At 42.0% G+C, this 144,179-nt stretch overlaps 1 protein-coding gene across 1 annotated transcript; it reads left to right on the forward strand.

Moving 5' to 3' along the window:
- Window positions 1–119,144: 119,144 nt before the first annotated feature.
- On the forward strand, window positions 119,145–120,083 carry LOC138371333 (uncharacterized). The gene has a single exon (XM_069336120.1). The coding sequence runs from the start codon at window positions 119,145–119,147 to the stop codon at window positions 120,081–120,083; it is 939 nt and encodes a 312-aa protein (XP_069192221.1).
- Window positions 120,084–144,179: the final 24,096 nt, after the last annotated feature.

Below are 144,179 nucleotides of genomic sequence, written 5' to 3' on the forward strand. Positions count from 1 at the left end.
TAGTGGTCACGAGCGTATACCTGAAGCTTCATCACCTCGACCCCCGAGATTTAAAGACGAACCTTGCCTACCACTTCATCGAGGTGTTGCGGAGCCTTAATAAATACGGTCACCTACATTGTGTTGCTGCCGAAGCCGTGCACCAGTTGGCGAGTCTCAGGGTTGGACCAGAAGCAGCCTTTTTCAGCCATATATTGCAACTGCTGGGACAACTCGCAGAAGCAATACGTGTGTACTATCTTTCAGGTAATTTAGATACTTTTCATACTATATTGTCGTTCATTGACATTTGTTTTATATTTGAGCAGATGATGGTTACACCACACACAATGATTGTTTCTGAAGTTTCTGGGATGGCTGAGGTCGCTGCAGCTTCCCTTGTAACTGTAACATCCTGTTTAGTTGCAATCAGCTCCTCGTTACAAGACGAAGTTGGTTGCAGACTCTTTGGAGTTTTTCCTCTTCTGGACCACCTTTACAAATTATTATCCAATACAGAGAAATCAACATCTATTTGTCGAGTGCTGCGCCTTAATCACGCTCAGCACCTGTCTTCGCTTAACAAGGAGGTAGAAAAGTCTGGATTCAGTTTCCATTACTTCCCAACATATGAGAAAATGTGGAATGATGAGTCGACTGAAGACTGTCCGGAGAAATTCCTCGACAGCCTGACGCAGGCTGTCATGGAGGCGCCGGTGCTCTTGCATTCGTCCAAGATGGTGGTGAACGCGTCGACGCTGGTCAACCTGCTGCTGACGTCCCCCACTGATCCCTTCACGCGTTGCCCTCTGGACCACGGTTCCTACAGTCGCCTGCCCGAACTACAGGCTGAGATTGTTACATGGAGAAACGCCTCCATTGAAGATAACAGTTTCTATAGTGACGTAGAAGGCGAGAACAGTAACAGGTTTGAGATGAAGACAGAGAACAGTGGCATCAACAGAGTTCATGACGATAGCATGGACTATATGGACAGCATTGGCGTCGACAAGAGCGATTGTGAACTACAGAAACTGCTTTTGCAATTTGGTTATTCTAAATTGGAATAATAATTATTCCACATAATTATTACTGTGTCTAATAATTGATGCTCTATATGTTTTAAGTAAATTTTTACTGTGTTACTGTTTTCATTATGCGTAATAAAGGCTAAATATATGTTCAGTTGTGTGATTAAAACCAAAAACAAAATGAGATTCGTTAATGTTATAGACATTAACTGGATTAAGGAATTAAGAAAATATATTAAAAATAATAAAAACGTTGTATTATCTTATTTTTGAAACCAATAACTTTGCAAGTATGTGAACAAAACTAGCTAAATACGGTTCATTGATGTGGATAGATTTTATCCATATGAAAAAAATGTCTTCTATTTGATGTTAAAGGCAAGAAATTTGCAACTTGTCTCGTGCAACTTCGCATGATGAATTGTGATTGCATGGCGAGTCATTCAATCATAAGTGACCCCAGTGCCCCTATTGAAATAGGATTTGATCCAGAAGTGACAACCGTGTGAAGTCTGAAAAGGGGGACCATAAAAATCATAATTCAAAGGCATAAGCTCATAAAAAGCATAATCATAACATAAGAATCAGGGAAACTACAAAAGGCCTATTGGCCCATACGTGGCTCCTGTTGTTGGTGTTTTAGATTCAGCTACTTGGAACAGTAGCACGGGTTATGGTGAGGCTCTCTGGAGCCATTATTTGTATCAATAGCTGATATTGAGGATGGGGGTCTGTGGTGTCGCCAATCAATCCAGCCCATGACCATTGGTCATGGTTTTACAAATTGCCGTTCATGGTTTTACAAACGGCCGTTCATGTTTAATAAATTTGCTATCATTTTATTCCAGCATAATTGAGGCAGTTTATAGTGGTAAGGTATGTGATATTGAGTACATTTGACTCAGCGCCTCATGGAAAGACTGATTAAAAAGTTAGAGGCTCATGGTATTGGGAGTACTATATTAAGTTAGATTAGGGCATGGCTATACCAAAGGAAACACAGAGTTAGTGTAAATGGGGTTAAGTCAGAGTGGGAAAATGTTGTAAGTGGGGTGCCTCAAGACTCTGTCCTGGCATTTGTTATTCATAATATAATATATATATAAATGATTTTGACTCAGGTTTGAGCAGCAAAATTTGCAAATTTGCCGATAATACAAAAATCGGGAGAGAAATAAATAAGGAAAAAGACATCTGCCAATCCTTTGACCATTTCAAAACCCTATCTAGATCAACTTGAAGTGATAGTGAGTCCTCCTCCGAATTAATTTCCCTACCGATTTTCGTATCATAGGCAAATTTGCAAATGTTGCTACTCAAACCTGAATCTAAATCATTGATATATATTATAAACCACAGAGGTCCCAGTACTGAGACCTGAGGCACTCCACTTACAACATTTTCCCACCCTGACTTAACCCCATTTATACTAAATCTGTGTCCTTTGGAATAGCCATACCCTAATCCAAGTTAATATAGCACCCCCAATACCATGAGCTTTTTTTTTTTAATTAGTCTTTCATGTGGCACTGTATCAAAAGCTTTGCTAAAGTCAAGGTACACAACATCACAATCCTTACCACTATCAACTGCCTCAACTATGCTGGAATAAAAAGTTAGCAAATTTGTTAAACATGAACGGCCATTTGTAAAACCATGTTGCGACTCATTTATTAATTTATGTTTTTCAAGATGGAGACGAATTGTATTTGCAATTATTGATTCAAGTAACTTTCCCACAATAGACGTTAGGCTAATTGGCCGATAGTTTGACGCAAGTGATCTATCTCCTTTCTTAAAAATTGGTACCACATTAGCTACCTTCCATGACTCTGGCACTCTGCCTGACTCTATCGATTTATTAAATATGGCAGACAGTGGCTCGGAAAGCTCTTCTTTGCATTCTTTAAGCACCCTGGCAAACACTTCATCCGGCCCAGGGGATTTGTTTGGTTTTAGTTTTTCTAATTGTTTAATTACATCCTCCCGGGTAACTGCTAAACTAGTCAACCTGTCCTCATCCCCACCCACATAGACTTGTTCAGCTGAAGGCATATTGTTAAGTTCTTCTTTAGTAAATACAGATATAAAATATTTGTTAAAAATGCTACTCATCTCCTTGTCATTATCCGTTATTTGACCTGTCTCAGATTTTAATGGACCTATCCTTTCCCTAGTCTTAGTTCGATATAACTGAAAAAACCCTTTAGGATTTGACTTTGCTTGCTCTGCTATGCGAACTTCATAGATTCTTTTTGCTTTCCTAATCTCTTTTTTAACATTTCTAACCAGTTGTATGAATTCCTGTTCTAAACTGACTTCCCCATTCTTAATCCTTTTGTACCAAGCTCTCTTTTTACCTATAAGGTTCTTTAAATTATTTGTTATCCACTTTGGGTCATTAGTATTTGATCTATTCAATTTGTATGGTATACTACGTTCCTGTGCTTTGTTTAGAATGTTCTTAAATAAGTTATATATTAAATCCACATCGAAATCCCCTTTTACGTCACCTATCACTGGGTTCATGTCTCGCTCCAAGACCGGCCCACACCCCATACCCAAGACTTTCCAATCTATTTGACCCAAAAAATTTCTTAGGCTATTAAAATCAGCTTTTCGAAAATCTGGCACTTTAACAGAATTTTCTCCTACAGGTCTATACCATTCTATGCTAAATCTGATTACTTTGTGATCACTGTTCCCTAGCTCACTCCCTATTTCGATGTCATTAATTTGTGTTTCCCTGTTAGTTAACACTAAATCTAAAATATTATTTTCCCGCATTGGTTCCTTAATGTGTTGCGTAAGAAAGCAATCGTCAATTAATTCTAGAAAATCTTCTGCTTCACTATTCCCTGTTTTGTTCACCCAGTTTATTCAACTAAAATTAAAGTCACCCATGACATAAATACTGTTAGATCTAGATGCTCTAGATATTTCATCCAATAGATGCTTTGCTTCCATTATGTCTAAATTTGGTGGCCTATATATAACGCCTATTATAATATTATTTGCTTTTTCGTTTAATTTTATCCAAATAGTTTCTGTGTGTGGCTCAGTTTTGATTCCATCTTTGAGACTACATTTCAAATTGTCCCTAACATATATGGCTACTGCCCCTCCTCGTTTAATATATCTATCTGTGTGAAATAGTTTAAATCCATCTATTTGATATTCAGCTAATAGTTCTCTATTTTCTACATTCATCCACGTTTCGGTAAGTGCAATAATATCTATTTTTTCTGTGCAGACAAGAGCATTTAAATCGTTAATTTTATTTCTAAGACTTCTACTGTTAGTGTAATATACCCTAAGTGAATTGTTATTTTGAGGCCCTTTTCTTTCCCTGATCATTTTGCCAATTCTTTTCTCCCACGAACACATACTTTTATTACCTCCTTCATCCAAATCAATTCCCATACCACTATCTACTAACAGTTTAAACCCAAACAAACACCTCTAACCACTGGTTCAAACGAGTTCGCAACAGCAACAACCCCAGCCCTCGATAGATGCACCCCATCACGAGCATACATTTCATTTCTTCCATAGAAGTGTTCCCAGTTGTCTATGAAAGATATTGCATTTGATTTGCAATATCTTTCCAGCCGGCAATTGACACCAAGTGCGCTCGACATCCATTCATTTCCCACTCCCTTTCTTGGAAGAATGCCACATATGATCGGGATTCTTCCCTTGCTCCTAACTAATTCAATGGCTGTCCTGAATCTCTGTATTAGTTCCTCACTCCTAACTCGCCCAACATCATTACCCCCTGCACTAATACAAATAATGGGTTTGTTCCCATTTCTCGTCATAATATCATTCATGTTTCCAACAATATCACCAATTCCAGCTCCCTGATAGCAAACCCTTAATCTGTTCCTCCTATCTCTGGCACAAAACGTTCTGTCTAAATACCTCACCTGGGAATCTCCCACAACCAAAATTCGCTTCGGTACCTCCTTAACTTTCTGAGCAGCCTGAGGGGCCTGCGCTCCGCCGCTCCTCGCTGGTTTCCGTTCCGAGTGAACTGCAGGCTCATAAGAACAAAGGTAACTGCAGAAGGCCTATTGGCCCATACGAGGCAGCTCCTATTCTATAACCACCCAATCCCACTCACATACTTGTCCAACCCGTGCTTGAAACAATCGAGGGACACCACCTCCACCACTTTACGCGACAATTGGTTCCACAAATCAACAACCCTGTTACTGAACCAGTATTTACCCAAGTCTTTCCTAAATCTAAACTTATCCAATTTATACCCATTGTTTCGAGTTCTATCTTATGTTGATATTTTTAATACCCCTATTAATATCCCCCCTGTTATGTCCATTCATCCACTTGTAAACCTCTATCATGTCACCCCTAACTCTTCGCCTTTCCAGTGAATGCAACTTAAGCTTTGTTAATCTTTCTTCATATGAAAGATTTCTAATTTGGGGAATTAACTTAGTCATCCTACGTTGGACACATTCAAGTGAATTTATCTCCATTCTATAATACGGCGACCAAAACTGAACTGCATAATCTAAATGGGGCCTAACCAGAGCAAGATATAGCTTAAGAACCACACCAGGTGTCTTGTTACTAACGCTTCGATTAATAAATCCCAGTGTCCTATTCGCCTTATTACGAACATTCATGCATTGATCCTTTTGTTTTAAATTCTTACTAATCATAACTCCCAGATCCCTTTCACAATCCGACTTCGCAATCTCAACACCATCTAGCTCGTATCTTGTAACTCTATCACCATTACCTAGCCTCAGAACTTTACATTTATCAGCATTAAACTGCATTTGCCAATCATTTGACCATTTCAAAACCCTATCTAGATCAACTTGAAGTGATAGTGAGTCCTCCTCCGAATTAATTTCCCTACCGATTTTCGTATCATCGGCAAATTTGCAAATGTTGCTACTCAAACCTGAATCTAAATCATTTATATATATTATAAACAACAGAGGTCCCAGGACAGAGCCCTGAGGTACTCCACTAACAACATTATCCCACACTGACTTAACCCCATTTATACTATCTCTCTGTTTCCTTTGGAATAGCCATTCGGGATTCCTCCCTTGCTCCTAACTAATTCAATTGCTGTCCTAAATCTCTGTATTAGTTCCTCACTCCTAACTCGCATAACATCATTACCCCCTGCACTAATACAAATAATGGGTTTGTTCCCATTTCCCGTCATAATATCATTCATGTTTTCAACAATATCGCCAATTCCAGCTCCCGGATAGCAAACCCTTAATCTGTTCCCCCTATTTCTGGCATAAAACGTTCAAAATTGGATAAGTTTAGATTTAGGACAGACTTGGGTAAATACTGGTTCAGTAACAGGGTTGTTGATTTGTGGACCCAATTGCCGCGTAACGTGGTGGATGTGGGGTACCTCGATTGTTTCAAGCGCGGGTTGGACAAGTATATGAGTGGGATTGGGTGGTTATAGATAGGAGCTGCCTCATATAGGCCAATAGGCCTTCTGCAGTTACGTTTGTTCTTATGTTCTATTCAATTTGTATGGCAAGGAGATTATACGTTCCTGTGCTTTGCTTAGAATATTCCTAAATAAGTTATATATTGAACCCACATCGAAATCCCCTTATACGTCACCTATCGCTGGGTTCACGTCTTGCTTCAAGCCTGGCACACCCTCCATGCCCAAGACTTTCCAATCTATTTGCCCCCAAAAAATTCTTAGGCTATATAAATCAGCTTTTCGAAAATCTGGGATGCAGGGGACGTTATTAAAATTAACTTAAGGCAGCGTCTGGGATGCTCTCGGACGCAGGTTCGAATCCTCATCACGGCTCTTGTTAATTTGTTCTTCTTTAGTAAATACAGAAACAAAATATTTATTAAAAATACTACTCATCTCTTCGTCATTATCCGTTATCTGACCTGTCTCGTTTTTTAATGGACCTATCCTTTCCCCTAATCTTTGTTCAATATAACTGAAAAAAATCCTTTAGGATTTGCATTTGCTTAACAAATGCATTTAGCTTAGCCTGCTAAACGAACTTCATAATTTTTTTGCTCTCCTTATCTCTTGTTGGACATGTATATGAGTGGGATTGAGTAGTTATAAATAGAAGCTGCCTCGTATGGGCCTATAGGCCCTCTGCAGTTATTTTTATTTTTTATGTTCTCATATATATATATATATATGCAATTGACGATCACAAAACACTGATCATTTTATGCGGAAAATCCACAGAGAAATATGAAATGAGGTGAACGTTTCGGCTTTGTTAAAGCCTTTGTCAACACCAGACTGACAACAGTCAGTCTGGTGTTGAGAAAGGCTTTAACAAAGCCGAAACGTTCACCTCATTTCATATTTCTCTGTGGATTTTCCGCATATATATATATATATAAGAACATAAGAACAAAGGCAACTGCAGAAGGCCTGTTGGCCCATACGAGGCAGCTCCTATTCTATAACCACCCAATCCCACTCATATACTTGTCCAACCCGTGCTTGAAACAATCGAGGGACCCCACCTCCACAATGTTACGCGGCAATTGGTTCCACAAATCAACAACCCTGTTACTGAACCAGTATTTACCCAAGTCTTTCCTAAATCTAAACTTATCCAATTTATACCCATTGTTTCGTGTTCTGTCCTGTGTTGATACTTAAGAAGAACATAAGAACATAAGAACAAAGGTAACTGCAGAAGGCCTATTGGCCCATACGAGGCAGCTCCTATTCTATAACCACCCAATCCCACTCATATACTTGTCCAACCCGTGCTTGAAACAATCGAGGGACCCCACCTCCACAATGTTACGCGGCAATTGGTTCCACAAATCAACAACCCTGTTACTGAACCAGTATTTACCCAAGTCTTTCCTAAATCTAAACTTATCCAATTTATATCCATTGTTTCGTGTTCTGTCCTGTGTTGATACTTTTAATACCCTATTAATATCCCCCCGGTTATGTCCATTCATCCACTTGTAAACCTCTATCATGTCACCCCTAACTCTTCGCCTTTCCAGTGAATGCAACTTAAGCTTTGTTAATCTTTCTTCATATGAAAGATTTCTAATTTGGGGAATTAACTTAGTCATCCTACGCTGGACACGTTCAAGTGAATTTATATCCATTCTATAATATGGCGACCAAAACTGAACTGCATAATCTAAATGGGGCCTAACTAGAGCAAGATATAGCTTGAGAACCACACCAGGTGTCTTGTTACTAACGCTGCGATTAATAAATCCAAGTGTCCGATTTGCCTTATTACGAACATTTATGCATTGATCCTTATGTTTTAAATTCTTACTAATCATAACTCCCAGATCCCTTTCGCAATCCGACTTCGCAATCACAACACCATCTAGCTCGTATCTTGTAACTCTATCATCATTACCTAACCTCAGAACTTTACATTTATCAGCATTAAACTGCATCTGCCAATCCTTTGACCATTTCAAAACCCTATCTAGATCAACTTGAAGTGATAGTGAGTCCTCCTCCGAATTAATTTCCCTACCGATTTTCGTATCATCGGCAAATTTGCAAATGTTGCTACTCAAACCTGAATCTAAATCATTTATATATATTATAAACAACAGAGGTCCCAGGACAGAGCCTTGAGGCACTCCACTTACAACATTTTCCCACTCTGACTTGATTCCATTTATACTAACTCTCTGTTTCCTTTGGTATAGCCATGCCCTAATCCAGCTTAATATAGCACCCCCAATACCATGAGACTCTATTTTTTTAATCAGTCTTTCATGTGGCACTGTATCAAAAGCTTTGCTAAAGTCAAGGTATACAACATCGCAATCCTTACCACTATCAACTGCCTCAACAATGCTAGAATAAAAAGATAACAAATTTGTTAAACATGAACGGCCATTTATAAAACCATGTTGCGACTCAATTATTAATTTATGTTTTTCAAGATGAAGACGAATTTTATTTGCTATTATAGATTCGAGTAACTTTCCCACAATAGACGTTAGGCTAATTGGTCGATAGTTAGACGCAAGTGATCTATCTCCTTTCTTAAAAACTGGTATCACATTAGCAACTTTCCAAAACTCTGGCACTCTGCCTGACTCTATTGATTTATTAAATATGGTTGACAGTGGGTCACAAAGCTCCTCTTTGCATTCTTTAAGCACCCTAGCAAACACTTCATCCGGCCCTGGGGATTTGTTTGGTTTGAGTTTTACTATTTGTTTAAGAACATCCTCCCTGGTAACTGCTAAACTCGTCAACCTGTCCTCGTCCCCACCCACATAGACTTGTTCGGCTGAAGGCATATTGTTAAGTTCCTCTTTAGTAAATACAGATACAAAATATTTATTAAAAATACTACTCATCTCTTCATCACTATCTGTTATTTGACCTGTCTCAGTTTTTAATGGACCTATCCTTTCCCTAGTCTTAGTACGATATAACTGAAAAAACCCTTTAGGATTTGTCTTTGCTTGCCCTGCTATGCGAACTTCATAGTTTCTTTTTGCTTTCCTTATCTCTTTTTTAACATTTCTAACCAGTTGTACGAATTCCTGTTCTAAAGTGCCATTTTTAATCCTTTTGTACCAAGCTCTCTTTTTACCTATAAGGTTCTTCAAATTCTTTGTTATCCACTTTGGGTCATTAGTATACGATCTATTCAATTTGTATGGTATACTACGTTCCTGTGCTTTGTTTAGAATATTCTTAAATAAGTTATATATTGAATCCACATCGAAATCCCCATTTAAGTCACCTATCGCTGGGTTCATGTCTCGCTCCAAGACCGGCCCACACCCCATACCCAAGCCTTTCCAATCAATTTGACCCAAAAAATTTCTTAGGCTATTAAAATCAACTTTTCGAAAATCTGGCACTTTAACAGAATTTTCTCCTACTGGTCTATTCCATTCTATGCTAAATCTGATTTCTTTGTGATCACTGCTCCCTAGCTCACTCCCTATTTCGATGTCATTAATTTGCGTTTCCCTGTTAGTTAACACTAAATCTAAAATATTATTTTCCCGTGTTGGTTCCTTAATGTGTTGCGTAAGAAAGCAATCGTCAATTAATTCTAGAAAATCTTCTGCTTCACTATTCCCTGTTTTGTTCAACCAGTTTATTCCGCTAAAATTAAAGTCACCCATGACATAAATACTGTTAGATCTAGATGCTCTAGATATTTCATCCCATAGATGCTTTGCTTCCATTCTGTCTAAATTTGGTGGCCTATATATTACTCCTATTATAATATTATTAGCTTTTTCGTTTAATTCAATCCAAATAGTTTCTGTGTGTGGCTCTGTTTTGATTCCCTCTTTGAGACTACATTTCAAATTGTCCCTAACATATATGGCTACTCCACCTCCTCGTCTAATATATCTATCTGTGTGAAATAGTTTAAATCCATATATTTGATATTCAGCTAATAGTTCTCTATTTTCTACATTCATCCACGTTTCGGTAAGTGCAATAATATCTATTTTTTCTGTGCAGACAAGAGCATTTAATTCGTTAATTTTATTTCTTAGACTTCTACTGTTAGTGTAATATACCCTAAGTGAATTGTTATTTTGCGGACCTTCTCTTTCCCTGATCGTTTTGCCAATTCCTTTCTCCCACAAACACATACTTTTATTACCTCCTTCCTCCAAATCAATTCCCATACCTCTATCTACTAACAGTTTAAACCCAAACAAACACCTCTAACCACTTCTTCTAGCGAGTTCGCAACAGCAACAACCCCAGCTCTCGATAGATGCACCCCATCACGAGCATACATTTCATTTCTTCCATAGAAGTGTTCCCAGTTGTCTATGAAAGATATTGCATTTGATTTGCAATATCTTTCCAGCCGGCAATTGACACCAAGTGCCCTCGATATCCATTCATTTCCCACTCCCTTTCTTGGAAGAATGCCACATATGATCGGGATTCCTCCCTTGCTCCTAACTAACTCTATGGCTGTTTTATACCTCTGAATCAGTTCCTCACTCCTGACTCGACCAACATCATTTCCTCCCACGCTAATGCAAATAATGGGATTGTTCCCATTACCAGCCATAATATCATTCATGTTGTTTATAATATCACCAATGCCAGCTCCGGGATAGCAAACCCTTAACCTGTTCCCCCTATCTCTAGCACAAAACGTTCTATCCAAATACCTTATCTGGGAATCTCCCACAACTAATGTTTGCTTAGGTACTTCCTTTACTTTCTGAGGGGCCTGCGCTTCCTTTCTCTTCGTTGCTTTCCCTTTTGCGCGATCCACAGTCTCTCCACAGCACTCGTCCTCCAAAACGTCAAATGAATTTGAAGTTGCTATGGCGTTTGAAGGCGGCTTTATCAAAGTCTTCTTAAGGCCCCTGTCTTTCGCAACTCTCCAAGACGAGGTCCCTTTACTGCTGGTCTCCTCCTTCGTTACTTCTCGTTGTTTTTTAAGCTGACGCACCTCCTCCCGCAGAGAGTCCAACTCTGTCCTCAGGGCTCCCACTAGAGTCACCAGGTCCTTCACTACAACTTCCATATTGCTATGATAATATAACAACACTCAGGAGCTCCGGTTAACACACCCTCTCACTGAGACTATCTGCGCCTGACTCCTGAGGCGCAGGAGTCCTATATATATATATATATATATATATATATATATATATATATATATATATATATATATATATATATATATATATATATATATATATATATATATATATATATATATATATATATATATATATATATATATATATATATATATATATATATATATATATATATATATATATATATATATATATATATATATATATATATATATATATATATATATGAGTGGGATTGGGTGGTTATAAATAGGAGCTGCCTCGTATGGGCCTATAGGCCCTCTGCAGTTATTTTTATTTTTTATGTTCTCATATATATATATATATATATATATATATATATATATATATATATATATATATATATATATATATATATATATATATATATATATATATATGAGTGGGATTACATAAGAACATAAGAACAAAGGTAACTGCAGAAGGCCTATTGGCCCATACGAGGCAGCTCCTATTCTATAACCACCCAATCCCACTCATATACTTGTCCAACCCGTGCTTGAAACAATCGAGGGACCCCACCTCCACAATGTTACGCGGCAATTGGTTCCACAAATCAACAACCCTGTTACTGAACCAGTATTTACCCAAGTCTTTCCTAAATCTAAACTTATCCAATTTATATCCATTGTTTCGTGTTCTGTCCTGTGTTGATACTTTTAATACCCTATTAATATCCCCCCGGTTATGTCCATTCATCCACTTGTAAACCTCTATCATGTCACCCCTAACTCTACGCCTTGGGATTGGGTGGTTATAAATAGGAGCTGCCTCGTATGGGCAAAAGGCCTTCTGTAGTTACATTTATTCTTATGTTTATGAAGCCTTCTACACCACACTCATTTAATCGCACCTCAGTTCCCACACTCCGAATTATATATAAGACGTCCTAAAATCATTGGGCATTATACGTCAGACCTGACCATAAAGGTATCTTTACTTTATTCTTGTGAAAAATTTACCTTGGCTTTACAATGAGCGCCAACGACGTTACCATCCCTAGACTTCAGTCATTCCTCATAGCCGTGTCGAAGATCGACCCCATCAAGATCTCCGTCGATCATCTTTTTGAAACGATGGAAAAAAACGTGCACGAACTTGATATTAATGCAGACCAAACAAATACTTTTGCCAACAAGGCTCGCCTTGGAATATTTTGGGCGCTGACACTGTCCTCATGTATGGGAAGGAAGTCGGTCAAGATGACGGGAAGATGGGAGAGCGTCCTCTGGACAATGATCGAGCTTGTCACTCACTGGCGGATGGAAAACAGCAAGGATCTAGGATTATTAGCTTCTAACCTCTTGAAACAATGGGTTCTCAGGATGTTCACTGATCAAAAGATGTGTCCCAACCCATATTTGCGTCTAGAAATGATTAGATTCATTTCCATGTGTCCAGACATGTACCTGCAGGAGGTCAACTCCGGGATGCAAGTTGTTGAAGGATTAGTGGTCACGAGCGTATACCTGAAGCTTCATCACCTCGACCCCCGAGATTTAAAGACGAACCTTGCCTACCACTTCATCGAGGTGTTGCGGAGCCTTAATAAATACGGTCACCTACATTGTGTTGCTGCCGAAGCCGTGCACCAGTTGGCGAGTCTCAGGGTTGGACCAGAAGCAGCCTTTTTCAGCCATATATTGCAACTGCTGGGACAACTCGCAGAAGCAATACGTGTGTACTATCTTTCAGGTAATTTAGATACTTTTCATACTATATTGTCGTTCATTGACATTTGTTTTATATTTGAACAGATGATGGTTACACCACACACAATGATTGTTTCTGAAGTTCCTGGGATGGCTGAGGTTGCTGCAGCTTCCCTTGTAACTGTAACATCCTGTTTAGTTGCAATCAGCTCCTCGTTACAAGACGAAGTTGGTTGCAGACTCTTTGGAGTTTTGCCTCTTCTGGACCACCTTTACAAATTATTATCAAATACAGAGAAATCAACATCTATTTGTCGAGTGCTGCGCCTTAATCACGCTCAGCACCTGTCTTCGCTTAACAAGGAGGTAGAAAAGTCTGGATTCAGTTTCCATTACTTCCCAACATATGAGAAAATGTGGAATGATGAGTCGACTGAAGACTGTCCGGAGAAATTCCTCGACAGCCTGACACAGGCTGTCATGGAGGCGCCGGTGCTCTTGCATTCGTCCAAGATGGTGGTGAACGCGTCGACGCTGGTCCACCTGCTGCTGACGTCCCCCACTGATCCCTTCACGCGTTGCCCTCTGGACCACGGTTCCTACAGTCGCCTGCCCGAACTACAGGCTGAGATTGTTACATGGAGAAACGCCTCCATTGAAGATAACAGTTTCTATAGTGACGTAGAAGGTGAGAACAGTAACAGGTTTGAGATGAAGACAGAGAACAGTAACAGGTTTGAGATGAAGACAGAGAACAGTGGCATCAACAGAGTTCATGACGATAGCATGGACTATATGGACAGCATTGGCGTCGACAAGAGCGATTGTGAACTACAGAAACTGCTTTTGCAATTTGGTTATTCTAAATTGGAATAATAATTATTCCACATAATTATTACTGTGTCTAATAATTGATGCTCTATATGTTTTAAGTAAATTTTTACTGTGTTACTGTTTTCATTATGCGTAATAAAGGCTAAATATATGTTCAGTTGTGTGATTAAAACCAAAAACAAAATGAGATTCGTTAATGTTATAGACATTAACTGGATTAAGGAATTAAGAAAATATATTAAAAATAATAAAAACGTTGTATTATCTTATTTTTGAAACCAATAACTTTGCAAGTATGTGAACAAAACTAGCTAAATACGGTTCATTGATGTGGATAGATTTTATCCATATGAAAAAAATGTCTTCTATTTGATGTTAAAGGCAAGAAATTTGCAACTTGTCTCGTGCAACTTCGCATGATGAATTGTGATTGCATGGCGAGTCATTCAATCATAAGTGCCCCTATTGAAATAGGATTTGATCCAGAAGTGACAACCGTGTGAAGTCTGAAAAGGGGGACCATAAAAATCATAATTCAAAGGCATAAGCTCATAAAAAGCATAATCATAACATAAGAATCGGGGAAACTACAAAAGGCCTATTGGCCCATACGTGGCTCCTGTTGTTGGTGTTTTAGATTCAGCTACTTGGAACAGTAGCACGGGTTATGGTGAGGCTCTCTGGAGCCATTATTTGTATCAATAGCTGATATTGAGGATGGGGGTCTGTGGTGTCGCCAATCAATCCAGCCCATGACCATTGGTCATGGTTTTACAAATTGCCGTTCATGGTTTTACAAACGGCCGTTCATGTTTAATAAATTTGCTATCATTTTATTCCAGCATAATTGAGGCAGTTTATAGTGGTAAGGTATGTGATATTGAGTACATTTGACTCAGCGCCTCATGGAAAGACTGATTAAAAAGTTAGAGGCTCATGGTATTGGGAGTACTATATTAAGTTAGATTAGGGCATGGCTATACCAAAGGAAACACAGTTAGTGTAAATGGGGTTAAGTCAGAGTGGGAAAATGTTGTAAGTGGGGTGCCTCAAGACTCTGTCCTGGCATTTGTTATTCATAATATAATATATATATAAATGATTTTGACTCAGGTTTGAGCAGCAAAATTTGCAAATTTGCCGATAATACAAAAATCGGGAGAGAAATAAATAAGGAAAAAGACATCTGCCAATCCTTTGACCATTTCAAAACCCTATCTAGATCAACTTGAAGTGATAGTGAGTCCTCCTCCGAATTAATTTCCCTACCGATTTTCGTATCATAGGCAAATTTGCAAATGTTGCTACTCAAACCTGAATCTAAATCATTGATATATATTATAAACCACAGAGGTCCCAGTACTGAGACCTGAGGCACTCCACTTACAACATTTTCCCACCCTGACTTAACCCCATTTATACTAAATCTGTGTCCTTTGGAATAGCCATACCCTAATCCAAGTTAATATAGCACCCCCAATACCATGAGCTTTTTTTTTTTTAATTAGTCTTTCATGTGGCACTGTATCAAAAGCTTTGCTAAAGTCAAGGTACACAACATCACAATCCTTACCACTATCAACTGCCTCAACTATGCAGGAATAAAAAGTTAGCAAATTTGTTAAACATGAACGGCCATTTGTAAAACCATGTTGCGACTCATTTATTAATTTATGTTTTTCAAGATGGAGACGAATTGTATTTGCAATTATTGATTCAAGAAACTTTCCCACAATAGACGTTAGGCTAATTGGCCGATAGTTTGACGCAAGTGATCTATCTCCTTTCTTAAAAATTGGTACCACATTAGCTACCTTCCATGACTCTGGCACTCTGCCTGACTCTATCGATTTATTAAATATGGCAGACAGTGGCTCGGAAAGCTCTTCTTTGCATTCTTTAAGCACCCTGGCAAACACTTCATCCGGCCCAGGGGATTTGTTTGGTTTTAGTTTTTCTAATTGTTTAATTACATCCTCCCGGGTAACTGCTAAACTAGTCAACCTGTCCTCATCCCCACCCACATAGACTTGTTCAGCTGAAGGCATATTGTTAAGTTCTTCTTTAGTAAATACAGATATAAAATATTTGTTAAAAATGCTACTCATCTCCTTGTCATTATCCGTTATTTGACCTGTCTCAGATTTTAATGGACCTATCCTTTCCCTAGTCTTAGTTCGATATAACTGAAAAAAACCCTTTAGGATTTGACTTTGCTTGCTCTGCTATGCGAACTTCATAGATTCTTTTTGCTTTCCTAATCTCTTTTTTAACATTTCTAACCAGTTGTATGAATTCCTGTTCTAAACTGACTTCCCCATTCTTAATCCTTTTGTACCAAGCTCTCTTTTTACCTATAAGGTTCTTTAAATTATTTGTTATCCACTTTGGGTCATTAGTATTTGATCTATTCAATTTGTATGGTATACTACGTTCCTGTGCTTTGTTTAGAATGTTCTTAAATAAGGTATATATTAAATCCACATCGAAATCCCCTTTTACGTCACCTATCACTGGGTTCATGTCTCGCTCCAAGACCGGCCCACACCCCATACCCAAGACTTTCCAATCTATTTGACCCAAAAAATTTCTTAGGCTATTAAAATCAGCTTTTCGAAAATCTGGCACTTTAACAGAATTTTCTCCTACAGGTCTATACCATTCTATGCTAAATCTGATTACTTTGTGATCACTGTTCCCTAGCTCACTCCCTATTTCGATGTCATTAATTTGTGTTTCCCTGTTAGTTAACACTAAATCTAAAATATTATTTTCCCGCGTTGGTTCCTTAATGTGTTGCGTAAGAAAGCAATCGTCAATTAATTCTAGAAAATCTTCTGCTTCACTATTCCCTGTTTTGTTCACCCAGTTTATTCAACTAAAATTAAAGTCACCCATGACATAAATACTGTTAGATCTAGATGCTCTAGATATTTCATCCAATAGATGCTTTGCTTCCATTATGTCTAAATTTGGTGGCCTATATATAACGCCTATTATAATATTATTTGCTTTTTCGTTTAATTTTATCCAAATAGTTTCTGTGTGTGGCTCAGTTTTGATTCCATCTTTGAGACTACATTTCAAATTGTCCCTAACATATATGGCTACTCCCCCTCCTCGTTTAATATATCTATCTGTGTGAAATAGTTTAAATCCATCTATTTGATATTCAGCTAATAGTTCTCTATTTTCTACATTCATCCACGTTTCGGTAAGTGCAATAATATCTATTTTTTCTGTGCAGACAAGAGCATTTAAATCGTTAATTTTATTTCTAAGACTTCTACTGTTAGTGTAATATACCCTAAGTGAATTGTTATTTTGAGGCCCTTTTCTTTCCCTGATCATTTTGCCAATTCTTTTCTCCCACGAACACATACTTTTATTACCTCCTTCATCCAAATCAATTCCCATACCACTATCTACTAACAGTTTAAACCCAAACAAACACCTCTAACCACTGGTTCAAACGAGTTCGCAACAGCAACAACCCCAGCCCTCGATAGATGCACCCCATCACGAGCATACATTTCATTTCTTCCATAGAAGTGTTCCCAGTTGTCTATGAAAGATATTGCATTTGATTTGCAATATCTTTCCAGCCGGCAATTGACACCAAGTGCCCTCGACATCCATTCATTTCCCACTCCCTTTCTTGGAAGAATGCCACATATGATCGGGATTCTTCCCTTGCTCCTAACTAATTCAATGGCTGTCCTGAATCTCTGTATTAGTTCCTCACTCCTAACTCGCCCAACATCATTACCCCCTGCACTAATACAAATAATGGGTTTGTTCCCATTTCTCGTCATAATATCATTCATGTTTCCAACAATATCACCAATTCCAGCTCCCTGATAGCAAACCCTTAATCTGTTCCTCCTATCTCTGGCACAAAACGTTCTGTCTAAATACCTCACCTGGGAATCTCCCACAACCAAAATTCGCTTCGGTACCTCCTTAACTTTCTGAGCAGCCTGAGGGGCCTGCGCTCCGCCGCTCCTCGCTGGTTTCCGTTCCGAGTGAACTGCAGGCTCATAAGAACAAAGGTAACTGCAGAAGGCCTATTGGCCCATACGAGGCAGCTCCTCGTATGGAATCAAGTCAGAGTGGGAAAATGTTGTAAGTGGAGTGCCTCAAGGCTCTGTCCTGGGACCTCTGTTGTTTATAATATATATAAATGATTTAGATTCAGGTTTGAGTAGCAACATTTGCAAATTTGCCGATGATACGAAAATCGGTAGGAAATTAATTCGGAGGAGGACACACTATCACTTCAAGTTGATCTAGATAGGGTTTTGAAATGGTCAAAGGATTGGCAGATGCAGTTTAATGCTGATAAATGTAAAGTTCTGAGGTTAGGTAATGATGATAGAGTTACAAGATACGAGCTAGATGGTGTTGTGATTGCGAAGTCGGATTGCGAAAGGGATCTGGGAGTTATGATTAGTAAGAATTTAAAACAAAAGGATCAATGCATAAATGTTCGTAATAAGGCAAATCGGACACTTGGATTTATTAATCGCAGCGTTAGTAACAAGACACCTGGTGTGGTTCTCAAGCTATATCTTGCTCTAGTTAGGCCCCATTTAGATTATGCAGTTCAGTTTTGGTCGCCATATTATAGAATGGATATAAATTCACTTGAACGTGTCCAGCGTAGGATGACTAAGTTAATTCCCCAAATTAGAAATCTTTCATATGAAGAAAGATTAACAAAGCTTAAGTTGCATTCACTGGTAAGGCGAAGAGTTAGGGGTGACATGATAGAGGTTTACAAGTGGATGAATGGACATAACCGGGGGGATATTAATAGGGTATTAAAAGTATCAACACAGGACAGAACACGAAACAATGGGTATAAATTGGATAAGTTTAGATTTAGGAAAGACTTGGGTAAATACTGGTTCAGTAACAGGGTTGTTGATTTGTGGAACCAATTGCCGCGTAACAGTTGTGGAGGTGGTGTCCCTCGATTGTTTCAAGCACGGGTTGGACAAGTATATGAGTGGGATTGGGTGGTTATAGAATAGGAGCTGCCTCGTATGGGCCAATAGGCCTTCTGCAGTACCTTTGTTCTTATGTTTCTTATGAGTGGGATTGGGTGGTTATAGATAGGAGCTGCCTCATATAGGCCAATAGGCCTTCTGCAGTTACCTTTGTTCTTATGTTCTATTCAATTTGTATGGCAAGGAGATTATACGTTCCTGTGCTTTGCTTAGAATATTCCTAAATAAGTTATATATTGAACCCACATCGAAATCCCCTTATACGTCACCTATCGCTGGGTTCACGTCTTGCTTCAAGCCTGGCACACCCTCCATGCCCAAGACTTTCCAATCTATTTGCCCCCCAAAAATTCTTAGGCTATATAAATCAGCTTTTCGAAAATCTGGGATGCAGGCGGACGTTATTAAAATTAACTTAAGGCAGCGTCTGGGATGCTCTCGGACGCAGGTTCGAATCCTCATCACGGCTCTTGTTAATTTGTTCTTCTTTAGTAAATACAGAAACTAAATATTTATTAAAAATACTACTCATCTCTTCGTCATTATCCGTTATCTGACCTGTCTCGTTTTTTAATGGACCTATCCTTTCCCCTAATCTTTGTTCAATATAACTGAAAAAAATCCTTTAGGATTTGCATTTGCTTAACAAATGCATTTAGCTTAGCCTGCTAAACGAACTTCATAATTTTTTTGCTCTCCTTATCTCTTGTTGGACATGTATATGAGTGGGATTGAGTAGTTATAAATAGAAGCTGCCTCGTATGGGCCTATAGGCCCTCTGCAGTTATTTTTATTTTTTATGTTCTCATATATATATATATATATATATATATATATATATATATATATATATATATATATATATATGCAATTGACGATCACAAAACACTGATCATTTTATGCGGAAAATCACAGAGAAATATGAAATGAGGTGAACGTTCGGCTTTGTTAAAGCCTTTGTCAACACCAGACTGACAACAGTCAGTCTGGTGTTGAGAAAGGCTTTAACAAAGCCGAAACGTTCACCTCATTTCATATTTCTCTGTGGATTTTCCGCATATATATATATATATATATATATATATATATATATATATATATATATATATATATATATATATATATATATATATAGATATATATATATGTATATGAGTATATATATATATATATATATATATATGAGTGGGATTGGGTGGTTATAAATAGGAGCTGCCTCGTATGGGCAAAAGGCCTTCTGTAGTTACATTTATTCTTATGTTTATGAAGCCTTCTACACCACACTCATTTAATCGCACCTCAGTTCCCACACTCCGAATTATATATAAGACGTCCTAAAATCATTGGGCATTATACGTCAGACCTGACCATAAAGGTATCTTTACTTTATTCTTGTGAAAAATTTACATTGGCTTTACAATGAGCGCCAACGACGTTACCATCCCTAGACTTCAGTCATTCCTCATAGCCGTGTCGAAGATCGACCCCATCAAGATCTCCGTCGATCATCTCTTTGAAACGATGGAAAAAAACGTGCACGAACTTGATATTAATGCAGACCAAACAAATACTTTTGCCAACAAGGCTCGCCTTGGAATATTTTGGGCGCTGACACTGTCCTCATGTATGGGAAGGAAGTCGGTCAAGATGACGGGAAGATGGGGAGAGCGTCCTCTGGACAATGATCGAGCTTGTCACTCACTGGCGGATGGAAAACAGCAAGGATCTAGGATTATTAGCTTCTAACCTCTTGAAACAATGGGTTCTCAGGATGTTCACTGATCAAAAAATGTGTCCCAACCCATATCTGCGTCTAGAAATGATTAGATTCATTTCCATGTGTCCAGACATGTCCCTGCAGGAGGTCAACTCCGGGATGCAAGTTGTTGAAGGATTAGTGGTCACGAGCGTATACCTGAAGCTTCATCACCTCGACCCCCGAGATTTAAAGACGAACCTTGCCTACCACTTCATCGAGGTGTTGCGGAGCCTTAATAAATACGGTCACCTACATTGTGTTGCTGCCGAAGCCGTGCACCAGTTGGCGAGTCTCAGGGTTGGACCAGAAGCAGCCTTTTTCAGCCATATATTGCAACTGCTGGGACAACTCGCAGAAACAATACGTGTGTACTATCTTTCAGGTAATTTAGATACTTTTCATACTATATTGTCGTTCATTGACATTTGTTTTATATTTGAGCAGATGATGGTTACACCACACACAATGATTGTTTCTGAAGTTCCTGGGATGGCTGAGGTCGCTGCAGCTTCCCTTGTAACTGTAACATCCTGTTTAGTTGCAATCAGCTCCTCGTTACAAGACGAAGTTGGTTGCAGACTTCTTTGGAGTTTTGCCTCTTCTGGACCACCTTTACAAATTATTATCAAATACAGAGAAATCAACATCTATTTGTCGAGTGCTGCGCCTTAATCACGCTCAGCACCTGTCTTCGCTTAACAAGGAGGTAGAAAAGTCTGGATTCAGTTTCCATTACTTCCCAACATATGAGAAAATGTGGAATGATGAGTCGACTGAAGACTGTCCGGAGAAATTCCTCGACAGCCTGACGCAGGCTGTCATGGAGGCGCCGGTGCTCTTGCATTCGTCCAAGATGGTGGTGAACGCGTCGACGCTGGTCCACCTGCTGCTGACGTCCCCCACTGATCCCTTCACGCGTTGCCCTCTGGACCACGGTTCCTACAGTCGCCTGCCCGAACTACAGGCTGAGATTGTTACATGGAGAAACGCCTCCATTGAAGATAACAGTTTCTATAGTGACGTAGAAGGCGAGAACAGTAACAGGTTTGAGATGAAGACAGAGAACAGTAACAGGTTTGAGATGAAGACAGAGAACAGTGACATCAACAGAGTCATGACGATAGCATGGACTATATGGACAGCATTGGCGTCGACAAGAGCGATTGTGAACTACAGAAAACTGCTGTTTGCAATTTGGTTATTCTAAATTGGAATAATAATTATTCCACATAATTATTACTGTGTCTAATAATTGATGCTCAATATATTTTAAGTAATTTTTACTGTGTTACTGTTTTCATTATGCGTAATAAAGGCTAAATATATGTTCAGTTGTGTGATTAAAACCAAAAACAAAATGAGATTCGTAAATGTTATAGACATTAACTGTATTAAGGAATTAAGAAAATATATTAAAAATAATAAAAACGTTGTATTATCTTATTTTTGAAACCAATAACTTTGCAAGTATGTGAACAAAACTAGCTAAATACGGTTCATTGATGTGGATAGATTTTATCCATATGAAAAAAAATGTCTTCTATTTGATGTTAAAGGCAAGAAATTTGCAACTTGTCTCATGCAACTTCGCATGATGAATTGTGATTGCATGGCGAGTCATTCAATCATAAGTGACCCCAGTGCCCCTATTGAAATAGGATTTGATCCAGAAGTGACAACCGTGTGAAGTCTGAAAAAGGGGTGACCATAAAAATCATAATTCAAAGGCATAAGCTCATAAAAAGCATAATCATAACATAAGAATCGGGAAACTACAAAAGGCCTATTGGCCCATACGTGGCTCCTGTTGTTGGTGTTTTAGATTCAGCTACTTGGAACAGTAGCACGGGTTATGGTGAGGCTCTCTGGAGCCATTATTTGTATCAATAGCTGATATTGAGGATGGGGTCTGTGGTGTCGCCAATCAATCCAGCCCATGACCATTGGTCATGGTTTTACAAATTGCCGTTCATGGTTTTACAAACGGCCGTTCATGTTTAATAAATTTGCTATCATTTTATTCCAGCATAATTGAGGCAGTTTATAGTGGTAAGGTATGTGATATTGAGTACATTTGACTCAGCGCCTCATGGAAAGACTGATTAAAAAGTTACAGGCTCATGGTATTGCGAGTACTATATTAAGTTAGATTAGGGCATGGCTATACCAAAGGAAACACAGAGTTGTGTAAATGGGGTTAAGTCAGAGTGGGAAAATGTTGTAAGTGGGGTGCCTCAAGACTCTGTCCTGGCATTTTTTATTCATAATATAATATATATAAAATGATTTTGACTCAGGTTTGAGCAGCAAAATTTGCAAATTTGCCGATAATACAAAAATCGGAGAGGAAATAAATAAGGAAAAAGACATCTGCCAATCCTTTGACCATTTCAAAACCCTATCTAGATCAACTTGAAGTGATAGTGAGTCCTCCTCCGAATTAATTTCCCTACCGATTTCGTATCATCGGCAAATTGCAAATGTTGCTACTCAACCTGAATCTAAATCATTGATATATATTATAAACCACAGAGGTCCCAGTACTGAGACCTGAGGCACTCCACTTACAACATTTTCCCACCCTGACTTAACCCCATTATACTAAATCTGTTTCCTTTGAATAGCCATACCCTAATCCAAGTTAATATAGCACCCCCAATACCATGAGCTTTTTTTTTTTAATTAGTCTTTCATGTGGCACTGTATCAAAAGCTTTGCTAAAGTCAAGGTACACAACATCACAATCCTTACCACTATCAACTGCCTCAACTATGCTGGAATAAAAAGTTAGCAAATTTGTTAACATGAACGGCCATTTGTAAAACCATGTTGCGACTCATTTATTAATTTATGTTTTTCAAGATGGAGACGAATTGTATTTGCAATTATTGATTCAAGTAACTTTCCCACAATAGACGTTAGGCTAATTGGCCGATAGTTTGACGCAAGTGATCTATCTCCTTTCTTAAAAATTGGTACCACATTAGCTACCTTTCCATGACTCTATCGATTTATTAATATGGCAGACAGTGGCTCGGAAAGCTCTTCTTTTGCATTCTTTAAGCACCCTGGCAAACACTTCATCCGGCCCTGGGGATTTGTTTGGTTTTAGTTTCTAATTTGTTTAATTACATCCTCCCGGGTAACTGCTAAACTAGTCACCTGTCCTCATCCCCACCCTCATAGACTTGTTCAGTTGAAGGCATATTGTTAAGTTCTTCTTAGTAAATACAGATATAAAATATTTGTTAAAATACTACTCATCTCTTGTCATTATCCGTTATTTGACCTGTCTCATATTTTAATGGACCTATTCCTTCCCTAGTCTTAGTTCGATATAACTGAAAAAAACCCTTTAGGATTTGACTTTGCTTGCTCTGCTATGCGAACTTCATAGATTCTTTTTGCTTTCCTAATCTCTTTTTAACATTTCTAACCAGTTGTATGAATTCCTGTTCTAAACTGACTTCCCCATTCTTAATCCTTTTGTACCAAGCTCTCTTTTACCTATAAGGTTCTTTACATTATTGTTATCCCCTTTGAGTCTACCTTGGAACAGTAGCACGGGTTATGGTGAGGCTCTCTGGAGCCATTATTTGTATCAATAGCTGATATTGAGGATGGGGGTCTGTGGTGTCGCCAATCAATCCAGCCCATGACCATTGGTCATGGTTTTACAAATTGCCGTTCATGGTTTTACAAACGGCCGTTCATGTTAATAAATTTGCTATCATTTTATTCCAGCATAATTGAGGCAGTTTATAGTGGTAAGGTATGTGATATTGAGTACATTTGACTCAGCGCCTCATGGAAAGACTGATTAAAAGTTACAGGCTCATGGTATTGCGAGTACTATATTAAGTTAGATTAGGGCATGGCTATACCAAAGGAAACACAGAGTTAGTGTAATGGGTTAAGTCAGAGTGGGAAAATGTTGTAAGCGGGGTGCCTCAAGACTCTGTCCTGGCATTTGTTATTCATAATATAATATATATATAAATGATTTTGACTCAGGTTTGAGCAGCAAAATTTGCAAATTTGCCGATAATACAAAAATCGGGAGGGAAATAAATAAGGAAAAAGACATCTGCCAATCCTTTGACCATTTCAAACCCTATCTAGATCAACTTGAAGTGATAGTGAGTCCTCCTCCGAATTAATTTCCCTACCGATTTTCGTATCATCGGCAAATTTGCAAATGTTGCTACTCAAACCTGAATCTAAATCATTGATATATATTATAAACCACAGAGGTCCCAGTACTGAGACCTGAGGCACTCCACTTACAACATTTTCCCACCCTGACTTAACCCCATTTATACTAAATCTGTTTCCTTTGGAATAGCCATACCCTAATCCAAGTTAATATAGCACCCCCAATACCATGAGCTTTTTTTTTTTAATTAGTCTTTCATGTGGCACTGTACCAAAAGCTTTGCTAAAGTCAAGGTACACAACATCACAATCCTTACCACTATCAACTGCCTCAACTATGCTGGAATAAAAAGTTAGCAAATTTGTTAAACATGAACGGCCATTTGTAAAACCATGTTGCGACTCATTTATTAATTTATGTTTTTTCAAGATGGAGACGAATTGTATTTGCAATTATTGATTCAAGTAACTTTCCCACAATAGACGTTAGGCTAATTGGCCGATAGTTTGACGCAAGTGATCTATCTCCTTTCTTAAAAATTGGTACCACATTAGCCACCTTCCATGACTCTATCGATTTATTAAATATGGCAGACAGTGGCTCGGAAAGCTCTTCTTTGCATTCTTTAAGCACCCTGGCAAACACTTCATCCGGCCCTGGGGATTTGTTTGGTTTTAGTTTTTCTAATTGTTTAATTACATCCTCCCGGGTAACTGCTAAACTAGTCAACCTGTCCTCATCCCCACCCACATAGACTTGTTCAGCTGAAGGCATATTGTTAAGTTCTTCTTTAGTAAATACAGATATAAAATATTTGTTAAAAATATTACTCATCTCCTTGTCATTATCCGTTATTTGACGAGTCTCAGATTTTAATGGACCTATCCTTTCCCTAGTCTTAGTTCGATATAACTGAAAAAACCCTTTAGGATTTGACTTTGCTTGCTCTGCTATGCGAACTTCATAGATTCTTTTTGCTTTCCTAATCTCTTTTTTAACATTTCTAACCAGTTGTATGAATTCCTGTTCTAAACTGACTTCCCCATTCTTAATCCTTTTGTACCAAGCTCTCTTTTTACCTATAAGGTTCTTTAAATTATTTGTTATCCACTTTGGGTCATTAGTATTTGATCTATTCAATTTGTATGGTATACTACGTTCCTGTGCTTTGTTTAGAATATTCTTAAATAAGTTATATATTAAATCCACATCGAAATCCCCTTTTACGTCACCTATCACTGGGTTCATGTCTCGCTCCAAGACCGGCCCACACCCCATACCCAAGACTTTCCAATCTATTTGACCCAAAAAATTTATTAGGCTATTAAAATCAGCTTTTCGAAAATCTGGCACTTTAACAGAATTTTCTCCTACAGGTCTATACCATTCTATGCTAAATCTGATTACTTTGTGATCACTGTTCCCTAGCTCACTCCCTATTTCGATGTCATTAATTTGTGTTTCCCTGTTAGTTAACACTAAATCTAAAATATTATTTTCCCGCGTTGGTTCCTTAATGTGTTGCGTAAGAAAGCAATCGTCAATTAATTCTTGAAAATCTTCTGCTTCACTATTCCCTGTTTTGTTCACCCAGTTTATTCCACTAAAATTAAAGTCACCCATGACATAAATACTGTTAGATCTAGATGCTCTAGATATTTCATCCCATAGATGCTTTGCTTCCATTCTGTCTAAATTTGGTGGCCTATATATAACGCCTATTATAATATTATTTGCTTTTTCGTTTAATTTTATCCAAATAGTTTCTGTGTGTGGCTCAGTTTTGATTCCATCTTTGAGACTACATTTCAAATTGTCCCTAACATATATGGCTACTCCCCCTCCTCGTTTAATATATCTATCTGTGTGAAATAGTTTAAATCCATCTATTTGATATTCAGCTAATAGTTCTCTATTTTCTACATTCATCCACGTTTCGGTAAGTGCAATAATATCTATATTTTCTGTGCAGACAAGAGCATTTAAATCGTTAATTTTATTTCTAAGACTTCTACTGTTAGTGTAATATACCCTAAGTGAATTGTTATTTTGAGGCCCTTTTCTTTCCCTGATCATTTTGCCAATTCTTTTCTCCCACGAACACATACTTTTATTACCTCCTTCATCCAAATCAATTCCCATACCACTATCTACTAACAGTTTAAACCCAAACAAACACCTCTAACCACTGGTTCAAACGAGTTCGCAACAGCAACAACCCCAGCCCTCGATAGATGCACCCCATCACGAGCATACATTTCATTTCTTCCATAGAAGTGTTCCCAGTTGTCTATGAAAGATATTGCATTTGATTTGCAATATCTTTCCAGCCGGCAATTGACACCAAGTGCCCTCGACATCCATTCATTTCCCACTCCCTTTCTTGGAAGAATGCCACATATGATCGGGATTCTTCCCTTGCTCCTAACTAATTCAATGGCTGTCCTGAATCTCTGTATTAGTTCCTCACTCCTAACTCGCCCAACATCATTACCCCCTGCACTAATACAAATAATGGGTTTGTTCCCATTTCTCGTCATAATATCATTCATGTTTCCAACAATATCACCAATTCCAGCTCCCTGATAGCAAACCCTTAATCTGTTCCTCCTATCTCTGGCACAAAACGTTCTGTCTAAATACCTCACCTGGGAATCTCCCACAACCAAAATTCGCTTCGGTACCTCCTTAACTTTCTGAGCAGCCTGAGGGGCCTGCGCTTCGCCGCTCCTCGCTGGTTTCCGTTCCAAGTGAACTGCAGGCTCATAAGAACAAAGGTAACTGCAGAAGGCCTATTGGCCAATACGAGGCAGCTCCTATTCTATAACCACCCAATCCCACTCACATACTTGTCCAACCCGTGCTTGAAACAATCGAGGGACACCACCTCCACCACTTTACGCGACAATTGGTTCCACAAATCAACAACCCTGTTACTGAACCAGTATTTACCCAAGTCTTTCCTAAATCTAAACTTATCCAATTTATACCCATTGTTTCGAGTTCTGTCTTATGTTGATATTTTTAATACCCCTATTAATATCCCCCCTGTTATGTCCATTCATCCACTTGTAAACCTCTATCTCTATGTCACCCCTAACTCTTCGCCTTTCCAGTGAATGCAACTTAAGCTTTGTTAATCTTTCTTCATATGAAAGATTTCTAATTTGGGGAATTAACTTAGTCATCCTACGTTGGACACATTCAAGTGAATTTATCTCCATTCTATAATACGGCGACCAAAACTGAACTGCATAATCTAAATGGGGCCTAACCAGAGCAAGATATAGCTTAAGAACCACACCAGGTGTCTTGTTACTAACGCTTCGATTAATAAATCCCAGTGTCCTATTCGCCTTATTACGAACATTCATGCATTGATCCTTTTGTTTTAAATTCTTACTAATCATAACTCCCAGATCCCTTTCGCAATCCGACTTCGCAATCTCAACACCATCTAGCTCGTATCTTGTAACTCTATCATCATTACCTAGCCTCAGAACTTTACATTTATCAGCATTAAACTGCATTTGCCAATCATTTGACCATTTCAAAACCCTATCTAGATCAACTTGAAGTGATAGTGAGTCCTCCTCCGAATTAATTTCCCTACCGATTTTCGTATCATCGGCAAATTTGCAAATGTTGCTACTCAAACCTGAATCTAAATCATTTATATATATTATAAACAACAGAGGTCCCAGGACAGAGCCCTGAGGTACTCCACTAACAACATTATCCCACACTGACTTAACCCCATATATACTATCTCTCTGTTTCCTTTGGAATAGCCATTCGGGATTCCTCCCTTGCTCCTAACTAATTCAATGGCTGTCCTAAATCTCTGTATTAGTTCCTCACTCCTAACTCGCATAACATCATTACCCCCTGCACTAATACAAATAATGGGTTTGTTCCCATATCCCGTCATAATATCATTCATGTTTTCAACAATATCACCAATTCCAGCTCCCGGATAGCAAACCCTTAATCTGTTCCCCCTATTTCTGGCATAAAACGTTCAAAATTGGATAAGTTTAGATTTAGGACAGACTTGGGTAAATACTGGTTCAGTAACAGGGTTGTTGATTTGTGGACCCAATTGCCGCGTAACGTGGTGGATGTGGGGTACCTCGATTGTTTCAAGCGCGGGTTGGACAAGTATATGAGTGGGATTGGGTGGTTATAGATAGGAGCTGCCTCATATAGGCCAATAGGCCTTCTGCAGTTACGTTTGTTCTTATGTTCTATTCAATTTGTATGGCAAGGAGATTATACGTTCCTGTGCTTTGCTTAGAATATTCCTAAATAAGTTATATATTGAACCCACATCGAAATCCCCTTATACGTCACCTATCGCTGGGTTCACGTCTTGCTTCAAGCCTGGCACACCCTCCATGCCCAAGACTTCCCAATCTATTTGCCCCCCCAAAATTCTTAGGCTATATAAATCAGCTTTTCGAAAATCTGGGATGCAGCGGACGTTATTAAAATTAACTTAAGGCAGCGTCTGGGATGCTCTCGGACGCAAGTTCGAATCCTCATCACGGCTCTTGTTAATTTGTTCTTCTTTAGTAAATACGGAAACTAAATATTTATTAAAAATACTACTCACCTCTTCGTCATTATCCGTTATCTGACCTGTCTCGTTTTTTAATGGACCTATCCTTTCCCCTAATCTTTGTTCAATATAACTGAAAAAAATCCTTTAGGATTTGCATTTGCTTAGCAAATGCATTTAGCTTAGTCTGCTAAACGAACTTCATAATTTTTTTGCTCTCCTTATCTCTTGTTGGACATGTATATGAGTGGGATTGAGTAGTTATAAATAGAAGCTGCCTCGTATGGGCCTATAGGCCCTCTGCAGTTATTTTTATTTTTTATGTTTATATGTTCTCATATATATATATATATATATATATATATATATATATATATATATATATATATATATATATATATATATATATATATATATATATATATATATATATATATATATATATATATATATATATATATATATATATATATATATATATATATATATATATATATATATATATATAAGCAACATATATATATATATATATATATATATATATATGTTTCCGAACCCAACACAGTGAACTGCGGGCAAGAAAACCATATCTCTTACCACATCCCACATGCGTGCATGATACTCTATATATATATATATATATATATATATATATATATATATATATATATATATATATATATATATATATATATATATATATATATATATATATGAGTGGGATTGGGTGGTTATAAATAGGAGCTGACTCGTATGGGCAAAAGGCCTTTTGTAGTTACATTTATTCTTATGTTCTAATGTTCTTATGTTTATGAAGCCTTCTACACCACACTCATTTAATCGCACCTCAGTTCCCACACTCCGAATTATATATAAGACGTCCTAAAATCATTGGGCATTATACGTCAGACCTGACCATAAAGGTATCTTTACTTTATTCTTGTGAAAAATTTACCTTGGCTTTACAATGAGCGCCAACGACGTTACCATCCCTAGACTTCAGTCATTCCTCATAGCCGTGTCGAAGATCGACCCCATCAAGATCTCCGTCGATCATCTTTTTGAAACGATGGAAAAAAGCGTGCACGAACTTGATATTAATGCAGACCAAACAAATACTTTTGCCAACAAGGCTCGCCTTGGAATATTTTGGGCGCTGACACTGTCCTCATGTATGGGAAGGAAGTCGGTCAAGATGACGGGAAGATGGGAGAGCGTCCTCTGGACAATGATGGAGCTTGTCACTCACTGGCGGATGGAAAACAGCAAGGATCTAGGATTATTAGCTTCTAACCTCTTGAAACAATGGGTTCTCAGCATGTTCACTGATCAAAAAATGTGTCCCAACCCATATCTGCGTCTAGAAATGATTAGATTCATTTCCATGTGTCCAGACATGTACCTGCAGGAGGTCAACTCCGGGATGCAAGTTGTTGAAGGATTAGTGGTCACGAGCGTATACCTGAAGCTTCATCACCTCGACCCCCGAGATTTAAAGACGAACCTTGCCTACCACTTCATCGAGGTGTTGCGGAGCCTTAATAAATACGGTCACCTACATTGTGTTGCTGCCGAAGCCGTGCACCAGTTGGCGAGTCTCAGGGTTGGACCAGAAGCAGCCTTTTTCAGCCATATATTGCAACTGCTGGGACAACTCGCAGAAACAATACGTGTGTACTATCTTTCAGGTAATTTAGATACTTTTCATACTATATTGTCGTTCATTGACATTTGTTTTATATTTGAGCAGATGATGGTTACACCACACACAATGATTGTTTCTGAAGTTCCTGGGATGGCTGAGGTCGCTGCATCTTCCCTTGTAACTGTAACATCCTGTTTAGTTGCAATCAGCTCCTCGTTACAAGACGAAGTTGGTTGCAGACTCTTTGGAGTTTTGCCTCTTCTGGACCACCTTTACAAATTATTATCAAATACAGAGAAATCAACATCTATTTGTCGAGTGCTGCGCCTTAATCACGCTCAGCACCTGTCTTCGCTTAACAAGGAGGTAGAAAAGTCTGGATTCAGTTTCCATTACTTCCCAACATATGAGAAAATGTGGAATGATGAGTTGACTGAAGACTGTCCGGAGAAATTCCTCGACAGCCTGACGCAGGCTGTCATGGAGGCGCCGGTGCTCTTGCATTCGTCCAAGATGGTGGTGAACGCGTCGACGCTGGTCCACCTGCTGCTGACGTCCCCCACTGATCCCTTCACGCGTTGCCCTCTGGACCACGGTTCCTACAGTCGCCTGCCCGAACTACAGGCTGAGATTGTTACATGGAGAAACGCCTCCATTGAAGATAACAGTTTCTATAGTGACGTAGAAGGCGAGAACAGTAACAGGTTTGAGATGAAGACAGAGAACAGTAACAGGTTTGAGATGAAGACAGAGAACGGTGGCATCAACAGAGTTCATGACGATAGCATGGACTATATGGACAGCATTGGCGTCGACAAGAGCGATTGTGAACTACAGAAACTGCTGTTGCAATTTGGTTATTCTAAATTGGAATAATAATTATTCCACATAATTATTACTGTGTCTAATAATTGATGCTCAATATATTTTAAGTAAATTTTTACTGTGTTACTGTTTTCATTATGCGTAATAAAGGCTAAATATATGTTCAGTTGTGTGATTAAAACCAAAAACAAAATGAGATTCGTAAATGTTATAGACATTAACTGTATTAAGGAATTAAGAAAATATATTAAAAATAATAAAAACGTTGTATTATCTTATTTTTGAAACCAATAACTTTGCAAGTATGTGAACAAAACTAGCTAAATACGGTTCATTGATGTGGATAGATTTTATCCATATGAAAAAAATGTCTTCTATTTGATGTTAAAGGCAAGAAATTTGCAACTTGTCTCATGCAACTTCGCATGATGAATTGTGATTGCATGGCGAGTCATTCAATCATAAGTGACCCCAGTGCCCCTATTGAAATAGGATTTGATCCAGAAGTGACAACCGTGTGAAGTCTGAAAAGAGGGACCATAAAAATCATAATTGAAAGGCATAAGCTCATAAAAAGCATAATCATAACATAAGAATCGGGGAAACTACAAAAGGCCTATTGGCCCATACGTGGCTCTTGTTGTTGGTGTTTTAGATTCAGCTACTTGGAACAGTAGCACGGGTTATGGTGAGGCTCTCTGGAGCCATTATTTGTATCAATAGCTGATATTGAGGATGGGGGTCTGTGGTGTCGCCAATCAATCCAGCCCATGACCATTGGTCATGGTTTTACAAATTGCCGTTCATGGTTTTACAAACGGCCGTTCATGTTTAATAAATTTGCTATCATTTTATTCCAGCATAATTGAGGCAGTTTATAGTGGTAAGGTATGTGATATTGAGTACATTTGACTCAGCGCCTCATGGAAAGACTGATTAAAAAGTTACAGGCTCATGGTATTGCGAGTACTATATTAAGTTAGATTAGGGCATGGCTATACCAAAGGAAACACAGAGTTAGTGTAAATGGGGTTAAGTCAGAGTGGGAAAATGTTGTAAGCGGGGTGCCTCAAGACTCTGTCCTGGCATTTGTTATTCATAATATAATATATATAAATGATTTTGACTCAGGTTTGAGTAGCAAAATTTGCAAATTTGCCGATAATACAAAAATCGGGAGGGAAATAAATAAGGAAAAAGACATCTGCCAATCCTTTGACCATTTCAAAACCCTATCTAGATCAACTTGAAGTGATAGTGAGTCCTCCTCCGAATTAATTTCCCTACCGATTTTCGTATCATCGGCAAATTTGCAAATGTTGCTACTCAAACCTGAATCTAAATCATTGATATATATTATAAACCACAGAGGTCCCAGTACTGAGACCTGAGGCACTCCACTTACAACATTTTGCCACCCTGACTTAACCCCATTTATACTAAATCTGTTTCCTTTGGAATAGCCATACCCTAATCCAAGTTAATATAGCACCCCCAATACCATGAGCTTTTTTTTTTTAATTAGTCTTTCATGTGGCACTGTATCAAAAGCTTTGCTAAAGTCAAGGTACACAACATCACAATCCTTACCACTATCAACTGCCTCAACTATGCTGGAATAAAAAGTTAGCAAATTTGTTAAACATGAACGGCCATTTGTAAAACCATGTTGCGACTCATTTATTAATTTATGTTTTTCAAGATGGAGACGAATTGTATTTGCAATTATTGATTCAAGTAACTTTCCCACAATAGACGTTAGGCTAATTGGCCGATAGTTTGACGCAAGTGATCTATCTCCTTTCTTAAAAATTGGTACCACATTAGCCACCTTCCATGACTCTATCGATTTATTAAATATGGCAGACAGTGGCTCGGAAAGCTCTTCTTTGCATTCTTTAAGCACCCTGGCAAACACTTCATCCGGCCCTGGGGATTTGTTTGGTTTTAGTTTTTCTAATTGTTTAATTACATCCTCCCGGGTAACTGCTAAACTAGTCAACCTGTCCTCATCCCCACCCACATAGACTTGTTCAGCTGAAGGCATATTGTTAAGTTCTTCTTTAGTAAATACAGATATAATATATTTGTTAAAAATATTACTCATCTCCTTGTCATTATCCGTTATTTGACGAGTCTCAGATTTTAATGGACCTATCCTTTCCCTAGTCTTAGTTCGATATAACTGAAAAAACCCTTTAGGATTTGACTTTGCTTGCTCTGCTATGCGAACTTCATAGATTCTTTTTGCTTTCCTAATCTCTTTTTTAACATTTCTAACCAGTTGTATGAATTCCTGTTCTAAACTGACTTCCCCATTCTTAATCCTTTTGTACCAAGCTCTCTTTTTACCTATAAGGTTCTTTAAATTATTTGTTATCCACTTTGGGTCATTAGTATTTGATCTATTCAATTTGTATGGTATACTACGTTCCTGTGCTTTGTTTAGAATATTCTTAAATAAGTTATATATTAAATCCACATCGAAATCCCCTTTTACGTCACCTATCACTGGGTTCATGTCTCGCTCCAAGACCGGCCCACACCCCATACCCAAGACTTTCCAATCTATTTGACCCAAAAAATTTCTTAGGCTATTAAAATCAGCTTTTCGAAAATCTGGCACTTTAACAGAATTTTCTCCTACAGGTCTATATCATTCTATGCTAAATCTGATTACTTTGTGATCACTGTTCCCTAGCTCACTCCCTATTTCGATGTCATTAATTTGTGTTTCCCTGTTAGTTAACACTAAATCTAAAATATTATTTTCCCGCGTTGGTTCCTTAATGTGTTGCGTAAGAAAGCAATCGTCAATTAATTCTTGAAAATCTTCTGCTTCACTATTCCCTGTTTTGTTCACCCAGTTTATTCCACTAAAATTAAAGTCACCCATGACATAAATACTGTTAGATCTAGATGCTCTAGATATTTCATCCCATAGATGCTTTGCTTCCATTCTGTCTAAATTTGGTGGCCTATATATAACGCCTATTATAATATTATTTGCTTTTTCGTTTAATTTTATCCAAATAGTTTCTGTGTGTGGCTCAGTTTTGATTCCATCTTTGAGACTACATTTCAAATTGTCCCTAACATATATGGCTACTCCCCCTCCTCGTTTAATATATCTATCTGTGTGAAATAGTTTAAATCCATCTATTTGATATTCAGCTAATAGTTCTCTATTTTCTACATTCATCCACGTTTCGGTAAGTGCAATAATATCTATATTTTCTGTGCAGACAAGAGCATTTAAATCGTTAATTTTATTTCTAAGACTTCTACTGTTAGTGTAATATACCCTAAATGAATTGTTATTTTGAGGCCCTTTTCTTTCCCTGATCATTTTGCCAATTCTTTTCTCCCACGAACACATACTTTTATTACCTCCTTCATCCAAATCAATTCCCATACCACTATCTACTAACAGTTTAAACCCAAACAAACACCTCTAACCACTGGTTCAAACGAGTTCGCAACAGCAACAACCCCAGCCCTCGATAGATGCACCCCATCACGAGCATACATTTCATTTCTTCCATAGAAGTGTTCCCAGTTGTCTATGAAAGATATTGCATTTGATTTGCAATATCTTTCCAGCCGGCAATTGACACCAAGTGCCCTCGACATCCATTCATTTCCCACTCCCTTTCTTGGAAGAATGCCACATATGATCGGGATTCTTCCCTTGCTCCTAACTAATTCAATGGCTGTCCTGAATCTCTGTATTAGTTCCTCACTCCTAACTCGCCCAACATCATTACCCCCTGCACTAATACAAATAATGGGTTTGTTCCCATTTCTCGTCATAATATCATTCATGTTTCCAACAATATCACCAATTCCAGCTCCCTGATAGCAAACCCTTAATCTGTTCCTCCTATCTCTGGCACAAAACGTTCTGTCTAAATACCTCACCTGGGAATCTCCCACAACCAAAATTCGCTTCGGTACCTCCTTAACTTTCTGAGCAGCCTGAGGGGCCTGCGCTTCGCCGCTCCTCGCTGGTTTCCGTTCCAAGTGAACTGCAGGCTCATAAGAACTAAGGTAACTGCAGAAGGCCTATTGGCCAATACGAGGCAGCTCCTATTCTATAACCACCCAATCCCACTCACATACTTGTCCAACCCGTGCTTGAAACAATCGAGGGACACCACCTCCACCACTTTACGCGACAATTAGTTCCACAAATCAACAACCCTGTTACTGAACCAGTATTTACCCAAGTCTTTCCTAAATCTAAACTTATCCAATTTATACCCATTGTTTCGAGTTCTGTCTTATGTTGATATTTTTAATACCCCTATTAATATCCCCCCTGTTATGTCCATTCATCCACTTGTAAACCTCTATCATGTCACCCCTAACTCTTCGCCTTTCCAGTGAATGCAACTTAAGCTTTGTTAATCTTTCTTCATATGAAAGATTTCTAATTTGGGGAATTAACTTAGTCATCCTACGTTGGACACATTCAAGTGAATTTATCTCCATTCTATAATACGGCGACCAAAACTGAACTGCATAATCTAAATGGGGCCTAACCAGAGCAAGATATAGCTTAAGAACCACACCAGGTGTCTTGTTACTAACGCTTCGATTAATAAATCCCAGTGTTCTATTCGCCTTATTACGAACATTCATGCATTGATCCTTTTGTTTTAAATTCTTACTAATCATAACTCCCAGATCCCTTTCGCAATCCGACTTCGCAATCTCAACACCATCTAGCTCGTATCTTGTAACTCTATCATCATTACCTAGCCTCAGAACTTTACATTTATCAGCATTAAACTGCATTTGCCAATCATTTCAAAACCCTATCTAGATCAACTTGAAGTGATAGTGAGTCCTCCTCCGAATTAATTTCCCTACCGATTTTCGTATCATCGGCAAATTTGCAAATGTTGCTACTCAAACCTGAATCTAAATCATTTATATATATTATAAACAACAGAGGTCCCAGGACAGAGCCCTGAGGTACTCCACTAACAACATTATCCCACACTGACTTAACCCCATATATACTATCTCTCTGTTTCCTTTGGAATAGCCATTCGGGATTCCTCCCTTGCTCCTAACTAATTCAATGGCTGTCCTAAATCTCTGTATTAGTTCCTCACTCCTAACTCGCATAACATCATTACCCCCTGCACTAATACAAATAATGGGTTTGTTCCCATTTCCCGTCATAATATCATTCATGTTTTCAACAATATCACCAATTCCAGCTCCCGGATAGCAAACCCTTAATCTGTTCCCCCTATTTCTGGCATAAAACGTTTAAAATTGGATAAGTTTAGATTTAGGACAGACTTGGGTAAATACTGGTTCAGTAACAGGGTTGTTGATTTGTGGACCCAATTGCCGCGTAACGTGGTGGATGTGGGGTACCTCGATTGTTTCAAGCGCGGGTTGGACAAGTATATGAGTGGGATTGGGGGGTTATAGATAGGAGCTGCCTCATATAGGCCAATAGGCCTTCTGCAGTTACGTTTGTTCTTATGTTCTATTCAATTTGTATGGCAAGGAGATTATACGTTCCTGTGCTTTGCTGAGAATATTCCTAAATAAGTTATATATTGAACCCACATCGAAATCCCCTTATACGTCACCTATCGCTGGGTTCACGTCTTGCTTCAAGCCTGGCACACCCTCCATGCCCAAGACTTTCCAATCTATTTGCCCCCCAAAAATTCTTAGGCTATATAAATCAGCTTTTCGAAAATCTGGGATGCAGCGGACGTTATTAAAATTAACTTAAGGCAGCGTCTGGGATGCTCTCGGACGCAAGTTCGAATCCTCATCACGGCTCTTGTTAATTTGTTCTTCTTTAGTAAATACAGAAACTAAATATTTATTAAAAATACTACTCATCTCTTCGTCATTATCCGTTATCTGACCTGTCTCGTTTTTTAATGGACCTATCCTTTCCCCTAATCTTTGTTCAATATAACTGAAAAAAATCCTTTAGGATTTGCATTTGCTTAGCAAATGCATTTAGCTTAGCCTGCTAAACGAACTTCATAATTTTTTTGCTCTCCTTATTTCTTGTTGGACATGTATATGAGTGGGATTGAGTAGTTATAAATAGAAGCTGCCTCGTATGGGCCTATAGGCCCTCTGCAGTTATTTTTATTTTTTATGTTTTTATGTTCTCATATATATATATATATATATATATATATATATATATATATATATATATATATATATATATATATATATATATATATATATATATATATATATATGCAAACAAGCCTGAATGGTCCCCAGGACTATATACAACTGAAAACTCACACCCCAGAAGTGACTCGAACCCATACTCCCACAACTGGTATGTACAGGGACGCCTTAATCCGCTTGACCATCACGACCGGACATAAGGAAGTGATAGCCGAGGCTATATGAACCACTTCCCCGCCGGCACTCGGATGGTAATCTTGGGCATAGCATTTTATCAAATCACCTCATTCTTTGGGGCACACGTGAGGAACACAAATGCAAACAAGCCTGAATGGTCCCCAGGACTATATACAACTGAAAACTCACACCCCAGAAGTGACTCGAACCCATACTCCCACAACTGGTATGTACAGGGACGCCTTAATCCGCTTGACCATCACGACCGGACATAAGGAAGTGGTAGCCGAGGCTATATGAACCACTTCCCCGCCGGCACTCGGATGGTAATCTTGGGCATAGCATTTTATCAAATCACCTCATTCTTTGGGGCACACGTGAGGAACACAAATGCAAACAAGCCTGAATGGTCCCCAGGACTATATACAACTGAAAACTCACACCCCAGAAGTGACTCGAACCCATACTCCCACAACTGGTATGTACAGGGACGCCTTAATCCGCTTGACCATCACGACCGGACATAAGGAAGTGATAGCCGAGGCTATATGAACCACTTCCCCGCCGGCACTCAGATGGTAATCTTGGGCATAGCATTTTATCAAATCACCTCATTCTTTGGGGCACACGTGAGGAACACAAATGCAAACAAGCCTGAATGGTCCCCAGGACTATATACAACTGAAAACTCACACCCCAGAAGTGACTCGAACCCATACTCCCACAACTGGTATGTACAGGGACGCCTTAATCCGCTTGACCATCACGACCGGACATAAGGAAGTGATAGCCGAGGCTATATGAACCACTTCCCCGCCGGCACTCGGATGGTAATCTTGGGCATAGCATTTTATCAAATCACCTCATTCTTTGGGGCACACGTGAGGAACACAAATGCAAACAAGCCTGAATGGTCCCCAGGACTATATACAACTGAAAACTCACACCCCAGAAGTGACTCGAACCCATACTCCCACAACTGGTATGTACAGGGACGCCTTAATCCGCTTGACCATCACGACCGGACATAAGGAAGTGATAGCCGAGGCTATATGAACCACTTCCCCGCCGGCACTCGGATGGTAATCTTGGGCATAGCATTTTATCAAATCACCTCATTCTTTGGGGCACACGTGAGGAACACAAATGCAAACAAGCCTGAATGGTCCCCAGGACTATATACAACTGAAAACTCACACCCCAGAAGTGACTCGAACCCATACTCCCACAACTGGTATGTACAGGGACGCCTTAATCCGCTTGACCATCACGACCGGACATAAGGAAGTGATAGCCGAGGCTATATGAACCACTTCCCCGCCGGCACTCGGATGGTAATCTTGGGCATAGCATTTTATCAAATCACCTCATTCTTTGGGGCACACGTGAGGAACACAAATGCAAACAAGCCTGAATGGTCCCCAGGACTATATACAACTGAAAACTCACACCCCAGAAGTGACTCGAACCCATACTCCCACAACTGGTATGTACAGGGACGCCTTAATCCGCTTGACCATCACGACCGGACATAAGGAAGTGATAGCCGAGGCTATATGAACCACTTCCCCGCCGGCACTCGGATGGTAATCTTGGGCATAGCATTTTATCAAATCACCTCATTCTTTGGGGCACACGTGAGGAACACAAATGCAAACAAGCCTGAATGGTCCCCAGGACTATATACAACTGAAAACTCACACCCCAGAAGTGACTCGAACCCATACTCCCACAACTGGTATGTACAGGGACGCCTTAATCCGCTTGACCATCACGACCGGACATAAGGAAGTGATAGCCGAGGCTATATGAACCACTTCCCCGCCGGCACTCGGATGGTAATCTTGGGCATAGCATTTTATCAAATCACCTCATTCTTTGGGGCACACGTGAGGAACACAAATGCAAACAAGCCTGAATGGTCCCCAGGACTATATACAACTGAAAACTCACACCCCAGAAGTGACTCGAACCCATACTCCCACAACTGGTATGTACAGGGACGCCTTAATCCGCTTGACCATCACGACCGGACATAAGGAAGTGATAGCCGAGGCTATATGAACCACTTCCCCGCCGGCACTCGGATGGTAATCTTGGGCATAGCATTTTATCAAATCACCTCATTCTTTGGGGCACACGTGAGGAACACAAATGCAAACAAGCCTGAATGGTCCCCAGGACTATATACAACTGAAAACTCACAGCCCAGAAGTGACTCGAACCCATACTCCCACAACTGGTATGTACAGGGACGCCTTAATCCGCTTGACCATCACGACCGGACATAAGGAAGTGATAGCCGAGGCTATATGAACCACTTCCCCGCCGGCACTCGGATGGTAATCTTGGGCATAGCATTTTATCAAATCACCTCATTCTTTGGGGCACACGTGAGGAACACAAATGCAAACAAGCCTGAATGGTCCCCAGGACTATATACAACTGAAAACTCACACCCCAGAAGTGACTCGAACCCATACTCCCACAACTGGTATGTACAGGGACGCCTTAATCCGCTTGACCATCACGACCGGACATAAGGAAGTGATAGCCGAGGCTATATGAACCACTTCCCCGCCGGCACTCGGATGGTAATCTTGGGCATAGCATTTTATCAAATCACCTCATTCTTTGGGGCACACGTGAGGAACACAAATGCAAACAAGCCTGAATGGTCCCCAGGACTATATACAACTGAAAACTCACACCCCAGAAGTGACTCGAACCCATACTCCCACAACTGGTATGTACAGGGACGCCTTAATCCGCTTGACCATCACGACCGGACATAAGGAAGTGATAGCCGAGGCTCTATGAACCACTTCCCCGCCGGCACTCGGATGGTAATCTTGGGCATAGCATTTTATCAAATCACCTCATTCTTTGGGGCACACGTGAGGAACACAAATGCAAACAAGCCTGAATGGTCCCCAGGACTATATACAACTGAAAACTCACACCCCAGAAGTGACTCGAACCCATACTCCCACAACTGGTATGTACAGGGACGCCTTAATCCGCTTGACCATCACGACCGGACATAAGGAAGTGATAGCCGAGGCTATATGAACCACTTCCCCGCCGGCACTCGGATGGTAATCTTGGGCATAGCATTTTATCAAATCACCTAATTCTTTGGGGCACACGTGAGGAACACAAATGCAAACAAGCCTGAATGGTCCCCAGGACTATATACAACTGAAAACTCACACCCCAGAAGTGACTCGAACCCATACTCCCACAACTGGTATGTACAGTGACGCCTTAATCCGCTTGACCATCACGACCGGACATAAGGAAGATTACCCAAGATTACCATCCGAGTGCCGGCGGGGAAGTGGTTCATATAGCCTCGGCTATCACTTCCTTATGTCCGGTCGTGATGGTCAAGCGGATTAAGGCGTCCCTGTACATACCAGTTGTGGGAGTATGGGTTCGAGTCACTTCTGGGGTGTGAGTTTTCAGTTGTATATAGTCCTGGGGACCATTCAGGCTTGTTTGCATTTGTGTTCCTCACGTGTGCCCCAAAGAATGAGGTGATTTGATAAAATGCTATGCCCAAGATTACCATCCGAGTGCCGGCGGGGAAGTGGTTCATATAGCCTCGGCTATCACTTCCTTATGTCCGGTCGTGATGGTCAAGCGGATTAAGGCGTCCCTGTACATACCAGTTGTGGGAGTATGGGTTCGAGTCACTTCTGGGGTGTGAGTTTTCAGTTGTATATAGTCCTGGGGACCATTCAGGCTTGTTTGCATTTGTGTTCCTCACGTGTGCCCCAAAGAATGAGGTGATTTGATAAAATGCTATGCCCAAGATTACCATCCGAGTGCCGGCGGGGAAGTGGTTCATATAGCCTCGGCTATCACTTCCTTATGTCCGGTCGTGATGGTCAAGCGGATTAAGGCGTCCCTGTACATACCAGTTGTGGGAGTATGGGTTCGAGTCACTTCTGGGGTGTGAGTTTTCAGTTGTATATAGTCCTGGGGACCATTCAGGCTTGTTTGCATTTGTGTTCCTCACGTGTGCCCCAAAGAATGAGGTGATTTGATAAAATGCTATGCCCAAGATTACCATCCGAGTGCCGGCGGGGAAGTGGTTCATATAGCCTCGGCTATCACTTCCTTATGTCCGGTCGTGATGGTCAAGCGGATTAAGGCGTCCCTGTACATACCAGTTGTGGGAGTATGGGTTCGAGTCACTTCTGGGGTGTGAGTTTTCAGTTGTATATAGTCCTGGGGACCATTCAGGCTTGTTTGCATTTGTGTTCCTCACGTGTGCCCCAAAGAATGAGGTGATTTGATAAAATGCTATGCCCAAGATTACCATCCGAGTGCCGGCGGGGAAGTGGTTCATATAGCCTCGGCTATCACTTCCTTATGTCCGGTCGTGATGGTCAAGCGGATTAAGGCGTCCCTGTACATACCAGTTGTGGGAGTATGGGTTCGAGTCACTTCTGGGGTGTGAGTTTTCAGTTGTATATAGTCCTGGGGACCATTCAGGCTTGTTTGCATTTGTGTTCCTCACGTGTGCCCCAAAGAATGAGGTGATTTGATAAAATGCTATGCCCAAGATTACCATCCGAGTGCCGGCGGGGAAGTGGTTCATATAGCCTCGGCTATCACTTCCTTATGTCCGGTCGTGATGGTCAAGCGGATTAAGGCGTCCCTGTACATACCAGTTGTGGGAGTATGGGTTCGAGTCACTTCTGGGGTGTGAGTTTTCAGTTGTATATAGTCCTGGGGACCATTCAGGCTTGTTTGCATTTGTGTTCCTCACGTGTGCCCCAAAGAATGAGGTGATTTGATAAAATGCTATGCCCAAGATTACCATCCGAGTGCCGGCGGGGAAGTGGTTCATATAGCCTCGGCTATCACTTCCTTATGTCCGGTCGTGATGGTCAAGCGGATTAAGGCGTCCCTGTACATACCAGTTGTGGGAGTATGGGTTCGAGTCACTTCTGGGGTGTGAGTTTTCAGTTGTATATAGTCCTGGGGACCATTCAGGCTTGTTTGCATTTGTGTTCCTCACGTGTGCCCCAAAGAATGAGGTGATTTGATAAAATGCTATGCCCAAGATTACCATCCGAGTGCCGGCGGGGAAGTGGTTCATATAGCCTCGGCTATCACTTCCTTATGTCCGGTCGTGATGGTCAAGCGGATTAAGGCGTCCCTGTACATACCAGTTGTGGGAGTATGGGTTCGAGTCACTTCTGGGGTGTGAGTTTTCAGTTGTATATAGTCCTGGGGACCATTCAGGCTTGTTTGCATTTGTGTTCCTCACGTGTGCCCCAAAGAATGAGGTGATTTGATAAAATGCTATGCCCAAGATTACCATCCGAGTGCCGGCGGGGAAGTGGTTCATATAGCCTCGGCTATCACTTCCTTATGTCCGGTCGTGATGGTCAAGCGGATTAAGGCGTCCCTGTACATACCAGTTGTGGGAGTATGGGTTCGAGTCACTTCTGGGGTGTGAGTTTTCAGTTGTATATAGTCCTGGGGACCATTCAGGCTTGTTTGCATTTGTGTTCCTCACGTGTGCCCCAAAGAATGAGGTGATTTGATAAAATGGTATGCCCAAGATTACCATCCGAGTGCCGGCGGGGAAGTGGTTCATATAGCCTCGGCTATCACTTCCTTATGTCCGGTCGTGATGGTCAAGCGGATTAAGGCGTCCCTGTACATACCAGTTGTGGGAGTATGGGTTCGAGTCACTTCTGGGGTGTGAGTTTTCAGTTGTATATAGTCCTAGGGACCATTCAGGCTTGTTTGCATTTGTGTTCCTCACGTGTGCCCCAAAGAATGAGGTGATTTGATAAAATGCTATGCCCAAGATTACCATCCGAGTGCCGGCGGGGAAGTGGTTCATATAGCCTCGGCTATCACTTCCTTATGTCCGGTCGTGATGGTCAAGCGGATTAAGGCGTCCCTGTACATACCAGTTGTGGGAGTATGGGTTCGAGTCACTTCTGGGGTGTGAGTTTTCAGTTATATATATATATATATATATATATATATATATATATATATATATATATATATATATATATATATATATATATATATATATGAGTGGGATTGGGTGGTTATAAATAGGAGCTGACTCGTATGGGCAAAAGGCCTTTTGTAGTTACATTTATTCTTATGTTCTAATGTTCTTATGTTTATGAAGCCTTCTACACCACACTCATTTAATCGCACCTCAGTTCCCACACTCCGAATTATATATAAGACGTCCTAAAATCATTGGGCATTATACGTCAGACCTGACCATAAAGGTATCTTTACTTTATTCTTGTGAAAAATTTACCTTGGCTTTACAATGAGCGCCAACGACGTTACCATCCCTAGACTTCAGTCATTCCTCATAGCCGTGTCGAAGATCGACCCCATCAAGATCTCCGTCGATCATCTTTTTGAAACGATGGAAAAAAACGTGCACGAACTTGATATTAATGCAGACCAAACAAATACTTTTGCCAACAAGGCTCGCCTTGGAATATTTTGGGCGCTGACACTGTCCTCATGTATGGGAAGGAAGTCGGTCAAGATGACGGGAAGATGGGAGAGCGTCCTCTGGACAATGATCGAGCTTGTCACTCACTGGCGGATGGAAAACAGCAAGGATCTAGGATTATTAGCTTCTAACCTCTTGAAACAATGGGTTCTCAGGATGTTCACTGATCAAAAAATGTGTCCCAACCCATATCTGCGTCTAGAAATGATTAGATTCATTTCCATGTGTCCAGACATGTACCTGCAGGAGGTCAACTCCGGGATGCAAGTTGTTGAAGGATTAGTGGTCACGAGCGTATACCTGAAGCTTCATCACCTCGACCCCCGAGATTTAAAGACGAACCTTGCCTACCACTTCATCGAGGTGTTGCGGAGCCTTAATAAATACGGTCACCTACATTGTGTTGCTGCCGAAGCCGTGCACCAGTTGGCGAGTCTCAGGGTTGGACCAGAAGCAGCCTTTTTCAGCCATATATTGCAACTGCTGGGACAACTCGCAGAAACAATACGTGTGTACTATCTTTCAGGTAATTTAGATACTTTTCATACTATATTGTCGTTCATTGACATTTGTTTTATATTTGAGCAGATGATGGTTACACCACACACAATGATTGTTTCTGAAGTTCCTGGGATGGCTGAGGTCGCTGCAGCTTCCCTTGTAACTGTAACATCCTGTTTAGTTGCAATCAGCTCCTCGTTACAAGACGAAGTTGGTTGCAGACTCTTTGGAGTTTTGCCTCTTCTGGACCACCTTTACAAATTATTATCAAATACAGAGAAATCTAACATCTATTTGTCGAGTGCTGCGCCTTAATCACGCTCAGCACCTGTCTTCGCTTAACAAGGAGGTAGAAAAGTCTGGATTCAGTTTCCATTACTTCCCAACATATGAGAAAATGTGGAATGATGAGTCGACTGAAGACTGTCCGGAGAAATTCCTCGACAGCCTGACGCAGGCTGTCATGGAGGCGCCGGTGCTCTTGCATTCGTCCAAGATGGTGGTGAACGCGTCGACGCTGGTCCACCTGCTGCTGACGTCTCCCACTGATCCCTTCACGCGTTGCCCTCTGGACCACGGTTCCTACAGTCGCCTGCCCGAACTACAGGCTGAGATTGTTACATGGAGAAACGCCTCCATTGAAGATAACAGTTTCTATAGTGACGTAGAAGGCGAGAACAGTAACAGGTTTGAGATGAAGACAGAACAGTAACAGGTTTGAGATGAAGACAGAGAACAGTGACATCAACAGAGTTCATGACGATAGCATGGACTATATGGACAGCATTGGCGTCGACAAGAGCGATTGTGAACTACAGAAACTGCTTTTGCAATTTGGTTATTCTAAATTGGAATAATAATTATTCCACATAATTATTACTGTGTCTAATAATTGATGCTCTATATGTTTTAAGTAAATTTTTACTGTGTTACTGTTTTCATTATGCGTAATAAAGGCTAAATATATGTTCAGTTGTGTGATTAAAACCAAAAACAAAATGAGATTCGTTAATGTTATTGACATTAACTGGATTAAGGAATTAAGAAAATATATTAAAAATAATAAAAACGTTGCATTATCTTATTTTTGAAACCAATAACTTTGTAAGTATGTGAACAAAACTAGCTAAATACGGTTCATTGATGTGGATAGATTTTATCCATATGAAAAAAATGTCTTCTATTTGATGTTAAAGGCAAGAAATTTGCAACTTGTCTCGTGCAACTTCGCATGATGAATTGTGATTGCATGGCGAGTCATTCAATCATAAGTGACCCCAGTGCCCCTATTGAAATAGGATTTGATCCAGAAGTGACAACCGTGTGAAGTCTGAAAAGGGGGACCATAAAAATCATAATTCAAAGGCATAAGCTCATAAAAAGCATAATCATAACATAAGAATCGGGGAAACTACAAAAGGCCTATTGGCCCATACGTGGCTCCTGTTGTTGGTGTTTTAGATTCAGCTACTTGGAACAGTAGCACGGGTTATGGTGAGGCTCTCTGGAGCCATTATTTGTATCAATAGCTGATATTGAGGATGGGGGTCTGTGGTGTCGCCAATCAATCCAGCCCATGACCATTGGTCATGGTTTTACAAATTGCCGTTCATGGTTTTACAAACGGCCGTTCATGTTTAATAAATTTGCTATCATTTTATTCCAGCATAATTGAGGCAGTTTATAGTGGTAAGGTATGTGATATTGAGTACATTTGACTCAGCGCCTCATGGAAAGACTGATTAAAAAGTTAGAGGCTCATGGTATTGGGAGTACTATATTAAGTTAGATTAGGGCATGGCTATACCAAAGGAAACACAGAGGTAGTGTAAATGGGGTTAAGTCAGAGTGGGAAAATGTTGTAAGTGGGGTGCCTCAAGACTCTGTCCTGGCATTTGTTATTCATAATATAATATATATATAAATGATTTTGACTCAGGTTTGAGCAGCAAAATTTGCAAATTTGCCGATAATACAAAAATCGGGAGGGAAATAAATAAGGAAAAAGACATCTGCCAATCCTTTGACCATTTCAAAACCCTATCTAGATCAACTTGAAGTGATAGTGAGTCCTCCTCCGAATTAATTTCCCTACCGATTTTCGTATCATCGGCAAATTTGCAAATGTTGCTACTCAAACCTGAATCTAAATCATTGATATATATTATAAACCACAGAGGTCCCAGTACTGAGACCTGAGGCACTCCACTTACAACATTTTCCCACCCTGACTTAACCCCATTTATACTAAATCTGTTTCCTTTGGAATAGCCATACCCTAATCCAAGTTAATATAGCACCCCAATACCATGAGCTTTTTTTTTTTAATTAGTCTTTCATGTGGCACTGTATCAAAAGCTTTGCTAAAGTCAAGGTACACAACATCACAATCCTTACCACTATCAACTGCCTCAACTATGCTGGAATAAAAAGTTAGCAAATTTGTTAAACATGAACGGCCATTTGTAAAACCATGTTGCGACTCATTTATTAATTTATGTTTTTCAAGATGGAGACGAATTGTATTTGCAATTATTGATTCAAGTAACTTTCCCACAATAGACGTTAGGCTAATTGGCCGATAGTTTGACGCAAGTGATCTATCTCCTTTCTTAAAAATTGGTACCACATTAGCCACCTTCCATGACTCTATCGATTTATTAAATATGGCAGACAGTAGCTCGGAAAGCTCTTCTTTGCATTCTTTAAGCACCCTGGCAAACACTTCATCCGGCCCTGGGGATTTGTTTGGTTTTAGTTTTTCTAATTGTTTAATTACATCCTCCCGGGTAACTGCTAAACTAGTCAACCTGTCCTCATCCCCACCCACATAGACTTGTTCAGCTGAAGGCATATTGTTAAGTTCTTCTTTAGTAAATACAGATATAAAATATTTGTTAAAAATATTACTCATCTCCTTGTCATTATCCGTTATTTGACGAGTCTCAGATTTTAATGGACCTATCCTTTCCCTAGTCTTAGTTCGATATAACTGAAAAAACCCTTTAAGATTTGACTTTGCTTGCTCTGCTATGCGAACTTCATAGATTCTTTTTGCTTTCCTAATCTCTTTTTTAACATTTCTAACCAGTTGTATGAATTCCTGTTCTAAACTGACTTCCCCATTCTTAATCCTTTTGTACCAAGCTCTCTTTTTACCTATAAGGTTCTTTAAATTATTTGTTATCCACTTTGGGTCATTAGTATTTGATCTATTCAATTTGTATGGTATACTACGTTCCTGTGCTTTGTTTAGAATATTCTTAAATAAGTTATATATTAAATCCACATCGAAATCCCCTTTTACGTCACCTATCACTGGGTTCATGTCTCGCTCCAAGACCGGCCCACACCCCATACCCAAGACTTTCCAATCTATTTGACCCAAAAAATTTCTTAGGCTATTAAAATCAGCTTTTCGAAAATCTGGCACTTTAACAGAATTTTCTCCTACAGGTCTATTCCATTCTATGCTAAATCTGATTTCTTTGTGGTCACTGTTACCTAGCTCACTCCCTATTTCGATGTCATTAATTTGTGTTTCCCTGTTAGTTAACACTAAATCTAAAATATTATTTTCGCGCGTTGGTTCCTTAATGTGTTGCTTAAGAAAGCAATCGTCAATTAATTCTAGAAAATCTTCTGCTTCACTGTTCCCTGTTTTGTTCACCCAGTTTATTCCACTAAAATTAAAGTCACCCATGACATAAATACTGTTAGATCTAGATGCTCTAGATATTTCATCCCATAGATGCTTTGCTTCCATTCTGTCTAAATTTGGTGGCCTATATATAACGCCTATTATAATATTATTTGCTTTTTCGTTTAATTTTATCCAAATAGTTTCTGTGTGTGGCTCAGTTTTGATTCCATCTTTGAGACTACATTTCAAATTGTCCCTAACATATATGGCTACTCCCCCTCCTCGTTTAATATATCTATCTGTGTGAAATAGTTTAAATCCATCTATTTGATATTCAGCTAATAGTTCTCTATTTTCTACATTCATCCACGTTTCGGTAAGTGCAATAATATCTATTTTTTCTGTGCAGACAAGAGCATTTAATTCGTTAATTTTATTTCTAAGACTTCTACTGTTAGTGTAATATACCCTAAGTGAATTGTTATTTTGAGGCCCTTTTCTTTCCCTGATCATTTTGCCAATTTTTTTTATCCCACGAACACATACTTTTATTACCTCCTTCATCCAAATCAATTCCCATACCACTATCTACTAACAGTTTAAACCCAAACAAACACCTCTAACCACTGGTTCAAACGAGTTCGCAACAGCAACAACCCCAGCTCTCGATAGATGCACCCCATCACGAGCATACATTTCATTTCTTCCATAGAAGTGTTCCCAGTTGTCTATGAAAGATATTGCATTTGATTTGCAATATCTTTCCAGCCGGCAATTGACACCAAGTGCCCTCGACATCCATTCATTTCCCACTCCCTTTCTTGGAAGAATGCCACATATGATCGGGATTCTTCCCTTGCTCCTAACTAATTCAATGGCTGTCCTGAATCTCTGTATTAGTTCCTCACTCCTAACTCGCCCAACATCATTACCCCCTGCACTAATACAAATAATGGGTTTGTTCCCATTTCTCGTCATAATATCATTCATGTTTCCAACAATATCACCAATTCCAGCTCCCTGATAGCAAACCCTTAATCTGTTCCTCCTATCTCTGGCACAAAACGTTCTGTCTAAATACCTCACCTGGGAATCTCCCACAACCAAAATTCGCTTCGGTACCTCCTTAACTTTCTGAGCAGCCTGAGGGGCCTGCGCTTCGCCGCTCCTCGCTGGTTTCCGTTCCGAGTGAACTGCAGGCTCATAAGAACAAAGGTAACTGCAGAAGGCCTATTGGCCCATACGAGGCAGCTCCTATTCTACAACCACCCAATCCCACTCACATACTTGTCCAACCCGTGCTTGAAACAATCGAGGGACACCACCTCCACCACTTTACGTGACAATTGGTTCCACAAATCAACAACCCTGTTACTGAACCAGTATTTACCCAAGTCTTTCCTAAATCTAAACTTATCCAATTTATACCCATTGTTTCGAGTTCTGTCTTATGTTGATATTTTTAATACCCCTATTAATATCCCCCCTGTTATGTCCATTCATCCACTTGTAAACCTCTATCATGTCACCCCTAACTCTTCGCCTTTCCAGTGAATGCAACTTAAGCTTTGTTAATCTTTCTTCATATGAAAGATTTCTAATTTGGGGAATTAACTTAGTCATCCTACGTTGGACACATTCAAGTGAATTTATCTCCATTCTATAATACGGCGACCAAAACTGAACTGCATAATCTAAATGGGGCCTAACCAGAGCAAGATATAGCTTAAGAACCACACCAGGTGTCTTGTTACTAACGCTTCGATTAATAAATCCCAGTGTCCTATTCGCCTTATTACGAACATTCATGCATTGATCCTTTTGTTTTAAATTCTTACTAATCATAACTCTCAGATCCCTTTCGCAATCCGACTTCGCAATCTCAACACCATCTAGCTCGTATCTTGTAACTCTATCATCATTACCTAGCCTCAGAACTTTACATTTATCAGCATTAAACTGCATTTGCCAATCATTTGACCATTTCAAAACCCTATCTAGATCAACTTGAAGTGATAGTGAGTCCTCCTCCGAATTAATTTCCCTACCGATTTTCGTATCATCGGCAAATTTGCAAATGTTGCTACTCAAACCTGAATCTAAATCATTTATACATATTATAAACAACAGAGGTCCCAGGACATAGCCCTGAGGTACTCCACTAACAACATTATCCCACACTGACTTAATCCCATTTATACTATCTCTCTGTTTCCTTTGGAATAGCCATTCGGGACTCCTCCCTTGCTCCTAACTAATTCAATGGCTGTCCTAAATCTCTGTATTAGTTCCTCACTCCTAACTCGCATAACACCATTACCCCCTGCACTAATACAAATAATGGGTTTGTTCCCATTTCCCGTCATAATATCATTCATGTTTTCAACAATATCACCAATTCCAGCTCCCGGATAGCAAACCCTTAATCTGTTCCCAATATTTCTGGCATAAAACGTTCAAAATTGGATAAGTTTAGATTTAGGACAGACTTGGGTAAATACTGGTTCAGTAACAGGGTTGTTGATTTGAGGACCCAATTGCCGCGTAACGTGGTGGATGTGGGGTACCTCGATTGTTTCAAGCGCGGGTTGGACAAGTATATGAGTGGGATTGGGTGGTTATAGATAGGAGCTGCCTCATATAGGCCAATAGGCCTTCTGCAGTTTCGTTTGTTCTTATGTTCTATTCAATTTGTATGGCAAGGAGATTATACGTTCCTGTGCTTTGCTTAGAATATTCCTAAATAAGTTATATATTGAACCCACATCGAAATCCCCTTATACGTCACCTATCGCTGGGTTCACGTCCTGCTTCAAGCCTGGCACACCCTCCATGCCCAAGACTTTCCAATCTATTTGCCCCCCCAAAAATTCTTAGGCTATATAAATCAGCTTTTCGAAAATCTGGGATGCAGCGGACGTTATTAAAATTAACTTAAGGCAGCGTCTGGGATGCTCTCGGACGCAAGTTCGAATCCTCATCACGGCTCTTGTTAATTTGTTCTTCTTTAGTAAATACAGAAACTAAATATTTATTAAAAATACTACTCATCTCTTCGTCATTATCCGTTATCTGACCTGTCTCGTTTTTTAATGGACCTATCCTTTCCCCTAATCTTTGTTCAATATAACTGAAAAAAATCCTTTAGGATTTGCATTTGCTTAACAAATGCATTTAGCTTAACCTGCTAAACGAACTTCATAATTTTTTTGCTCTCCTTATCTCTTGTTGGACATGTATATGAGTGGGATTGGGTGGTTATAAATAGGAGCTGACTAGTATGGGCAAAAGGCCTTCTGTAGTTACATTTATTCTTATGTTCTAATGTTCTTATGTTTATGAAGCCTTCTACACCACACTCATTTAATCGCACCTCAGTTCCCACACTCCGAATTATATATAAGACGTCCTAAAATCATTGGGCATTATACGTCAGACCTGACCATAAAGGTATCTTTACTTTATTCTTGTGAAAAATTTACCTTGGCTTTACAATGAGCGCCAACGACGTTACCATCCCTAGACTTCAGTCATTCCTCATAGCCGTGTCGAAGATCGACCCCATCAAGATCTCCGTCGATCATCTTTTTGAAACGATGGAAAAAAACGTGCACGAACTTGATATTAATGCAGACCAAACAAATACTTTTGCCAACAAGGCTCGCCTTGGAATATTTTGGGCGCTGACACTGTCCTCATGTATGGGAAGGAAGTCGGTCAAGATGACGGGAAGATGGGAGAGCGTCCTCTGGACAATGATCGAGCTTGTCACTCACTGGCGGATGGAAAACAGCAAGGATCTAGGATTATTAGCTTCTGACCTCTTGAAACAATGGGTTCTCAGGATGTTCACTGATCAAAAAATGTGTCCCAACCCATATCTGCGTCTAGAAATGATTAGATTCATTTCCATGTGTCCAGACATGTACCTGCAGGAGGTCAACTCCGGGATGCAAGTTGTTGAAGGATTAGTGGTCACGAGCGTATACCTGAAGCTTCATCACCTCGACCCCCGAGATTTAAAGACGAACCTTGCCTACCACTTCATCGAGGTGTTGCGGAGCCTTAATAAATACGGTCACCTATATTGTGTTGCTGCCGAAGCCGTGCACCAGTTGGCGAGTCTCAGGGTTGGACCAGAAGCAGCCTTTTTCAGCCATATATTGCAACTGCTGGGAAAACTCGCAGAAACAATACGTGTGTACTATCTTTCAGGTAATTTAGATACTTTTCATACTATATTGTCGTTCATTGACATTTGTTTTATATTTGAGCAGATGATGGTTACACCACACACAATGATTGTTTCTGAAGTTCCTGGGATGGCTGAGGTCGCTGCAGCTTCCCTTGTAACTGTAACATCCTGTTTAGTTGCAATCAGCTCCTCGTTACAAGACGAAGTTGGTTGCAGACTCTTTGGAGTTTTGCCTCTTCTGGACCACCTTTACAAATTATTATCAAATACAGAGAAATCAACATCTATTTGTCGAGTGCTGCGCCTTAATCACGCTCAGCACCTGTCTTCGCTTAACAAGGAGGTAGAAAAGTCTGGATTCAGTTTCCATTACTTCCCAACATATGAGAAAATGTGGAATGATGAGTTGACTGAAGACTGTCCGGAGAAATTCCTCGACAGCCTGACGCAGGCTGTCATGGAGGCGCCGGTGCTCTTGCATTCGTCCAAGATGGTGGTGAACGCGTCGACGCTGGTCCACCTGCTGCTGACGTCCCCCACTGATCCCTTCACGCGTTGCCCTCTGGACCACGGTTCCTACAGTCGCCTGCCCGAACTACAGGCTGAGATTGTTACATGGAGAAACGCCTCCATTGAAGATAACAGTTTCTATAGTGACGTAGAAGGCGAGAACAGTAACAGGTTTGAGATGAAGACAGAGAACAGTAACAGGTTTGAGATGAAGACAGAGAACGGTGGCATCAACAGAGTTCATGACGATAGCATGGACTATATGGACAGCATTGGCGTCGACAAGAGCGATTGTGAACTACAGAAACTGCTTTTGCAATTTGGTTCTTCTAAATTGGAATAATAATTATTCCACATAATTAATACTGTGTCTAATAATTGATGCTCTATATATTTTAAGTAAATTTTTACTGTTTTCATTATGCGTAATAAAGGCTAAATATATGTTCAGTTGTGTGATTAAAACCAAAAACAAAATGAGATTCGTTAATGTTATAGACATTAACTGGATTAAGGAATTAAGAAAATATATTAAAAATAATAAAAACGTTGTATTATCTTATTTTTGAAACCAATAACTTTGCAAGTATGTGGCCAAAACTAGCTAAATACGGTTCATTGATGTGGATAGATTTTATCCATATGAAAAAAAAATGTCTTCTATTTGATGTTAAAGGCAGGAAATTTGCAACTTGTCTCATGCAACTTCGCATGATGAATTGTGATTGCATGGCGAGTCATTCAATCATAAGTGACCCCAGTGCCCCTATTGAAATAGGATTTGATCCAGAAGTGACAACCGTGTGAAGTCTGAAAAGGGGGACCATAAAAATCATAATTCAAAGGCATAAGCTCATAAAAAGCATAATCATAACATAAGAATCGGGGAAACTACAAAAGGCCTATTGGCCCATACGTGGCTCTTGTTGTTGGTGTTTTAGATTCAGCTACTTGGAACAGTAGCACGGGTTATGGTGAGGCTCTCTGGAGCCATTATTTGTATCAATAGCTGATATTGAGGATGGGGGTCTGTGGTGTCGCCAATCAATCCAGCCCATGACCATTGGTCATGGTTTTACAAATTGCTGTTCATGGTTTTACAAACGGCCGTTCATGTTTAATAAATTTGCTATCATTTTATTCCAGAATAATTGAGGCAGTTTATAGTGGTAAGGTATGTGATATTGAGTACATTTGACTCAGCGCCTCATGGAAAGACTGATTAAAAAGTTAGAGGCTCATGGTATTGGGAGTACTATATTAAGTTAGATTAGGGCATGGCTATACCAAAGGAAACACAGAGTTAGTGTAAATGGGGTTAAGTCAGAGTGGGAAAATGTTGTAAGTGGGGTGCCTCAAGACTCTGTCCTGGCATTTGTTATTCATAATAAAATATATATAAATGATTTTGACTCAGGTTTGAGCAGCAAAATTTGCAAATTTGCCGATAATACAAAAATCGGGAGGGAAATAAATAAGGAAAAAGACATCTGCCAATCCTTTGACCATTTCAAAACCCTATCTAGATCAACTTGAAGTGATAGTGAGTCCTCCTCCGAATTAATTTCCCTACCGATTTTCGTATCATCGGCAAATTTGCAAATGTTGCTACTCAAACCTGAATCTAAATCATTGATATATATTATAAACCACAGAGGTCCCAGTACTGAGACCTGAGGCACTCCACTTACAACATTTTCCCACCCTGACTTAACCCCATTTATACTAAATCTGTTTCCTTTGGAATAGCCATACCCTAATCCAAGTTAATATAGCACCCCCAATACCATGAGCTTTTTTTTTTTTAATTAGTCTTTCATGTGGCACTGTATCAAAAGCTTTGCTAAAGTCAAGGTACACAACATCACAATCCTTACCACTATCATCTGCCTCAACTATGCTGGAATAAAAAGTTAGCAAATTTGTTAAACATGAACGGCCATTTGTAAAACCATGTTGCGACTCATTTATTAATTTATGTTTTTCAAGACGGAGACGAATTGTATTTGCAATTATTGATTCAAGTAACTTTCCCACAATAGACGTTAGGCTAATTGGCCGATAGTTTGACGCAAGTGATCTATCTCCTTTCTTAAAAATTGGTACCACATTAGCTACCTTCCATGACTCTGGCACTCTGCCTGACTCTATCGATTTATTAAATATGGTAGACAGTGGCTGGGAAAGCTCTTCTTTGCATTCTTTAAGCACCCTGGCAAACACTTCATCCGGCCCTGGGGATTTGTTTGGTTTTAGTTTTTCTAATTGTTTAATTACATCCTCCCGGGTAACTGCTAAACTAGTCAACCTGTCCTCATCCCCACCCACATAGACTTGTTCAGCTGAAGGCATATTGTTAAGTTCTTCTTTAGTAAATACAGATATAAATATTTGTTAAAAATACTACTCATCTCCTTGTCATTATCCGTTATTTGACCTGTCTCAGATTTTAATCGACCTATCCTTTCCCTAGTCTTAGTTCGATATAACTGAAAAAACCCTTTAGGATTTGACTTTGCTTGCTCTGCTATGCGAACTTCATAGTTTCTTTTTGCTTTCCTAATCTCTTTTTTAACATTTCTAACCAGTTGTATGAATTCCTGTTCTAAACTGACTTCCCCATTCTTAATCCTTTTGTACCAAGCTCTCTTTTTACCTATAAGGTTCTTTAAATTATTTGTTATCCACTTTGGGTCATTAGTATTTGATCTATTCAATTTGTATGGTATACTACGTTCCTGTGCTTTGTTTAGAATATTCTTAAATAAGTTATATATTAAATCCACATCGAAATCCCCTTTTACGTCACCTATCACTGGGTTCATGTCTCGCTCCAAGACCGGCCCACACCCCATACCCAAGACTTTCCAATCTATTTGACCCAAAAAATTTCTTAGGCTATTAAAATCAGCTTTTCGAAAATCTGGCACTTTAACAGAATTTTCTCCTACAGGTCTATTCCATTCTATGCTAAATCTGATTTCTTTGTGGTCACTGTTACCTAGCTCACTCCCTATTTCGATGTCATTAATTTGTGTTTCCCTGTTAGTTAACACTAAATCTAAAATATTATTTTCGCGCGTTGGTTCCTTAATGTGTTGCTTAAGAAAGCAATCGTCAATTAATTCTAGAAAATCTTCTGCTTCACTGTTCCCTGTTTTGTTCACCCAGTTTATTCCACTAAAATTAAAGTCACCCATGACATAAATACTGTTAGATCTAGATGCTCTAGATATTTCATCCCATAGATGCTTTGCTTCCATTCTGTCTAAATTTGGTGGCCTATATATAACGCCTATTATAATATTATTTGCTTTTTCGTTTAATTTTATCCAAATAGTTTCTGTGTGTGGCTCAGTTTTGATTCCATCTTTGAGACTACATTTCAAATTGTCCCTAACATATATGGCTACTCCCCCTCCTCGTTTAATATATCTATCTGTGTGAAATAGTTTAAATCCATCTATTTGATATTCAGCTAATAGTTCTCTATTTTCTACATTCATCCACGTTTCGGTAAGTGCAATAATATCTATTTTTTTTGTGCAGACAAGAGCATTTAATTCGTTAATTTTATTTCTAAGACTTCTACTGTTAGTGTAATATACCCCAAGTGAATTGTTATTTTGAGGCCCTTTTCTTTCCCCTGATCATTTTGCCAATTCTTTTCTCCCACGAACACATACTTTTATTACCTCCTTCATCCAAATCAATTCCCATACCACTATCAACTAACAGTTTAAACCCAAACAAACACCTCTAACCACTGGTTCAAACGAGTTCGCAACAGCAACAACCCCAGCCCTCGATAGATGCACCCCATCACGAGCATACATTTCATTTCTTCCATAGAAGTGTTCCCAGTTGTCTATGAAAGATATCGCATTTGATTTGCAATATCTTTCCAGCCGGCAATTGACACCAAGTGCCCTCGACATCCATTCATTTCCCACTCCCTTTCTTGGAAGAATGCCACATATGATCGGGACTCTTCCCTTGCTCCTAACTAATTCAATGGCTGTCCTGAATCTCTGTATTAGTTCCTCACTCCTAACTCGCCCAACATCATTACCCCCTGCACTAATACAAATAATGGGTTTGTTCCCATTTCTCGTCATAATATCATTCATGTTTCCAACAATATCACCAATTCCAGCTCCCTGATAGCAAACCCTTAATCTGTTCCTCCTATCTCTGGCACAAAACGTTCTGTCTAAATACCTCACCTGGGAATCTCCCACAACCAAAATTCGCTTCGGTACCTCCTTAACTTTCTGAGCAGCCTGAGGGGCCTGCGCTCCGCCGCTCCTCGCTGGTTTCCGTTCCGAGTGAACTACAGGCTCATAAGAACAAAGGTAACTGCAGAAGGCCTATTGGCCCATACGAGGCAGCTCCTATTCTATAACCACCCAATCCCACTCACATACTTGTTCAACCCGTGCTTGAAACAATCGAGGGACACCACCTCCACCACTTTACGCGACAATTGGTTCCACAAATCAACAACCCTGTTACTGAACCAGTATTTACCCAAGTCTTTCCTAAATCTAAACTTATCCAATTTATACCCATTGTTTCGAGTTCTGTCTTATGTTGATATTTTTAATAGCCCTAATAATATCCCCCCTGTTATGTCCATTCATCCACTTGTAAACCTCTATCATATCACCCCTAACTCTTCGCCTTTCCAGTGAATGCAACTTAAGCTTTGTTAATCTTTCTTCATATGAAAGATTTCTAATTTGGGGAATTAACTTGTCCGGTCGTGTTGGTCAAGTGGATTAAGGCGTCTTGTACATACCAGTTGCGTTGCTCCTGGGAGTATGGGTTCGAGTCACTTCTGGGGTGTGAGTTTTCAGTTGCATATTGTCCTGGGGACCATTCAGGCTTGTTCGCATTTGTGTTCCTCACGTGTGCCCCAAAGAATGAGGTGATTTTTTAAAATGCTATGCCCAAGATTACCATCCAAGTGCCGGCGGTGGGGTGGTTCAAATAGTTTCGGCTATCACCTCATTTTGTCCGGTCGTGATGGTCAAGTGGATTAAGGCGTCTTGTACAAACCATTTGCGTTGCTCCTGGGAGTATGGGTTCGAGTCACTATTGGGGTGTGAGTTTTCAGTTGCATATTGTCCTGGGGACCATTCAGGCTTGTTTGCATTTGTGTTCCTCACGTGTGCCCCAAAGAATGAGGTGATTTGATAAAATGCTATGCCCAAGATTACCATCCGAGTGCCGGCGGTGGGGTGGTTCAAATAGCCTCGGCTATCACCTCATTTTGTCCGGTCGTGATGGTCAAGTGGATTAAGGCGTCTTGTACATACCAGTTGCATTGCTCCTGGGAGTATGGGTTCGAGTCACTTCTGGGGTGTGAGTTTTCAGTTGCATATTGTCCTGGGGACCATTCAGGCTTGTTCGCATTTGTGTTCCTCACGTGTGCCCCAAAGAATGAGGTGATTTGGTAAAATGCTATGCCCAAGATTACTATCCGAGTGCCGGCGGTGGGGTGGTTCAAATAGCCTCGGCTATCACCTCATTTTGTCCGGTCTTGATGGTCAAGTGGATTAAGGCGTCTTGTACATACCAGTTGCGTTGCTCCTGGGAGTATGGGTTCGAGTCACTTCTGGGGTGTGAGTTTTCAGTTGCATATTGTCCTGGGGACCATTCAGGCTTGTTCGCATTTGTGTTCCTCACGTGTGCCCCAAAGAATGAGGTGATTTGGTAAAATGCTATGCCCAAGATTACTATCCGAGTGCCGGCGGTGGGGTGGTTCAAATAGCCTCGGCTATCACCTCATTTTGTCCGGTCATGATGGTCAAGTGGATTAAGGCGTCATGTACATACCAGTTGCGTTGCTCCTGGGAGTATGGGTTCGAGTCACTTCTGGGGTTATATATATATATATATATATATATATATATATATATATATATATATATATATATATATATATATATATATATATATATATATATATATATTGTGGTTTATGCAAGTATAGGCTTATAAGCTGGACACGAGTTCTCTCACATTGACAGTGGCTTGACGAAAATTGCAGACTGACCCCTCACTCATCTGGTGCCTTCGGGAGGTAGAGATGTTTGAGATATATATATCTCGAACTATCTACTTCTTTTGTAAGGTCTGATGGCGTAGTGGGTTAAAGCATACTAGTTATGCCAGCTACTGGAAGGTAGTTGTGCTTTCTGGGTTCGAGTCCCACTGGTGGGTGTTGTCCAAAGATTGTTTATCTTCACTTGTGGTTTATGCAAGTATAGGCTTATAAGCTGGACACGAGTTCTCTCACATTGACAGTGGCTTGACGAAAATTGCAGACTGACCCCTCACTCATCTGGTGCCTTCGGGAGGTAGAGATGTTTGAGATATATATATCTCGAACTATCTACTTCTTTTGTAAGGTCTGATGGCGTAGTGGGTTAAAGCATACTAGTTATGCCAGCTACTGGAAGGTAGTTGTGCTTTCTGGGTTCGAGTCCCACTGGTGGGTGTTGTCCAAAGATTGTTTATCTTCACTTGTGGTTTATGCAAGTATAGGCTTATAAGCTGGACACGAGTTCTCTCACATTGACAGTGGCTTGACGAAAATTGCAGACTGACCCCTCACTCATCTGGTGCCTTCGGGAGGTAGAGATGTTTGAGATATATATATCTCGAACTATCTACTTCTTTTGTAAGGTCTGATGGCGTAGTGGGTTAAAGCATACTAGTTATGCCAGCTACTGGAAGGTAGTTGTGCTTTCTGGGTTCGAGTCCCACTGGTGGGTGTTGTCCAAAGATTGTTTATCTTCACTTGTGGTTTATGCAAGTATAGGCTTATAAGCTGGACACGAGTTCTCTCACATTGACAGTGGCTTGACGAAAATTGCAGACTGACCCCTCACTCATCTGGTGCCTTCGGGAGGTAGAGATGTTTGAGATATATATATCTCGAACTATCTACTTCTTTTGTAAGGTCTGATGGCGTAGTGGGTTAAAGCATACTAGTTATGCCAGCTACTGGAAGGTAGTTGTGCTTTCTGGGTTCGAGTCCCACTGGTGGGTGTTGTCCAAAGATTGTTTATCTTCACTTGTGGTTTATGCATGTATAGGCTTATAAGCTGGACACGAGTTCTCTCACATTGACAGTGGCTTGACGAAAATTGCAGACTGACCCCTCACTCATCTGGTGCCTTCGGGAGGTAGAGATGTTTGAGATATATATATCTCGAACTATCTACTTCTTTTGTAAGGTCTGATGGCGTAGTGGGTTAAAGCATACTAGTTATGCCAGCTACTGGAAGGTAGTTGTGCTTTCTGGGTTCGAGTCCCACTGGTGGGTGTTGTCCAAAGATTGTTTATCTTCACTTGTGGTTTATGCAAGTATAGGCTTATATATATATATATATATATATATATATATATATATATATAATCTTGGAGTGGTAAATCAAGAAAAAGGGATGGGTGGTATGATCCTTCGTAGGATCCCGAGCTAGGAAAGACATAAGGAGTCCTATTTAAGATTCCGAGATAGAGAAGGTCTCAGAGAAAGGGCTCCCAGTTTAAGCCCTACAGAGCAGCGGTGAAACACTAACTCTCTTACAGGCTCCTGTAAGAGAGAGAGCCTGTGCCTCCTTACGTTGCAAATATATGAGCGACTCTTATCCCCCAAGTTCTTACGGGCTCACCATAGCCCGTGCTACATGGACACTTCGTCCCGAGTAGCAACAAGTGAGTATTATTAACACTACAAGTGTTAAAACAACTACAAACCCGAGTGTTCTCAACCTCGCAAGAACAAAAAAAACACCCCACCGGAGAACCCACAGTGTTCTCAACAACGCGAGTTACGTCTAGCTCCAGGGGCTAGCGCTGTTAAAGCAGCCAGGCAGGCCGCCACATTAAGCAAAGTACACTGTGTAATACTGGAAACACCGTCATTATCAACCACTTGGCGAGGACATAATGGAGGCCCTTGTGGCGTAGATGACACGGGAGATATGCATCATTTAATATAGTGGAGATGTGACCGACGATAGAGACTAAGATATAGGACAACGAATGGAGGTTTGGGGTGGAGAGGGAGTGTTAGAGGTTATTTACAGCGCCTGGCAATCACAGTTCGTAAAGTTGTAGATATCATCTGTTGTGATGTGATATCATCTGTATGAAGTGATGCAATAACACTCCCCTTGAGTTAGTTCCCAAAGTGTTATACGACAAAGAGCACTGGGAAGACGGGATGCCACGAACGTAGCACTCATCCTGTAACTACATTTAAGTAATTACACACACACACCATATCCCCACCCATAGAATCCTTCTCCCTATCAATTCCCATCCCCCCCCCCCTCCCTATCCTACTCCGCATAAAGACCCACACTGCTACCCACTAACCACTACCTACACACCTTCCCAAACACAATTATACATTAGAGTAAAGTCGTACAGATGAGCTTCAAGATTGTATACAATTTCAAGAGAAAATTTCATGAGATGTGCTTATTTAAACGGCCCCTCGTTTTCATTTGAGCCGTCCAGATTGCGGACGTGTTTCTTAACGACCGGTAATCGAGACACGAGATTATGTAAGTCTAGGATGTTGTTGTTGTTGTTATAGATTCAGCTACTTGGAACAAAATGTTCCAAGTAGCACGGGCTATGGCGAGCCCGTAATGGACTGTTAAAGCCTAGGTGTGGATAGTAGCCAATGGGAGAAATGTGGACTACTGTTGCTGTTGTTCTCTTTCTCTCTCTCTCTCTCTCTCTCTCTCTCCATCCACCATTTTACTTCTATGCAGGTGAGATAAAGACCTTGATTGATGCATTGTTAACGCCAACCTTTAACTCTAATCCCGGCCCTTAATATCGGGTGCTACAGAAAACGCCTTTAAATCTGGCCTGGAACATCAATTGGCTTGATTATGCACAATCATCAACGGATAAATTGTTGCCAGCCGTCAAATTGGTCTCTCCTCTTCCTCTTGACCTGTATGAAGCAATAGGGATTCAGTCACACACACACACACGTGAACCCAACTTTTCGTATGTGGTTGAAAATCAACAAAATACGATTGTCATCAACATGCAATCCCCGATTGCAATCAATCAGGGATACCATCAGTTGTACCAACATGCAGGGAACCAACATATGCTTCTTGAGATGATTTCTTGAGATGATTTCGGGGCTTTTTTAGTGTCCCCGCGGCCCGGTCCTCGACCAGGCCTCCACCCCCAGGAAGCAGCCCGTGACAGCTGACTAACTCCCTGGTACCTATTTACTGCTAGGTAACAGGGGCATTCAGGGTGAAAGAAACTTTGCCCATATGTTTCTGCCTCGTGCGGGAATCGAACCCGCGCCACAGAATTACGAGTCCTGCGCGCTATCCACCAGGCTACGAGGCCCCTTGTAAAGGTTGCAAAGGTTGCAGCATGGGGCTTCAGTGCTTGCTTCTCCAGGCATAATGCCTCAGGTTTGCAAGATTCTTGCACTCAGTATACCAGATAATGACAGCATTAATCGCCCTTGCAACAGGCATGGAAGTGGGGGGGGGAAAGGATAACCAATTCAGTAAACGACAATAAGAGGATATCCTGTTATACAAAAACACAGACTCTCTAAGGCACAAGGATTACTTATTATTGCAAAGATTACAGTGGATTATTTGTTGTTGGGATTACAAAAATAAAAAGTTAGGATTTGTTTAGATCTGATCCCAAAACCTTTGGGCAACACTAGAAGTTAATTAAGTCATGGGTTATTGGGTTAACTATCCTTGACATTCGATCCTATCAATCGATGCGTTAGTTGATAGGATTAGGTTAGTCTACTGTTACCTGTGGCTACCGTTACCTGTGGCAGGTGGGTATACCGTTACCTGTGGCAGGTGGGTATACCGTTACCTGTGGCAGGTGGGTATACCGTTACCTGTGGCAGGTGGGTATACCGTTACCTGTGGCAGGTGGGTATGCCGTTACCTGTGGCAGGTGGGTACGTCGTTACCTGTGGCAGGTGGCTATACCGTTACCTGTGGCAGGTGGGTATACCGTTACCTGTGGCAGGTGGCTATACCGTTACCTGTGGCAGGTGGCTATACCGTTACCTGTGGCAGGTGGGTATACCGTTACCTGTGGCAGGTGGGTATACCGTTACCTGTGGCAGGTGGCTATACCGTTACCTGTGGCAGGTGGCTATACCGTTACCTGTGGCAGGTGGCTATACCGTTACCTGTGGCAGGTGGGTATACCGTTACCTGTGGCAGGTGGCTATACCGTTACCTATGTAGGAGGTGGCTATACCGTTACCTGTGGCAGATGGCTACCGTTACCTGTGGCAGGTGGCTATACCGTTACCTGTGACAGGTGGCTATACCGTTACCTGTGACAGGTGGCTATACCGTTACCTGTGTGGCAGGTGGCTATACCGTTACATGTAGCAGGTGGCTATACCGTTACCTGTGACAGATGGCTACCGTTACCTGTGACAGATGGCTACCGTTACCTGTGACAGATGGCTACCGTTACCTGTGACAGATGGCTACCGTTACCTGTGGCAGGTGGCTACACAGGTAACGGATCTCTCCCCCTCCCCCCCCCCCCCCAAACACTATATCTAAACTCTCAGAGTAGGAACTAGATCATCAACAGATAAAGAGTTGAACTCTCTCGCTAGGGTATTGAATCCCCCATCATTAGACCCCTCAGACCTGCAGGTATGAGGTACCTGGAGCTTTGCCATTGCTCAATCTCCTCCAGAACCCGTGAGGATATACTCATAATTCACCCAGAAAGTTCCTTTGCAGGATACTATCAACACACACCTGACTTGACTATGCAACTCTGCATAGAATTTAATAGCATTATCTGGATAAATTATCCCTGTGTCACTTAGTTCTTGATACCCATTTGCAGGCGATGAGTCACAATAACGTGGCTAAAGTATGTTGACCAGACCACACACTAGAAGGTGAAGGGACGACGACGACGTTTCGGTCCGTCCTGGACCATTCTCAAGTCGATTGATACCCATTGTTTTAACCCTTCATATAGTCTATGGGAGCTGCTATTATGTTCACAGAGCGGGGTTTAAAGTCTGGGAAAAAAGAGAGCATAGTAAGAGAATGAGGAGAGAGTTTTGCTATAAGTCAATCTCTTGTCTGAGAGCTGGGAAGAGAGTATAAAGAGTGAAGGCACTTAATGTCACCATGCAAGGAGAGCAGTCCGTCCTCCTAAGGTTTACCAACGTCAAGAAACCCGTTGTATTAAAGCGCCCTAATCTACCAGAGAACCCAAAACAGAAAACGTGGAGAGTGTGTCAATTTCGTGAAGCAGCTACCATTTTCTTGTGCGATAATTTATTTAGCATTAGGTACAGTGTACGTCAAAATACAACGTTGTATTTGGGGTACAGATTGCAGGAATACAAGAGACAAGTGACGAGATAGTTTTACTAAAACAAAATGCCCAAAAGGTTTAGGCAATATCAACTTTCACACGCTAAATACAATAAATAAAACTTTCTAGAAAGAGTTAAATGCGAAAACCTCTATTTTTCATTACACACAGAAATCACAATTGCGTGATGCATCAAATAAACAAAATCAAAATGCCATGGTCATGGCATTTTGACCATGTCGTAGCTCAGTCGATTAAGGCAGCGTCTGAGAGGCTCTCGGACGCAGGTTCGAATCCTCGTCACGGCCCTTGTGGATTTGTTCACTCTATTTTTCCTTCTGGTCAAGATTCCTTATTAAATGACTAAATTTCTAACTTTAAGTGCTTACCAATAACACTTTTTTTTCTTAGGTCAGTTTGGGTAAAACTGTAAAAACGGTAAAAATGTTAAAAATCCCAATTTTTCCCTCATGGAAATATTTCATTATTTAAATGACAATTTCCAACTTCAATTATGTACAATCACGTTCAATTGTGTATACCAATATATTAAATAATTCATAATAGTTCACTGTGTCGGGGGGACAAGCAGCCAGTGTATATATATTCATGTTAGGCTTATATGCAGCTTTCCCCCCTCACCCCCCCCAAGATTGAATTACTGTTCGCCCCCTTCCCACACACACACAAGGTGACTAACTCCTGGGTGTGTACTAATTGCTAGGTGAACAGATGCATTAGGTGATAGGAAATTTCGTCCAACCATTTCTGTCCCGGCCAGGATTCGAATCCGGAATTCTCGATTATGAGTCGAGAACGTGCCCAACTGTTCTACCGGAACCCTATAAATAGTGATTTTATTGTCTAAACTGGAGGTCATATTGAGTAAAATTGACGAATTTTTCGTTTTTCCCTAAATGGTCATTGTTAATTAATAAATTACAATATATCCAACTAGAATTATATACATTTATATGACGACAAATAATATTGGAAAAAAGGGGGATTTGCACGTATATATGAAGTTCAATTTTGTCATTTCATAAGAAAAGTTGACCACAAGGAAAAATGCAGATTTTTAGCCTTGTGCACAAATGGACCTCCAGTTTGAAAAATAAGACGAATATTAAAAATATTATACATGAGTGCTATTGGTGAGTGCAACTGAAGGGAGAATGCACATTATCAAATTTGGCAACGTTAGTAATTTGATAAAGAAATTTAGTTGTAAGGGAAAACAGACCAGTTTCGACTTTTTAGTCAAATTGAGCTCTAGTTTAATTATAAAAAAGATACTTTAAATATTATGTTACTGTGCTATTGGTAAGCACAATTGATGGGGGACTGTACATAAATGACTTTGAAAATTGTGTCGTTTTATAAGGAAATTTGACCATGAAGATTAAATTTAGAATTTCAGGTATGTGTAATCACCTTCAGTTACGTTCACTAATTACCACACACACACACACACACACACACACACACACACACACACACACACACACACACACACACACACACATACACACACACACACACACAAACACACACACACACACACACACACACACACACACACACACACACACACACACACACACACACACACACACACACACACACACACACACACACACACACTAGGCTCAGGAATCTGTACATCAGTTGATTGACGGTTGAAAGGCAGACCAAAGAGCCAGAGTTCAACCCCCGCAAGCACAACTAGGTGAGTACACGCACACGCACACACACGCATGCGCGTGCGTTTCCCATCGTAGCTCCCCTCCCCCCCCCACGTTCTCCCCCCCCTCACCCCAAACACCCTTCCATAATCTGACCTGTCGATAACGCAAATAACGAACCTATTAAAACGCCCAACGCTAATCACTCTCTTACCGAACGTCATTAAAAAAGCCTTATAGCCTTTTCTATCTGGACAATCGAATCAGTCCAAAGTCGTATTGTGTACTACTAAGCCCCTGACGAAGGTTTAACCGATTGGGCTTTCCGAGAATAGCGGAGAAGCTGAACCGACACATGAAGGAAGCTTTGTCTCTCAAATCCGGGAAACATCTGTTTCCTCAACTTTCTACGAGGATAGAACGCCTCTTTTGATACTATATTGGCTTGGCGTTCGATGCACCTTGGCCTGAAGCCCATATAAACCTCATTAGGCACTTGTAAAGGGTGTTTATATGTTGTTGTTAAAATATTCGCTACTTGGAACAAAAAGTGCCTAGCAGCACAGGCTATGGTGAGCCCGTAGTTAAGTGTTTATATGGTGATTTGCTCCTAAAGAAACTGCGTATTGTATAAAGCATATATGGAAGCTGATCAGAATTACATTTCACCTTTGTAAATGCACATTAATGACACTATGTAAAAGACACATCGAACACTTAATTAATGTAGGGCATACGTAAATCTGTGTATCTATGTATTTACGTATGTAGGCTAGCTTAGCATTTTAAAAGCACCGAATCACCTTCTGTGGTTGATTGTTCAATAAACCCTGAACTCTATGTTTAACACATCTCTAACCCTGTCCATGGAGGACAGAAGAAAATGTATACACTCTGGTTAGCATTGTAAATGTCTGGCCACGTCTGTGGTAGAAAAAAACAATTACGAAGCTGTGGTTAAGGAACATTAAGGAACATTAAGGAACAAAATCGTTCCTGAAACGATTTTGTGATCCAGAGTTGAATTGAAATTGAAATAAGTTTATTGAGGTAAAATACACACAAAGGGATGAGGTAGCTCAAGCTATTCTCACCCCGCTCAGTGCATCGTGTTAATACATACATATACAAGATCCAGAGTAAACGAAGCAGTTAAGTGTATCCCCAAGTGAGCCACTAGCCAAGAGTGGCGTTGGTTCAACGTTAATTGGGCTCACCATAGCCCGTGCTACTTGGAACTTTTTGTTCCAGGTAGCGAATCTTAAACAACAAGAAGTTAATTTAACGACGATAAAGTTAATTTAGTGTTGAATATGCGTTGCTCTTGTATATTGTGCGCCCATCGATGTATACGTTAAACTTGTTAACTAACTCATCGATGCCGGTAACTTGTTTAGCAAAATTGATATTGGTGTTCAGTTCTAGAGCATATTATGTCCTTGTTAAAATTTGTTTACGGGGAGCCGGTCGGCCGAGCGGACAGCACGCTGGACTTGTGATCCTGTGGTCCTGGGTTCGATCCCAGGCGCCGGTGAGAAACAATGAGCAGAGTTTCTTTCACCCTCTGCCCCTGTTACCTACCAGTAAAATAGGTACCTGGGTGTTAGTCAGCTCTCACGGGCTGCTTCCTGGGGGTGGAGGCCAGTAGTGGAATTGATGCCATAGAGCGGCCGTTTTGTTTTTTCCGACAGCCGCTCTATGGCATCAGGGGTATTTCAACTTTTAGACCGGCCGTTTTGTTTTTTCCAACTGCCGCTCTACGTCGCAGGGTTATTTTCAACTTTTAGACCGGCCGTTTTGTTTTTTCCAACTGCCGCTCTACGTCGCAGGGTTATTTTCAACTTTTAGACCGGCCGTTTTGTTTTTTCCAACTGCCGCTCTACGTCGCAGGGTTATTTTCAACTTTCAGACCGGCCGTTTTGTTTTTTCCGACTGCCGCTCTACGTCGCAGGGCTATTTTCAACTTTTAGACCGTCCGTTTTGGTTTTTCAGGGGCTGGTCTACGCACCCTGAGTTTTCTCGATTCAACTTGCCTAAGGATTAAAAAGCCGGTCCCTGGCATACCCAAATTTCGTTAGCTCAGTGACCCTGCACAGACATTGCTAATCGTCAATGACGTCACCAGCTAGCCGCTCAGCGTTCCTTCTTCGGCATGTTCGAGGGGATTAAAAAGCTGGTCTATGAGTCGTGTGTTTTGCGATACAACAGTGACCCTGAACCTAATGTAAAATACCATCATCCCTAGTCTATTTTTAATTTCATATTTACTTCCAACCATCGCCCATTACATTTATCAAAGAGGATCATGTATGTGAGGGAAGAACATAACTTCAGCACTGCAAGAAGTTATGTGTGTATTTTCAAGTTCGTCCCCTGCTACCTGTATTTACCCAGGTCTTTTTTCCTAAATATAAAACTTATCCAATTCATTCCTATTCTGTTTCATGTTGATACGTTTAATAGGGTATTAATATTCCCCTTTACTATGACCATTCAGTCGCACCTCTATCATGTCACCCATATTTCTTCTTCGTCGTCGTTCTAGAGAATGTAATTTGAGCTTTGACAATCTTTCTTGAAGGATCGTTTATTATGCATAGGGCAAAAAATAATATGAAAAAACTGCTATCAGTCGTTTATATTAAAAAATAGAGGCCTGGGCATTGGTGATTTCAATGCGTTTTCAGTAGTAACCAATATTGTCCTTAACCTCACACACGTCTCACATTCGCTCAAAACATACCTCCCACACCTTGCTGTGGCATATAACAAATAAAAAAATCTCATTCAGTAAAAGCAAGCCTCTCATATTTTAAAATAAGGCCTTCTGCGGCGCGAGGCGCGCTAAATGCGGATCCCAGGAGGTTCACACATAAGTGTGAACTCTTAATCTAGCTTAATACCTCACCTATACTCTGTGCTTCAACAAAGTTGATATTCAGCTACAATAGCTCGTATTTTCGCTCGTTGCTTATATTTTCTGTTATTCATAAACCCGATCAAACCTTCCTAACCTAACCTAATCTAACATATTATTTATAACAAACAAATACATTCTACAGACCAGTTGTTGTTGATGTTTAGTGACATCGTGAAAAGCGACCTCAGGTATAGGGATAAGGTATTGCTGGCCATTAGCATATAGGTGTGAAGGTATTACAGTACCTTACTGGTCAACTATGTATGACGTCACCAGACAACCAATGCTACCTTTGGCGTCCTACTGGCATGTGTATTTGATGTTATTAATAAAAAATGACTAGACTAACCATCCCCACCTAACCTAATCAGAGGACTAAGAATATACATTTTAGTCATCCACAACTGTAATCATTATTCAGTGATAAGTTCAAAAGTATAACAGAAGCCCAAATATCATACTGCAATTTAAGCAGAATCGTACATCTGGCAGCATAGCAGGTGAGCTGAACATAAGAATAAAGGTAACTGCAGAGGTCCTATTGGCCCATACGAGGTAGCTCCTATATATTTCCACCCAATCTCATTCATGTCCACCCTATGCTTAAAACAACCAAGGGATCCCACTTAAAGTATTAGTTTACAATAATAGTTTTAATAAATAGCTCTTATTCTAGTTTTATACACAACAGCAATTATGAAACCCTATAGCTAGATATTCTACTATAATCCACAAGTAGTTACCACACATCTGGCAGTACAGCGGATTAGTGGCTGTGTTCATAGGCTAGTCAACTGTCCTCACATCCATCAAATAGATATCCAAATGTCGCACCTCAATTCATCCATCTAGCAACTCAGCTGGATGTTAGCCACTATATTCATAGGCTAATCATTTCTACACCTCAAAAAATCCTAGTCTTGCTACGCAAATCAGCTAACTTGTTTCTAAACCAACACTCGCAAATACAATCATGCATACCTACACATACTTCAAAACCTATGCATTCATAGAGAATAGCCTAGTTTTTTGCCACCATTTCCCCATTAATCAGATGTAATTTATGCCATACACACAGAAAATACAGCATTTACACACCAAATATGCCATTTATGCACAAAATATATTATTTACACTCAAAATATACCATCACATAAAAAATATGAGATTTTCATACAAAATATGTCAGTTGCAAACAAAAATATACCATTTACACAATATTGCATGTACACTCAAAGTATGACATTTACACAAAGTACGATATTTTGCACAAATATATCAAAATGCTTATGCATTTAGACAATCAAAAATGCTCTTTCACTAAAATTACAGAATTTCACAAACGTAATTTTCACAAAACACCCACACATTGTCTCATAAACCAAAATACACTTACACCATGAAGATCTATTTTATCAAATTACAGAGCTTACACAAAATACACAATTTTCACACACAAATACAGTTGCACCAGTTCCACTTCAACAAATTAAACACAACTTGCATAAATGCACTATTATCACAAAAATTATTACACAGTTTGTGTAATTATTTTACATCTTTGCACAATTAATACAAGAAAACTTGCTATATAATTACTCAGCCTGCACAGTGACAATCAATACGCAAAGGTATAAATAAACAATTCGTCCATATGCAATTACACAACATGCGCAATTAATACACAACTTATACAATATTACGCATCTTTCATAATTATTACACACAACTTGCACAAATACATATCTAGCACAAATACGTACAATACATAACTACCCCAAATATGAAAATACACAACTAGCATAAATACACGATTTACACAAATACAATTGCGACATTTACACAACTTGCTCAAAAATATAATCAATACACAACTTACCAAAATATGAACAATACATAACTAGCACATATTCATTAAATACACAACTATGCAATTTCCGCAAATACACATACAAAAACATATACAATTAATACATACAACTTGCACAAAACAATACACAATTTATAGAAATATAATCAATACATAATTTCAATAATCATACAACATATGCAAAATACATAATCTGCACAATTAATACACTAGTATAATAATTGTGCTATATATGTACAAACACAACCAACTGGGTCAAACAATACACAATTTGCATGATATTTTTCTGGGTATATTTAGGACATTAATTATAATATGCTGAGTTTAACCAACTCCCCAAAAGTCAGAATTTCACATATAAAAATGGTTCATATAACTGCCGATGAGCTCAATATATAACACATTCTTTTTCCATTATGATATCAACATTATTAGTGCTAAACTATTCATCTAACATATGTCCACTGTTTTTATGTCTTATTAATACCTTCCTTGTTACATTCTCTCCAATCAGACCACCATATTTATGTATTTATTCAAACCATCTAACAGACTTATTTGTTCTAGCCTTAGTTATGTTAGGGCAGGTGGGGTTAGGTTGAGTCAGTATTTTCTATGATAATTTTAGACAAATTTGCTATATCTTATCAAAATGCATCCTGTTAAAACTTAAATTCATCTAAATCTATCAAAAATATACTTATACTACGCAAATTTGACTAAATACTACCTAGCTAAACTTACTAAATATGAGCATCCCATATCCTCTCATACAAGCCTATGTCGCCTCTGTCCATACATTATATAAGTCTGCCATATAGCACGAACCCCAAATAGGGAAATTTACACTATTTCATAAACATACTAGTTCATTACCCTAAGATATTATACATGTCCTTCCCTACACGACCTCACCTAACCTGACCTAGCATATCCAACCCTGGATTTGGTTAAAGTTGGCGAAATTTATGCTATGCCACCTAAATTTCACCAAATTTAAGGCAATTTCCACCAAATATACCCAAATGTTTTGTATCATAGCATCGCCAAAGCCCATTTTCTCCTATTCCATACTACCCTACACAACCTCACCTAACCTGACCTAGCATATCCAAACCTGGATTTGGTTAAAGTCGGCGAAATTCATTCTATGCCACCTAAATTTTACCAAATATGCCCAAATGTTTCATATCACAGCACTTCCAAAGCCCATTTTTACCTACATTTTCTCCTATTCCATCCTACCCTATGCAACCTTACCTAACCTATCCTACCATATCCAAACCTAGATTTGGTTAAAGTCTGCGAAATTTAAGCTATCCCACCTAAATTCTATCTAATTTAAGGCAATTCCCACCAAATATATCCAAATGTTCTGTATCACAGCACTGTCAAAGCCCATTTTCACCTACATTTTCTCCTATTCCATCCTACCCTACGCAACCTTACCTAACCTATCCTAGCATATCCAAACCTAGATTTGGTTAAAGTCGGCGAAATTTAAGTTATCCCATATAAATTTGACCTAATTTAAGACAATTTCCACCAATTATACCCAAAAATGTTTTGGAACATAGCACGGCCAAAGCTCATTTTAGCTGAGTTTTCACCTATTCCAACCTGCCCTAGACAACCCTACCCATCCTCTCCTGGCATATCCAAAGTCAGATTTGATTATAGTTGGCAAAATTTATGCCTTTCCAACCTAAATTTTACCTAATTTAAGCCAATTTCCACCGAATATACCCAAATGTTTTTGTATCTAGCATGGTCAAAGTTTATTTTAGCTGAGTTTTCGCCTATTCCAACCTGCCCTAGACATCCCTACCCGGCCTCTCCTGGCATATCCAAAGTCAGATTTGATTATAGTTGGCAAAATTTATGCCTTTCCCACCTAAATTTTACCTAATTTATGCCAATTTCCACCGAATATACCCAAATGTTTTGTATCTTAGCATGGTCAAAGTTCATTTCACCCCAAGTTTTCACCTATTCCATCTTACCTTACACAGCCTCACCTAACCTGACCTAGCATATCCCAAGCTAGATTTGATTAGAGTTCGTGAAATTTATGCTTACTCACCTAAATTCAACCTAATTTATGACAATTTCTACCCAAAATGATTTGTTACATAGCTCAGCCAAAGACCATTTTACCGGAGTTTTCACATATTCCAACCTACCCTACATAGCCTTACCTATCCCTGACCTAGCAGATTTGATTAAAGTTGGGGAAATTTAAGCTATCGCCATCAAATTGGAGACAATTCCCACCAAATATGCCAAAATGTTGTGTATCATAGCACAGCCAAAACCCATTTTACCCACATTTTCATCCATTCCATCTAAACCTGGACCTAGCCTCTGATACTACATATACTCAGAGAAGTGATGTTTTTTGGATATGAACCTAAATGCCCGTGCCTAACCTGCAAGAGTCTTGGAGCTTTGTTGAATATTTTATCTATTTTTTTCTTCAAAAACTGAAGTTTTGGATATGAACCTATCCGCACTGTGCCTAACCTGCGAGGTTATTTGTTGGACATTGAAACCATATTCATAGAAAAGTGATGTTTTGGATATGGACCTAACAAGAGTCTTGGAGCTTTGTTGAATATTTTATCTATTTTTCTTCAAAAACTAAAGTTTTGGATATGAACCTATCCGCACTGTGCCTAACCTGCTAGGTTCTTTGTTGAACATTGAAACCATATTCATAGAAAAGTGATGTTTTGGATATGGACCTAACAGCCCCTCTCCTTTAAAACTTGGAACTGTGTTCAATATTGTAGATATAGTGTTGGGTAGGTGTTTTGTTTTTACACATCAACCCAACTGTCCTGGACCTAACCTCCCTTCATCTAACTTTAAATTTATCATAAATATGGAAGGAAGTGTTGTTTGTGCAACAACCCAACCGTCCTTGACCTAACCTCCATTTATCTAACTTCAAATTTATCATAAATATGGGAGGACCGTGTTATTTGTGCATCAACCCAGCCGTCCTGGACCTAACCTCCCTTTATCTAACTTCAAATTTATTGTATTTATGGGAAGAAGGTGTTTTTATGCATCAACCCTACCTCCCTGGACCTAACCTCTGATACACGAATCTTGGTTCAGCATTGCATCATACTCGTAGCCTATTTTCTTTTCACATAATTCATCCATCCTCAACCTAACCTCTATTACCTGGGGGGAGGGAGGTTAATGGAAAATATGATAATAATGGGAATTTTCTCTACATCAGTTCAACTTAACCATCCTTAACCTAACCTTAGTTAGAAAGGGATATAACTCACCAAAACTATTTAATTACCATTTACCTTATTTTCCTTATCCTAACCTATAACTAGAGGGTTTAGACCCCCCTTTACCTCTAAATTATAGTATAGGGTTAAATTAGGGAATGTTAGGTTTATATGTGAAAATATATTCCTACCTTAAATATATAGCATAATTTCGAGGTAAAGGGGGGTCTAAACCCTCTAGTTATAGATTTCGGGGACACTAAAAAAACCCCGAAATCATCTCAAGAAATCATCTCAAGAAGCATATGTTGGTTCCCTGCATGTTGGTACAACTGATGGTATCCCTGATTGATTGCAATCGGGGATTGCATGTTGATGACAATCGTATTTTGTTGATTTTCAACCACATACGAAAAGTTGGGTTCACGTGTGTGTGTGTGTGTGACTGAATCCCTATTGCTTCATACAGGTCAAGAGGAGGAGGAGAGACCAATTTGACGGCTGGCAACAATTTATCCGTTGATGATTGTGCATAATCAAGCCAATTGATGTTCCAGGCCAGATTTAAAGGCGTTTTCTGTAGCACCCGATATTAAGGGCCGGGATTAGAGTTAAAGGTTGGCGTTAACAATGCATCAATCAAGGTCTTTATCTCACCTGCATAGAAGTAAAATGGTGGATGGAGAGAGAGAGAGAGAGAGAGAGAGAGAGAGAGAGAGAGAGAGAGAGAGAGAGAGAGAGAGAGAGAGAGAGAGAGAGAGAGAGAGAGAGAGAGAGAGAGAGAGAGAGAGAGAGAGAGAGAGAGAGAGAGAGAGAGAGAAAGAGAACAACAGCAAAAGTAGTCCACATTTCTCCCATTGGCTACTATCCACACCTAGGCTTTAACAGTCCATTACGGGCTCGCCATAGCCCGTGCTACTTGGAACATTTTGTTCCAAGTAGCTGAATCTATAACAACAACAACAACATCCTAGACTTACATAATCTCGTGTCTCGATTACCGGTCGTTAAGAAACACGTCCGCAATCTGGACGGCTCAAATGAAAACGAGGGGCCGTTTAAATAAGCACATCTCATGAAATTTTCTCTTGAAATTGTATACAATCTTGAAGCTCATCTGTACGACTTTACTCTAATGTATAATGGTGTTTGGGAAGGTGTGTAGGTAGTGGTTAATGGGTAGCAGTGTGGGTCTTTATGCGGAGTAGGATAGGGAGGGGGGGGATGGGAATTGATAGGGAGAAGGATTCTATGGGTGGGGATATGGGGTGTGTGTGTAATTACTTAAATGTAGTTACAGGATGAGTGCTACGTTCGTGGTATCCCGTCTTCCCAGTGCTCTTTGTCGTATAACACTTTGGGAACTAACTCAAGGGGAGTGTTATTGCATCACTTCATACAGATGATATCACATCACAACAGATGATATCTACAACTTTACGAACTGTGATTGCCAGGCGCTGTAAATAACCTCTAACACTCCCTCTCCACCCCAAACCTCCATTCGTTGTCCTATATCTTAGTCTCTATCGTCGGTCACATCTCCACTATATTAAATGATGCATATCTCCCGTGTCATCTACGCCACAAGGGCCTCCATTATGTCCTCGCCAAGTGGTTGATAATGACGGTGTTTCCAGTATTACACAGTGTACTTTGCTTAATGTGGCGGCCTGCCTGGCTGCTTTACCAGCGCTAGCCCCTGGAGCTAGACGTAACTCGCGTTGTTGAGAACACTGTGGGTTCTCCGGTGGGGTGTTTTTTTTTGTTCTTGCGAGGTTGAAAACACTCGGGTTTGTAGTTGTTTTAACACTTGCAGTGTTAATAATACTCACATGTTGCTACTCAGGACGAAGTGTCCATGTAGCACGGGCTATGGTGAGCCCGTAAGAACTTGGGGGATAAGAGTCGCTCATATATTTGCAACGTAAGGAGGCGCAGGCTCTCTCTCTTACAGGAGCCTGTAAGAGAGTTAGTGTTTCACCGCTGCTCTGTAGGGCTTAAACTGGGACCCCTTTCTCTGAGACCTTCTCTATCTCGGAATCTTAAATAGGACTCCTTATGTCTTTCCTAGCTCGGGATCCTACGAAGGATCCTACCACCCATCCCTTTTTCTTGATTTACCACTCCAAGATTATATATATATATATATATATATATATATATATATATATATATATATATATATATATATATATATATATATATATATATATATATATATATATATATATATATATATATATATTAGTATATTTTGGTAGCAGTCTTTCCTGTAGACATATATTATTAAATATGACCGAAAAAGTAAGATTAATAATTCTAACACGAATTTTCTCAATCTTTCGTACATTACGCTTCACTGTTGGAGGTAAATAAAAAATCACTTCTCCAAAATTCATTTTTATTTCTAGTCTGACGCGACACGGGCGCGTTTCGTAAAACTTATTACATTTTCAAAGACTTCACAAATACACAACTGATTAGAACGTATCTCTGATTTTATATCTACATTTGAGTGAGGTGGGAAGGGTGATGTGGCATTAACACAAGACAGAACAGGAGGGGATATTAATAGGGTATTTAAAGTATCAACACAAGACAGAACAGAAACAATAGGTATTGAATAGAAGTGTTTGTAGAAAGCCTATTGGTCCATATTTCTTGATGCTTCTATATTGGAGCGGAGTCTTGAGGTGGGTAGAATATAGTTGTGCAATAATTGGCTGTTGATTGCTGGTGTTGACTTCTTGATGTGTAGTGCCTCGCCTCGCATCTATTAAGGGTCCTGAAAGATATTGTTAATAGAAACGTTATCCCTACAGACAAAAATCAGAGGATACAACTGACGATTTACTATAAAACCAGAAAAACGGCCAGCCTACTCATGAGAAACTCTCCAGACACAAAACAGAACGCTTTAAAAGAGACTAATGTCGTCTATGCCTTCAAATGCCCACTTGGGGACTGTAAGCTCCAAAAAACCCAGTATATAGGCAAGACAACAACATCTCTTTCTAGGCGTTTAATGATGCATAAGCAACAGGGCTCCATTAAGGAACATATAATCTCTTCCCATAACCAAACCATCGCCAGAGAAATCCTAGTAAACAACACAGAAATCATCGATAGATACAGCGATAGCAGGCGGCTTGACGTTTGCGAGGCACTACATATCAAGAAGTCAACACCAGCAATCAACAGCCAATTATTGCACAACTATATTCTACCCACCTCAAGACTCCGCTCCAATATAGAAGCATCAAGAAATATGGACCAATAGGCTTTCTACAAACACTTCTATTCAATACCTATTGTTTCTGTTCTGTCTTGTGTTGATACTTTAAATACCCTATTAATATCCCCTCCTGTTCTGTCTTGTGTTAATGCCACATCACCCTTCCCACCTCACTCAAATGTAGATATAAAATCAGAGATACGTTCTAATCAGTTGTGTATTTGTGAAGTCTTTGAAAATGTATTAAGTTTTACGAAACGCGCCCGTGTCGAGTCAGACTAGAAATAAAAATGAATTTTGGAGAAGTGATTTTTGATTTACCTCCAACAGTGAAGCGTAATGTACGAAAGATTGAGAAAATTCGTGTTAGAATTATTAATCTTACTTTTTCGGTCATATTTAATAATATATATATATATATATATATATATATATATATATATATATATATATATATATATATATATATATATATATATATATATATATATATATATATATATATATATATATATATATATATATATATATATATAACTGAAAACTCACACACCAGAAGTGACTCGAACCCATACTCCCAGGAGCAACGCAACTGGTATGTACAAGACGCCTTAATCCACTTGACCATCACGACCGGACAAAATGAGGTGATAGCCGAGGCTATTTGAACCACCCCACCGCCGGCACTCGGATAGTAATCTTGGGCATAGCATTTTACCAAATCACCTCATTCTTTGGGGCACACGTGAGGAACACAAATGCGAACAAGCCTGAATGGTCCCCAGGACAATATGCAACTGAAAACTCACACCCCAGAAGTGACTCGAACCCATACTCCCAGGAACAACGCAACTGGTATGTACAAGACGCCTTAATCCACTTGACCATCACGACCGGACAAAATGAGGTGATAGCCGAGGCTATTTGAACCACCCCACCGCCGGCACTCGGATAGTAATCTTGGGCATAGCGTTTTACCAAATCACCTCATTCTTTGGGGCACACGTGAGGAACACAAATGCGAACAAGCCTGAATGGTCCCCAGGACAATATGCAACTGAAAACTCACACCCCAGAAGTGACTCGAACCCATACTCCCAGGAGCAACACAACTGGTATGTACAAGACGCCTTAATCCACTTGACCATCACGACCGGACAAAATGAGGTGATAGCCGAGGCTATTTGAACCACCCCACCGCCGGCACTCGGATAGTAATCTTGGGCATAGCATTTTACCAAATCACCTCATTCTTTGGGGCACACGTGAGGAACACAAATGCGAACAAGCCTGAATGGTCCCCAGGACAATATGCAACTGAAAACTCACACCCCAGAAGTGACTCGAACCCATACTCCCAGGAGCAACGCAACTGGTATGTACAAGACGCCTTAATCCACTTGACCATCACGACCGGACAAAATGAGGTGATAGCCGAGGCTATTTGAACCACCCCACCGCCGGCACTCGGATAGTAATCTTGGGCATAGCATTTTACCAAATCACCTCATTCTTTGGGGCACACGTGAGGAACACAAATGCGAACAAGCCTGAATGGTCCCCAGGACAATATGCAGCTGAAAACTCACACCCCAGAAGTGACTCGAACCCATACTCCCAGGAGCAACGCAACTGGTATGTACAAGACATACCACATATGATCGGGAAGAATCCAGATCATATGTGGCATTCTTCCAAGAAAGGGAGTGGGAAATGAATGGATGTCGAGGGCACTTGGTGTCAATTGCCGGCTGGAAAGATATTGCAAATCAAATGCAATATCTTTCATAGACAACTGGGAACACTTCTATGGAAGAAATGAAATGTATGCTCGTGATGGGGTGCATCTATCGAGGGCTGGGGTTGTTGCTGTTGCGAACTCGTTTGAACCAGTGGTTAGAGGTGTTTGTTTGGGTTTAAACTGTTAGTAGATAGTGGTATGGGAATTGATTTGGATGAAGGAGGTAATAAAAGTATGTGTTCGTGGGAGAAAAGAATTGGCAAAATGATCAGGGGAAAGAAAAGGGCCTCAAAATAACAATTCACTTGGGGTATATTACACTAACAGTAGAAGTCTTAGAAATAAAATTAACGAATTAAATGCTCTTGTCTGCACAGAAAAAATAGATATTATTGCACTTACCGAAACGTGGATGAATGTAGAAAATAGAGAACTATTAGCTGAATATCAAATAGATGGATTTAAACTATTTCACACAGATAGATATATTAAACGAGGAGGGGGAGTAGCCATATATGTTAGGGACAATTTGAAATGTAGTCTCAAAGATGGAATCAAAACTGAGCCACACACAGAAACTATTTGGATAAAATTAAACGAAAAAGCAAATAATATTATAATAGGCGTTATATATAGGCCACCAAATTTAGACAGAATGGAAGCAAAGCATCTATGGGATGAAATATCTAGAGCATCTAGATCTAACAGTATTTATGTCATGGGTGACTATAATTTTAGTGGAATAAACTGGGTGAACAAAACAGGGAACAGTGAAGCAGAAGATTTTCTAGAATTAATTGACGATTGCTTTCTTAAGCAACACATTAAGGAACCAACGCGCGAAAATAATATTTTAGATTTAGTGTTAACTAACAGGGAAACACAAATTAATGACATCGAAATAGGGAGTGAGCTAGGTAACAGTGACCACAAAGAAATCAGATTTAGCATAGAATGGAATAGACCTGTAGGAGAAAATTCTGTTAAAGTGCCAGATTTTCGAAAAGCTGATTTTAATAGCCTAAGAAATTTTTTGGGTCAAATAGATTGGAAAGTCTTGGGTATGGGGTGTGGGCCGGTCTTGGAGCGAGACATGAACCCAGTGATAGGTGACGTAAAAGGGGATTTCGATGTGGATTTAATATATAACTTATTTAAGAATATTCTAAACAAAGCACAGGAACGTAGTATACCATACAAATTGAATAGATCAAATACTAATGACCCAAAGTGGATAACAAATAATTTAAAGAACCTTATAGGTAAAAAGAGAGCTTGGTACAAAAGGATTAAGAATGGGGAAGTCAGTTTAGAACAGGAATTCATACAACTGGTTAGAAATGTTAAAAAAGAGATTAGGAAAGCCAAAAGAAACTATGAAGTTCGCATAGCAGAGCAAGCAAAGTCAAATCCTAAAGGGTTTTTTCAGTTATATCGAACTAAGACTAGGGAAAGGATAGGTCGATTAAAATCTGAGACAGGTCAAATAACGGATAATGACAAGGAGATGAGTAGTATTTTTAACAAATATTTTATTTCTGTATTTACTAAAGAAGAACTTAACAATATGCCTTCAGCTGAACAAGTCTATGTGGGTGGGGATGAGGACAGGTTGACTAGTTTAGCAGTTACCCGGGAGGATGTAATTAAACAATTAGAAAAACTAAAACCAAACAAATCCCCAGGGCCGGATGAAGTGTTTGCCAGGGTGCTTAAAGAATGCAAAGAAGAGCTTTCCGAGCCACTGTCTACCATATTTAATAAATCGATAGAGTCAGGCAGAGTGCCAGAGTCATGGAAGGTAGCTAATGTGGTACCAATTTTTAAGAAAGGAGATAGATCACTTGCGTTAAACTATCGGCCAATTAGCCTAACGTCTATTGTGGGAAAGTTACTTGAATCAATAATTGCAAATACAATTCGTCTCCATCTTGAAAAACATAAATTAATAAATGAGTCGCAACATGGTTTTACAAATGGCCGTTCATGTTTAACAAATTTGCTAACTTTTTATTCCAGCAGAGTTGAGGCAGTTGATAGTGGTAAGGATTGTGATGTTGTGTACCTTGACTTTAGCAAAGCTTTTGATACAGTGCCACATGAAAGACTAATTAAAAAAAAAAAAGCTCATGGTATTGGGGGTGCTATATTAACTTGGATTAGGGTATGGCTATTCCAAAGGAAACAGATTTAGTATAAATGGGGTTAAGTCAGGGTGGGAAAATGTTGTAAGTGGAGTGCCTCAGGTCTCAGTACTGGGACCTCTGTGGTTTATAATATATATCAATGATTTAGATTCAGGTTTGAGTAGCAACATTTGCAAATTTGCCGATCATACGAAAATCGGTAGGGAAATTAATTCGGAGGAGGACTCACTATCACTTCAAGTTGATCTAGATAGGGTTTTGAAATGGTCAAAGGATTGGCAGATGTCTTTTTCCTTATTTATTTCCCTCCCGATTTTTGTATTATCGGCAAATTTGCAAATTTTGCTACTCAAACCTGAGTCAAAATCATTTATATATATTATATTATGAATAACAAATGCCAGGACAGAGTCTTGAGGCACCCCGCTTACAACATTTTCCCACTCTGACTTAACCCCATTTACACTAACTCTGTGTTTCCTTTGGTATAGCCATGCCCTAATCTAACTTAATATAGTACTCCCAATACCATGAGCCTGTAACTTTTTAATCAGTCTTTCCATGAGGCGCTGAGTCAAATGTACTCAATATCACATACCTTACCACTATAAACTGCCTCAATTATGCTGGAATAAAATGATAGCAAATTTATTAAACATGAACGGCCGTTTTTAAAACCATGAACGGCAATTTGTAAAACCATGACCAATGGTCATGGGCTGGATTGATTGGCGACACCACAGACCCCCATCCTCAATATCAGCTATTGATACAAATAATGGCTCCAGAGAGCCTCACCATAACCCGTGCTACTGTTCCAAGTAGCTGAATCTAAAACACCAACAACAGGAGCCACGTATGGGCCAATAGGCCTTTTGTAGTTTCCCCGATTCTTATGTTATGATTATGCTTTTTATGAGCTTATGCCTTTGAATTATGATTTTTATGGTCCCCCTTTTCAGACTTCACACGGTTGTCACTTCTGGATCAAATCCTATTTCAATAGGGGCACTGGGGTCACTTATGATTGAATGACTCGCCATGCAATCACAATTCATCATGCGAAGTTGCACGAGACAAGTTGCAAATTTCTTGCCTTTAACATCAAATAGAAGACATTTTTTTCATATGGATAAAATCTATCCACATCAATGAACCGTATTTAGCTAGTTTTGTTCACATACTTGCAAAGTTATTGGTTTCAAAAATAAGATAATGCAACGTTTTTATTATTTTTAATATATTTTCTTAATTCCTTAATCCAGTTAATGTCAATAACATTAACGAATCTCATTTTGTTTTTGGTTTTAATCACACAACTGAACATATATTTAGCCTTTATTACGCATAATGAAAACAGTAACACAGTAAAAATTTACTTAAAACATATAGAGCATCAATTATTAGACACAGTAATAATTATGTGGAATAATTATTATTCCAATTTAGAATAACCAAATTGCAAAAGCAGTTTCTGTAGTTCACAATCGCTCTTGTCGACGCCAATGCTTGTCCATATAGTCCATGCTATCGTCATGAACTCTGTTGATGTCACTGTTCTCTGTCTTCATCTCAAACCTGTTACTGTTCTCTGTCTTCATCTCAAACCTGTTACTGTTCTCGCCTTCTACGTCACTATAGAAACTGTTATCTTCAATGGAGGCGTTTCTCCATGTAACAATCTCAGCCTGTAGTTCGGGCAGGCGACTGTAGGAACCGTGGTCCAGAGGGCAACGCGTGAAGGGATCAGTGGGGGACGTCAGCAGCAGGTGGACCAGCGTCGACGCGTTCACCACCATCTTGGACGAATGCAAGAGCACCGGCGCCTCCATGACAGCCTGCGTCAGGCTGTCGAGGAATTTCTCCGGACAGTCTTCAGTCGACTCATCATTCCACATTTTCTCATATGTTGGGAAGTAATGGAAACTGAATCCAGACTTTTCTACCTCCTTGTTAAGCGAAGACAGGTGCTGAGCGTGATTAAGGCGCAGCACTCGACAAATAGATGTTGATTTCTCTGTATTTGATAATAATTTGTAAAGGTGGTCCAGAAGAGGCAAAACTCCAAAGAGTCTGCAACCAACTTCGTCTTGTAACGAGGAGCTGATTGCAACTAAACAGGATGTTACAGTTACAAGGGAAGCTGCAGCGACCTCAGCCATCCCAGGAACTTCAGAAACAATCATTGTGTGTGGTGTAACCATCATCTGCTCAAATATAAAACAAATGTCAATGAACGACAATATAGTATGAAAAGTATCTAAATTACCTGAAAGATAGTACACACGTATTGTTTCTGCGAGTTGTCCCAGCAGTTGCAATATATGGCTGAAAAAGGCTGCTTCTGGTCCAACCCTGAGACTCGCCAACTGGTGCACGGCTTCGGCAGCAACACAATGTAGGTGACCGTATTTATTAAGGCTCCGCAACACCTCGATGAAGTGGTAGGCAAGGTTCGTCTTTAAATCTCGGGGGTCGAGGTGATGAAGCTTCAGGTATACGCTCGTGACCACTAATCCTTCAACAACTTGCATCCCGGAGTTGACCTCCTGCAGGTACATGTCTGGACACATGGAAATGAATTTAATCATTTCTAGACGCAGATATGGGTTGGGACACATTTTTTGATCAGTGAACATCCTGAGAACCCATTGTTTCAAGAGGTTAGAAGCTAATAATCCTAGATCCTTGCTGTTTTCCATCCGCCAGTGAGTGACAAGCTCGATCATTGTCCAGAGGACGCTCTCCCATCTTCCCGTCATCTTGACCGACTTCCTTCCCATACATGAGGACAGTGTCAGCGCCCAAAATATTCCAAGGCGAGCCTTGTTGGCAAAAGTATTTGTTTGGTCTGCATTAATATCAAGTTCGTGCACGTTTTTTTCCATCGTTTCAAAAAGATGATCGACGGAGATCTTGATGGGGTCGATCTTCGACACGGCTATGAGGAATGACTGAAGTCTAGGGATGGTAACGTCGTTGGCGCTCATTGTAAAGCCAAGGTAAATTTTTCACAAGAATAAAGTAAAGATACCTTTATGGTCAGGTCTGACGTATAATGCCCAATGATTTTAGGACGTCTTATATATAATTCGGAGTGTGGGAACTGAGGTGCGATTAAATGAGTGTGGTGTAGAAGGCTTCATAAACATAAGAACATAAGAATAAATGTAACTACAAAAGGCCTTTTGCCCATACGAGTCAGCTCCTATTTATAACCACCCAATCCCACTCATATATATATATATATATATATATATATATATACATATATATATATATATATATATATATATATATATATATATATATATATATATATATATATATATATATATATATATATATATATATATGTATATATATATATATATATATATATATATATATATATATATATATATATATATATATATATATATATATATATATATATATATATATATGAGAACATAAAAGCATAAAAAATAAAAATAACTGCAGAGGCAGCTTCTATTTATAACTACTCAATCCCACTCATATACATGTCCAACAAGAGATAAGGAGAGCAAAAAAATTATGAAGTTCGTTTAGCAGGCTAAGCTAAATGCATTTGCTAAGCAAATGCAAATCCTAAAGGATTTTTTTCAGTTATATTGAACAAAGATTAGGGGAAAGGATAGGTCCATTAAAAAACGAGACAGGTCAGATAACGGATAATGACGAAGAGGTGAGTAGTATTTTTAATAAATATTTAGTTTCCGTATTTACTAAAGAAGAACAAATTAACAAGAGCCGTGATGAGGATTCGAACTTGCGTCCGAGAGCATCCCAGACGCTGCCTTAAGTTAATTTTAATAACGTCCGCTGCATCCCAGATTTTCGAAAAGCTGATTTATATAGCCTAAGAATTTTGGGGGGGCAAATAGATTGGGAAGTCTTGGGCATGGAGGGTGTGCCAGGCTTGAAGCAAGACGTGAACCCAGCGATAGGTGACGTATAAGGGGATTTCGATGTGGGTTCAATATATAACTTATTTAGGAATATTCTAAGCAAAGCACAGGAACGTATAATCTCCTTGCCATACAAATTGAATAGAACATAAGAACAAACGTAACTGCAGAAGGCCTATTGGCCTATATGAGGCAGCTCCTATCTATAACCACCCAATCCCACTCATATAAGAACATAAGAACATAAGAACAAAGGTAACTGCAGAAGGCCTATTGGCCCATACGAGGCAGCTCCTATTCTATAACCACCCAATCCCACTCATATACTTGTCCAACCCGTGCTTGAAACAATCGAGGTACCCCACATCCACCACGTTACGCGGCAATTGGGTCCACAAATCAACAACCCTGTTACTGAACCAGTATTTACCCAAGTCTGTCCTAAATCTAAACTTATCCAATTTTGAACGTTTTATGCCAGAAATAGGGGGAACAGATTAAGGGTTTGCTATCCGGGAGCTGGAATTGGTGATATTGTTGAAAACATGAATGATATTATGACGGGAAATGGGAACAAACCCATTATTTGTATTAGTGCAGGGGGTAATGATGTTATGCGAGTTAGGAGTGAGGAACTAATACAGAGATTTAGGACAGCCATTGAATTAGTTAGGAGCAAGGGAGGAATCCCGAATGGCTATTCCAAAGGAAACAGAGAGATAGTATATATGGGGTTAAGTCAGTGTGGGATAATGTTGTTAGTGGAGTACCTCAGGGCTCTGTCCTGGGACCTCTGTTGTTTATAATATATATAAATGATTTAGATTCAGGTTTGAGTAGCAACATTTGCAAATTTGCCGATGATACGAAAATCGGTAGGGAAATTAATTCGGAGGAGGACTCACTATCACTTCAAGTTGATCTAGATAGGGTTTTGAAATGGTCAAATGATTGGCAAATGCAGTTTAATGCTGATAAATGTAAAGTTCTGAGGCTAGGTAATGATGATAGAGTTACAAGATACGAGCTAGATGGTGTTGAGATTGCGAAGTCGGATTGCGAAAGGGATCTGGGAGTTATGATTAGTAAGAATTTAAAACAAAAGGATCAATGCATGAATGTTCGTAATAAGGCGAATAGGACACTGGGATTTATTAATCGAAGCGTTAGTAACAAGACACCTGGTGTGGTTCTTAAGCTATATCTTGCTCTGGTTAGGCCCCATTTAGATTATGCAGTTCAGTTTTGGTCGCCGTATTATAGAATGGAGATAAATTCACTTGAATGTGTCCAACGTAGGATGACTAAGTTAATTCCCCAAATTAGAGATCTTTCATATGAAGAAAGATTAACAAAGCTTAAGTTGCATTCACTGGAAAGGCGAAGAGTTAGGGGTGACATGATAGAGGTTTACAAGTGGATGAATGGACATAACAGGGGGGATATTAATAGGGGTATTAAAAATATCAACATAAGACAGAACTCGAAACAATGGGTATAAATTGGATAAGTTTAGATTTAGGAAAGACTTGGGTAAATACTGGTTCAGTAACAGGGTTGTTGATTTGTGGAACCAATTGTCGCGTAAAGTGGTGGAGGTGGTGTCCCTCGATTGTTTCAAGCACGGGTTGGACAAGTATGTGAGTGGGATTGGGTGGTTATAGAATAGGAGCTGCCTCGTATGGGCCAATAGACCTTCTGCAGTTACCTTTGTTCTTATGAGCCTGCAGTTCACTTGGAACGGAAACCAGCGAGGAGCGGCGAAGCGCAGGCCCCTCAGGCTGCTCAGAAAGTTAAGGAGGTACCGAAGCGAATTTTGGTTGTGGGAGATTCCCAGGTGAGGTATTTAGACAGAACGTTTTGTGCCAGAGATAGGAGGAACAGATTAAGGGTTTGCTATCAGGGAGCTGGAATTGGTGATATTGTTGGAAACATGAATGATATTATGACGAGAAATGGGAACAAACCCATTATTTGTATTAGTGCAGGGGGTAATGATGTTGGGCGAGTTAGGAGTGAGGAACTAATACAGAGATTCAGGACAGCCATTGAATTAGTTAGGAGCAAGGGAAGAATCCCGATCATATGTGGCATTCTTCCAAGAAAGGGAGTGGGAAATGAATGGATGTCGAGGGCACTTGGTGTCAATTGCCGGCTGGAAAGATATTGCAAATCAAATGCAATATCTTTCATAGACAACTGGGAACACTTCTATGGAAGAAATGAAATGTATGCTCGTGATGGGGTGCATCTATCGAGGGCTGGGGTTGTTGCTGTTGCGAACTCGTTTGAACCAGTGGTTAGAGGTGTTTGTTTGGGTTTAAACTGTTAGTAGATAGTGGTATGGGAATTGATTTGGATGAAGGAGGTAATAAAAGTATGTGTTCGTGGGAGAAAAGAATTGGCAAAATGATCAGGGAAAGAAAAGGGCCTCAAAATAACAATTCACTTAGGGTATATTACACTAACAGTAGAAGTCTTAGAAATAAAATTAACGATTTAAATGCTCTTGTCTGCACAGAAAATATAGATATTATTGCACTTACCGAAACGTGGATGAATGTAGAAAATAGAGAACTATTAGCTGAATATCAAATAGATGGATTTAAACTATTTCACACAGATAGATATATTAAACGAGGAGGGGGAGTAGCCATATATGTTAGGGACAATTTGAAATGTAGTCTCAAAGATGGAATCAAAACTGAGCCACACACAGAAACTATTTGGATAAAATTAAACGAAAAAGCAAATAATATTATAATAGGCGTTATATATAGGCCACCAAATTTAGACAGAATGGAAGCAAAGCATCTATGGGATGAAATATCTAGAGCATCTAGATCTAACAGTATTTATGTCATGGGTGACTTTAATTTTAGTGGAATAAACTGGGTGAACAAAACAGGGAATAGTGAAGCAGAAGATTTTCAAGAATTAATTGACGATTGCTTTCTTACGCAACACATTAAAGAACCAACGCGGGAAAATAATATTTTAGATTTAGTGTTAACTAACAGGGAAACACAAATTAATGACATCGAAATAGGGAGTGAGCTAGGGAACAGTGATCACAAAGTAATCAGATTTAGCATAGAATGGTATAGACCTGTAGGAGAAAATTCTGTTAAAGTGCCAGATTTTCGAAAAGCTGATTTTAATAGCCTAAGAAATTTTTTGGGTCAAATAGATTGGAAAGTCTTGGGTATGGGGTGTGGGCCGGTCTTGGAGCGAGACATGAACCCAGTGATAGGTGACGTAAAAGGGGATTTCGATGTGGATTTAATATATAACTTATTTAAGAATATTCTAAACAAAGCACAGGAACGTAGTATACCATACAAATTGAATAGATCAAATACTAATGACCCAAAGTGGATAACAAATAATTTAAAGAACCTTATAGGTAAAAAGAGAGCTTGGTACAAAAGGATTAAGAATGGGGAAGTCAGTTTAGAACAGGAATTCATACAACTGGTTAGAAATGTTAAAAAAGAGATTAGGAAAGCAAAAAGAATCTATGAAGTTCGCATAGCAGAGCAAGCAAAGTCAAATCTTAAAGGGTTTTTTCAGTTATATCGAACTAAGACTAGGGAAAGGATAGGTCCATTAAAATCTGAGACTCGTCAAATAACGGATAATGACAAGGAGATGAGTAATATTTTTAACAAATATTTATATCTGTATTTACTAAAGAAGAACTTAACAATATGCCTTCAGCTGAACAAGTCTATGTGGGTGGGGATGAGGACAGGTTGACTAGTTTAGCAGTTACCCGGGAGGATGTAATTAAACAATTAGAAAAACTAAAACCAAACAAATCCCCAGGGCCGGATGAAGTGTTTGCCAGGGTGCTTAAAGAATGCAAAGAAGAGCTTTCCGAGCCACTGTCTGCCATATTTAATAAATCGATAGTCATGGAAGGTGGCTAATGTGGTACCAATTTTTAAGAAAGGAGATAGATCACTTGCGTCAAACTATCGGCCAATTAGCCTAACGTCTATTGTGGGAAAGTTACTTGAATCAATAATTGCAAATACAATTCGTCTCCATCTTGAAAAACATAAATTAATAAATGAGTCGCAACATGGTTTTACAAATGGCCGTTCATGTTTAACAAATTTGCTAACTTTTTATTCCAGCATAGTTGAGGCAGTTGATAGTGGTAAGGATTGTGATGTTGTGTACCTTGACTTTAGCAAAGCTTTTGATACAGTGCCACATGAAAGACTAATTAAAAAATAAAGCTCATGGTATTAAGGGTGCTATATTAACTTGGATTAGGGTATGGCTATTCCAAAGGAAACAGATTTAGTATAAATGGGGTTAAGTCAGGGTGGGAAAATGTTGTAAGTGGAGTGCCTCAGGTCTCAGTACTGGGACCTCTGTGGTTTATAATATATATCAATGATTTAGATTCAGGTTTGAGTAGCAACATTTGCAAATTTGCCGATCATACGAAAATCGGTAGGGAAATTAATTCGGAGGAGGACTCACTATCACTTCAAGTTGATCTAGATAGGGTTTTGAAATGGTCAAAGGATTGGCAGATGTCTTTTTCCTTATTTATTTCCCTCCCGATTTTTGTATTATCGGCAAATTTGCAAATTTTGCTGCTCAAACCTGAGTCAAAATCATTTATATATATATTATATTATGAATAACAAATGCCAGGACAGAGTCTTGAGGCACCCCACTTACAACATTTTCCCACTCTGACTTAACCCCATTTACACTACCTCTGTGTTTCCTTTGGTATAGCCATGCCCTAATCTAACTTAATATAGTACTCCCAATACCATGAGCCTCTAACTTTTTAATCAGTCTTTCCATGAGGCGCTGAGTCAAATGTACTCAATATCACATACCTTACCACTATAAACTGCCTCAATTATGCTGGAATAAAATGATAGCAAATTTATTAAACATGAACGGCCGTTTGTAAAACCATGAACGGCAATTTGTAAAACCATGACCAATGGTCATGGGCTGGATTGATTGGCGACACCACAGACCCCCATCCTCAATATCAGCTATTGATACAAATAATGGCTCCAGAGAGCCTCACCATAACCCGTGCTACTGTTCCAAGTAGCTGAATCTAAAACACCAACAACAGGAGCCACGTATGGGCCAATAGGCCTTTTGTAGTTTCCCCGATTCTTATGTTATGATTATGCTTTTTATGAGCTTATGCCTTTGAATTATGATTTTTATGGTCCCCCTTTTCAGACTTCACACGGTTGTCACTTCTGGATCAAATCCTATTTCAATAGGGGCACTGGGGTCACTTATGATTGAATGACTCGCCATGCAATCACAATTCATCATGCGAAGTTGCACGAGACAAGTTGCAAATTTCTTGCCTTTAACATCAAATAGAAGACATTTTTTTCATATGGATAAAATCTATCCACATCAATGAACCGTATTTAGCTAGTTTTGTTCACATACTTGCAAAGTTATTGGTTTCAAAAATAAGATAATGCAACGTTTTTATTATTTTTAATATATTTTCTTAATTCCTTAATCCAGTTAATGTCAATAACATTAACGAATCTCATTTTGTTTTTGGTTTTAATCACACAACTGAACATATATTTAGCCTTTATTACGCATAATGAAAACAGTAACACAGTAAAAATTTACTTAAAACATATAGAGCATCAATTATTAGACACAGTAATAATTATGTGGAATAATTATTATTCCTATTTAGAATAACCAAATTGCAAAAGCAGTTTCTGTAGTTCACAATCGCTCTTGTCGACGCCAATGCTGTCCATATAGTCCATGCTATCGTCATGAACTCTGTTGATGTCACTGTTCTCTGTCTTCATCTCAAACCTGTTACTGTTCTCTGTCTTCATCCCAAACCTGTTACTGTTCTCGCCTTCTACGTCACTATAGAAACTGTTATCTTCAATGGAGGCGTTTCTCCATGTAACAATCTCAGCCTGTAGTTCGGGGGCAGGCGAATGTAGGAACCGTGGTCCAGAGGGCAACGCGTGAAGGGATCAGTGGGGGACGTCAGCAGCAGGTGGACCAGCGTCGACGCGTTCACCACCATCTTGGACGAATGCAAGAGCACCGGCGCCTCCATGACAGCCTGCGTCAGGCTGTCGAGGAATTTCTCCGGACAGTCTTCAGTCGACTCATCATTCCACATTTTCTCATATGTTGGGAAGTAATGGAAACTGAATCCAGACTTTTCTACCTCCTTGTTAAGCGAAGACAGGTGCTGAGCGTGATTAAGGCGCAGCACTCGACAAATAGATGTTGATTTCTCTGTATTTGATAATAATTTGTAAAGGTGGTCCAGAAGAGGCAAAACTCCAAAGAGTCTGCAACCAACTTCGTCTTGTAACGAGGAGCTGATTGCAACTAAACAGGATGTTACAGTTACAAGGGAAGCTGCAGCGACCTCAGCCATCCCAGGAACTTCAGAAACAATCATTGTGTGTGGTGTAACCATCATCTGCTCAAATATAAAACAAATGTCAATGAACGACAATATAGTGTGAAAAGTATCTAAATTACCTGAAAGATAGTACACATGTATTGTTTCTGCGAGTTGTCCCAGCAGTTGCAATATATGGCTGAAAAAGGCTGCTTCTGGTCCAACCCTGAGACTCGCCAACTGGTGCACGGCTTCGGCAGCAACACAATGTAGGTGACCGTATTTATTAAGGCTCTGCAACACCTCGATGAAGTGGTAGGCAAGGTTCGTCTTTAAATCTCGGGGGTCGAGGTGATGAAGCTTCAGGTATACGCTCGTGACCACTAATCCTTCAACAACTTGCATCCCGGAGTTGACCTCCTGCAGGTACATGTCTGGACACATGGAAATGAATCTAATCATTTCTAGACGCAGATATGGGTTGGGACACATTTTTTGATCAGTGAACATCCTGAGAACCCATTGTTTCAAGAGGTTAGAAGCTAATAATCCTAGATCCTTGCTGTTTTCCATCCGCCAGTGAGTGACAAGCTCGATCATTGTCCAGAGGACGCTCTCCCATCTTCCCGTCATCTTGACCGACTTCCTTCCCATACATGAGGACAGTGTCAGCGCCCAAAATATTCCAAGGCGAGCCTTGTTGGCAAAAGTATTTGTTTGGTCTGCATTAATATCAAGTTCGTGCACGTTTTTTTCCATCGTTTCAAAAAGATGATCGACAGAGATCTTGATGGGGTCGATCTTCGACACGGCTATGAGGAATGACTGAAGTCTAGGGATGGTAACGTCGTTGGCGCTCATTGTAAAGCCAAGGTAAATTTTTCACAAGAATAAAGTAAAGATACCTTTATGGTCAGGTCTGACGTATAATGCCCAATGATTTTAGGACGTCTTATATATAATTCGGAGTGTGGGAACTGAGGTGCGATTAAATGAGTGTGGTGTAGAAGGCTTCATAAACATAAGAACATTAGAACATAAGAATAAATGTAACTACAAAAGGCCTTTTGCCCATACGAGTCAGCTCCTATTTATAACCACCCAATCCCACTCATATATATATATATATATATATATATATATATATATATATATATATATATATATATATATATATATATATATATATATATATATATATATATATATAAAAAATAAAAATACATATAAACATATAAACATAAAAAATAAAAATAACTGCAGAGGACCTATAGGCCCATACGAGGCAGCTTCTATTTATAACTACTCAATCCCACTCATATACATGTCCAACAAGAGATAAGGAGAGCAAAAAAATTATGAAGTTCGTTTAGCAGGCTAAGCTAAATGCATTTGCTAAGCAAATGCAAATCCTAAAGGATTTTTTTCAGTTATATTGAACAAAGATTAGGGGAAAGGATAGGTCCATTAAAAAACGAGACAGGTCAGATAACGGATAATGACGAAGAGGTGAGTAGTATTTTTAATAAATATTTAGTTTCCGTATTTACTAAAGAAGAACAAATTAACAAGAGCCGTGATGAGGATTCGAACTTGCGTCCGAGAGCATCCCAGACGCTGCCTTAAGTTAATTTTAATAACGTCCGCTGCATCCCAGATTTTCGAAAAGCTGATTTATATAGCCTAAGAATTTTGGGGGGGGCAAATAGATTGGGAAGTCTTGGGCATGGAGGGTGTGCCAGGCTTGAAGCAAGACGTGAACCCAGCGATAGGTGACGTATAAGGGGATTTCGATGTGGGTTCAATATATAACTTATTTAGGAATATTCTAAGCAAAGCACAGGAACGTATAATCTCCTTGCCATACAAATTGAATAGAACATAAGAACAAACGTAACTGCAGAAGGCCTATTGGCCTATATGAGGCAGCTCCTATCTATAACCACCCAATCCCACTCATATACTTGTCCAACCCGCGCTTGAAACAATCGAGGTACCCCACATCCACCACGTTACGCGGCAATTGGGTCCACAAATCAACAACCCTGTTACTGAACCAGTATTTACCCAAGTCTGTCCTAAATCTAAACTTATCCAATTTTGAACGTTTTATGCCAGAAATAGGGGGAACAGATTAAGGGTTTGCTATCCGGGAGCTGGAATTGGTGATATTGTTGAAAACATGAATGATATTATGACGGGAAATGGGAACAAACCCATTATTTGTATTAGTGCAGGGGGTAATGATGTTATGCGAGTTAGGAGTGAGGAACTAATACAGAGATTTAGGACAGCCATTGAATTAGTTAGGAGCAAGGGAGGAATCCCGAATGGCTATTCCAAAGGAAACAGAGAGATAGTATATATGGGGTTAAGTCAGTGTGGGATAATGTTGTTAGTGGAGTACCTCAGGGCTCTGTCCTGGGACCTCTGTTGTTTATAATATATATAAATGATTTAGATTCAGGTTTGAGTAGCAACATTTGCAAATTTGCCGATGATACGAAAATCGGTAGGGAAATTAATTCGGAGGAGGACTCACTATCACTTCAAGTTGATCTAGATAGGGTTTTGAAATGGTCAAATGATTGGCAAATGCAGTTTAATGCTGATAAATGTAAAGTTCTGAGGCTAGGTAATGATGATAGAGTTACAAGATACGAGCTAGATGGTGTTGAGATTGCGAAGTCGGATTGCGAAAGGGATCTGGGAGTTATGATTAGTAAGAATTTAAAACAAAAGGATCAATGCATGAATGTTCGTAATAAGGCGAATAGGACACTGGGATTTATTAATCGAAGCGTTAGTAACAAGACACCTGGTGTGGTTCTTAAGCTATATCTTGCTCTGGTTAGGCCCCATTTAGATTATGCAGTTCAGTTTTGGTCGCCGTATTATAGAATGGAGATAAATTCACTTGAATGTGTCCAACGTAGGATGACTAAGTTAATTCCCCAAATTAGAAATCTTTCATATGAAGAAAGATTAACAAAGCTTAAGTTGCATTCACTGGAAAGGCGAAGAGTTAGGGGTGACATGATAGAGGTTTACAAGTGGATGAATGGACATAACAGGGGGGATATTAATAGGGGTATTAAAAATATCAACATAAGACAGAACTCGAAACAATGGGTATAAATTGGATAAGTTTAGATTTAGGAAAGACTTGGGTAAATACTGGTTCAGTAACAGGGTTGTTGATTTGTGGAACCAATTGTCGCGTAAAGTGGTGGAGGTGGTGTCCCTCGATTGTTTCAAGCACGGGTTGGACAAGTATGTGAGTGGGATTGGGTGGTTATAGAATAGGAGCTGCCTCGTATGGGCCAATAGGCCTTCTGCAGTTACCTTTGTTCTTATGAGCCTGCAGTTCACTTGGAACGGAAACCAGCGAGGAGCGGCGAAGCGCAGGCCCCTCAGGCTGCTCAGAAAGTTAAGGAGGTACCGAAGCGAATTTTGGTTGTGGGAGATTCCCAGGTGAGGTATTTAGACAGAACGTTTTGTGCCAGAGATAGGAGGAACAGATTAAGGGTTTGCTATCAGGGAGCTGGAATTGGTGATATTGTTGGAAACATGAATGATATTATGACGAGAAATGGGAACAAACCCATTATTTGTATTAGTGCAGGGGGTAATGATGTTGGGCGAGTTAGGAGTGAGGAACTAATACAGAGATTCAGGACAGCCATTGAATTAGTTAGGAGCAAGGGAAGAATCCCGATCATATGTGGCATTCTTCCAAGAAAGGGAGTGGGAAATGAATGGATGTCGAGGGCACTTGGTGTCAATTGCCGGCTGGAAAGATATTGCAAATCAAATGCAATATCTTTCATAGACAACTGGGAACACTTCTATGGAAGAAATGAAATGTATGCTCGTGATGGGGTGCATCTATCGAGGGCTGGGGTTGTTGCTGTTGCGAACTCGTTGGAAGAAGTGGTTAGAGGTGTTTGTTTGGGTTTAAACTGTTAATAGATAGAGGTATGGGAATTGACTTGGAGGAAGGAGGTAATAAAAGTATGTGTTTGTGGAAGAAAGGAATTGGCAAAATGATCAGGGAAAGAGAAGGGCCTCAAAATAACAATTCACTTAGGGTATATTACACTAACAGTAGAAGTCTAAGAAATAAAATTAATGAATTAAATGCTCTTGTCTGCACAGAAAAAATAGATATTATTGCACTTACCGAAACGAGGATGAATGTAGAAAATAGAGAACTATTAGCTGAATATCAAATAAATGGATTTAAACTATTTCACACAGATAGATATATTAGACGAGGAGGTAGAGTAGCCATATATGTTAGGGACAATTTGAAATGTAGTCTCAAAGAGGGAATCAAAACTGAGCCACACACAAACTTTTTGGATAGAATTATACGAAAAAGCAAATAATATATTATAATAGGAGTTATATATAGGCCACCAAATTTAGACAGAATGGAAGCAAAGCATCTATGGGATGAAATATCTAGCGAATAATAATATAAATAGCATCTAGATCTAACAGTATTTACATCATGAGTGACTTTAATTTTATTGGATTAAACTGGTTGAACAAAACAGGGAATAGTGAAGCAGAAGATTTTCTAGAATTAATTGACGATTGCTTTCTTACGCAACACATTAAGGAACCAACACGGGAAAATAATATTTTAGATTTAGTGTTAACTAACAGGGAAACACAAATTAATGACATCGAAATAGGGAGTGAGCTAGGGAACAGTGATCACAAAGAAATCAGATTTAGCATAGAATGGAATAGACCTGTAGGAGAAAATTCTGTTAAAGTGTCAGATTTTCGAAAAGCTGATTTTAATATATAAAAATATAAATATAAAAATAAAAATATAGATCTGCAGCCCACCTGCGACCGAAGGAGAGGATCTGCAGCTCACCAGCGACCGGGGGAGAGGATCTGCAGCCCACCAGCGACCAGGGGAGAGGATCTGCAGCCCACCAGCGACCGGGAGAGAGGATCTGCAGCCCACCAGCGACCTGGGGAGAGGATCCGCAGCCCACCAGCGACCGGGAGAGAGGATCTGCAGCCCACCAGCGACCGGTGGAGAGGATCTGCAGCCCACCAGCGACCTGGGGAGAGGATCTGCAGCCCACCAGCGCCTGGGAGAGAGGATCTGCAGCCCACCAGCGACCGGTGGAGAGGATCTTCAGCCCACCAGCGACCTGGGGAGAGGATCTGCAGCCCACCAGCGACCGAAGGAGAAGATCTGCAGTCCGCCAGCGACCAAGGGAGAGGATCTGCAGCTCACCAGCGACCGAGGGAGAGGATCTGCAGCCCAGCAGCGACTGGGGGAGAGGTTCTGCAGCCCAGCAGCGACCGAAGGAGAGGATCTGCAGCCCACCGGCGACTGAGGGAGAGGATCTGCAGCCAAGCAACGACCGGGGGAGAGGATCTGCAGCCCAGCAGAGACCGAGGGAGAGGATCTGCAGTCCAGCAGCGACCGCGGGAGAGGATCTGCGGCCCACCAGCGACCGAGGGAGAGGATCTGCAGCCCAGCAGCGACCGGTGGAGAGGATCTGCAGCCCAGCAGCGACCAGGGGAGAGGATCTTCAGCCCAGCAGCGACCGAAGGAGAGGATCTGCAGCCCACCAGCGACCGAGGGAGAGAATCTGCAGCTCACCAGCAACCAGGGGAGAGGATCTGCAGCCCACCAGCGACCGAGAGAGAGGATCTGCAGCCCAATAGCGACCGAAGGAGAGGATCTGCAGCCCACCAGCGACCGGTGGAGAGGATCTGCCGCCCACCAGCGACCTGGGGAGAGGATCTGCAGCCCACCAGCGACCGGGAGAGAGGATCTGCAGCCCACCAGCGACCGGTGGAGAGGATCTGCAGCCCACCAGCGACCGGGAGAGAGGATCTGCAGCCCACCAGCGACCGGGAGAGAGGATCTGCAGCCCACCAGCGACCGGTGGAGAGGATCTGCAGCCCAGCAGCGACCGGGAGAGAGGATCTGCAGCCCACCAGCGACCGGGAGAGAGGATCTGCAGCCCAGCAGCGACCGGGGGAGAGGATCTGCAGCTCACCAGCGACCGAGGGAGAGGATCTGCAGCCCAGCAGCGACCGGGGAAGAGGATCTGCAGCCCAGAAGCGACCGGGGGAGAGGATCTGCAGCCCAGCAGCGACCGGGGGAGAGGATCTGCAGCCCAGCAGCGTCCGAGGGAGAGGATCTGCAGCCCAGCAGCGACCGAAGGAGAGGATCTGCAGCCCACCAGCGACCAAAGGAGAGGATCTGCAGCCCAGCAGCGACCGAGGGAGAGGATCTGCAGCCCAGCAGCGACTGGGGGAGAGGATCTGCAGCCCAGCAGCGACTGAGGGAGAGGATCTGCAGCCCAGCAGCGACCGGTGGAAAGGATCTGCAGCCCAGCAGCGACCGAGAGAGAGGATCTGCAGCCCACCAGCGACCGAAGGAGAGGATCTGCAGCCCACCAACGACCGGGAGAGAGGATCTGCAGCCCAATAGCGACCGAAGGAGAGGATCTGCAGCCCAGCAGCGACCGGGGGAGAGGATCTGCAGCCCACCAGCGACCTGGGGAGAGGATCTGCAGCCCACCAGCGACCTGGGGAGAGGATCTGCAGCCCACCAGCGACCGAAGGAGAGGATCTGCAGTCCGCCAGCGACCGAGGGAGAGGATCTGCAGCTCACCAGCGACCGAGGGAGAGGATCTGCAGCCCAGCAGCGACTGGGGGAGAGGATCTGCAGCCCAGCAGCGACCGAGGGAGAGGATCTGCAGCCCAGCAGAAACCGAAGGAGAGGATCTGCAGTCCAGCAGCGACCGGGGGAGAGGATCTGCGGCCCACCAGCGACCGAGGGAGAGGATCTGCAGCCCAGCAGCGACCGAGGGAGAGGATCTGCAGCCCACCAGCGACCTGGGGAGAGGATCTGCAGCACAGCAGAGACCGAAAGAGAGGCTCTGCAGTCCAGCAGCGACCGCGGGAGAGGATCTGCAGCCCACCAGAGACCGAGGGAGAGGATCTGCAGCCCATCAGCGACCGGAGGAGAGGATCAGCAGCCTATCAGCGACCAAGGGGGAGAGGTTCTGCAGCCCACCAGCCCAGCAGCGACCAGGGAAGAGGATCTGCAGCCCACCAGTGACCGGAGGAGATGATCTTTAGTTCAGCAGCGACCAGTGGAGAGGATCTGCAGTCCTGCAGCGACCAGTTGTAATAACCCAAAACTATGTAATACCCCTCTGACCTCTATGATTGTCTCTCGTGATCGTAATCGTTCGCTATCCCTGTTGTAATTCTCTTTCTCTCTTCACTCAATACCCCAGCTTATCACTGTTACAGTCCAGTATGACCCCTCACTGGACTGCCATGTATATCAGAGGAATAATAAATGATGAAGATACACAAGGACAAGGGTTATTAATTTATAAAAAATAATAATAAAAATCATTAAACACTGCCACCACCTTCCCGACCAACCATACCTGAATGTGTCTATCACCGATCCCCCAGGAAGGCAAGGAATCAGTAATTATGGGACTCCCGGGCAATATGAATTTTCGGTAATAAATTTTGGGAAATTAGTTTGTTTAATTTACGTTACTTATTTAAATCGAAGGGCAACTTTAGTATCTATTAATTGTAGGAGAACATGGGGGTTTCCAATTCAACACATAAAAATGACAAAGTAGAGAAATATATCAAAGGGGAGTTAAGTGAATACCACTGGACAAGTTATACAATTTATTTTATAAAACATGTAAATTAAGACAATATGAACATATACCCTATTCTATTCCCCTAGAGGCACAATGGATATCTACTGAGGACATGAGAGTCAAGTGCACAGTACCTTAAAATCACACTGAGGCCACGATGTTGATGGCTGCCCTCAGCCCCTAGGATGCGGGCTTGCGGCCCCTTTATTCCACACACTCCCAAGACACACTAATCAAATTTTGTTTTACCAGCTTATTGCTGGGAAGGATTACTCCTCCCACCATCTAATACAGCCCCAGGGCTCCACCCATTATTTTGGCAAAGGCCAACAATTTAACACTTAGGCCTGAGGTCTGGCTCTCTAGGGCCAATAAGGACTTGACCCTTATCTCCCGCCAATCACCTTCCCTGAACTGCCGTGGAAGGCTACATGAATTCCTGAAGATTGAGTCAGCTCTCTCCAGCTATTAGAAGGGAAACAAGGCGCCTCTATGGAGCCCAGTGCATCTGCGAGCAATGTTTACCAACTGATAAATTATGTTCAAGCTTGTCTCCTCCAAGATAAAGGGTAGGGACATTTGACTCGCCTGGTATGGGGAAGGGACCGGTGAGAGGGGAAGAGAGGGAATGAGAGGTGGATGGAGAGGGAAATCTGAGTGCGGGAAGTTGAGTGGGGGAAGCCAAAGGTATCCAAGACCACCCTCAGGTCAACCTCTTGGCCCTGACAAATGGGCGACAGGGGGGGGGGGAAGAGGAGGAGACAAATGACGGCCAAGGGGAGGGGAGAAAGGGAGAAGGAAGGAGGAGAGAAGGGAGAACCAATGATCTGAGCCCCAGATCATTACAACTCCCCCTCCTCGGAAATTAAGAAATTTGTGTGTAAAGAAATTTTCAAACACTTTTCTTATCTGGAAATCCTGCCCTACCATAACCATTAACTCCAAAAACAACATTTTTAACCCAACACTTTATTAACCCAATGCCTCAAAACAAAAGAAATTATCTAATCCTAACTAATTCCATACAATACTCCAACAACAATAATGGCACACCCAAAAGGTGTGCCCCAGCATGTATTTATACCTATCAACACACAGTAATAATACATAAAACATAAGGACAGAGACCGTCCCTATAATCCTGACTGTCCAACTTGGATGCAGCCCTGTACCCTTCCAACTACCTGGAAGACAAAACATCCTATAACTGTCCTGATATAGTAACAAATAACTGTAAAGATCCTTACCTAACAACTTACACTAGCTACAATAATTCGATAGCCTTCAGCTATCCCAGTATTCCCACTGGAATAAAGATCAACCACATCACAGCACATCACAGAAGTAAGTAAGTAAGTAATTATCAAAAGAAGGCACCAAACCGGGAAGGCTATGTAGCACCATCAAATACGCAAAATAATCAGAGGGCGCTAAATATCACCAAGGATGCCAATACGAGAACAAAAACGCATAAGGCGAACGATATCAAAAGTATCCGAGTCACCAAGAATTCTATCGAGGGACAGGTGACCGCGAGGGGCGGTCGGAAAGCAAGACACGCTCGTCCTGGAAGTCAGGACATTCAAGAAGGACATGCACGACCGTAAGAGGGACAATGCAACTAGGACAATAAGGAGCAGGGCGGCGCTCCATCAAGTGACCATGGGTTAAGCGAGTATGGCCAATACGCAACCTCGCCAGAGCTGTTTCCCACCGCCGGTTACGGTGGAAGGAGGACGGCCACGAGGAAACACAACATTTAAGAGTACGTAGCTTGTTACCAGTAACAGACAACCAAGAAGCCTGCCAACGGGTAAGGACTGAGGAATGGATAACCGGGTAAAAGTCGGAATACGGAATGCCTTTACGAGAGATGGGACAAGAGCGGACAGCTTCCTTAGCGGCAGCATCCGCACGCTCATTTAAAGACACACCAATATGGCTGGGAACCCAACAAAACTCAACCGACTTAAATTTACTGTGAACGAGAAACAGCCAATGCTGGATCTCGACAACTACTGGATGAACCGGATTAAAGGACCCGAGAGCCATGAGGGCACTACGAGAGTCTACAACAACCACAAAGGAAGACTGACAACGAGAAAGCAGGAGACGAAGAGCATAGAGAATAGCATAAAGTTCCGCTGTAAAGATGCTAGTCTCCGGAGGCAAGCGACACATATAAGTGCGATCAGGAAAAACAACAGAGTAGCCAACACCGTCCGCTGACTTAGACCCATCGGCGAAGACAGAAACGGAGCGGGAGTGAGAAGAAAAGTGCTCGAGGAAAAGGCGTTTTAGAACCGTAGGAGGGGTAAAAGCTTTAGTGATACGGGTCAAGTACAAAACCGCGGAAGAGGGACCCTCCACGGGGGCAAAGAAGGAACAACACGAGGAGAAACATCAGAAATACGAACAGAGAGAGAGAATCCTGTAGGCGAGATAACCGGACAGAAAGAGGGAGGTGGTGAAGAGGAACAGGAACCGCAGGAGGGGTAAAAGTTAAAGCACGACAGAGGCGAGAGGAAGGATGTTGCAAGGACCGCGCAAGATAGCGAAGACAGTAGCGATCACGGCGGTCCTGGAGAGACAGGAAGCCAGTGTCAACATATAAGCTAAGGATGGGAGTCGAACGAAAGGCACCAGAACTGAGGCGCAACCCAGTATGGTGCAAAGCATCAAGACGGCGAAGAGTAGAAGGAGAAGCAGACGAGTAAGCAGGGCAACCATAATCGAGCTTAGACAGGACGAGAGAGGAATGTAAAGCAAGGAGAGTGCGCCTATCTGCCCCCCAAGAAGTATGGGACAAGACCCGAAGGAGGGTAAGGGCCTTAGAGCACTCAACACGGAGGTAAGAGATATGGGGAGACCAAGACAAACGAGTGTCAAGGAATAACCCCAAAAGCTTCGCGGAATCTTTGTATTCAAGGGGATGACCATAAAGTGACAAAGAGGGACGAAGAACAACCCGTTTCCGCGTAAAAGTCATGGCACAAGTCTTAGAAGTAGAGAACTTGAAGCCATGACCTGTGGCCCAAGACGACACGGCATCAATTGCAAGTTGAAGCCGGCGTTGAAGGAGAGGCGAATCATCACCCTGACAACAAAGGGTAAGATCATCGACATAGAGAGCGGAGAAGACACCAGAAGGAAGAGAGGAAAGAAGACCATTGAGGGCAACAAGAAAAAGAGTAGTGCTCAGAACACTACCCTGGGGCACACCTTCGTATTGCTGAAAAGAGGGAGAGAGAGCGGTACCAAGGCGCACCCGAAAGGAACGACGAGAGAGGAAGCTGCGGAGAAAGAGAGGGAGATGACCACGAAGGCCAAAAGAATGAAGTTGAGATAGGATATGATAACGCCAAGTGGTGTCGTAAGCCTTTTCTAGGTCAAAAAGGACGGCAACAACGGAGGTCTTCGCAGCAAAAGCAGTACGAATATAGACCTCCAAGTTCACCAGGACATCTGTCGTGCTGCGGCACTTGCGGAAACCAAATTGAGAAGGGGGGAGGAGGTGATGGTGTTCAAGGAACCACATCAGACGAACGTGAACCATACGTTCAAAGAGTTTGCAGACACAACTTGTGAGAGCAATAGGGCGAAAGTCCTTAGGGGAAGTACCCAGAGACCCCGGTTTGCGAACAGGGAGGACAACGGCATCGAGCCAGTCCTCAGGGACTGACGACGACTCCCAGATCCGATTATACAGACTCAGTAAATACTGAGACGTGCTCGGAGGGAGATGGCGAAGCATCTCATAATGAATACCATCGGAGCCCGCCGCCGTAGAACCGCAGAGGGCCAGGGCAGAACGAAGTTCAGAGAGAGAGAAGGGATCATTATAGGGAAGCTGAAGATGAGTGCAGAAATCTAAAGGACGAGACTCAAGGACAGGTTTACGAAGAAGGAAAGATTGGGGAAGATGAAGACCAGAGCTAACAGAAGAAAAGTGGGAACCCAGTTCGGAAGCGACCTGCAACGGGTCCGCCACAAGAGTATCATGGAGGTGAAGGACCGGTGAAACATCGGGAACGAACTTACCCGCTATCTTGCGGATACGCTTCCAGATCTGGGCCAGAGGGGTCTCGGACGTAATTGTTGAGACATAAGATGCCCAACATTCACGTTTAGCCGTACGGATGGCCCTACGGGCCACCGCACTCGCTTTCCGAAAGAAAAGAAAAGAATCGGTCGTCTGCCTACGGCGGTGCCTCTTCCAGGCTGCACGCTTACAGCGGACAGCCCGAGCACAGTCCGCATTCCACCAGGGAACGCACTTCCGTGGACCCCGAGAGGAAGAGCGAGGAATAGAGCGGAGGGCAGCGTTGAAGACAGTGTCATGAAAAAGGAGGAGAGCGCGAGAGAGAGGCAGAAGGGAGAGGTCAGGGAGAGCAGCACTGAGGGTAAATAGGGTCCAGTCTGCCTTAGCAAACTGCCACCTAGGGAAAGAGAGGGAAGGGCGAAAAGAGAAAAAGGAAACAAGGATGGGGAAATGATCACTTCCATGGAGGTCATCAAGAACCTGCCACGTGAAATCTAAGTAAAGAGAAGAAGAGCAGAGAGAAAGATCAAGACAAGAAAGGGTGCGAGTTCGAGAGTCCAAATGAGTGGGCTCACCAGAATTCAGAAGAGACAGAGAAGAAGAGAGGAGAAACGGCTCAAGGAGGCGACCCCGGGTATTCGTCAGAACGTCACCCCAAAGAGAATGACGACAATTGAAGTCACCCAGCAGGAGCACAGGCTCCGGCAAGGAGTCCAGGAGGTGTTTCAAATCAGGAAGAGAGAGCGGGACACTCGGGGGGAGATAAATGGAACAAACTGTGTACCATTTCCCCACAAAGATACGAGCAGCAGAACAATGGAGAGGCGAAGGAAAAAGTAAAGGAACAAAGGGAACATCAGCCCGAATCAAGAGAGCAGAAGAATTAGAAGCCCCAGCAATGGCTGGGGGGGGGGGGGGAGAGAAAGGAATAGCCACGAAAACGACCAGGACGAGCACCAAGCATTGGCTCCTGGAGACAGACACAAAGGGGCGAAAACCGCGAAATCAGAAGTTGGAGTTCGAGGAAATTGGCGTAATAACCTCGAACGTTCCATTGAAGAATGGACAACGACGAGAAGAGAAAGGACATAAACAGAGAACAAGGAAGAAACAAAGGCGAAAGAGCAACAGAGCACGTTAAAGAATATCAGGGTCGAGATCAGGGTCAGCAAAGTCAGGGTTAGGGGGCATGGGTAAACTGAGCAAAGACGGAGGGAAGGAAACGGGAGAACAGATCAGAGGTGGGCGGGCAGGGTCTGGAGGAGGAGGAAGAGGAGGAGACAATGGAGAGGAGCCGTCAAGGACAGCAGTAGGAGGAGGGGGAGTAGAAAGAGGGGAGCGCACCCCAGCAAGAGCAGCAACCGAAAGGGAAGCAGGGGCCAAAGAAACCTCCATAGCAGGAACAGGGGGCGCAAGCACTGAAACGGGAGGGGAAGGAGCAACAGAGCCAGAAGGAGGAGCTGAGGAAGAAAGCGAAGCCTTCTTACCCGCCGGGGAAGAGGAAGGAGAGGAGCCAGGCTTACGCTTCTGACTTAAAGAGACCGGTGTCCCAGCAACTACGTACCGGGCAACGGATTCCAGTGTCTCAACAGGAGAAGCCGAACGAGAGCACACACGACGGCCGTTAGGAGAGCGATGGACATCCGCCCGCACCGACAGGTGGTGGGGAGAGCCGATAGATGGAGGAAGAGGATGGGAAGGAGGATCGGAGGGGGACGAGGAAGAAGACACAGAAGACACGACAGACCGGGTAGAAGGAAGGGGAACCCCAGACAGAGGACCAGGAGGAGGATCCTTCGGGAGAGAACCCAAAGGAACAGAGGAGGGGGCAGTGGGCGCATCAGGGTCCAAGGCCCGGAAACGGTTGTGAGTCTGAGGAAGGCGGGAAGGACGAGGAGAGGAAGAGCGCAACACGCGAGCATAAGAGATATTAGCATAAGGTGGGAGCCGGCGAACCTGGCGCCTCGCCTCAGGAAAAGATAAACGCTCCCGGTGCTTCAGGTTGAGGACGGCTGCCTCAAGCTTGTAATGGACACACGCACGGGAGAAGGTAGGATGGGCCTCACCGCAGTTGAGGCAACGAGCCTGGGGAGAAGTGCACTCCGACTTAGAGTGACCTTCGCCACCACACAAAGGACAGAGAGAGACAGTTCCGGAGCAGCGGAGGGCACCATGCCCAAACCTCCAGCACTTGTTGCAGAGCCGAGGAGAAGGAATGTACTCCTGGACAGAGCACCTGGCACCAGCAAGAATGACAGAGGGTGGAAGGGTCCTACCATCAAAGGTAATCTTCACAACCCGGAGGGGTTGACGGCGACTACCACGAGGGGGACGAGTAAACGTGTCCACCTGGAGAATAGAATGGCCCTGGGCAGCGAGGATATGTCGGATATCGTCGTGGCAGTCGCGCAGGTCCCGAACACCGGTTGCAACATGGGGCGGGAGCAAAATAGTGCCAACACTGGCATTCAACTGAGCGTTCTTCGAGACCCGAACGGGGGTCTCGCCAAGGCAGGATAAGGCAGCCAACCGGGAAGCAGCATCCTGAGAAGGAGCAGCAACGACACGTGTACCGAGACGAGTGGGGTTGAAAGTAATGGAGGCATCCACGGAATCAATGAGATGTCGATGAAGGGAGAAATCGTCAGGAGGCGCAGAATCAAGAGGGAGGAGATCAAAATATTTGGCCCACGAAGCGGGACCAAACAAGGCTTGATAGGTAGCAGAACTGGAAGGAATCGAGCGAGGGCGGCCGTGACGAGGACGGCGGTGAGAACCCCCAGAGAGAGAGGGGTCAAAAGGCGCAGTAGTTACAACTAGAGAAGGAGCCGCGCCAGGGGACAAGGTAGTCACCACTGGGGGCTTGGGGCTCGACCCAACCACAGAGGAGGGAGGGGAGCCAGGGGAAGGAGTCAGAGAGGCCAAAGGAGGAGCAAGGTCGGGGCCCAATGCAGCGGAGGCTACAGAGCCCGGTCTTCCAATACGGACCGACTCGGGGGCTTGGTCGCCCACCCCACGAGCCTGAGAAGGTAAGCCAGAAGCAGCCGAAACAGGGGTTATCATCTTGACGAAAAGATGAATTCTCTAACGAATGTGCCCCCACACCCACCATGGAGCCACAATTAGAGGCAGGACACCCAACAAGAAGCTATCGCCGATCTTGTCGGGGCCTCCTAGGGGTGCGTCGTGAGTATACGCCCCACAAACGCCACCTTAAGAAACCGACAGTCCGTCGAGATCGGGTTCAGTGACGAAGTGGGGATTGACAATAAAAGGTTCCCCTCGCTCTCGACGTCAGGTACTGCAGTTCTACGGGTGCATGAGTATGCCTCCTCAAGCACCCGGGCGTCAAAATAGAAGAAGTCCATGGAAGAACCAGAACGAGCAAAAGGCCGACAGGAAACGGCAAGCAGATAGGAGAAGAGGGGGGAGAAAAACGAAACAGAAGGAAAAGGAAAAGGTGCCCAGCAGAATTGGAGGGGACGGCAGCAGGAGCACAAGGCTAGAAAAGGACAGAGGACTGTCCTAAGGAGCATCACACTCCGGCAGCCGCCCACGAAGCCCCCACACGGCGACAACGAGCAGAGCGGGGAGGGGGACATCACATAGAAACATTAGAAAATATTAAAACAATGACATTAAAAATTAAAAGAAATCAAATAGAGAACACTATACCCTTCAGGGTCCTCGTGTTCTACTCTACACCTGTGGCGACTGCCCACCACAACGTATCCAGATTCTTAAAGCCTGAAGAAAATACACAAAAATATTTTTATTATTAAAAAAAATTCAATGTCCACAGACATGTCTCTTAACCAACAACAACACACTGGATATGAGTTCCTCAAACTCCTAATATCCAAGAGTTCATACTAAAGTCCACAACAACCGCGGGTGAACACATTTTTCAGACTGTGTACCACATCCTTATTGTTCAGTAAACCACAAAAAATGTATATATAAATATCAGTATCTAGGATCTAGAAAAATCTAGATAAAGTTCCCAACTGATCAACGTTCCTAGAGACCCTACTAGATGGTTCTCAAACCAGTTCGCTCATACAACTTATCTAGAGACAGGGTAATTTTCTAGTAAAAAATTTCTTGATGTTCACTTTCTAGATTTATTTCTCCATTTCACTAGTTCTAGTTTTCAACATTTAATACTGTTCCAGAGAACTTTCCGAAGGTGTATAGGTGCTTACTATCAGACGGAAAATTAAAAAAAATTAGTTGAACTAACTGTTCTGAGTTAACACAGTTTACTATATCAATAGCATTCATGTTTATATGAAACTTTTCTATAAATAAGTTCTCTCGTTCGTTCCTGGTGCCATTTCGTTGCTGTAGATTCCGATGACTACCTCATGTTGCTTGAAGATCCTGTGTGGGAACCGACCTGTGAGATTTATATTTATATGAATTTATATAGAATTTATATTTACGTTAATTTATATACTTCGATAGCACTTTGTATGATGATAAGTGGACTGTATTTCTGCGATAATCTCATAATCTCACAAATCGATCCTCTACACATTAGGGGGGGTTTATATAATTGAATTTATATACATGCAGCCAATCAAACTACAGTATTAACTACACATTATTAAACATTGAAGAGGTTCCTTATCTTATTTGTACAGCAGGCCTTAGTCCACCAGGTATAACCAGGATGTAGACACCACATTTTCCCTCTTTGAGGTAGCTTCCATCACCCTGGTAACTGATGCACAAAGCATGCTTCCTCGTCTGGACCTGTCAAAAGGGCGCTAGCTGTGAAGCCAGAATCCTAGTATATGACATCTATATCAGAGAAAACACTGTACAAGGAACCATATAGACCTGGGCTTAATTACCTTTAGTATGAGGCGATCTCGTGCTCTAACCGGGACACCCTATATCCACTGACATTAATGGCCATAAATGAAAGATAAATGGGTTTCGGAAAGACACTTCCCTTGAAATTGATGACAGCGTGTTGATGATGGCAGATCACTACTCTGATCTTCCATAACACTTCGTCCAAGAGAATTAACAGGAGCCGAATTGCTCCCGTGAGCCTCTGGTCTTGTACAAATAATGGCTGACCACTCCCTCACCCTGACGCCTGGCTTACATTGTCCAGATGACAGAAAGTGATAGAAGGGTCACATTTACTCTACTTTAATATTGATAATTAAGTTAACTTATATGAGATGTTTTTATGATGGTAAAGTCCAAAGACTAATGTATTTAAGAATAATTCCCACCATAATAGGTGGTGAATTTATAACAGTATGTGGAATGATATCCCGTTTTCTATAGACGGAAATTCCACTACAAGTTACATTTTCTATGAGTAACTTGTTTATACAACACAGCAATTATTATCTGTCTGTATGATATTATTATTAAATGGTGTCGGATTTTCCGACATCCTGGTCGTCTGGAAGTTCCATTTCCGGCCTCGGCCAACTACTGACAGTACAGGGGGGTCTCGTACTACCCGCACCTGACTTGAGTGACAGCTGACAGCTGGCTGCTGTCAGCTCAGGTGAACCCCGCTAAAAGGAACCCGGGTTCAACTCTTCTTATCGCTCCCATACAGTCGTGATGGATTGTTGTTAACCATGGCTGCCACAGTAGAGCACAGCTTTGACGTGTCACGGTGTCTCGCGTTGGTAGTGAGATTCGAGTGGCGTTGAAGAGGGTGGCATGGTGACAGGACAGGTGGGTTCTGCCTCAGCTCCTGGGCGACGTCATCTACCAGCGTTTACTTGTTATCCCGGTACTACTAGGCCGGTACACCTTTCCGTGCAAACCCTCGTGCAGCTGAGCTTGGGCCGAGGTACAGGATTGTACCTCATCTGGCGATTCAGCAAGCAGTCTGTAGGGGTAGTGCTGTTCGTACCCGGGACCACAGCGTTGCTTCTTGGTTTCCACAGACGACGCAACCGCAGGTTTTGAGAGAGCTGACAAGTCGTTGCAATTAGCGTTCTTCGTCGTAGGCCACTTGTCTTCCACTTCCGGTTTTCCCGCAGTCTTGACTACGCGGCTAGTGGCTTGGTTGGTGATCTTGAGACAACTTGCCCACGGCTGTGATGGCGACTGACTCTGCTCCGTGAAGACAGCATGGCTGGACTGGGACAACCTCGTTAGTGACGGGAGGTGTCGGCCGGGTGACTGTACGCCAGTCACCCCTTCCGGATAACCAATTGACGAGTTATCAGGTACAAGGGGGAGGACTTTATGTAACGTGCCTCAGACCCCGATCTTGTCAGCCAGGTGGGTCATCCCCAGACCTGCTGATCTCGATCCTTGGTTCACGTGTGACTGGGAGGGTGGAACTGGAGTACCCTCAGACCTGAGAAAGACAGACAACAACAAATAGCGGAAGCATGGATATTACTCTAAGGTATAGGGAGTTGGAAACCCCAGAGCAAGGCAAGTATGCTACCTGAGTCATGCACATCAGTAAATACACACCATTGCCTCTACAGGATAATTATATGATTGTTACTAAACCTGACTAGGGGATATCATTAACAATTTACTGTACCGCTCGCGACCTTGTTACCATAGGGTGACAAGATTGAACTTGACTACTGATGAGGTCTGACAGGAGGTCATCCTCATCATCTGACTCAGCACTTGGATCATTAGACAGGTCAGGAATAAGAATTGCTGAAGGCAGCTCTAGTTCCTCCCTCGCGTGATAAGGTTTTAACTTATTAATGTGAATCGTTCTCTCAACTTGGTCTTCAAAAATGCCTTTAATAACAAAATTAACCGGACCTTTACTTTCAATTACTCAGTAAGGGCCCCGCCATCTAGGTGCAAGTTTCCTACTCTGATTGGCAGGAGCCGTCTCATTAACTCTCAACACAAGACTTCCGACTTTCAACTCAAGAGGTCGTTCTAGCTGCAATTCTCCATGCGTTTCTCATCTTATTTAAAACTTCTGATGGGTAAGCTTCCCCATATACAATATTATGTCTGTTAAGCAGACCTGATGGGAAATTACATGAATGACCTGTGAACAGCAAAAGGGGTTGGGTGTTAATGGACCGATATTCAGAGCCAACTGGACATAGGGGAGTTGTTCGTCCCACGAATTGGCATCATGCTCTGCAAGAATTGCAAGCATATCTTTAACTGACCGGTTCGTCCGTTCTGTCATGCCGTTAGCCTGAGGGTGATAAGCCGTAGTGAATGCTGAAGTGGTTTCTATAATTTTACATACTTCTCTAAAAATATTCCCATTAAATTCCTGACCTCGGTCAGAAACTAACACTTTAGGGGGACCGAATACAGTGACAAACCTATCTAAGAACGCCTTTGCAACAGTTCGTGAATCCTTCTGAGGCAATGCAATCAGTGTGGTGTACCTGGACAGGTGGTCTACCAACACCAATACGTAACGGTTTCCTGAATGACTGATGCAGATCAATCAGATCAGCCCCCACCCGATCTAAAGGTTCCAAAATTTCTGGGAGTTCTTGCAATGGAGCTTGTACCTTAAGGGTACCTTTCCTCCTCTGGCCGTGACCATAGGACTTAACGAAATTAATGACCTCTGTTAACATACCGGGGAAGAAAAAAAGAGTGACTTGGCTTTCATGTGAGTTCTAAAAATTCCCGGATGACCTGCAATTTTAGACGCATGTGCAAGTTTCAACGCCGACTTCTTCAACACCTCTGGGATAACCAGCTGAAAAACTGCACGATCCTTCTGTCCCTTTACATAAAATAAGACCCCATCCTTCATTTCAAAATCATGAATTGCTAAATTACGTTTCTTCGACGGATATTTTCCTCCCTCCAAAAGTTCAATAATTTCTTTCCACCTTGGTTCGTTCATCTGGAATTCTCGCATTTTCTCACTGGAAATATTTTCAATATTAAGATTTACATTAATAGTAGCAATGTTTCTACTCAAAGTGTCTGGTACAACATGTGACGGACCAGGCTTGTAAAGTATTTGGAATGAGTGAGCAGCTAGTTCATGAGACCAACGTGACATGCGAGGGCACTTAGTTCTTTTCTTAAAAATATGAGTCAGAGCCCTGTGATCTGTATAAATGACAAAGTGACGTTGGAAAAGATACGGTTCAAAGTACCTGACACTTTCTACCACAGCCAAAGCCTCCCTATCCGTTGCAGAATAGCGGACCTCCGGACCCTTAACCTTCCTGCTGAAATATGCTATTGGGTGAGGAAGATTGTCATTATCACGTTGCATTAAGCACCCACCAATAGCTATGCCACTGGCGTCAGTGTGTACTTCCCACTCCTTATCAAAATCCGGTACTGCCAAGACTGGGGTGGTAATGAGTTGACTTTTTAATTTTGCATAAGCGTTATCATGCTCAGGTTTCCAAACGAATTAACATTTTTCTTAGTAAGCTCAGTTAACGGTGCTGTTGTACTTGCAAAACCCTCAATGTGGCGACGGAAATATCCGGCTGCCCCCAGAAACCTTCGAACATCCTTTGCTGTCTTATGTGTAGGCGTGTCAGCAATGGACCGACAGGAGTCGGGGCCAGGTCGGATACCATCTGTGCTCACCTGGAATCCCAGAAACTTGAATTTCTGAGATGCCAGAGTGCATTTTCCCACGTTGAGTTTGAAACCCACTTTATCTAACAGTGCCAACGTCTCAGTCAAATCTCGTAAGTGCTCATCAAACGTCCTGGAGTAGATAACCACATCATCCAGGTACGCTAATGAGTGCCTTCCCAATACTGGGTTTAGGATGTAATTTATTGCCCTCTGAAATGATGAAGGCGCTGTCTTTAACCCGAAAGGCATCCGCTTGAATTGATATGTATGAACCCCATCAGAGAAGGCAGTCTTCTCTCTATCCCTCTCAGCGACTGGGATGGCCCAATACGCAGATTTCGCATCCAGAGTGGAAAAGTATTTGGCTGCCCCAAACTGATCTATTATTTCTTGTATCCGTTACAAAGGATACACATCACCTTTAATAATTTCGTTGATCTTTCGGTAGTCAACACAAAACCTATAACTACCATCCGGTTTACGTACCAACACTACAGGCGACAACCATGGTGATGTACTAGGCTCTATCACATCCTGTCTCAACATCTTCTGACACTCATCCCTAATTACTTCCTTCGCCCGTTCCGGAAGCCTCCATTGACGGGTGTAAATAGGAGGATGATCACCTGTAGGAATAACATGCTCGATCCTATCCAGAAGCCCGATTTGATCGTCTTCTGTTGCAAACAGTCTAGGGAATTTACGTAAAATCCCTCTCAAAAGTTTCCTATCTAACTGTTGCACATGTTGCAAATCCAGAGCCGAGATTAACTTATCAACTTCCTGCGTATTACTATTTTTCCCTGTCTCGGTCTTGTGTTTCCCCTGTGTACTACTATCTGTAACATTAAGTGCACTACATTGTGCTATGGTGGCTGGCATCTCCTCCCGGCTTTGATACTGAAAAATTCCTGTATTTTTTACAATCGTAGCCTGAGACAACCTATCACCTGCCCTGAAACGATAGGTTTTGTGCGAGAGATTGACAACTGGGATAAGAGCACCTTTATCAAGCACTGTGATCAAATGATGAGGGATCAACAACCTGTCACATCTCCCAGCCACCTGAAGGGTGGTACCTGGTGCAATGTGACGTCCCACTGATACTTTAATGAATTTAACTGTATGGGGTGAGCAACATTGTTTCACCAAAGCATGTAACCCACATGATTTCTTATCTGTGTCTGGAAGAGACTTAAACAACAACTTAGGGTAGTGAATGTTGTACTTCTGTTTCTTACTAATGGAAGCAATTACTGGTGGATGATCTACCATTTTAATTGGATAAACTACCTGGCCCAACTTCAATCTGCACTTCCTTGCTCCCTCTTGAGCAGGCAAAGAAAAGTTAACTCGTCCCAGAAAATCCATTCCCAACAAAATCTGACCAGGGAATGCAAGATTCTCGACAATCGTGCAATTGTGTAGGTAAGCTTCCCCCCTTACCCACTTCAAAATTAAGAGTGGCCTGGCCCAAGATATTAATATGTTGCCCATTAACTGCGGTTAAATGCTTCCCACAACGCTTAAGGCGTGTCTCTTTAAGTGTGCTGAAGGCTGACTTTTTAATGAGAGTTGCTTGACTTCCGGTGTCCACAAAAACTGTCAATCTCACACCTTCAACCTTCATCTCAAACGTAGGTCTGCCACAACGTACTGACCTGTTCTGGGTCACCCTTGACCCGTGTGCTCGTGCACACATACCTGTAATGGCCTCGGCCATGACACTTCTAACAAATTTTATCTCCAATTTTTCGCATCCCAGAAGCCCGCTGGCTCCATTCCCCAGCAACTTCTGTAGAGGCGACACTAGGAATGGGGGTAGGGGGGAAAGAGGGGTGGAGGGGAGGTGAGGAGCCAGGTGTAGGATTAATGGAGGGGGCAGGGAGGGTAACAGGAGGGGTGGGTTTGGGGGGAAACAGGAGAGGGTGATGGAAGGCCGGGGGAGGGTTTTTGGAAGGGGGTAGTGAACAGGAGGGTTGTAAGGGTGAGGATTGTAGGGGAGGGGGGTTGGAAGGTTGCGGGTAATAGGGAGGGGGGGGGTGGAAGGTTGCGGGTAATAGGGAGGGGGGTGGAAGGTTGCGGGTAATAGGGAGGGGGGGTGGAAGGTTGCGGGTAATAGGGAGGGGGGTTGTAAGCAGGGAGGGGTGCTTGGGTAGGGAGGGGATTTGGTTGTGCGCCATGTCCCTTCATGAAGGACAACCATTTCTACCAACAACTGAACTTCAGAAACCGTCGTCGGATCAGGGTAAAATTTTAACATACCATTTGGCTCCATAAATAACCTCTGGTGGAACCACCAAACGTTTCCTAATCCCAGTCCATGGGAAAATTCTCCGTGAGACCCAACCGAAAGTCCCATCTATTGCCATCCTTTCTAATTGATTTCTCAAGCCCCAGTGAGGACCATAGCCTGTCGACAGGCGATTACAGCTGTCATCGTCAGACTCTCGGTGACTACGCTCCCTCAATGAATGGAATTTTTGTGTCTTATTAACCTCGTCTCCCATTCGTAAAATTAATACGCAAACAAATAAAATACACGACGGCATCGACTACCATTTACCACTCGTGAAACAAACACTGCATACGATGTTGAATAAAAATACATGCGCAATTATAACTACATAAAAAGGTTACGTTAATTATTAAATGATCGAACTTCTAGAATAAACTTGAAAAACTGTAATTAATTTCCACTATATTTATTTTACACTCGAAGATGACTGGTCAACCCGTCCTCTTAAAAATAACGTCACTTTTGGCCCGTATGCACACTATGGCCAAATTTGGACGTAATTTGAAATGAAATTGACTCACAAAAGTGACGTTCTGTTCCGTTTTCTATTTGAGTCGTCCGGCTTACGCGCAGAGGTTATGAGAGGACACTTTAAATTAACGTTTTTCATAATGTTTTGAAACTTTATGAGAATTTCCTGCCCACCTAACCTATCAGAGGACCCTTAACTGACTGTTGTTGAAAAAAAATCCCAAATTTATTTTCATTTTTTTTTCATTTTCAAATTACGTCCAAAATCGGCCATACTGGCAAACGACCAAAAGCGACGATCTTTTTAAGAGGACAGGTTGGACTGGTAACGCAATTATAAAAATTATAGTATGAATTTCTTGTCTCTCAATGCAAATCTAATATAAATCTTAGAAAAATTGATAATTACCGAATTCTTGAACAAAATATACTGAAATTATACAAATAATATTCACACGAAAGGAACTACACTGAATTTACTGTAAATAATTTAGTTTCAACTCTGTTTTATTTATCGAAAATAATCTGTCTCGTTAACCAGCGCTCAATTAGTACAACACTTTACGTTACCTGAATTTCTTAACTATTTCTTGTAAATCTCAGGCATGCTAGGAATGAATGACGTTATCGATAATTTAACACTGGCGCGATGTTTATATCTTCAACAATTATTTTTAATTCGTAACGCCCAACGCTAACAACGGCGCTCAGAAATAATTATAAGTATTTATTAATTAACCAAAAGTTAATGATAAATTACTTATTTGCGTTACTGAATGAACTCGATGTTTACATAGCATACACTGGGTCACCGCCGGTCGCATAGTAGAATACCGAGAAATTAACACTGGTAGCCGGGACACTCACAGCTACCGAGTCGTGCTGAATCTTAATTAAAAATTAGTAATTATTTTCCCAAAATTACAAATTAAATACTGGCGCATAGTTGACTTGTCACTTTAACCGAATATAACACTCGCTAACCACTTGGACACGTTGGTAAGTATACAAAAATTAAAAGCGCGTTCACTGACACGAAGTCGAATCCTCAGAAAGTAGTCTCCGCACTCACTCTTAATTAACCAAGTATTTCTTTTCTCAAAATCATAAATTAAATACCGTCGTGTAGTTTGCTTATCACTTGCACTGAATATACTACTCGCGAGACACTTAGACACTTGGTTGAGCACAAACAATTACTGAGCGCTGCCACACTGATCGCTGAGTAAAACCGCTAGAAAATTCAGAGTCCCAACGCTAATTCGCTTAAATGACCATAAATCGACTTTTGGTCTCTCAAAGTTCTAAGTCTGATCACTTTAATCGCACGCTTGAATTAACACTGACGACCCGTTGAACGGAGGGCTAGACACAACTAGAATTTATTCCACAATTGAGATTTTCCAAGCGACTGAAAAATGACATCACAAAAATTTTCCACGATTTACTTTTAATGCACTGCACTTCACTACAATTGAAAACAGTAAAACCACTCACCTTAGTAATGCACAACATGAAAACAAAAATTCCAGACTTAAAAATGTAAAAAAAAAAAACTAGAAAATAATAACACTTATTTACGAGAATTACTTAACCAAGGGGGAACACCTAACTAACGAGGGGATACTTAACTTGAAAGGGAACTTAATTAAGTACTTAAGGAAAACTCGAATTAACCTATAACCGTCCCGTCCCGGCCCGCCCTGTCACTTTTACAAGCCTTGGTAACCACATCCACCCAGATCCCGACAGTACCATATAATCCCATCCTTCGCGGTCAACGGTTAGACTAGATAGCGGAACAACCGACGGACCTAACTGTCCGACACCACCGTAATTCCGTTGCTAGAGAATCTACTAGGCCATCCCTCAGTGAACTCTTGGTACCTTCATGGCTGTACCGTAAAAATCTAGCGATTGGGTCGCCGAACACGCCCTCGGGGATAATAATTAGCGTCCTAATACTTCCCCGCCCCGACAATTCGAAACCTAGAATTGTTGCTGCGAAAACCACCACGCAGCACCCTTGTCCATAGTTGCAGAGGGTCGAGTAAATAACACCCTTTCCAACTACCCAAGGGGGCCTCCACTCTAAACTGCCTGCTTAGCGCATACACTGAACTACCTATACTTAAACTACCAGCCCCTCACGACGCTAGAATCGCCTACTCTATGCAAATCACACTACATAGGATTACCGTCGACTCTATCTCATGGGCCCCGGCTGCACTCTCACCACACAGCATAACCGAACGGACAGACGCGTGAGGCTTCAATAATCGTCAAGAAATTATTGAAACACCGCTGCTACCATTGTAATGACCCAAAACCATGTAATATCCCTCTGACCTCTATGATCGTCTCTCGTGACCGTAATCGTTCGCTATCCCTGTTGTAATTCTCTTTCTCTCTTCACTCAATACCCCAGCTTATCACTGTTACCGTATAGTATGACCCCTCACTGGACTGCCACGTCAATCAGAGGAATATTAAATGAGGAAGATACATCAAGGACAAGGGTTATTATTTTTATAAAAAAATAATAAAAATCATTAAACACTGCCACCACCTTCCCGACCAACCATACCTGAATGTGTCTATCACCGATCCCCCAGGAAGGCAAGGAATCAGTAATTATGGGACTCCCGGGTAATATGAATTTTCGGTAATAAATTTTGGGAAATTAGTTTGTTTAATTTACGTTACTTATTTAAATCCAAGGGCAACTTTAGTATCTATTAATTGTAGGAGAACATGGGGGTTTCCAATTCAACACATAAAAATGACAAAGTAGAGAAATATATCAAAGGGGAGTTAAGTGAATACCACTGGACAAGTTATACAATTTATTTTATAAAACATGTAATTAAGACAATTTGAACATATACAATATTCTATTCCCCTAGAGGCACAATGGATATCTACTGAGGACATGAGAGTCAAGTGCACAATACTTTAAAATCGCACTGAGGCCACGATGTTGATGCTTGCCCTCAGCCCCTAGGATGCGGGCTTGCGGCCCCTTTATTCCACACACTCCCAAGACACACTAATCAAATTTTGTTTTACCAGCTTATTGCTGCGAAGGATTACTCCTCCCACCATCTAATACAGCCCCAGGGCTTCACCCATTATTTTGGCAAAGGCCAACCATTTAACACTTAGGCCTGAGGTCTGGCTCTCTAGGGCCAATAAGGACTTGGCCCTTATCTCTCGCCAATCACTTTCCCTGAACTGCCGTGGAAGGCTACATGAATTCCTGAAGATTTAGTCAGCTCTCTCCAGCTATTAGAAGGAGAAACAAGGCGCCTCTATGGAGCCCAGTGCACCTGCAGGCAATGTTTACCAACTGATAAATTATGTTCAAGCCTGTCTCCTCCAAGATAAAGGGTAAGGACATTTGACTCGCCTGGTATGGGGAAGGGACCGGTGAGAGGGGAAGAGAGGGAATGAGAGGTGGATGGAGAGGGAAATCTGAGTGGGGGAAGCCAAAGGTATCCAAGACCACCCTCAGGTCAACCTCTTGGCCCTGACAAATGGGCGACAGGGGAGGGGGGGAAGAGGAGGAGACGAATGACGGCCAAGGGGAGGGGAGAAAGGGAGAAGGAAGGAGGGGAGAAGGGAGAAGGAAGGAGGGGAGAAGGGAGAACCAATGATCTGAGCCCCAGATCTTTATACATTGGAGAGGATCTGCAGCACACCAGCGACCGGGGGAGATGATCTTCAGGTCAGCAGCGACAAGTGGAGAGGATCTGCAGCCCAGCAGCAACCGAGGGAGAGGATCTGCAGCCCAGCAGCGACCAAGCGGGAGGATCTGCAGCCCAGCAACGACCGAGGGAGAATATCTGCAGTCCAGCAGCGACCGAGCGAGAGGATCTGCAGCCCAGCAGCGACCGAGCGGGAGGATCTGCAGCCCAGCAACGACCGAGGGAGAATATCTGCAGTCCAGCAGCGACCGAGCGAGAGGATCTGCAGCCCAGCAGCGATCAGGGGAGAGGATCTACAGTCCAGCAGCGACTGAGCGAGTGGATCTGCAGTCCAGCATCTTCCAGGAGAGGATCTGCAGCCCACCAGTGACCGGGGGAGAGGATCTGCAGCCCAACACCGACAGAGGGAGAGGATCAGCAGCCCATCAGCGACCGAGGGAGAGGATCTGCAGCCCAGCAGCGACCGAGCGAGAGGATCTGCAGTCCAGCAGCGACCGAGCGAGAGGATCTGCAGCCCAGCAGCGACTGGGGGAGATGATCTGCAGCCCAGCAGCGCCCGCGGGAGAGGATCTGCAGCCCAGCAGCGACCGAGCGAGAGGATCTGCAGTCCAGCAGCGACCGAGCGAGAGGATCTGCAGTCCAGCAGCGACTGGGGGAGATGATCTGCAGCCCAGCAGCGCCCGCGGGAGAGGATCTGCAGCCTACCAGCGACCATGGGAGAGGCTCTGCAGCTCAGCAGCGACCGTGGGAGAGGATCTGCTGCCCAGCAACGACCGGGGGAGAGGATCTGCAGCACAACAGGGACAGAGGGAGAGCATCTGCAGACCAGCAGCGACCTCGGTAGAGGATCTGCAGCCCAGTAGCGACCAGTGGAGAGGATCTGCAGCACACCAGCGACCGGGGGAGAAAGTCTGCAGCCCACCAGCGACCGATGGAGAGGATCTGTAGCCCACCAGCGACCGGGGGTGAGGATCTGCAGCTCAGCAGCGACCGAGGGAGTTTGTTTTTCTCCACCCTGACAGTGTACTCACCTAATTGTGCTTGCTGGGGTTGAGCTTTAGCTCTTTGGTCCCGCCTCTTAACTGTCAATCAACTAGTGTACAGATTCCTGAGCCTACTGGGCTCTATCATATCTACATATGAAACTGCGTATGGAGTCAACCTCCACCACATCACTTCCTAGTGCATTCCATTTATTAACTACTCTGACACTGAAAAAATCTTTCTAACGTCTCTGTGGCTCATCTGGGTACTAAGTTTCCACCTGTGTCCCACCCGTGCTGAAGAGTTTGTCTTTGTCCACCCTGTCAATTCCCCTGAGAATTTTGTAGGTGGTTATCATGTCTCCCCTTACTCTTCTGTTTTCCAAGGATGTGAGGTTCAGCTCCTTTAGCCTTTCCTCGTAGCTCAATCCTCTCAGTTCCGGGACTAGCCTGGTGGCATACCGCTAAATCTTCTCTAACTTTGTCTTGTGTTTAACTAGGTATGAACTCCAGGCTGGAGCTGCATACTCCAGGATTGGTCTTACATAAGTGGTATACAGGGTTCTGAAAGATTCCTTACACAAGTTTCTGAAGGCAGTTCTTATGTTGGCGTGTATACATGTGTACTCACCTAGTTGTGCTCACTGTCGGGGTTTCGTCCAGTAAGTAAATAAGTTAAGGTAAGTGTACTTAATATCCTGTCAATATCGACAATGTCGGGGTTTCTCTACCTCTCACCAGCCACTACCAAGTAGTAGTAGTGGTAACTGTTACTTACTGTAGCCCTGCGGGTCTTCACTCCATCTGCGAGGTGCCACTGTTCACCTGGAGAGTATCCAAGTCAATCTCCAGCTGGCCTTCTAGCCAAAGATGAGTGGGAACACAATCTACTCTCTCGATCATGTGCCCGCCCCGACAGAGGGCTCTACTGCTAACTGAAAGGTCGCCAACTGGTGTTCTCCGTGTCCAGTAACACGTCAGTGGTATCGTGGGATTGTGGTAATAGTGTCAAGAGCACACTAAAATAAATCTGGTATCAGGCAGGTATGTATCTTTATCACTCTCACTCTTTCTATGGACTCTGTAGCAACTAGCAATGGAGGGATAATGCAAACGCGAAGGTAGTTTTGTATTTTACTTAAAACATTAAAGTATTATGTCTCTATATCCACAACAAGGCAAAGAAATACATGACAGCAGAATACTCTCTCTTCATAAACTGGAGCGCAACAAATGGCAACACTCCCCCTCCTGTCATTCACAGCCGCCATGCCCCCTCGCTGTATGATTTCTCTCTGTACTTGTTTCCTGTCGTTCAGTGCCTGTTTCTTTAAATTCACAGTAAACACAATTCTGGCAATCAACACAATAACTTGCTATAATGGCGATAAACGCAATAATCGCTGTACTGGCCTTAAATGCTCAATAAATCATTTCAATGGCGATTTGCACAGTAACTTACAGAAATGGCATTGAACACCGTATCTCACAGTAATGGTAATGAATGCAATAAGTTACTGCACTGTCCTTAAACACTGAAAGTCACTTCAATGGCAATAATACAGAAAATCAATGTACACATGAATATGTTATTCAATACTCCAGCATATATATAGATCACTTCATCAATATTAGCATTAATGAATCAATACGGGGCACACAGCCTTATACTAACAAATGGTACATGTATATATATATATTCTTAGACACAAACTTATACTATTAAAGTCACATGAGTATAAATGTCCTTGACACAGCAAACTCTTCAATAAATCACAGGTGCCTGCACACACCACATATATATATATATGTATATATATATCGTGAGAGCTCTCTATAGCCTCACTCTACACAACTGTGCCTCACAATGACATAGACATTGGTGAGTCTTGCTCACGACATAGAAAATACTCTGGCTAAAATAGCTGACTAAAGGGGAATGGGGGGGGGGGAAACTAAATTACCTACTTCCACCTCACTGATGTGGACTCGCCCTCTGTTGAGAGTTGAAATGAAGCTCCTGGTCCCGGCTCTCTACTCGTTGTAGGGAACGCCCCCCCCCCCCAAACACACTGATGCTCTCTCCAGGAACCTCTTCAACACCTCAGAAAACACATCTTCACCGTGCTCGATCCTCTGCAGGCCCGTGCTCTTCCACAACTTCTTGAAGTGTTGGAGTCAGTCTCCTGGCCATCAACTTCTCCTCACGACTACAGCTGCAGACCTCTCTCTCGGATGCAGTCGTTCTCATTCCCAGCTAGTTCCGTTCTTCTACTGACTCTCGGTGGATTGGCCCAGCCACTACGTCGTCACTAAACGGGTGAACTTGCACAGACGTCCCATACGTCACTGCAAGTGACTTCACTTCTTGCAAAGCGCCTCTTACTGGAGCACTTGCTGCTCAATTCTCGTCGATTCCTTCTTCGGTCCAACACATGGATTAAAGGAAGACCTTACAGGGTGCTTGCAGACTACTGGATGATGCGTAAAATCCACCGGAACGGGGTAAACTGTCAAACTGACAGGACCTCCTCTCACACGTCCGACCACCTCGACGTGTCATGACAAACTGCTGGCACCACCGCGGCGCGATGACCGGACCCCCCTGCCTTTGTGACGTTATACTTGCCAGGGGCGTTTCTCATTGGCTCCCTGTGCCACGTTACTGTTCCTGACCAATCTGGTGTCACTTACGTTATACTGTTTTGGCGGCAAAACGGAGGGGCCGGCGCCATATTGGCGTTGTAAAGGGCCTAAACCACAGGCCAAAATACTCTTCTTTTGTGAATTTCTCGCCAACGCGAGAACACTACACGCTCCTACATATGTCGAATTGTTCCCCAGAACGTAGAGAACGCTCGGGTAAAGTGGATATGACTCTTACAGCTGGCGTGGGAGAAATATAAGGGGGGAAACACCGTCACATCACATAGTTGTGTTTGCGGGGTTTGAGCTCTGGCTCTTTGGTCCCGCCACTCAACTGTCAATCAACTGTGGGTACTCAGTTTCCACCTGTGTCCCCTTGTTCACGTACCGCCAATGTTGAATAGTTTATCCTTCTCTACCCTGTCAATTCCCTTGAGGATTTTGTAGGTAGTGATCATGTCTCCCCTCACTCTTCTGTCTTCCAGTGTCGTAAGGTCCATTTCCCGCAGCCTTTCCTCGTAACTCATGCCTCATAGTTCCGGGACTAGTCTACTGGCATACCTCTGAACTTTTTCCAGCTTTGTCTTGTGCTTGACATGGTTCGGGCTCCATGCTGGGGCCGCATACGCCAGGATTGGTCTTACATATGTGGTGTACAAGATTCTAAACAATTCCTTACACAGGTTCCTGAAGGCTGTTCTGATGTTAGCCCGCCTCGCATATTCCGTATATGTAATTCTCTTTATGTGGGCTTCAGGAGACAGGTTTGGTGTGATATTAATTCCTACATCTTTCTCTCTTTCCGTTTCATTAAGTACTTCATCTCCTGTTCTGTATCTTGTGTCTGGCCTCCTGTTTCCACCGCGTTTGTGTGCGTGCGTCTGCTTCTGTATGTGCGTGAGTGTGTATGTGTGCACGTGCGTGTACGTGTGTGTGCTTGTACGTGTGTGTGCTTGTACGTGTGTGTGCGTGCGTGTGCTTGTACTTGTGTGTACTCACCTAACTGTGCGTGCGGGGGTTGAGCTCTGGCTCTTTAGTTCCGTCTCCCAACCGTCAATCAAGAGGTGTACAGATTCCTGAGCCTCTTGGGCTCTATCATAGCCACACTTGAAACTGTGTATGGAGTCAGCCTCCACCACATCACTTCCTAATGCATTCCATTTGTCAACCACGCTGACACTAAGAAAGTTCTTTCTAATATCTCTGTGGCTCATTTGGGCACTCAATTTCCACCTGTGTCCCCTAGTGCGTGTGACCCTTGTGTTAAATAGCCTGTCTTTATCTACCCTATCGATTCCCTCGAGAATCTTGAATGTGGTGATCATGTCCCCCCTAACTCTTCTGTCTTCCAACGAAGTGAGGTTTAATTCCCGTAGTCTCTCCTCGTAGCTCATACCTCTCAGTTCGGGTACTAGTCTGGTGGCAAACCTTTGAACCTTTTCCAGTTTAGTCTTATGCTTGACTAGATACGGACTCCATGCTGGAGTCACATACTCCAGGTTTGGTCTGACATATGTGGTATAATGTTCTGAAAGATTCCTTACACAAGTTTCTAAAGGCCGTTCTTATGTTAGCCAACATGGCATATGCCGCTGATGTTATCCTCTTGATATGAGCTTCAGGTTACAGGTCTGGCGTGATATCAACCCCCAGGTCTTTCTCTCTGACTCTTGAAGTATTTCATCTCCCAAATGACACCTTGAATCTGGTCTCCTGCTCCCTACCCCTATCTTCATTACATTACATTTGCTAGGGTTAAACTCTAACAACCATTTGTTCGACCATTCCTGCAGCTTGTCCAGGTCTTCTTGAAGCCTCAAGCTCTCCTCCTCCGTCCTAATCCCTCTCATAATTTTGGCGTCGTCAGCAAACATTGAGAGGAATGATTCTATTCCCTCTGGGAGATCATTTACGTATATCAGAAACAGGTTAGGACCGAGTACAGAGCCCTGTGAGACTCCACGCCAATCTGAGGTCTCACCCCACACTGTAACTCTCTGCTTCCTATTGCTTAGGAACTCCCTTATCCACTGGAGCGCCCTACCAGTTACTCCTGCCTGTTTCTCCAGCTTATGCATCAGCCTTTTATGGGGTACTGTGTCAAAGGCTTTCCGACAGTTCCAAAAAAATGCAGTCCGCCTGTCGCTCTCTTTCGTGCTTAATCTTTGTCACCTGTTACGAATCTATGATTGATTCTACCATTATTCATGATAACTATGTATAGCATTTAATCCTTTCCCTGTTTAGTACTATTATTAGTATGGTATCCAGTTGTGATCCAGTTAATATTGTATGACTTATATTGTTGCATGCTGTAGTGTACCTGAGTTACATTATTTTTGATAGGCTTGTGCAAGTTATTTCTTGTTTGAGCTACTCCATTTATTCATTTATGTGTTTAAGAGATTGTCTGTGCTCATTAAGTGATTTTATAATATTATTGCATGCTGAAAGATAATTCTGGCTTCTTATAATTTTTACCATGTATCAGTTTGATATGTCTTGTTATCCTTAAGTACAGTATATTGTTTTGCATGTTAAGCAGTGTTTTTTAATCATTTCCTAGACAAACTTTAAGGCAAGGCTGAAATTATTATTTTTTGATTACTGCAAGCAAAAGAACCATACCTAGACTTCAAGGGGTTATAACAAAATGAGGGCCACTGTCCGGGAGCATTGATTATTAATTCCCTGTAACGTAATGTACTAATTAAGAGCGCAGATTACTAATATCAATTGCCTTCCTAGGTACTCTGTGGTTATCTAGTGACACCTAATCAAGCTTGTGTGTACATATTCTCTGTTCAGTCTGAGCTGCTGTGAAAACTTCTCAACGCTTCACGATTGAGGTAAGTGTTCAGCTTGTGCCAGGGGCCAAGCAAAATTTTCAGTGTTGTTCTAAGTGCTAATTTGTGATAATTGAGCCAACCATGGAGGATCAGATTGCTGGGTTGGTGGAGCAGCCAAATTTTGGTAAAATTAAACACTTGAAGAAGTCTGGTTTGTTGCTTCTGGCTGATAAATTGAACCTAACAGTTTCCAGTAAAATGTTAAAGGCTCAGTTATTAAGAGTCATTGTCACACAATTGGTGGAGGAGGAGCAACTTGACGAGGAGTGTTTAGGAGAGTTAGAAGAAGAGTCAAGTAACCAGGTGCAATCTTAAAGTTGGAGATGGAGACTAAATTAGAAATGGCTAGACTGGAAGCAGACAAACAGAGGTTGGAGTTGCAGAACCAGCAAAAACAACTTGAGTTGGAGACTAAGCAACAAATGTTGGAGGCTCAGTTGCAACTAGCAGAGTATCAAACTAAACAAGCCGAGCAGCAAACTAAACAATTAGAAATTCAGCAGAGTATGGCTGATAATAATAACAGGTTGGAGGAACAGAGAATTGCAGCAGGGTAAGGTAATACTAGGAATAATCCAGAGAGTACTAATAGTTCTTCGTAGTAAACATATAGATTTACCTAAATCCAATGAGGAAGACCCAGAAATATTCTTTTTACATTTTAAGAAGTTAGCAGTCAGTATGAATTGGCCTGTGGATCAATGGGTTGTCATTATGCAGGGACAATTTAAGGGGAAAGCTCAGGAAGTTTTTGCATTTATTCCTGCTGAGAATTCATTCGATTTTAAATTTGTCCAACTGAGCATCTTGAATGCATACCTGCAGATCCCAGAGGCACATAAACAAAAATTCAGAGGGTTAAAAAGAGCACATGACCAGACTATTTCTGACTTTGTACGGGTTAAACTCAATAATTTTGACAGATGGGTTAAAGCACTTAACATTACAGAGTTTTAGACTTTGAGAAACCTCATAGTAACTGAGGAAATTTTAGGTTGTTTACCCGACAAATTAGCTTTGTTTATGGCGGAAAACAAACACACCACTGATCTTATGAAACTAGCCAAGCTAGCTGACGAGCATGAATTACTTATTAATTCATGCTCGTGGGAGAGCATGAATTAGTAAGATTATAATGATTAACATTATAACATTATAATGATTAGCACCAGCTAATCATTATAATGTTAAGACTTATTATCATGCTCCTAAATCTCATGTTTTCCAGCCCGACCAGCTACCTCACCTTCTCCCTGAACCCTTCTCCTGTAAAGCCTAAAATTGAGAAACAACAGACAAGGTTGTCACCCCTCAAGTAATGTAGTGACTAAACCTGCAGTTGGTTCGGTTGTTTCGACCACTGGCAGATATTGCAAGCATTGCAGGAGAAGAGGTCATGTGGTAAATTCCTGTTATGCCTTGCACCCTGGGCTGAGACCAACAGGTCTGATTATGAGGAGGGATTTGCAAGCCTTTAATGCCAATGTTGCTCCAGTCATGCCCAAGTGGATGACTAATTTTGAACAATACCTACTTTTGGATACCTTATTATGTACTAGTGGAACCTGGAAGCCAGTGCAGTTATTAAGGGACACTGATGCTTCCCAGTCTCTAATTTCTCACCGGGTTCTTACTGATGTTAGCACAGAAGACACTGGTGAGGTTGTGTTATTACAAGGATTTGGAGGTCATGTCCAGCATGTACCATTAGTTAAAGTTAACCTGAAATCATCTATTACACCGGGTTGGTGCACTGTAGCAGTTAGTGAGCAGTTGCCCATCCCTGGGGTTGATGTTATGGTAGGTAATGATTTTGATAAGTGTCAAATTAGTGGGACAGAGTGCCCTATCTTGTTTACTAACCCTAGTTGAGTACTGGTTCAACCGGATGCGCATGATGGTGTCATCTATCCAGCCTGTGTTGTGACTAGATCCATGGGTAAGCAGAGTTAGGTAAATCCTTTGACTCCCAAGGTGGATGTTGTCGAGGCCAGGACCCCTTCTGACAGAGAGGTGGAGGTGGACCTTGAAGAAACATTCTTAGCTCACGCGGATGTCGAGAGTGAGGCCGGTGCCAAAGCCCTAATTTTTTCTGACCCAGATGGTCTGGAAGAGGTGGCCCAGGTACCAGTTCCTTGCCCACTCGCTCCAGCTGTTGAGTTCCAGACCTTGAGTGAGTTGCTGAGTACTGATCCCAGTCTAGCTGAATGTTTTACAGAAGCAGCCGACTCCATTGATACCTTGGATGAGAGCACGGGTTGTTATTTTAATGATCAATGTCTGATGAGACGATGGAGACCACCAGGAACTCCCTCAGCAGATGATTGTGAATCTAGGACCCAGCTTGTTGTACCCAAGGAGTATAGGGAGCAGGTATTGCAAGCTGGTGAAATCCCTTGGTGACCTGATGGGAGGTCACCAAGGGATTTCCAGTATGTATCATATGATATGTAAATTTTTTTATTGGCCAAAACTCAAAAAGGATGTGGTCAGATATTGTCACAATTGTGTTGTGTCAAACTGTTGGTAAACCTAACCAGACTGTGCCACGAGCACCATTATACCCTATTGTAGTGCCAGAGGAGCCTTTTACTCATGTGGTACTAGATTGTGTCGGACCTTTACCCCATACCAAATCCGGAAATATGTATATGTTTACTATTCTATGTATGACCACCAGGTTCCCTGAAGCATATGTCTTACGTAACATTAGGGCTTCTACACTTATAAAGCAGTTGGAACGATTTTTTCACTATTTGGTATGCCTCGTATAATTCAAACTGATAATGGGAGCAATTTTTGTTCCACAACATTTAAAATCTTTTGTAATTCATTTGGTATACAGCATAATCTTTCCAGTCCTTACCATCCTCAGAGTCAAGGGGGAATCGAGCGGTTCCACCAAACCCTCAAAAAGATGTTGAAAGCAACTGGGGAAGATTCGCCCAGATATTGGGATGACAATTTACCATTTATTCTATTTGCTGCCAGGGATGGATTGCACCGTGCCCTAGGCTGCTCTCCATTTGATCTTGTCTTTGGACATCAGGTGAGAGGACCATTAAAAATGTTGCAAGAGAAAATGTTGGGAGATGTAACAGCTAGGCAGAGTGAGCGTTACTTGAAGGATGTGAAGAGCAAGCTGTCTAGAACAAAGGAGTTGGCCTTACGACATCTGGGCGAGCAACAACAGAATGATGGAGAAGCATGACAAGAGGTTCAAGCCCAAAATCAGAGTTTTTGAACCAGGAGATTTGGTAATGGTCTTGAAGCCTCGTATGGGTACTTCTATGTCACATAAATTTGCAGGACCTTATCCAGTGATTAAACGTCTTGGTGAAGTCTCCTACAAAGTTTGCAATCCCAACAGAAACGTCAATTCATGAGTGTACATGTGAACCGGTTGAAGGCTTATTATGGGCCCACTATTGTGGCTTGTTGTGTTACTGAGGAGGTAAACCCTGAGGAGTCAAGTGTTGTAGAGGAAGATGGTAATCCTCTTTTATCTAATTCCAGTCCCGGGGAAGAATTGTTGTGTCATTTGAAGGATGAGGAGAGAGCAGAGTTCCAGGACCTTTTGAAGATGTCCTCCAATTTGTTTGGGGAGGTCCCCACTCAGACGTCTCTCATTACTCATGACATTAAACTGACAGATGTAACTCCAATTCGGCTACACCCTTTTCGACTGACACCCGAGAAACGACGTATCATCCAGGAGGAGGTTGATTATCTTCTTCGACATGGGTTCATTAGATCCAGTCAGAGCTCCTGGAGTTCACCGTGTTTAGTGGTACCAAAATCAGAGGGTAAATGGCGATTAGTAATGGATTATAGAAAACTCAACAAGGTAACTGTAGTCGATGTACATCCATTACCTTTACTTGAGGACTGCATCGACCAAATAGGTCGTGCTAACTTTGTATCAAAATTGGACTTGGAAATTGGAAAATTGGACAATTTGAAATTGATACATACAGTATGTATTCCAATCTTCACCACATAACTCCAACAGCATCTTCACCACATAACCCCAGCAGCATCTTCACCACATAACCCCAGCAGCATCTTCACCACATAACCCCAACAGCATCTTCACCACATAACCCCAACAGCATCTTCACTACATAACCCCAGCAGCATCTTCACCACATAACCCCAGCAGCATCTTCACTACATAACCCCAGCAGCATCTTCACCACATAACCCCAACAGCATCTTCACCACATAACCCCAGCAGCATCTTCACTACATAACCCAAGCAGCATCTTCACTACATAACCCCAGCAGCATCTTCACCACATAACCCCAGCAGCATCTTCACCACATAACCCCAACAGCATCTTCACTACATAACCCCAGCAGCATCTTCACTACATAACCCAAGCAGCATCTTCACCACATAACTCCAGCAGCGTCTTCACTACTCTACTTCACTACTGGTGGCGCTCTCTGCCACCACACGCTCTCTGCCACCACGCGCACTCTGCCACCACACGCTCTCTGCCACCATGCGCACTCTACCACCACACGCACTCTGCCACCACGTGCACTCTGCCACCATGCGCACTCTGCCACCACGTGCACTCTGCCACCACGCGCTCTCTGCCACCACGCGCACTCTACCACCACACGCACTCTGCCACCACGTGCACTCTGCCACCATGCGCACTCTGCCACCACGTGCACTCTGCCACCACGCGCTCTCTGCCACCACGCGCACTCTGCTCTCCCATGACGGCTGTGAGCCCTCATGGCGGTTGTGGGTTCCCACGATGGTTGTGCGTCCCCTCGACGACTGTAAGGCCCCCATGGCGATTGTGGGTCTCTACGACGGTTGTGGGGCCCTTACGAGGATTGTGAGCCCCCACGACAGTTGTGGGTCCCCACGTTAGCTGTAGGTCCACACGACGGTTGTAGGGCCCCATGACGGTTGTTGGCCCCCCACGACGGTTGTGGGTCCCCACGACGGTTGTGGGGCCCCACGACGGTTGTGGGCTCCCCACGATGGTTGTGGGACCCCACGACGGTTGTGGGCTCCCCACGACGGTTGTGGGGCCCCATGACGGTTGTTGGCCCCCCACGACGGTTGTGGGTCCACACGACGGTTGTGGGACCCCACGACGGTTGTGGGCTCCCCACGACGGTTGTGGGGCCCCATGACGGTTGTTGGCCCCCCACAACGGTTGTGGGTCCCCACAACGGTTGTGGGCTCCCCACGATGGTTGTGGGCTCCACACGACGGTTGTGGGGCCCCATGACGGTTGTGGGCTCCCCACGACGGTTGTGGGGCCCCATGACGGTTGTTGGCCCCCCACAACGGTTGTGGGTCCCCACAACGGTTGTGGGCTCCCCACGATGGTTGTGGGCTCCCCACGATGGTTGTGGGCTCCCCACGACGGTTGTGGGCTCCCCACGATGGTTGTGGGCTCCCCACGATGGTTGTGGGTCCACACGACGGTTGTGGGCTCCCCACGATGGTTGTGGGCTCCCCACGATGGTTGTGGGCTCCCCACGATGGTTGTGGGTCCACACGACGGTTGTGGGTCCCCACGATGGTTGTGGGTCCACACGACGGTTGTGGGCTCCCCACAACGGTTGTGGGTCCCCACAACGGTTGTGGGCTCCCCACGATGGTTGTGGGCTCCCCACGACGGTTGTGGGTCCCCACAACGGTTGTGGGCTCCCCACGACGGTTGTGGGTCCACACGACGGTTGTGGGGTCCACACGACGGTTGTGGGTCCACACGACGGTTGTGGGGTCCACACGACGGTTGTGGGCCCCCCACGACGGTTGTGGGTCGTGTGGACCCACAAGGCATATTTTAAAGACCCTCAACTCTTTAAAATATGGTAATCGTGCACGCAACATTAAGAACAGGGTAATGGTTAATCAAGATAAGGCTAGGAAGGCAATTGCTATATTGAGGCAGGAAATTCAGCAGCTTCGCATTGAATTGATGGAATACAAAGAGGGTAAACGGGTTGTAGGTGAAGATGGCTCCGAGGCTGTCAATGTTATGTATCACGAGAACCAGATGCTTTCTTCAGAAATCAACAATATGCGAAACCGAATTAAAGCATTACAAGAAACTGTTGAAATGCTAACAGCTAAAACACTATGCTATTGGCAGAGAAGGCTACTAGTGGCTGGATTACCTGTGAAGACTCAGACATGGCAACAGTTGTGCAGGGATATCTCAGAGATTGAAGACCTAAGAGCCAAATTGTGTGAAAGTGAAAATCTCTGTCAGCAGCTACGTAAACAAGTTAATAATTGAGCTAATAACGTTGGCAGACTGTCAATGTCACCTGTACATATTGATATGTCTGGTTCCATGATTAGTTGTTTGGAAGAGAATACACAGTTGATCACTTCAGCAGTTTATTGCGTAAGGTAACAAGTTGTAAACCTGGCCTGCCGCGGTCCTACCTACTGTGGGTCTGTGAAAATACTGGCTTGCCTCCAAAACGGCGAGTACCAGCTCTCTGTAGAGAATGACGGCAGAGGCTTACTCGATTGTGATTAGCTACATTCCAACCGTCATACAATTTGAGTACTAACAGTTCATGTATGAACTGTGTTGACTGACGGTCATGTATGAACAGTGATGACTGACTGTTCATGCATGAACAGTGTTGACTTACGGTTCATGTATGAACTGTGTTGACTGACGGTCATGTATGAATAGTGTTAACTGACGGTCATGTATGAAGTGTTAACTGACGGTTCATGTATGAACTGTGTTGACTGACGATCATGTATGAACAGTGTTGACTGACGGTCATGTATGAACAGTGTTGACTGACTGTTCATGCATGAACAATGTTGACTGACGGTCATGTATGAATAGTGTTAACTGACGGTCATGTATGAAGTGTTAACTGACGGTTCATGTATGAACAGTGATGACTGACGGATCATGTATGAACAGTGATGACTGACGGATCATGTATGAACAATGATGACTGATGGTTCATGTATGAGCAATGATGACTGATGGTTCATGTATGAGCAATGAAGACTGACGGATCATGTATGATCCGTGATGACTGACGGATCATGTATGAACAGTGATGACTGACGGATCATGTATGAACAGTGATGACTGACGGATCATGTATGAGCAATGATGACTGATGGTTCATGTATGATCGGTGATGACTGACGGATCATGTATGATCGGTGATGACTGACGGATCATGTATGAGCAATGATGACTGATGGTTCATGTATGATCGGTGATGACTGACGGATCATGTATGAACAATGATGACTGACGGATCATGTATGAACAATGATGACTGACGGATCATGTATGATCGGTGATGACTGACGGATCATGTATGAACAGTGTTGACCAAAGATCAACACCAATGTCGGCAACAGGTACACAGGGATATTGTGACGAGCAACACCGAAATATTTGATAGATACAATGACAACAGAAGATTAGACATCAGTGAAGTGCTTCATATCAAGAAATCTAGACCAGCGATCAATAAGCGGCTAATACACAGTTACACTCTACCCACTTTTAAGACCCCGGGCCAATGCAGAAGCTGGACAGAATTACCCTACAACAGGAACGGAAGCAACGAGAAGAACATAAACTGCCAACATGTCAGTCTTAATTTGCTACCCCATTAATATCCCGTTATACAGGACCCCATTATACAGGACCCCATTATACAGGACCCCATTTTACAGGACCCCATTATACAGGACCCCCATTATACAGGACCCCATTATACAGGACCCCATTATACAGGACCCCATTATACAGGACCCCATTAATACCCAATGTATGTCATTCATCCATGTCACCTACCACCTCACCATTAGGGGAAATAATCTGGTGCTACACAGAAGAATTTATCCTTAAGAATTTGAGGCGAGACCTTATGAAATACATCACTAGGCATTAGACCCAAATAATAAGGAATAATGAACTTTAGAGAGTTTATTTTTAATCTTCCTGCTTCTGTGAAGAAAAACATGAGGAATATTGAAAAGATTCGTCCCCTCAATCATAAATCTAAACCTTTCTCTCGTTTTCAACAAAATATAAATATATGGGATGTGACTTAACAACTTTAAGAACAAAAGTAACGCGGAAAAATTAATAAACAATATTTTTAACACGTGGAATATAAATATAACTTCCAAATATAACACAACTGTCCGTTCCTGGGTGGCATGATTGGCTTAGTTGTCCGTCTGGCTGTGAGGCGGCCGGTCGAGCCCTGCCCTGCCAGCGGTCCTTGTCAGGGTGGGCTGACTGCTGACCTTAGCAGTCGTGTAGGATGTGCGTGTGTGCTGACCTGGGCTTAACTGTCTGGGTGGGATGTGACTGCTGACCTTAGTAGTCGAGTAGGATGTGCGTGTGTGCTGACCTTGGCTTAACTGTCTGGGTGGGATGTGACTGCTGACCTTAGCAGTCGTGTAGGATGTGCGTGTGTGCTGACCTGGGCTTAACTGTCTGGGTGGGATGTGACTGCTGACCTTAGTAGTCGTGTAGGATGTGCGTGTGTGCTGACCTTGGCTTAACTGTCTGGGTGGGATGTGACTGCTGACCTTGGCTTAACTGTCTGGGTGGGATGTGACTGCTGACCTTGGCTTAACTGTCAGGGTGGGATGTGACTGCTGACCTTAGCAGTCTGTGTAGGATGTGCGTGTGTGCTGACCTTGGCTTAACTGTCTGGGTGGGATGTGACTGCTGACCTTGGCTTAACTGTCTGGGTGGGATGTGACTGCTGACCTTGGCTTAACTGTCTGGGTGGGATGTGACTGCTGACCTTGGCTTAACTGTCTGGGTGGGATGTGACTGCTGACCTTGGCTTAACTGTCTGGGTGGGATGTGACTGCTGACCTTGGCTTAACTGTCTGGGTGGGATGTGACTGCTGACCTTGGCTTAACTGTCTGGGTGGGATGTGACTGCTGACCTGGGAAAGCCTGTCTGTCTGGGAAAGCGGTACTAAAATACTTACATAATAACTATGTAAATTAGCTTATATAATAACTGCCATATGATGTTAGAGGCTCATGGTATTGGGGTGCCATATTAAGTTGGTTTAGGGCATGGCTATACCAAAGGAAACAGTGTTAGTATAAATGGGGTTAAGTCAGAGTGGCAAAATGTTGTAAGTCCCTCAAGGCTCGGCTCGGACCTCTTGCTTATAATATATATAAATTATTTAGATTCAGGTTTGAGTAGCAATATTTGCAAATTTGCCGATGATACAAAAATCGGTAGGGAAATTAACATGGAAATTAACACACTCACTATCACTTCAAATTGATCTAAATAGGGTTTTGAAATGGTATAAAGATTGGCAGATGCAGTTTAAAACTGATAAATGTAAAGTTCTGAGGGTAGGTAATGATAATGACAAGACCGCACACTAGAATGTGAAGGGACGACGACGTTTCGGTCCGTCCTGGACTATTCTCAAGTCGATTGTGATGAGGAATTAGAGACAGGCAATAAATAGGCACGAGAGATGAGGAGCAAAGTAAGGTGTAGTAGAGGGGCTAGTAGTAGGAACTGCAGAGGGCCTATTGGCCCATACGAGGCAGTTCCTATTATAACCACCGAAAGAGAAGGAGAAAATAATGAGAAGAGGAAAACGAGGGAACGTAGGAGAAGACAATGAACAGAAAAAAGAGAGAAAAGAGAAAGAAAGGTAAATGGAAAGGGTAAGCTTATGTAAGGTCACGTTTGTTAGAAAGATTAGAGCATTTGAGTATATACTGTGAAAGGGAAGAGTCCACAGCAACAAAGCCAGGACTCAAGTTCACGTTGGGTACATTGTGTATTAGAGCCGATTCAACAAGACGGCGTCTGTGTAGAGTAGAGGCAGGAAAGATTATTTTGGAGGAAGACCAATCAATGTGATGATAAGAATCCCTCACATGGCAGACGAGAAAATTGTTAGTGTCTGCAGACTTAACATTTCTCTTGTGTTCTTTAAGTCTGTCATTCAGTGTACGGCCAATTTCGCCCAAGTACTGGAGAGGACAAGACGAACAGGAAAAAGAGTAGACACCAGCAGCATTAGAAGCAGGAGGAGCAGTGTGAACTAGATTGCTACGAAGTGTGTTAGTTTGACGAAAGGCGAGGTTAATGTCAAGAGGACGAAAGGTATTGGTAAAAGTTTTGAGTACAGATATGAAGGGAAGTCATAGTACAATGCTACTAGTGTTGGAAGCAGGTTTAGGATGAAAGAAATTTCGTTTAGCTTGAGAGCACAGTTGATGAAATGCAAAGGGTAACCAAGGCGAGAGAATGATTTGTAGATAAGGGCAATTTGGTAATGATGATAGTTACATGATACGAGCTAGATGGTGTTGAGATGGGAAAGTCGGATTGCGAAAGGGATCTGCGAGTTATGACTAGTAAGAATTTAAAACCAAATGATCAATGCATGAATGTTCGTAATAAGGCAAATAGGACACTGGGATTTATTAATCGAAGCGTTAGTAACAAGACACCTGGTGTTATTTTCCAACTATATCCTGGTATGGTTAGACCCCATTTAGAATTTGCAGTTCAGTTTTGGTCGCCGTAGTATAGAATGGATATAAATTCACTTGAACGTGTCCAGTATAGGATGATAAAGCTAATTCCCTAAATTAGAAACCTGTCATATGAAGAGAGATTAACAATGCTTAATGTTGCTGTAATATTATTATAGCAACAACGGAAGGTGTAGTGAAGGAACTGATGAATCTCGTTAAAGCTCTGAGGACAGATTTGGATTCCCTACGGGAGGAAGTACGAAAGCTGAACATCAGGAAGAAACAATGGAGGCGACAGGTATTAAAAAGACCTTGTCTTGGCAAGTTGTAAAGGACAGGGGGCTTAAGAAGACTTTGACAAAGCCGCCTAATGATATCCTAAGGACGTCTAACGCATTTGCTGTGTTGGAGGACGAGTGCTGTGGTGAGCCTGCAGTTCAACGAGGAGGCAAAGGAAAAGCTACGAGGAGCAACGACGCGCAGGTCGCTCAAAGTGCTCAAAAGGTAAAAGGAGGAACCAAGGGAATTTTTGTTGCGGGAGATCACAAGGTGAGGTATTTAGACAGAACGTTTAGTGCCAGAGATAGGGAGAACAGGTTAAGAGTTTGGTAACCGGGAGCTGGAATTGGAGATATTGTTGGCAACATGAATGATAGTATGGCTGCTTATAAAAATAAACCAATTATTGGCAATAGTGCGGGTGGAAATGATGTTAGGCGAGTTAGGAGTGAGGAACTAATACTGAGATTTAAGACAGCCATAGAACTAGTTAGAAGCAAGGGAGGAATCCCGATCATATGTGGCATTCTTCAAAGAAAGGAAGTTGGAAATGAATGGTTGTCGAGGGCACTTGTGGTTCCTCAATTTTTTCAAGCGTGGGTTGGACATGTATATGAGTGGGATTGAGTGGTTATAAATAAGGGCTGAATCGTACGGGCGAATAGGCCTTCAGCAGTTACCTTTGTTCTTATGTTCTTATCTGGGAGTTTTGATTAGTAAAAATTGCCGGCTGGAAAGATATTGAAAATGAAATGCAAAATCTTAAATAGACAACTGGGAACACTTCTATGGAAGAAACGAAATGTATGCTCGTGATGGGGTGCATCTATCAAGGGCTGGGGTGGTTGTTGTTGTTGTTGTTGCGATCTCGTTGGAACCAGTGGTTGGAGGCGTTTGTTTGGGTTTGGGTTTAAACTGTTAGTAGATAGTGGTATGGGAATTGAAATGGAGGAAAGAGGTAATAAAAGTAAGTGTTTGTGGGAGAAACAAATTGGCAAAATGATTAGGGAAAGAGAAGGACCTCAAAATAACAATACACTTAGGGTATGTTACACTAACAATAGATGATTAAGAAATAAAATAAATGATTTAAATGCTCTTGTCTGCACAAAAAAATATATATTATTACACTAACCGAAACGTGGATGATTGTAGAAAATATAGAACTATTAGCTGAATATCAAATACATGGATTTAAACTAGTACACACAGATAGATATATTAGACGGGAAGGGGGAGTAGCTATATATGTTAGGGAAAATTTGAAATGTAATCTCAAAGAGGGAATTAAAACTAAGCCACAAACAGAAACTATTTCGATAGAATTAAACGAAAAAGCAAATAATCTTATAATAGGAGTTATATATAGGCGACCAAACTTAGACAGAACGAAAGCAAAGTAAATATGGGGCGAAATATCTAGAGCATCTAGGACTCGCAGTATTTGTCATGGGTGATTTTAATTTTAGTGGAATAAATTGGTTTAACAGAACAGGGAATAATGAAGTAGAAGATTTTCAAGAATTAATTGAAGATTGCTTTCTTACGCAACACATTAAGGAATAAACGCGGGTAAATAATATTTTAGATTTAGTGTTAACTAACAGGGAAACGCAAATTAATGCCATCGAAATAGGGAGTGAGCTAGGGAACAGTGATCATAAAGAAATCAGAATCAGCATTGAATGGAACAGATCTGTAGGAGGAAAATTCTGTTTAAGTGCCTTATTTTCGAAAAGATTATTTCAATAGCCTAAGAAATGTTTTGGGTCAAATAGATTGGAAAGTCTTGGGCATGGGGGCGGGCCGGTCTTGGAGCGAGACGTGAACCCAGCGATAGGAGACGTAAATTTCGATGTGGATTCAAAATATAACTTATTTAAAAATATTCTAAGCAAAGCACAGGAAGGTAGTATAACTTATAAATTGATTAGATTAAATACTAACTGCATCTGCCAATCTTTTGACCATTTCAAACCCCTATTTAGATCGACATGAAGTGATAGTGAGTCTTCTTCCATGTTTATTTCTCTACCGATTTTTGTATCATCGGCAAATTTGCCAATGTTGCTACTTAAACCTGATTCTAAATCATTTATATATATTATAAACAACAGAGGTCCCAGGACAAAGCCTTGATGCATTCCACTTAAAACATTTTCCCATTCAGACGTAAACCCATTTATATTAACTCTATGTTTTCTTTGGTATAGCCATGCCCTAATCCAACTTAATATAGCACCCCCAATACCATGAGCCTCTATCTTTTTAATCAGTCTTTCATGTGGCACTGTATCAAAGCTTTGCTAAAGTCAAGGTACACAACATCGCAATTCTTACCACTATCTATTGCCTCAACTATATAGTTGAGGCTATTGATAGTTGCCTCAACTATATATGTATATATATAGTTGTTTATATGTATATATATGTCGTACCTAGTAGCCAGAACACACTTCTCGGCCTACAATGCAAGGCCTGATTTCCCTAATAGGCCGAGAGATTTTCTTTATTTTCAATAAATTGTTTCCAATTAGCTTATTTGAATGATTATTATTATATTATATTAAGAACGTATTTTATTGACTTAATTGTGTTAGTTTAGGTTAGGTTAAGATTGGTTAGGTTAGGTAGGGTTGGTTAGGTTCGGTCATATATCTACGTTAGTTTTAACTCAAATTTAAAAAAATTAACTCATACAAAATGAAATGGATAGCTTTACTATTTCATAAGAAAAAAAATATTGAAAAATATATTCAGGAAAACTTGGCTTATTAGGCAAATCTGGCCTTGCATAATAGGTCGAGTACGACGTTCTGGCTACTAGGTGCAACATTATACACACATATATATACATATGCGAACAAGCCTGAATGGTCCCCAGGACTATATGCAACTGAAAACTCACACCACAGAAGTGACTCGAACCCATACTGCACTCTGCTGGTGTACATGATCCCTTAACCGCTCGACCAACATGACCGGACAAAGAGGATGGTAGCCAAGGCTATTTCCATTCCCCGCAGGCATTCGGTTGGTAATCTTGGGCATGGTATTTTATCAAATCACCTCATTCTTTGGGGCACACGTGAGGAACACAAATGCGAACAAGTCTGAACGGTCTCCAGGCATGTATGCCATTGAAAACTCACACTGCAGAAGTGACTCGAACCCATACTGCCAGGAGCACTCTGCATTCTGACGTACAGGAAGCCTTAACCATTGGACCAACACCACCAGACAAAAGAGGATGGTTGCCGAGGCTATTTCCATCCCCCCCGCCGGCACTCGGTTGGTAATCTTAGGCATGGTATTTTATCAAATCACCTCATTCTTTGAGGCACACTGCCGCCCCTGGCACCACCACCAAATTGCCACCCCTTGCACCACCACCACTACACTGCTACCCCTGGCACCACACCCACACTGCCACCCCTGGCACCTCCACCACCACACTGCCACCCCTAGAACCACCATCACCACACTGCCACCCCTAGCACTACCACCACTGCAGCCCCTGGAACAACCACCACACTGCCACCCTTGGCACCACCACCACATTGCCACCCCTGGCACCACCACCACACTTCCACCTCTGGCACCACCACACTGCCACCCCTGGCACCACCACCACACTGCCACCCCTGGCACCACCACCATACTGCCACCCCTGGCACCACCACCACACTGCCACCCCTGGCTCCACCACCACCATACTGCCACCCCTGGCACCACCACCAAACTGCCACCCCTGGCACCACCACCACACTGCCACCCCTGGCACCACCACCACACTGCCACCCCTGGCACCACCACCACACTGCCACCCCTGGCACCACCACCACACTGCCACCCCTGGCACCACCACCACCATACTGCCACCCCTGGCACCACCACCATACTGCCACCCCTGGCACCACCACCACACTGCCACCCCTGGCACCACCACCATACTGCCACCCCTGGCACCACCACCACCATACTGCCACCCCTGGCACCACCACCATACTGCCACCCCTGGCACCACCACCATACTGCCACCCCTGGCACCACCACCACCACACTGCCACCCCTGGCACCACCACCATACTGCCACCCCTGGCACCACCACCATACTGCCACCCCTGGCACCACCACCACCATACTGCCACCCCTGGCACCACCACCATACTGCCACCCCTGGCACCACCACCACCACACTGCCACCCCTGGCACCACCACCATACTGCCATCCCTGGCACCACCACCACCATACTGCCACCCCTGGCACCACCACCACCACACTGCCACCCCTGGCACCACCACCATACTGCCACCCCTGGCACCACCACCACACTGCCACCCCTGGCACCACCACCACCATACTGCCACCCCTGGCACCACCACCATACTGCCACCCCTGGCTCCACCACCATACTGACACCCCTGGCACCACCACCACACTGCCACCCCTGGCACAACAACCACCACTGCCACCCCTGGCACCACCACCACCACCACACTGCCTCCCCTGGCACCACCTCACTGCCACCCCTGGCACCACCACCACACTGCCACCCTTGGCACCACCACCACCACGACACTGCTACCCCTGGCACCACCAACTTAACCTATCTTACCTAATCTAACTTACCCAACCTAACCTAACCTAACTTTTCATACTTACCTATCCTAAGTTACCGTAAATTACCTAACTTAACGTAACCTAACTTAACCTAACCTAACCTAACCTAACTTACCTATCCTAACTTACCTATCCTAACTTACCTATCCTAATTTAACTAACCTAACCTAACTTACCTTACCTAACCTAACTTAACCTAACCTAACTTACCTTACCTTACCTTACCTATCCTAACTTAACTAACCTAAACTAACTTACCTTACCTAACCTAACCAACCCTACCTAACCTTACCTAGCCTAGCTTACATAACATAACCTAACTTACCCAACCTAACCTAACCTAACTTAACATAAATTACTTAACTTAACCTAACTTACCCTAACCTAACTTACCTATCCTAGCTTAACTAACCTAACCTAACCTAACTTAACCTAACCTAACTTACCTAACCTAACTTACCTAACCTACCTATCCTAACTTAACTAACCTAACCTAACCTAACTTAACTAACTTACCTAACTTACCCAAACTAACCTAACCTAACTGTCGCCTGTCGCAGTTGCTGGACCACTATGATATGGCATTAGATGCTATGGAAGACAAATAAAAAAAGCTGATGTAATTTACACAAATTTCGCAAAAGCTTTTGATAAATGTGACCATGGCGTTATTGCACATAAAATGCGTTCAAAAGGAATTACCGGAAAAATAGGCAGATGGATCTACAATTTCCTGACTGACAGAACCCAATGTGTAATAGTCAACAAAATAAAATCCAAACTATCAACCGTGAAGAGCTCAGTCCCCCAGGGTACTGTGCTTGCTCCAGTACTATTTCTCATCCTCATACCGGACATAGACAAGATCACAACCTATAGCACTGTATCATCCTTTGCAGATGACACTAGGATCTTCATGAGAGTAGGCAACATAGAGGACACGGCAAACCTCCAGTCAGATGTAGATCAGGTCTTTCTATGGGCTACAGAAAATAATATGGTGTTTAACGAAGATAAGTTCCAGCTCATGCGCTATGGAAAAAATTAAAATATAAAAACGGAAACCACGTACAAAACTCAGGCAAATCATAACATAGAACGTAAAGGCAATGTAAAGGATCTGGGTGTACTCATGTCGGAAGACCTTACCTTTAAAGAACACAATAAAGTATCCGTCACAACTGCAAGAAAAATGACAGGTTGGATAACAAGAACTTTTCACACTAGAGATGCTATACCGATGATAACACTTTTCAAAACGCTTGTGCTCTCTAGAGTGGAGTACTGCTGCACAATGACAGCCCCTTTCAAAGCTGGAGAAATTGTTGACCTGGAGAGCGTGCAGAGATCCTTTACTGCTAGAATCCACTCAGTAAAACATCTAAACTATTGGGACCGAACAAAGAGCCTAAATCTGTTCTCCCTTGGGCGCAGGCGGGAGAGATACATAATAATTTACACGTGGAAAATGTTAAAGGGGCTGGTCCCAAACCTGCACACAGAAATAACATCACATGAGACCAGAAGACATGGCAGGATGTGCAGAATACCCCCGTTGAAAAGCGGAGGTGCAACAGGTACTCTGAGAGAGAACTCTATCAACATCAGAGGCCCGAGACTGTTCAATACGCTTCCGCTACACATAAGGGGCATAACTGGCAATCCCCTCACAGTGTTCAAGAGAGAACTGGATAAACACATCCAAAGGATACCTGATCAACCAGGCTGTGACTCATATGTCAGGCTGCGAGAAGCCGCGTCCAACAGCCTGGTTGATCAGTCCAGCAACCAGTAGGCCTGGTCGACGACCGGGCTGCGGGGACGCTAAGCCCCGGAAGCACCTCAAGGTAACCTCAAGGTAAGGTAACTTAACATAAATTACCTAACTTAACCTTACATATCGAAACTGATGTATCCTAACTTACATAATTATTCCTGCTTGTCTTTTGTGTTTCATCAATCAATGTCTCATATTCATTTGTTCGTTTCAATAGTTAATTTTTCAAATAGTCATTTATGCATTTCAAGGGTTATTTGTTAAAGTTCATCAAGTTGTTCATAAGTTGTATTTATTAGGTTTTTTATCATATGTTCTTATTCCCCACCCTTTAACCTAACCTTTCAGAAGTAGTTTATTTAATTATTGTGTTTGACGTATTTGTTAAATATGTTATCCTTATCCTAACCATTCAGATACAGTTTTCTTTCTCCTTTTTGTATATTTTACCCAAACCCACCATCCCACTTAACCTTCCTTCCTTCTATTACTTTGTTTATACATATAAGTTTATTCTTTGTCTTATTAAGTAGTTTTAAGAATCAGATCTACTAAGAATTGAAATTGAGAAAAACAAGAGAGCAAGGTAGTGGGAGCAAGGAGTAAGAGATACTTTACTACATAACCCTAACAGCATCTTCACTTCATAACCCCAACAGCATATTCACCACATAACCCCAGCAGCATCTTCACCACATAACTCCAGCAGCATCTTCACTACATAACCCCAACAGCATCTTCACTACAAAGCCCCAACAGCATCTTCACTACATAACCCCAGCAGCATCTTCACCACACAACCCCCGGCAGCATCTTAATCACATAAATGCAATAGCATCTTCACTACATAACCCCAGCAGCATGTTTACTACATAACCCCAGCAGTATCTTCACTACATAATCCCAAGAGCATCTTCTCTACATTACCCTAGCAGCATCTTTACTACATAACCCCAACAGCATCTTCACTACATAACCCCAGCAGCATCTTCACCACATAACTACAGCAGCATCTGTACTACATAACCCCAGCAACTTCTTCACTACATAACCCTAGCAGCATCTTTACTACATAACCCTAACAGCATCTTCACTACATAACACCAACAGTATCTTCACCCCATAACCCAAGCAGCTTCTTCACCACATAACTCAATAAGCATCTTCACTTCATAACCCCAGCAGCATCTTCACTACATAACCCCAGCAGTATCTTCACTACATAACCCCAGCAGCATCTTCATCTCACAACCCCAGCAGCATCTTTACCACATAACTCCAGCAGCATCTTCCCCACATAACCCCCTGCAGCATTTGCATCACATAACTCCCAGCAGCATCTTCACCACATATCCCCATCAGCTTC

The sequence above is a fragment of the Procambarus clarkii genome, chromosome 35 (assembly GCF_040958095.1).
Source record: "Procambarus clarkii isolate CNS0578487 chromosome 35, FALCON_Pclarkii_2.0, whole genome shotgun sequence".
NCBI classification, from domain to species: Eukaryota; Metazoa; Arthropoda; class Malacostraca; order Decapoda; family Cambaridae; genus Procambarus; species Procambarus clarkii.

Coding starts and splice junctions, on each gene's coding strand:
- LOC138371333 (XM_069336120.1), top strand. CDS start 119,145: ATGATCTTCAGGTCAGCAGCGACAAGTGGAGAGGATCTGCAGCCCAGC.